Genomic DNA, 144179 nt, shown 5'->3' on the forward strand with positions numbered 1-144179 from the left:
CCATTTCTCAGGGCAGAGTAGCATATCCTTGACCACCTCTGCCGGCTAGAGCAGTGGGGTGTTTGCACTCTGAAGGGTGCTAGGAAGGGCTCTTAAGTGCAAGAACCAAGACTGTGTCTCACACTATAGGGAGGTGTTAAGAGAGGAAGTTCCTTGCCCCCTGCTCTCCTTTGCACACTACTACAACTCAGGTAAAACTGCTCCCTCTGAATCAGCTACTGGTGTCCAGGCATAGGTGGTTGCTTTCTTTTGGATCATACTTAAAGGCCTGAAGATTTGCAGAGATTACAGAGTCTATCTGCTGACATAGGGGTAGTCACTCTTATGTCTTGGCTGAAGTACATTTGGGTAACTACTTAATATAGCTTATTTTTGTCTGGTACTGTTGCTAAGTGGTGTTTAATGGCTGTTGCCTTCCACCCAAGTGGGTCTTTATTTCACTGAGGGATAAAATAATTCCTGAATAATTTAAAATGGGTTTTCACAGACTGTGGAACTTTTCAGGATCCTTGAGTTAAAGTTGCTTTACAGATGTCACATATTGCTCTGAAATAAATGCAATCCACCAGATGCTGAACCAAATCTTATACACTACACCACAGTGGAGGTCCTTAAACACTTGCCAATTTTAATCCAAGGTAAACAAATATAGTTAACTCATCATATCAGTACTCTTCAGTTGTACTTCCTTATACTCACTATAGGACAGTGGTTCCCAAACTAGGGGCACTGCTTGTTCAGGGAAAGCCCCTGTCGGGCCTGGCTGGTTTGTTTACCTGCTGCGTCTGCAGGTTCAGCCGATCGCAGCCCCCAGTGGCCGTGGTTCACCACTCCAGGCCAATGGGGGCTGTGGGAAGGGCGGCCAGGGGGAGCTGCGATTGGCCGAACCTGCAGACGCGGCAGGTAAACAAACTGCCCAGGCCCAACAGGGGCTTTCCCTGAACAAGCAGTGCCCCTAGTTTGGGAACCACTGCTACAGGAAAGAACATGATTCCTGCACACTGAAGTGAGCAAACTGATAGTCTTTTCTTCTCTACTGGTAAGGCAACTAGCAAGTCTCTAAAATCATCACTGCATCAGAGCTCTGGGAAATACATCACTGGTCTGTTTTCAGAAAAATGGACTCTGATCTTCTCCTTAAACCCAAGACTTTAGAATTTCAGTGCAAGTGGATCTGCTTGTCCTGGTACAGTATGAGAAACTATCACCAGCTGTTGCAGAGAAACAAGACTGCATTGTGACAGCCACTCACGGATCAATACGCTGAATTACAACAACAAAACACAAGAAGCAGTAAAACAAAGAATTATTTACATCTACAGCTTCTGGCAAAATCATAACTCAATTGTGTTGTATGAGGTCACAAGAAACCCTCCAAAGGAATATTCCTATGAGTGTCTCAGCAGCCTATCATGTATTATTCCACTATGAGTGACTTGGCTGTGTACAAATGCCACAACCTCATCAAGAAGAAGAGCTTGATGATAAAAGATATTACCTCACCCACCTTATCGCTCTAAGATGCTGGGGCCAACATGGCTAGAACAACACTGCACAGGTCTTCATCAAAATCTGTCTTTTGGAATTACTCACTGTTAACTTGAGTGTTTTTACCCCTTTCACTAGAAGTGAAAATAAGTTTTCAGTGGGAAAAAATAGCTTTTTGTTCTTGTAATAATAATTTGCACATTGTCCGAATGCAGACCATCTAACCTGATTTACCTGTCGTATATCCATCACAGATACTTTATCAGCATCTAGCACCACATGGTTTTGGCAAGAGAGGGGTGTTTGTGGGTCTCAGGAGAAGAAATAGAGGAAACTAGAAATTGAAAATATAGTTCAAACCACAGCATTTGTTTTTATAAATTCTTCTGCTTGTACTCCACTAGTGAGTATAGTACATTAGCTTTTGTCCGTGAGAGAGAATAGACGGCAGAGTGTAACTGGGGGGAACGTATAAAAGATAGATGGGGAAAAGGAACAAGACATAGGGAGTGAGCCAGTTGAGGAGGGAGGTAAATGCCAATCCACCAAGGTTTCCATAGAAAGGAAAAATGCAAAATACAAGGATAGGCATAGTTTCAGTGTCTGCTTTGCCTCCCATTATATAGATAGCTCATTCTTCAGGAAATGGGATGCAGCACAGGGCAGAGGCATTCACTTTAATGGGCTTTGGACTGGGCCCCTAATTTTTTCATTTCCTCTGCAAGCCTGGGACAGGCAAAAGGGGCCTGTTACCTTTGCTATGTTAGGCCCCACCAGCAAAACTGCTTAGACTCCCCAAAGAGGGATATTTAATCTCTAGGTTTCCCCCTCCCAACTCCCATATTCTTCTATAAACTGGTATTCAAACATGTTGTGTAATAAACAGCCTCCCTACCCCTCAGGCACTTTGGGTTCATCCTGATAAAGCACTGTTATATTTCCTCATTGTAAAAAAAATTCTGTTTTGAAATAATGAGTTGGTGGAAAATGCCTTCCCCCCAAAACATCATCTATATGCATCTGAAAGGAAGGGTCTTATAATGGAATTAGCAGCTCTCACTATAGCATTGTTAGAGCAACACTAATATCCAAAGCAAACATAAAAATCCAGTATCAGACAATCTTTCCAAATCATCACTGGATATGGTACTGCACTAGTTTTGTTCACTTATGCCAAATGGCCACTAGAGGGCCATGTTACATCTATCAATTCAGATGGAACTTTCTCAACCGAATAGACCCTGTTCCCGAAAACACTCGGCCATCATGTGCCTTTGCACTCAGGCTAGGCAAACCTTTGTGATAACCTTGTGGTTATTATAGATCCTATGACACTTTTGGCAAAAGTTAGGGGTCCTACAGAGCCATGTAGAATTTTCATGAGGGAACTTATGACCGGCAGGGTTGCCACCTATCCAGGTTTTCCCAGCATTATTCCTTTTTTTGAGGTAGCTGCACTGGGAAATCAGTAAGAGTGCTCAGTGCACACTACCAGTTGTCAAGTTTTATGGGCTCAAGATCATTACGGATACCCCATTTTTTTGTACCTCAGAGGCAGCAACCCTAATAATCTGGGGAAATGCTCTGACTTGGTTTCTTCCCAATTTGAAATACAGGACATATTTACCAGTGTTTGGATGCCATACAAAACTCAGTCATTCTGCATGGTTTCAGATTGCTATGAGGCAAAACACAGCAGTTTGGGCTCTTTCTCTTTGGAATTTGAAGCTTGTATTACAGCTGGTTAAAAAAAATTGAAATGTTTTGACAAAAAACATTGACAAGTGAAAAATTCCTCCCAGTTTTTGGACCAGCTCTAGCTTGTCTGTACTTTTATACTGAAAGCAAGGAACACCACAGAGCAAAAATGGGATTTGCAAGGATTTTTTACAAACAGACTGCTGCATTTCACACAGTTCCAATGTTAACACTCGTATGGTGTCCTGGCCAATTTCCTTCTTAGGTAATTATGTTCTGCCTCCCTAATTCCCTCCTAATTTCAATTGGATATTGTATTCCTCAGTTTTACCCTAATCTGCTGTGCCTTCTACTCCATAAGTGGCTTCGTTTTAGGAATAAGTAAATCCTTTCACCGTGACTGCAAGAAGCTCTGACAGACGTGCTGCCATATGTTTGGAAGTGCAGTGCGCCCCATCTTCCTTGAAATAGTGGTCACATTCCCAGCCACCCTGTTTGGGGTGCAGTTTGTACCACAATTCAGCCACAGGTGCAAATCAGAGTATTTGTGCTTTAGTTACATAGTTGTGGTGCAAATCAGGCAGTTAGAGGTGGAAGTACTTTGATTTGCACCTGCAATTCATATTTACAGGTTCAAAATCCAAGAACAAACTTGCAAACACAAACTCCACAGCAATCAGAGAGCTAGGCCAGTTCTAGAAAATGTTAGCTCTGGGGAAAATCTAGCCTAGTATCTGCAGTTTAATTATCTCTGCAGTGGGTGTTTCTAGCTACATCCACTACAGACATTTTTCTGTTAGGTACATGGTTTGATACACATTGACATATGCAGCTTGTTTCTGTCATGATTATTTTTTTGTGTCTTTTCGCCTGTTCTGTACATTGTTATTACAAGGGGTGCCATGCTCAGAATCTCACAGAAGGCTTTTATAATTGTTAATGATTGAAATGTATTAGTGCATCAGACACTGCAGCTAAATTAACATTGTCTCTTCATTCTCTCCTCTGGCTCTTTTTCATTCACCACGGCATTCTGCATCTGGAACTAGATCATCACGCACTGCCAGGAGGATCCTCTGCGGCATAGAGCTAGCACAGAGGCTCTTAACATCAGCCCACTCCCTGCTCTCAGCATAGCAGGGTAAGATCCTGTGGTCAGAGCAAAAGGAGCAATGCATGGCCTGGAGGCCATGGCTGCAGGTTTAGCCTCTGGGGGTGGTTTTACATTTGGTATAAATTTAACAGCCTTTAGGTACTAACATCTGCCAGGGGACTGGCCCTGCACACTGTAGGCCCAGGCTTAATCCTTCATGGGAGTGCAATGGTGAGCTTTTCTCCCTCCTAACTTGCACCGTGCACAGCTTGGCTGTACAACAAGATCTGACCCTCTGTCTTTATTTCTTTGAGATCCCATCCCATCCCATTCTTTGAGATCCCATCCATTGAGATCAGGTTATAGATGTGGCCCTTTTACCTCTCTCATGTCTCCTTCACTCCTTTCTCCTACTTAGCCTCATCTCCCCCCTCCATTTCACATCCTCCTTCCCATCCCTCCTCTACACTCTTTCACCCATGACAATCAGCAAGTTATCTCAAGTGCCTATACACAAATGCAAAAAGCCTGGGAAACAAGCAGGGAGAACTGGAAGTCCTGGCACAGTCAAGGACTTATGATATGATTGAAATAACAGAGACTTGGTGGGATAACTCACATGACTGGAGTACTGTCATGGATGGATATAAACTGTTCAGGAAGGACAGGCAGGGCAGAAAAGGTGGGGGATTTGCATTATATGTAAGAAAGCAGTATGACTGCTCAGAGCTCCTGTATGAAACTGCAGAAAAACCTGAGTCTCTGGATGAAGTTCAGAAGTGTGAGCAACAAGGATGATGTCGTGGTGGGAGTCTGCTATAGACCACCGGACCAGGAGGATGAGGTGGACGAGGCTTTCTTATGGCAACTAACGGAAGTTACTAGATCGCAGGCCCTGGTTCTCATGGGAGACTTCAATCACCCTGATATCTGCTGGGAGAGCAATACAGCGGTGCACAGACAATCCAGGAAGTTTTTGGGAAGTGTAGGGGATAATTTCCTGGTGCAAGTGCTGGAGGAACCAACTAGGGGCAGAGCTCTTCTTGACCTGCTGCTCACAAACCGGGAAGAATTAGTAGGGGAAGCGAAAGTGGATGGGAACCTGGGAGGCAGTGACCATGAGATGGTTGAGTTCAGGATCCTGACCCAAGGAAGAAAGGAGAGCAGCAGAATACGGACCCTGGACTTCAGAAAAGCAAACTTTGGCTCCCTCAGGGAACCGATGGGCAGGATCCCCTGAGAGAATAACATGATGGGGAAAGGAGTCCAGGAGAGCTGGCTGTATTTTAAAGAATCCTTATTGAGGTTACAGAGACAAACCATCCCAATGTGTAGAAAGAATAGTAAATATGGCAGGTGACAAGCCTGGCTTAACAGTGAAATCCTTGCTGATCTTAAACTCAAAAAAGAAGCTTACAAGAAGTGGAAGATTGGACAAATGACCAGGGAAGAGTATGAAAATATTGCTCAGGCATGGAGGAGTGAAATCAGGAAGTCCAAATCACACTTGGAGTTGCAGCTAGCAAGAGATGTGAAGAGTAACAAGAAGGGTTTCTTCAGGTATGTTAGCAATGAGAAGAAAGTCAAAGAAAGCGTGGGCTCCTTACTGAATGAGGGAGGCAACCTAGTGACAGAGGATGTGGAAAAAGATAATGTACTCAGTGCTTTTTTTGCTTCTGTCTTCAAGAACAAGGTCAGCTCCCAGACTACTGCACTGGGAAGCACAGCATGGGGAGGAGGTGACCAGCCCTCTGTGGAGAAAGAAGTGGTTCGGAATTATTTAGAAAAGCTGGACGAGCACAAGTCCATGGGGCCGGATGTGCTGCATCCGAGAGTGTTAAAGAAGTTGGCGGATGTGATTGCAGAGCCATTGGCCATTATCTTTGAAAACTCTCGGCGATCAGGGGAAGTCCTGGAAGACTGGAAAAGGCTAGTGTAGTGCCCATCTTTAAAAAAGGGAAGAAGGAGGATCTGGGGAACTCCAGGCCAGTCAGCCTCACCTCAGTCCCTGGAAAAATCATGGAGCAGGTCCTCAAGGAATCAATTCTGAAGCACTTAGAGGAGAGGAAAGTGATCAGGATGGATTCACCAAGGGCAAGTCATGTCTGACTAATCTAATTGCCTTCTATGACGAGATAACTGGCTCTGTGGATGAGGGGAAAGCAGTGGACATGTTATTCCTTGACTTTAGCAAAGCTTTTGACCTGGTCTCCCATAGTATTCTTGTCAGCAAGTTAAAGAAGTATGGGCTGGATGAATGGACTATAAGGTGGATAGAAAGCTGGCTAGATTGTCGGGCTCAGCGGGTAGTGATCAATGGCTCCATGTCTAATTGGCCGCCGGTATCAAGTGGAGTGCCCCAAGGGTCGGTCCTGGAGCTGGTTTTATTCAATATCTTCATTAATGATCTGGAGGATTGAGTTGATTGCACCCTCAGCAAGTTTGCAAATGACACTGAACTGGGAGGAGAGATAGATACGCTGGAGGGTAGGGATGGGGTCCAGAGGGACCTAGACAAATTGGAGGATTGGGCCAAAAGAAATCTGGTGAGGTTTAACAAGGACTAGTGCAGAGTCCTGCACTTAGGACAGAAGAATCCAATGCACCACTACAGACTAGGGACCAAATGGCTAGGCAGCAGTTCTGCAGAAAAAGACCTATGGGTTACAGTGGACGAGAAGCTGAATATGAGTCAACAGTGTGCCCTTGTTGCTAAGAAGGCCAATGGCATTTTGGGATGTATAAGTAGGGGCATTGCCAGCAGATTGAAGGACGTGATCGTTCCCCTCTATTTGACATCGGTGAGGCCTCATCTGGAGCACTGTGTCCAGTTTTGGGCCCCACACTACAAGAAGGATGTGGAAAAATTGGAAAATGTCCAGCAGAGGGCAACAAAAATGATTAGGGGACTGGAACACATGACTTATGAGGAGAGGATGAGGGAACTGGGATTGTTTAATTTGTGGAAGAGAAGAATGAGGGGGGATTTGATAGCTGCTTTCAACTACCCGAAAGGGGGTTCCAAAGAGGATGGATCTAGACTGTTCTCAGTGGTAGCAGATGACAGAACAAGGAGTAATGGTCTCAAGTTGAGGTGGGGGAGGTTTAGTTTGGATATTAGGAAAAACTTTTTCACTAGGAGGGTGGTGAAGCACTGGAATGCATTACCTAGGGAGGTGGTGGAATCTCCTTCCTTAGAAGTTTTTAAGGTCAGGCTTGACAAAGCCCTGGCTGGGATGATTTAGTTGGGGATTGGTCCTGCTTTGAGCAGGGGGTTGGACTAGATGACCTCCTGAGGTCCCTTCCAACCCTGATATTCTATGTTTTCCCAGATCTTGGGCTGGCAGCTGGCATTCATGGCCTCATGTTTCACACTTTCTCCCAGGCTATGTGCCAGAAACACCACACCATCTCCTCAGTTACTGAGGGCTGCTTCCCTCTGCAGTCCAAACAGCAGCACAGCCCCAAAGAGCTCACTGCAAGGGCAGGTTGAGGAAAGGCAAGCTGAGGAGGCCTTAAAACAACTTCAGCATGGTAGCTCAGAAACCAGCCTCAGATTCCACTCAGCCCTGCTCAAGAATGGGGGAGAGTTAATCTCATGATAGGGCAAAGAAAAGTTAAAGCAGTCACATGTTCCCCTAACTCACAGTACCCCAATGGCACAGGGAGTACAGACAATGCCCTCATTCAGTGCTAGCTGTGCAGTATTACAGCAGCGTGACTGTGCTACTGTAACAACCATGTAATACCCTTCTGACTCAGGTATTCTCCTATCTGCGCTCACAGCCGTCTGCTATTCATCTAGCTTGGAAACTGACTTGCTTCAGTGATGAATTCCCTTTCACAGTTATTTTAGCTGCTTAGGATGTATGAAAATCCAGACAAAGTCATGTCATGTGGCCTTCCTCAGATGGTGTGGTTGGATGCCAATCAGAAACACTCAACAGCTTTGAAAAAGCATTGATGGTATTTGCCTTAAAGTGCAATAAGGACATTGAGTGTAGGCTGCAGATTTGGGTAGAAAAGATAAAGGCTGCTGGAAGGGGACAGTTGGCTATTACTACAAGGTTTTATAGGCCCAGAACTCTTTTCAAATTGCTCAGGGAGATGACAATATCCTAGAGTAGGGAGAAGAGAGAAAGTAGCTGTGTTCTGATTCCAGGACAAGAGGATGGAATTTGGGAATACATTTAATGAAGAAAGCCGTTATTTAAAATCTCCAAGGCCTGTTACACATCACATTAATTCAAATCAATGGAAGCTGGATTGTTTAGAGCCTCTGAAGAAAAAAAATCAGACCCTAACAATCGTGGGGCCCTGTTGTTTCCTCCCAAAGATAAAGTTCACAGGAGAAAAAAATGGATGTGAATGTTTCCATGGCTTTGCAGCTACACAAAACACAGGCACCAGATGCTAAAGAGGAATGACTTGCTGGCCCTGAAGAGTGCCAAGGGTTTAAGGTGACTGCCGGTCACCATAAAGAATACAGGAGTAGTGTGGAGTGCAGTCCTGCCGCATCTCCTCTTAGGGGAACTGCAGCAGTCTATGGATTTCTGGGGTACCTACCTGTGCAGGCACATAACTGTCCTGCCAGACTATCTCTGGGCAACCAAAATCACAATGAGTAGAAAGCTCTGCGTAACTCAGTGCTTTTACACCCAGCATGAATTTCTACCTATATTATAAAAAGAACAGGAGTACTTGTGGCACCTTAGAGACTAACAAATTTATTTGAGCATAAGCTTTCGTGAGCTACAGCTCACTTCATCTGTGTTTTCCAAGGGGATAATGCTGCACAGAGAGGTCATGCTCTGACACTGCTCTCTCCTTCCCTGGGCAAGTCCCACCCATGGAATACCAACTACATGGAAGGAAGGGGAGGGACAAAGTGGGGTTTCATTAGTTTTTGAATGTAGATTAATTTATACATGACTTACAGCATGTTAAACCCAACAAACATACTGTATGTGCCACTCTCTAGTTCTAGTCTTACAGCACTGCAGGAACCCAGTGACGATGGAAATTGAGATTTACGGAAACTTGATGGAGTCCCATTATTTGACTGCCTAACAGCTGGCGGAGATCTAATATTGAACGGCGCCAGGCTGTAGTTCGTTTCTGCAATGTGTGATCTAGTAAGAAAAACTCATCTAAATCTATACTTCATATGGCTAAACTCTGTCCTTACGTATACACCAGTAGTGTAAGCAAAGCTCCGACTATTCGCAGCTAGCATATGGGCCCTAGGGGACCATAACCAGCTGGTACAGTTTAGAACAGCTCCCACACTGCTCTAAACTGCAACTGGCTGATTCGTTGGGCCCTCCTCTGCTGTGCTAAGTGCATTCAGGATACAATAGAAAATGTAGTCCATGCTCTATAAAATAAATAAAGAATTAAAACAACTTATGTCATGCACACAAAATTGCAATATCAGAGTATTTCCAGGGAGCTCCTATGCATTTTACTTGAAAAAATAAAGAGCTGTATGTTATTAATGGCATATTTTAGGTTTCTTTGCAATCCAGGAATGAGGCAAAGTCAATACAAATTGGGGGGCAGACATTTAGTGTAGGTGACAATATTCATTAGGAAACAGATCCACCTCAAAATATATCTTGAGCAAAGGTGCTTTTGTTTAAGCTATGTGGAAACAATTGAATAACAACATTGGAACTACCAGACTGGATCAGACCTGAGGCCCATCCAATCCAGGATCCTGTCTTTGACAGTGACCAGCACCAGATGCTTCAGAGACAGGTGCCAGAACTCCATAGGAGGGAGCTGTGGGATGATCTGTCTCATTATGATGGGCTTATTCAATTTGTTAATCAAAAAAACAAAAGTAGTAATTGAATTACCACGAGCCAGATTTTGTTTCACTTGTGTTATTTGAAAAGTACAAAGTACATTTTTAAAGAAAGACGCTTATCAACATATTATGGGCACTCACCTAACTGCCAGCTGCAACCTGTATTTGGCTGCTAAGAACAAACTCTCCAAACTCAGACCCTCCCAAGTGTCAATACATTTCTTTTATTTATAGTTAGCAAATGTTTGCAGCAGAAATAAAGGAACAGAGTTTGCAGAGATAAAGAAAGTGATTCATACAACAACAAATTTTCCTGCATATCTTCAAGGTGAACTGCAAAAGAAAAATCTACCATTTACTTCTCCTTTAGGAGATATTGTTTCTTTTAATCTTCTGCTATTTTTTCTATTGTTATAAATATCAGGTCTTTCTGGACTTATCTATTTTTGATGGAGAGCTCTTTGGAGGACTGAGGGAATATTGATATCACAGGCAAACACTTACTACTTTACCAGTCCTCAGTAAAGGAGTGAGGGGAAAGGTTGATGAGTCTTAGGCCTGTCTGCATTAAGGAATTGATCCCTTCATAGTGGACTATGTGATAAAACTGGTTTAAGTATTAAGGGGTACATTATGGCCCCTTTGCCATGCTGATTTGTGACCTGAACCGTGCTGTTTTGCTCTTCCTTCTAAAACATTTTAGAACAGCAGTAGATTCTGAATGGCCGCAGGTTCACCGTAGGACTGTACCAGGGGAATTATTTGAATTACCTATGCTATCACCCTACCTACCTTCATCTACGCCAAAACTGAAACAGTTGAGATTGAAACAGCTTTGAAGCCAAACGATACCAATATCTGGCATGCACATCAAGTGTTAGGGGCACTTCTGGCTGTTGATACAAAGTGCTTTACAAGCATTCTAACAGGAACAAAAACAGTAAATTTCTCTAATTCAGACAATGCTTCACACTGCTAACAGATTTTTCCTTTGCAGTTCACTTCTAATGCAGTTTTTTTTTGTAGGAGAACAGCATTGTGCCTCATCTGTTGTTACCAGATACAGGAGCAGTCTGAATCTATCTGGAAATATAGGTCTAATATTTGCAAAGTAGTCAAAGCTACAATTTAAGGGCCCACTGAGGATTCCCCGTGGGTGCTTTGGGACTTCTATAGCAATTTCACACCACATCCTTACATGGTCCCTGGGGAAAAGGGACCTGGGCAGGACATCCATAGGCCTGATAATCCCTGGCTGCTGAAGTGACCTCACAGCTCCTCTAATTTAAACATTCAAGATATACCGAATTAAACCAGGAGCTGGACCAGCCTCCAGCTGGTTTTAGGATAATGGGAATGCAAAAGTGACATTAATGGTCCCTGGTCCTACACTGAGCACAGCTTAGCCAGACCGGCACATCTGGGTGAATTCCTGTTAATGACAAGAATTAAAAAAAAAGAGGAGGAGAGGGGTTGCCATCACAATAAAGTAATCTTATTAAGTCAAAGAAGTCCATGCAATTGATGATGATGTAGATCCTGATGAAGCTAAAGCTGTTTGGATAATTCTTTGAACAGTTTGTTTCTTTAGAACAGTTGACATATTTGATAGTCAATGGACAGCTTGTGTATCTGGTATTTTATATGCCGAGATGCAACATGAGCACGCTTTGATCTTGGCTTTTAATCCCAAGGAATTCCCACCCCCCACCTCCATTTGCCCCTATAGTGTTTTAGAAAATAAGAATGGGCATACTGGATCAGATCAGTGGTCCATCTAGCCCAGTATCCTATCTTCTGAGAGTGGCTGGTGCCAGATTCTTCACTGGAAATGAACAGAATAGGGCAATTACAGAGTGATCCCCTGTCATCCAGGCCCAGCTTCTGGCAGTCAGAGGGTTAGGGACACCCAGAGCATGGGGTAGCATTCTTGACCATCCTGGCTAAGAGTCATTGACGTATCTATCCTCTATTAACTTAATTAATTCTTTTTTGATCCCTGTTATAGTTTTGGCCTTCACAACATCCCCTGACAAAGAATTCCACAGGTTGACTGTGAAGTAGTACTTCCTTATGTTTGTTTTAAATGTGCTATTAATTTCATTGCGTGACCCCTGCTTCTTGTGTTATGTGAAGGGGTAAATAACACTTCCTTATTCACTTTTTCCACACCATTCACGATTTTATAGATCTTGAAGATATTCCATCTTAGTTGTCTCTCCTCAAATGGAAGCTGTTCCATACCTATATTCATTTTTGTTCCTTTCACTGTACCTTTTCCAATTCTAAGATATCTTTTTTGAGACAAGGTGACCAGAACTCTATACAGTAATCAAGGTGTGGGCATACCATGGATTTATATAGTGGCATCATGTTCTCTTCTGTGTTATTATCTATCCCTTTCCTAACGGTTCCTAACATACTGTTAGCTTTTTTGACTGCCGCTGCACATTGTGGATAGCTCTCTGAGAACATCTGCTCAATAATAACTCAATCTCCTTCTTAAGTGTTAACAGCTAATTTAGAACCCATCATTTTAGTGGACTTCTTGATGAGTTCTTTTTTTCTTGGAAGTTTCTAATGTTTCTAACTCTTGTAACACTTTCCTGCTTTCCTTTTCTACAGGTATAGGATTGGAAATTTATAAAAATGTATCTGTAAAATGGTGAAGGAAGATTCTATAGAAAAGGGAGCAAGGCTCTTTCTATTTCTAAAAATACAGCATGATGTGATTTTTACCAACAGCTGCTGACTTTCCCAAAGTTCCTCCATTTTCTCATGAAAGATGAGATATAAGGTGCAAGGGTTCCCTACTTTGTAGCCATGGGATATTTAGGTGTCATTGACCATTGATGGGAATAGTAATCATGTGGTCAAACTCCCCCCATGCAATGCTTTCAAAAGGTCTCTCTGAAAATCTAAGATATCTTGTAATCAATTATGACCGGTATTGTCAGTATTCTGTATTGAACTGAAATTTTCCTTGTACTAAAGGAAGACTAAATGTTTGCAGCTAACAGTCCATGAGACGAGTGCAGGAAGTTTGGGTTCTATGAATCACACTCAAGGGAACATAACCACTTGCTGAGAAACAGGCCAAATCTTCTGATCCAATATTTTCCAGTTCTTCAAAACATTTTGATTTGTTCTATTAATAGAAAGGTAGTCAAGACAGCAGCACTTCAGTCTGACGATTGCTCCGATATACACCACATCCTGGAGAGTGCTCAGACGGCGTTCCTGTACTGCTGCCTGCACGGTGAAACGGGAAGATAGTCAACGTGCACGTCGGGCCCTACATGCTCTGCTCCTTGGGGTGTGTTCCAACTGTAGTGAAGTGGGTAAGATGCTACTTGCGGGTGTTCCCAGGGAAATGACAGTGTGTTCCTCCCACTGACTGCCTATTGCACAAGAGAGTGCTTCAGGACTGATTCACCACACATCAGTTCTTCATATAAAGTCTTCACAGACAGCTTACGCTTTCAGCTAATGATTCCTTCCCCCTCTTCCCGCCCCCATCCAACAGAGCAATGACGTTTTGTTTCCTGGGAACTCTCCTTAGGTGAATCTTATCTGCCAGGTGTTTGTATTTTGGACTTTGAATTCACTCAGTGCATATTAGGACTCTCTTGAGGATTTAATCTCTTAAATCTGTAGTATAGGTTCTATCTCCAGTTTGGGGGATATTCTATCCACAGAACCAAAACCCAAGACAAACCTTTGTTGCTTTTTTTTAGTGCATGTGTCGAAGCATATTTTACAGCAATAGGTTTGAAAAAAAAGATAGGTCAGACTAGTTCAGAAATGTGCAATACTTTGGATAGTGATGTAATCTGCCTGCCAGAAGACAGGGTAGATATTTTGGTACCTGTCTCTAGCTAGCCAATTGTGCAGATGTCTCACTCAGATGCATTACCATGGGTATGAATTTGACATAAAGAGAGATTCAGAGAGACTTCTCAATGGCTCAGAGAGTCCTCAGTTGTATCTCTGAGTTCACAGATCTTGTGGCAGTAGTTCTGGTTTTGTTTGAGCATGCAGAGTCAGGCAAAACTTTTCATATGGAAAAACATCCAAGAAGTGAACAACTCACAAGATATATAATTAAAGAATAACAATAAAAAAGGCTCCCAAACCTGAAGTCTTCTTTACTTCATACTTAAGGCTTGTCTACACTTGAAATGCTACAGTAACACAACGGCACTGCTGCAGACGCACGGCTGTAGGACTTCAGCATAGACACTACGTATGCCAGTGGAAGGGGTTCTCCTGTCTGCAAAGGTAGGCCACCTCCCGGAGAGGCAGGAGCTAGGAGGAATTCTTCCAATCAACCTAGCACTGACTACTGGAGAATTTAGCTCAGCTCAGGGCTGTGGATTTTCACAACCTGAGCGACAGAGCTGGGTCAATTTAATTTTCGGGTGTACCACAGCCCTTACTTGGGCAAAATTGATGGACTTCAACTGGAGTTGTGCCTCAGGAAGAACTGAATGAAGAACTGAGGTTACACGTACGGATTTAAAAGAGTTAGTGTTATGGGAGCAGACTCTCAGCTGGTGTAAATTGGCTAGCTCTACTGAAGTCAATGCGAGTCACCAGACTTGTGCAGATCACTGAAATCAATTGATCTGTGCTGATTTACACTAACTGAAGATCTCACCGATTGTGTTCTGAAAAGGTGGATAATTTTGGTCTAGGGAAAAGGTACAAAGAACTCCAGCTCACAGATGCTGTTAGCTGGCTATCTGAAAGGTGATGCTTAGAGGTCAAGAGGGATAAATAGACTTGGGGGTGGAGAAACCCTCAACTCCATCTTTTTCTGGCTGTTACTTATCCTGTTATTACAACAAACAGCACGATATAGCAGGGACTGCAAAGCACCTTCTTCACATTCTTCTCTGTGTACTGACTGGGAAGAGGTTTTTTGTTCATAGTGGAGTTACTGCAGCAACCGAAATGGCAGTGATACCCTGTCCTCCCACGACACAACAGTGTATGCAGAACACCCATTCACACCACCCAGGTGTGAGATTCAGATCCATTGTGTCTTACTTTCTCCCTGTGCAGTGCCACTGGCTGTCCAACCAAAAGGCAAGCGGAAGGGCAAGTGCTGCTGTTGCTCTGTAGAACACTGGCAACGTGAATTAACAAGAGTTTGTCCTGGCAGCAAGGGAAGGACTGGCTGATCACATTCTCCATTAATTGCACAGCCTTCAAATAAGAGGAAGGGTGGGGTGTTCTTCTCATTTGTTTACTTGCTGTTCAATTCAGCTTCCTTCAGATGCTATTTAAAAAAAAAAAGAGAGAGAGAGAGAGAGAGACAGAGAGAGAAATGAACTGATTTGTGAAGGTTACATAGCAAGTACCCAATTTCCCTGCCTGAGGTCCCATATGTTCATGTGCTTTATTTCACAGTTACAGCACAGATAAGTCAGCAAGGGGAGCTTAACTGTGTCATTCCTATTAGAGAACTGGATAACTTTGTTTTGCCATTTTAAAACTCTCTTTGAAGAAATACTTTGCGGGCAAATTAAGGCACAATTCTGCAAGATGCTGATTGTCCCTGGGGAATGAAGCAGCTCAGCACCTCTTAAGACCAGGCCTTACATTTCCCCCTTCTCTAAGACACTGAATGACATAAAAATGTAATACAATGTAACGGACTTACACTTAGACATTTATATGTGTTGTAAGGCTGCCTGTAACTGCAGCCAGTTTAAATCTCTCAGTAAAATTATAAAATAAGGTTTGAACATTTCCTTTTTCAAATCAGGACATTTGCAAACAATTGATATTTTTACTGCATAAATCTAATTCAACAATCAGATGGCTTGCTTGGCTCTGCGCTGAGAACACATTGTACTATAGGTGAGCTAGGGAACTTTAGCTCACCTTGAATTATCTTCAACAACTGCCCAGCCTAACAGTTGTTCCTGTCTTGTATTCTTCACTTTTAATCAGTAACCTCCCAGTTGTGTTTTGTATGTTGCAGCTTTTTTCTCATACCCTGAGCACAGACAGAAAGGAGAATGATGCTATGAGAACACACGTCTGGCCTTGGTTTTGAAAGTGTCCTCAACCCTGCTCACACATTCAGACCCCCAATTTTGGGCGCTCATGTTTTCTGACATATCTAACCTCAGCGCTGTATGTGAAAATAGCACGTGTGTAGGCATGCTGATCTTGCTGTTCTGAATATTTTGGCACCCAAAATGTTCATGTCCAATGTCATCAACATGAAAAATTATAAGTACAGATTTAAAGGCCTGTTTGATAATCTGCCTTGATAAAGTTCTGCTTTCTAAAGTTGCTTATTCTGTGCAAAGTTAATGACCAGCCAGACTGAATTCTTTGCTAATGCCTAAACCCAAACAGCAGGTGTGGATGGCCTCAAGGTTATATTTACCAACATTCAGACTGCAGGAAAAAGCTTTATTTGTGCAAGAGGGAGGGAGGGAGTCTTAGGGCTTTTTTACACTACAGTTGCGTCTCTAAGTTAACCTAAATTTTAGATGCAGACCAGCCCTATCTCCAGCTTTTCATGAGGCTTCCCACCTTCCAGGCATATACAAGAACAAAAATCAGTGTTCCCTGATTGCTGAGAATTGTATAACTGGATCAGCCTATTGCTAATGAACATCATTGCAATTTCTTAAGCAAATGCCTTTCAACACCAGTTTCACTTACCCACACTACCCACTTGGGAACCAGGTGGGATGGTTTTTATCTACGGTATTTTTAAGGTGCTAATCACAGTAGGATCTAAGCACAGACATGTCAAAACCATGGTTGTCAAAGCAGTAGTGTACCCTATGAGTCAGAATCAAGTTCAAGGCCAGACACCAAGGCTATGTCTCCTTGAGCCTTTTTTCCCTTAAAAATTTCCACTGTTGCAGCAGGGCTAAATGACATAGTTGGTGGTGAAAACACCTGCTTCAGGTCTATACGAGCGCTTCCATGGGTACAGGGCTGCTCACTGGTAATAAAGGGTAAAAAAATTGCTAGTGTAGGTGACTCCCATCTCAACTGTCAGCCAGTACAGAGCTTCAACAGTAAGGTAAAATACTGAGGACAAAAATTGTCCCAGTGCAGCTCATGATTGGTCCTGAGGGTACAACTTAAATGGTCTTACTCAGATACCTCAATGAAGTCTTGTGCCTGCTTACAGGTTTTGATTCCACGCATAGGGACCTGGAGCTGTTTGTTGAGGTTTTGAGAGTATACAAGGCAGGTTGGGTTACCGCAAACTGCCTGTGGTGTTTCTGTGACACCTCAGTTTGCTTGCATACTCACAGAAAAGCATGTGAATAAGTTTATTTGTGAATAGCCTCATTGTCATATGCATACGTGTTAGCAGGATTGTGCCTCTAGGTAGGGATGGGTGTAAATACCATAAGCCTCCAGGATTTAGATAAGTTACATACCTTATCTAAGTTACATCCATACCTTTTGCATCTGCTGGAGTCAGGTAAGAAAAGGCTTCCTCCTTCCCAGATGTCCAGTGGTTCCAGGCAGGATGCAAACACCATGAGAACAGTCTTTCTTGCAATAATGTGCTATTTCTGATTGAACCTAGGTAGTCAGAGACATGTGAAAATGAAAAACAAAGGCTAAAACCAGTATTCTAGCCTCTTTAGACCTCAAAACAAAATTTGGGGGGCAGCCCATTTTAACCCTTTAAAAAAATCAAAAAGCCACTCAAGGGTTAAAAGAAAACACAACAAAGCCACAGTACATAGTGTGCAGGTGTTTGTTATGGTGACATTTCAACAAGGAAATCCTTTTCACTCTGTAGTGCAGGAAACAGGCCTCCTGCAGAATAAGCAAATGAAATGAATACAGACAGAATATTTCACAACAGGGATATGTTTTTCTTTCTCTTTAAGGGCTCATCAGCCTAGTGCAGTGGGAGATGCCCATGGCTGAAATGAGACACTTACCAGCATGATTTATTCTGTGTGGAGTAAAATTATAAAGAGTTGTGCCTTAATGCATTAGCTCTGTAATGAGTTTTACTGAAGCATTATTAACTTGCAGGATAATCACAATTCTGACCACATCATTGTCTACTTCACACATTTTGGCCTGGAAGAAAAGCTCAGTCCCTCAAAGGTTCAGTTACAGATGTTGCCAATAACAATACGGATTGTTCTCTCTGTTGTTCTCTCTGGCATTTTTTCCCCCCCTGATACTGTGTGATGTGTTTGCATAACTGAAGCTATGGCACCGGTCTTTGTTACTGAAATCATTAGCTATTTTCCTTAGAAATGAGTCCTCTATGAATCATGAGGTATGGCTAATAAGCTTGGCAGCAATAATGCTCTGCACAATTGCCTTTATCATTCTGCTATATGCAGTGTAGTTGTAGCCATGACAGTCCCAGTATGTTAGAGAGACAATGTGGGTGAAGTAATATATTTTACTGGACCAGCTGCTGACTTTCCCATCTTCACCCCCACCTTGTAACATATATTTAATATTATGTTTCCCCGTGCTATAAAATGTTGCCCCAAACAGCTGATTCCAAAGGCATTTGTACTGAAAGGCCTTTTTTCCAGGCAGTTTTTGCATTCACTTCATAAATACTGACATGAAGAAGCCAATGATTTACAAGAATTTAGGGGTTGACATATGGAACAGAAAACTGGTTCATCTAGGCCCAGATTTAGATCTCACTTACAGTGGTGTAAACTAGGCGCTATTCCACTGAAGTCAATGGACTTACAGTGTTGAACCAGTGTAAACAAGATTGGAATTTGGCCCCTTGTTTGATGTCCTTTCTTCAACAATGGCCAGTGCCAGATGTCTTAAAAGAAGGAGTAAGATCCTCACACAACACGTAACAGGGCATTACTATGACATGGAAGAATTTTCTTCCTGACGACTCTGGGGAATCAGCATGTGCCCTGAACCAGGAGGGTTGGTAGCAATGATCATTATTATTTTAGCTAGTATAACTGCAGATGCCATTCTTTTCCTATAAATGTTTAATCCTTTCTTGTGAAGTACTAAGTCACGTGTAAGCCATTCAAACACAACCACAAACCTCCATTTGTATTGCTATAAGGCATAGTAACTAGTCTAAGGCATACTGACTAGTCTGTTAGTACGCCTTGGAGAGGACAGTTGAAGGAGCTAATATTAAATTCCCAGGAAATAATCATCTTCTCACACAGTTACTTTAGAAATTCTGCATTATGAATAGAGCTGATCAGACTCTACATTGCAAATAAACCACAATACAAATATATTCCTTTTTCAGTTTGTGAATCATTGCCAGATCAAGTCTGTAGTTACTATACATAAATATGAACCAAATAACGTGATGAACAATTTTCACACTATAGGTTGTTCATGAACTGTTCATTTACACTATTTGCTGTTCATTGTCAATGGTCTATGAGCAGTCACCTAAGTGCTGAGAATATGGCAATGTTTCTGGACTAGTGGATAAGACAATGGGAGTTAAGAGACTGAGTTCTATTCCTCACTCCTCCACTGATCTGCTTGGACAAACCACTTCACTTTTTGTGCCTCAGTTTCCCAATATTTACTATCTGTTGTAAAGCACTTTGAGATCTACAGGTGAAAAACGTTATATAAGAGCAAAGTATTCTTCTTTTCTGTGCTGTGCAAATGTAACATTGAACCTCCAACTAACACATGACAAATAATGAATGGAGATGGCAGGAAAATGGAATTTTCATCCTGGGGAAAATTCCATCATTTTGACATTTGTTTTTCTCTCAGATCATGATGAAAAGAAGAAATACTGAAAAGTTCCCAAAAGTTTCAATTAAGAAATGTCTAAACAAACAATTTTGACATTTTGAAACAGAATAAAATACTAAATATTGATTTGGAACAAAATGTTTCATTTCAAAATGTTGCTTCTTGGAATATAAAAATTTAGTAAGCACTATATTTTCCAGTGAAAACACTTTACAATGGAAAATTTACAACAAGTTTTAATAATGAATAAAGGACAGCAAACAGACAATCTGGTTTATTCGTAAATATCCTATCTGCATATGAAGAAAGGCCATTTCTTACACATTTTTGTAAACAAAAACACATTCAGAAGAACAGGTTTGAGAGTAGCAGCCGTGTTAGTCTGTATCCGCAAAAAGAAAAGGAGTACTTGTGGCACCTTAGAGACTAACACATTTATTTGAGCATAAGCTTTCGTGAGCGACAGCTCACTTCATCACTTCATTCAGAAAAAGTTAATTATGAAGACTTATGAAGGTTATCAAACCAATACCTATTTGGAATTCAAATGGATGTTCACAAATACTGTTTGTTCCGTATCTGATCAGCTCTTATTGTGAACTTAAGCGGAAATGATCATGAACACCTGAAACTGGTGGTTCATAATAACCCCAGGATGCTAAACATTGATGCACTTGTTGACAAGCGACTGCACTCCAGTTACCAGACTAGCAGACTTTCAAGTTCTCTGTCTCACCTTTCCAGAAAAAAGGAGGTGCTAAACGGTTTTAAGGAGCTTCAGCTGTTAAAGACTCTTCTGTCTTGCAGCTCTTGCTGAGGGACGGGGGAAAATAATGGAGTGGAGGGTGGGACTGAGAGAGATCTGAGTGTGCAATGTGTGTTGTGCAAAAGGTAGTAGGAGGAGAGGATTATATGTTCAAAATAAGAGACATATGCAGCAACAGGTCCAGATTAATGCACCTTCCCCTCGGTGATGAAGAAAGTCCCCAAAATGGAGGACCTCCTGAACCAAAACCCTTCAGTCAAACATCCCACATTTAGGATATATCCCATAGGTAGTGGGTTTAGACCTCTGAGGTAGGTGCCTTTACATTTTGGAAACCTTTACTCAACTTCATGTGTTTTGCTTGTGAATGTATCTGGGCTCCAGCAGCTGCTACTTCACACTGGAAGCATGTGGTGCTGTTTGCCCAGCATGTTTAAAATATTTGGTGCTTTGTAAATAGTAAAAAGGTTTTAACAAAACGTTTAATGGGTGGGTTATAGGTAGGGTGTCTGCTTTTGGGTTTTAACTGATAAACAAACACCCCCAATTAATCAATAAATAAAAATGAAATTGGTGTTTATCCAATAAACACTGGAGAAAGAATGAGAATGGTTACTCAATTTGTGTTGACTTCACCCCTTTCCCAGGCCAGTTTGTTTATATGAGCAATGTCTCAGCTCCCGAACTTGAATCTAGGGGCTTGTTGACATGGAGCAGTAATAAGCAGTACAGGGGTGTAATTTTTAAAGCACACTAACATATGGGCTGTCTCTTTAGCATGACCACAATCCATGGTACCTCGGGGTTACCCTTGAATGGACACTGAGCTATTGCCAACACCATGACAACACCAAAAAGAAGATAAAGACAAGGGTTATCACGCAGAAGATTGCTGACACATCCTGGGGACGTGATGCATGCATGCTTTGATCGTCTGTCCAAGCCCTGGCCTTGTCAACAGTGGAGCATTGCACACCAGTTTGGTGCAACAGCTCCCACACCAATCTCATTGACACTGGAATCAATGCTACTCTCTGGATTGTTAGCGGTTCTCTTGGGTCTATGCCAATACTGTAGATTTCAGTTTTGGTGGGCATCACACCAGCCAACATCATCAGGTGAGATACTGCTGTGGTCCAGGAGTACAACAAAATCTTGGCTGCCTGCAGATACACCAAGATCTCAACTCAGGGCCACCCTCCTGACTCAAATCCAGGAAGCCTTTCTGGATGCACCCGTCAATGCTACAGGCCAACAGAAAGGACACCAGCACTCACTGGCTTGAATTGCGGGCTGCTCATGACATCCCAAGCAAAGACCTGATTAAAGAGCCAATGAAAGAATTCCTGGGATTCTGCCTTTCCCATAGGCAGTGGATTGTACTCAACCACGTTCGGACAATGCACAGAAGGCGTGGGAATCTCCTCCACAAATGGAAATTCAAAGACTCATCGAATTGTGACTGTGGTGAGGTACAAGCCATGCAACATAACATGGACAAGTGTCCTGTTCATGCTACAGTGGTGACACAAGGGGGAATCCACCTAGCTACCCCAGAAGCATTAGAATAGCTTTTGACTCTCAAGATTCAATTATAATCCAGCCTATTGTTTTTAAAATGTCATACAAAAGACAATGACTAACACGTTGTACATTGGTTGGTTCGTGTAGACCCTGCTGGTTTGCACTAAAGGTTGCCTAGTGTACTATAACGTAGTGCAGTTTGAAACAGTATTGTGTGTACACACAAAGAGAAAGCCCTGAAACACGCTGCTGTTAACACAGAACTCAAAAATTGCTAAAAATACACACACCCCCAAAAAATACACACACAGCCCCAGCTGTAGAGTTTTTATAGAAGTAATATAGAAGCATTGACTGCCAGATGCAAACATCCTCAACAGCTGGTGATAGAATATTAGACAAGGAAGACTGAGTTACTACAGAGAATTCGTTCCCAAGTGTACGGCTGTTTGGTCTCGCCACGTGTTCAGGGTCTAACTGACTGCCATATGTGGAGTGGAGAAGGAATTTTCCTCAGGTCAGATTGGCAGAGACCCTAGGGGGTTTCGCCTTCCTCTGCAGCATGGGGCATGAGTCACTTGCAGATTTCAACTAGAGTAAATGGTGGATTCTCTGTAACTTGAAGTTTTTCAGTAACTCAGCCAGAAGTTATACGTTTTTTACGGGAGTGGGTGGGTGAGGTTCTGTGGCCTGAAATGTGCAGGTCAGATTAGATTATCATGATGGCCCCTTCTGTCTTTAAATTCTATGAGTTTATAAGGTGAATTTATAGATAAACTAGCAGCGATGCCCATCCTGGAATGCTTAATTTCACAGTGTATAGGCAGATAGGTTCGTGTCTTTAAGGGCCCTGGCTCCATGTACAGTGGTTGCACACTCACTCTCTTCTTGTAGTTTACTGTTTATTTTATTCTTTTCTGTGCATTTTTTCTCTTTTTAATGTTTTTATTCTTTTTTGCTCTCCCTATCCTAGTATTCCCTCTACTCTACCCCTCCCCATCTACGGCTGGATCTCTACCCCTCCAGGCACCCAAGTATGACAGCTTCTAATACTAACATGTATAGTAGGGCAAAGAAAGGAGAAACAGTGCAACCAGATTCAAAGAGATTGTATGAGTAACTAGGGGCCTTACCCAACTGCTCTTACACATGTGAGAGCTCCATTGAATAAGGGACTGCTCATGTGAATCAGTGATACAGAATCAGGTCCTGGATTAGCAGATGGAACCGGAAGATCAGTATCAACAAGTGTAAATAAGTTAGTCTGGGAGTTAGGTTATTGTGGAAAACTCATCTAGCCAGAGCGTGGCAGCACAAAGAGATAAGATGCTAAATTTCATTAACAGTGGGGCAGAACATTAGTGCATAGACAAGCTATTGTCTGGAAGTCAGTGCTGGACAGGAAAGCAAAAGAGAAGCCAGATTTGCAAAAGAAGTTATAACGGAAACTGGGCATATTCTTATTAATAGAAAGGAGGCTTTGAGGTTGAAGTTTTCAAAATGTGAATCTGTTATATTCATTTTGCTATTTTGGTTAAGGAGCGAAAGTGCTTTAAAACAAATAACGAAACTGTACTCTCTCCTAGAGATGTGAAGCATATAATTACTGTACCAGTGTTACAGATGCGCAGATACACAGAAGTTAAGAGACTTGCTCAAGGTCACTCAGAGCCAGAGTCTGGTGAATCCTGATCTTGATATGTTGTGTCAGCATCATCAATGACAACTCTGCTCACACTTCTGGCTTGGCAGACAAGTAGCAGGAGGGATCTTGCTGTATGGACGAGTGATTGATTTACTCCTTTGCCCCTCTTAGGCCAGCCATTCAGCTCAGGGAGCTCATGCCAGCAATGCAGGTTGAGGGAGAAAACCAGAATAAACAGATTGTCATAGATTCTGACTCGCCATCCTAGATGAGAGAGGGGAAGTGGTAATTCAGGTTTCAGCCTTGTGTCGCCCTCCAAGAATTGTGCTGATACTCTTCAACAAAGCAAGGGGGTGAAGATATAACATCCCTGCTATTTCAACTACCAAAGCAAGCAGAACAGCGATGCAGTCTTAATGCGCCCTAACCCCCAGCGAGGTGCAAACGTAAACATGTTGAGTGTTCATCACAGTTGATCTTTAACAATAGGCAAAAGGCTTTCAAACAAAACAAAAAGAAAAGGAGTACTTGTGGCACCTTAGAGACTAACCAATTTATTTGAGCATGAGCTTTCGTGAGCTACAGCTCACTTCATCGGATGCAAGCTCATGCTCAAATAAATTGGTTAGTCTCTAAGGTGCCACAAGTACTCCTTTTCTTTTTGCGAATACAGACTAACACGGCTGTTACTCTGAAACCAAACAAAACAAAAAGGCTCATCTGGGCTATAACAAAAATCAGCCCCTCACATAGCTTAGCCTGGCTGCCATCCCTGCAGCCACCTAGCTCCCTACCATGCCTTTCCCATCTGCCTACAAGTGGCCTGCTTTTAAAGAGCTTTTTCATTATGTGATTTTCTTGATGCTGAGCACCTAGAGCTCGCACTGGAGTCAATGGGAGTTACAGATGTTGCCTTTTAAATCAAGTAATTAAATTCCTTGGTGCCCTGAGGTGCTCTGCTCCACAACCCCAGGGGCATTTTCTGGATCCAGGGTAAGCTCTCTGCACCTTGTCACAGCTTGATATTTCCCAGCACTTATCAGCTTGGCTCTGAGCGGCTCAAACAGCAATGCTGAAGTTATCAGCTGAAAACAGTGCAGTCATTATCTTTATGCGTTTTTAGCATGCATTCTAGCTTTGGGCAAGCAGAGGCCTGATTCATCCCCACCCAGCTGCTTTTTAACCGGCATGGCAAGTTGTCTGAAGTTTTCTTCTAAATGAGCTCATCTGGTCTCCTGAGTAAATAATATGGCATGATTGTCTGATTTTGCATTTCTTCGTAAATTGCCTCATCCCCTACAACCAGGGAAACAAGAAAGTTAGAGCAAAAAAATCCCTGAACAAACCACCAACAAAAACTCTGGTTACACTTGCACTGAGGGTCAGAACAAATCTCAACTTATTGACTTCATCTGAACGGGGTTTTTCAGTTATACATTTGTCAGAGATAGTTTTGTAATCACATTGTTGGGTTTAAATCAGCAGTTTTGTTCTTTCTGAAGCAGAACAACAGGCTTTCCAATCACCAAGTCCCAGTTCAGCCTTTGTACAGCATTGGAGGAAGGTGGTGCGAAGTCACCCTGGCTTTGTTCCAATCTTTGGACTGCCAGATGCCAGGCCAGTCCGCAATGGGATGTAGAGCAGCCTGAAGACTGCTCCATCTTGCGCTAGCAGCTCACAACCCTGGTTGGTCATTCCAGCAGCTGGGGATCACTGGGAGATAGGAATAACCCAACCAGTGTCCCTTTTGTACTAGTCATGCCCCTGTACAGACCAGAAAAGGGGATGGTGTAAAAGCCACTATCCCAGGTCTACACCACGTGCATAAGAAGAATTCTCAAGGGGCCATTTCAAGTGTGTTATTAGATGCTTTCCGCCATCAGAGTGGAATCTGTTGCTCAGATTTTAAACGTGGTAATGTCAGCATGGTCGAGGGGTGTCTGCTGTTGCTTGGTCATTCCAAGGAAAGAACAAAAGCTTCCATCAACAGATCATTAGGCTGGGCTTCCATCCACAGATCATTAGGCTGCAAGTAGTCAGGTAAGATCTTAAAGACCAAAATGCTATACAGGAAGGAGATAACCCGAGTGCACAGATTTCCGGATATTCCTAGGCACATGGGGAGCAAAGGGGGCAGATACCATTCATTTTCAGTTTGCAAAACTGAAAGTTCTCCACAAAACTTTACTCTACAACTTGTGAATCCACAAAAGAGCACCATTTCTACCAGTAAGCACAATTTTTTTGGCATTAAATAATGGTGAACTCCCACCCCCAAAGCATGGTATTATATTTATGTGCCAGAGGTGAGAAGTCACCATTTTCACAGAAAAGATGATTTGTAGAAGTAAAAAGCATTTTTGTTGTTTTGGGTGGGTGGGGGGGAATGAAAAGATCAAGAAACGTAAGGTGCATCTGAACAACACTAAGGGCCATTTGCTTGGAAACTTTCTAAACAATAAATACTAGTTTGTACTAAAAACACTGTTTAAAAAAAAGCCATACACATTCTTCAACACTGGAAACATTTGCTCTGCACGTTTAGTTCAACTGATGGACTCAAAATGCTGCAGCAAGCTCTATATGCATATGTGCTTATCAGAAAGTCCTAGAATTAGAGCACTCCAGTAATCTACTGTGGTGGTCTCAAAGGCATGGAATATATAAATCTGTTATCCATAAATCAATGTGTGAGCATTCTGATGGTATCCATATGATAATCCTAGACTGCAAAATGAAGATTCAACTCTAAAACTACTATGTTTCTTGAACTTGAGCACAGGGCTCACATTTTCACCTTCTGCAGTTTCAGAATCACCTCTGAAGTGACTAGATTATTTCAGATATATTGATAGACCCTAGAAATACCAGGGGCAGAGAGAGATATTAGAGAATTGTCAGAGGTTTGGCTCAAGGAGCACCCCAACTTTGTGTTCTTCTTCAAATCATAGCTGAACCTTTTGGGTCTTCAGAGCTGGGCTGGAAGTTTCACAGGAACAGCTTTCCTTGTCACATTTTTGCCCACTCCCTTCCAATCTTGGCTGTCACCAGGTAATTGAGGTATGTTTGGAAATGAAAATAACTGCAGGAAAAGTTAACTAAACTATCTTAAACCTCAATAAAGTTTCTGTTTTGTGCCAAGCTTTGAGTCAGCGAGCGTTTTAGCCGAACAGTCTTGTTCTTCCCTTATTGTTTCACACAAAGGAGATTATTTCCGTCACCTGCCTTGTACACAGAAGGAGTTCAGATTACTATGTACACATAGACTTTACAAGAAAAAGAGTAGCCAAGCAGTGCAGGAAAATTGAGGAGATTCTTTCAGAGGATAACTGATACATCTTTTATCGAATAGAATACCCAGATTCCTCAGGGATGGGGTCTCCACAAATTAATAAAAAAGAATAAAACCAACAGTAAAATAATAGCAAGGCTAAAAATATCAGGATTTGAAATTGAATTCAAAGGAATCTTAAATATAAGGTAATTTTTTAAAAAACAAATAGGAAATAACTGGCCACAACCTTAAAAAAACAACAACAACTTAGATGAGCTGCTTTTTCTTGCACATGAAATCTTTATTATATCTTGCTTTCTTGAGTGCATCAAACAGCTCTGAGTCATCTAAACCCCATCAGACAAGTTAACATTATTGAGTTTCCTGAAGAAAGGTGTGGAGGATGAGATATAAATCTAGGCATCAGCTTCATATAATAATCCACAAACGTGGAAGCAAAGGATGGAAGTCTGAAAAACCACATCAATAACGAAAAGTTTGAGGCCAACACAGAGCACGCTGAACAACTTGGTAACTCAGGAACAAAACTGAAAAAGTAATTAGCATACATGATGCATTTGTATGTAAGGACATTTAAATGGAGGATACACAGCAAAGCATTTTCTGTCTCAGATCACTTAGATATTTTCCTTGTAGATCTCCAGCTTGATAAGTCTTGCCACAACACTTGAACTGTAAAATGTCCTTCAATTCAAGGTAGAATCTAGCAAAGCACTCCATTATACTGCACAATGCAGAATCTAGCAAAGTGTTCCAATAGACTGCATTCAGCTTCAGCTTATATTCTTGTCAAAAAGGGGATGCTCAAAAGGTCAATGAGTATATGGGACTTGTGTAGTACCCTATCTAAATGTTCTCTTTTGGGTACCTATTACTATGTAACTGAAAGGAGAGGATGTCTCCTTAGTCTGTAAATTCTTTAGACCAGAAAACATTTTAACATTCTCTGTGTGTACATTGGCCAGCACAATGGAGCCAAAACTATGAAAGTATGTAATATTAATGCAGGCCTCTATGACCTATCTAGAGATACAGTACTACAAAGTTATAACAAGAACCACTGACTAGAAGTTGATGCTAAATAATTCAGACTGGAAATAAGGCATACATTTTTAACAGTGAAGTAACTAATCATTGTAACAATTTACCAAAGGCTTTAGTGGTTTCTCCATCACTGCTAATTTTTCAATCAAGACTGGCTTTTCTCTGTGCACGCTCTAATTCAAACACGAATTATTTTGGGGAAGTTCCGTGGCCCGTGTTATAAGGAGGTCAGACTAGATGATAACAGTACTCCTTTCTGGCCTTAGAATATATGACTATGACAAGAATATACAGACTTTTTATGTGCAACTTAACTTACATATAAATATGTCTGAAACCTGATTTTATTATCTGTCACAAGGTAAACCTACCGTAGTCATAAAGCAATCAAATGTTTGCTCTACAGAAAACATTGTCCTATGGCGGGTGTCCTGGATGTATCAAAGTTAGCTGTTTTCTGGGTTAGGAAGCACCATCTTTGGAGCCAAATGCAATATCTCTTTGTGAATCATCAACAGGAAATGCTGCTCATTTACTGAATGGTGTCATTGACCTTTGTTTTTCTGCAATACTTCTGTGATAGGTTTCAGTGCCACCACCCAACATGGCCAAAGTATGTTCCTCAAAGGAGCCTATATTTTAGGAATATTATAGTTCAATCTAGTGTCTGCTACAAGGACTAGAATCTGAAACGGAATGGTAGAATGGGTCTAGATTACTGTGCCCTGGTTCTTCATTGTAGAGGTCTGGCATTTTTTATCTCCTGTTAGCAACAGGTACAGTATTTTATGTGCTTCATTGTGCAACTAAGAAGCCCACAATAATTGTCTATAATCATGTCAATGTCACTGGGTGCTGATCTGGGATTTGGCATATAAAGGGTTAGGAAGGAGGGTCTGGAGGATAAGAATAACATGTGTCTGAAAAGGAAAAAATGTTTCAACTGATTATTTACCAGTCGCACATCCTGTGTGCTAAGGACACTTTGTGAAACACTGGCACAGACAGCACATACTGTACAATAGTAGCTACCACATATATAAACCTTGCTGTAGCTTTACAAAGACATATAATCAGAGGGTTTCTGGTTCAATGCCAAGGGTCACGGTCATTCTGTAGTTTTAAAAATAAATTACAAAAAGACCTGATGCAAGAATTTGTGCCTAATACGTCTGCAGCAGGCAGGGCCCCAAAGAAAGAAAGCAACTGGCTGTAGCAGTTCCAAGAGACTGACAGGCACTGCTCAGAAGGGCTTTTTTATTTCCCTCTTTTACTTTTTTCCCTGCTCAGACCAGGCACAACAAGTCAGACCCAGTACCCACTAAACACATTTCTATAGAGAAGAACTGACTTAGACCCTCACATGGAAATGATTCCCAGGGATTAGGTAACCCTAAAAGTAAAGGAATCCTCTAGCTAGTCATTTATCTTATAATAGTTTTAACAAAATGTATGCCTTCCATCAGGGAGAACCCACGCCTGCTCCGGGATCCCCATTTTAGGTTGCCATTATTATACCATACAAATGACGAAAAGCAAATATTAATTATTGAATTATGCTTTAGGAGAGACATTATGGGATGCTATTACTGCTTTTCCTTTCAGGAAGAGAAATGATTGCTTCATGTAATAGCTAGTCCCTTGTGGTTCCTTTGTGCATTTCCATTTGCTGCCGTTGCTGGAAAATCACTGGCTTCACAGGAGAACCATTTGCTTTGACATTGTTGTATGGCTGCCTGCAACAGTAAATCAATACACTGGGAATTTTTATTTCAGTAGGTTGTAATGTAGTCCTGAGCTGTTGCGCATAATGCATTAATTTGGTTTCAGTGGGCCTGAAAATACCATTCTCACCCTGCTTGCCTTTGGAAACCCTGGCTTAACCAATTTTCCTAGTTAGTTAAAATCCATAAGGCCAGTATCCTCTCCTCAAGGCTGACTTAAGGAGCAGATGAACATAGTTCATGCAACAGCACTTTATCTGTTTGTAAGGGTGTAATAAAAAATAATGGTTGCTATATAGCTACATAGATGCAAAGACTTGACTGTAGCCTTCTGTGCCTCACCCTTCAGATGTCATTTGTCTTCTTAGGTTGTAAGATCCTCAGGGAAGAGACACTGTATGTATTTGCATAGCACAATTGGGTTCCAATCCTGATTAGTGCTTCTGGACACTATTGAAATATAAATATGAAAGAATTATAATTATAGAGCACTGCAGGGCATGGTAGCTTTCTGGAGAATTAATCAGAGGAAACATGGAGCAGGCAGTGGCCAAGAGATCCAGATCTGAAATGAATCAGAGCTTGCAAAAAGAGTTTGTATCTCTGACACTTAAAGAGATTGCTGCCCGCAGGAAATGGGCTTGAGAGAGGGATCCGTGAGAGAGTTAGAGACTCCAGATATTTAAAAAAGCCAAAAGGTAAATGGTGGAGGTTTAGGATTACAGGGATCCATACCAGGTCTAGACATGTTCATCTGGTGAGACGGATTATCTTAGTTAAGCTGGTGTTGGTTTGTATTGTGATAGTACCCAAAGACACTAACCAGGATCGCAACCATGTTGTGCCACACACCATACAAATGGTGTGAGAGACAGCGCCTGCCCAAAAGCTAACAATCTAAGAGATGTATTGTTTCTGGATGCATTGGGTTACACAGGATGACTGACAAAACTTGGGTTAAACACAGTACTGCCAACCCAAGTGTTCAAAAACCATGAGAGACACTGGCCCAAATAAAAAAATCATGAGATTAAAAAAACACACTGCAGTTTTTTAATGCCTTCTGGTTTTTAAGCCTTTGGGGTGCACAGGTCACTTACTTTTTTTAAATGAAAGCTTGAGATCCCTAAATAATCACATGGCTTCAGAAGCTAAGGCTTTAAGTGAACCACAAAATATTGTGAGACTTGCAATAAAACTGCAAGAGTTGGCAACCTTGTAAACACTGTATAAGCAATTGCTGCTTTTGAAATGGAGGAGAGAAGAGACTGCATAAAATAAGCAAAGGCACAGGATGTCAGAGGGTTCCTAGGGAAAATTCAGGTTGGTGTAATTGAAGGCTCAGGCTAAGGTAAAGTGAGTAAAGCCCTATAGAGATGGATGTGTATAGCATGTGTAGACTGCTAAGAAATTAATGCAGGCTGAAAAAGCAATGGTGGTGTAATAAACCGAAGAACAAACAAAACAGCAGTTGATTCAAAACTCCTGCACAGAGCAAACTGCAACACTACTGTTTTCAGAGATCTGCTCTCTGGAATCACAAGACACTACATCATTTTTAATAAGACATAGTTAGAATTAACCCTGTATTAACCCACACAAGGAAGCTCTGAATTAGAAGAGACCATGTTATTCCTGGATTCTCTAAAATAGTTCCTTTCATGCATGTTTTTGTTTCTAGTGAGAATTAAAATAAGTAGAAGTTGCCACACATGGAGCAAGACCTCCTTTGCCTTTCTGGTCATACTGTTCTGTTCTTTGCCTGGATCAGAAATAAATTGGAGTACATTCCTCCCTATCAAGGAAACAAACCCAGAGTACTTGCCTCTTCTTTTTCAGGTAGGTTTCTTCAAGGAGAGCCTGCTGGTGGAAAAATTCACAGAGGAGAATGCAGAGGACAAACACCCCTCATTCCTTTAGTAGCAAGTTGAGTTGCTTTATAAGAAGCAGTTATAATTAGCATGTTAATGTGTGGCTTCACTCATTTTTCCACTGAGCATCCTTTTTGTAAGAGTGAGGGACAGAGTGAATAAATGCCTAGAGTTGTTCACATAGATATCTATACCTATAGACATAGATATATAACAAATTCTCTGTTCCAATTTGCAGCTGGAAGACCAGGGAAGAGAGAGATGATTCATGTACTCCCTATGCCCTCCTACTTCCTCTTCTGGGGTGATTTTTTGAAGAAAACACCTTCCTCCCCCAAAGAGGGAACTTTGGCAGAGGTGTTTGGGAGGGAAATCTGGGCTGAGCCACTTTTCCCATAGATACTGGGAGTAGTCAAGGGGTGTGCATGGATAGGGGCAAATCCTCATCCCCTTCTTCAGGTATAGAGGAGAGATGGGAAGGCGCCCTTAAGACTAGAGCTGGTCAGAATTTTTTTTTTTTTTTCCCCAGAGAATATTTTTTACTTTTCAGCCAAAAATCAAACATTTTGATTTGGAAATGCTGCTGCACTGCCTCACAGGAGTTGTAGCTCGGGTGCCTCTGTGCCTCCCCGTTCTCCTTTATGAGTCAAGCTAGACTGCATCTCCCACGATGCAGCACAGTCTCCTCTCTGGCTGAATTGCTGCCATTCATCATGAAAGTCCCATGTCCATGGTGCATCTTGGGAGATGTAGTCCAGCTGTGGAACCTGGCCTATAGAGAGAAATGGGGACATGAGGCACGTGAATTATAAATCCAGTGACACACTGCAGTGGCATTGCTGAACTGAAATTTTTAGGTTTCACCCAAAAGTTTTCCAGGTGATGATTTTTTTTTTTGTGACAAAATGTCAAACATTTCCATACAAACCAAACACTTTTTGAGAAAAATGTAGTTGTGTTGAAAACCATATTTTCCGCTGAAAACCCATTTTGATGGAAAATGTTTGACCGGCCCTACTTGTGACCTTTCCTAATCTAAGGGGGTGGGAAAGATGAGGTGCTAAGAGAGCAGAAGGATGAAACACCCACTTCCCTCATCACACTTCCCTCATCGCACCAAAACAAAATGAATAATGGCAGAGTGGAAGACATCACTGCTGGGAACTTAGTGGCAGAGTTCCCAGTCTTGAATGCAGAGCTTCCTGCTCCCTGCTGCTACTGCTGCGGGGCGGGGAGGAGACCTCCCTGAGTTCCTTGCCAGCAACTCTTTGATCTGCTTCTCAGGAGGGAAGAGGAGATGGGGCGTGAGACTCTCCTCTCACAGAAGGTCCTGGGACTAGAGGGTTGTCTCCACAACTTACTTTACTTTTCAAACAAGAGCACACAGCCATATTGAACATCCTTGTCTGTAGAAACATCAGCCCTTAAACAACTCCCAGCCGTGACGTCCACATATCAATTTGCTCAATGCCAGAATATTGCTCTTTAAAGTACTTCCTGGTAGAGGCAGTGTTTCAAAGGTGGTGACAAGAAATGACAAGCCTCCCAGTGTTTTAGGCAAATATAGGCAGGCCAAATCCTAAGACATTTTACCTACCCCTAGAAAGCCCAAAAGAAGCTTAAAACCTGAGAACTGCTGCGTGGCGGTGAAGTGTGAGAGAAAGCAGTGAAAACCCTGTGCATGGGAATTCCACAGCCTTGTCTTATGCAGCAGAGGTCTCTGACAGATCTCTGCAGTTCATCATGTTGGGAGTAGGAGCGCCATTTCAGATGTTGCGGGGTGGGGGGTGGGGAAGGGGCAACTTTAACCGTGATTCCAATGGCTACTTAGGCACCTGAAAACTCTAGGGTTTTTTTTGCAGATAACTTAGAAATTAGCTGATAGGACCACTGTATCTAATTCCTATATAAAAAAAAAAGAGGATTTAATAAATATTAGATTCACTGAGCTCTAATACTAACATGTCGTTACATCTTGTGTCAAGTCACTTAAGTAACACTAGTTAGGTTTAAAGTTTTAATGTATATTCTTTGTTACTAACTCTTGAATACAACAATTAAAACAATTGTAGAAAAATCTAGATGAACTGCAAAAAAGTGTTAGAACGGCAACAAGCTTGGAATGATCATTTAACTTCGGAAACATCCTACTAGGGCAAGGCCCAAAAAGTTTATACTGCACCTGCCTGGGGCTCTAGAGGTGTTACGTCCCTACAAATAATAGACTAGAAACTAAACTTAAACAGGTTTCAGCGTAGCAGCCGTGTTAGTCTGTATCCGCAAAAAGAACAGGAGTACTTGTGGCACCTTAGAGACTAACAAATTTATTTGAGCATAAGCTTTTGTGAGCTACAGCTCACTTCATCAGATGCATGCAGTAGAAAATACAGTAGGATGATTTTATATACACAGAGAACATGAAATAATGGGTGTTACCATACACTGTAACGAGAGTGATCAGGTAAGGTGAGCTATTACCAGCAGAAGAGAAAAAAACCCAACCTTTTGTAATGATAATTAAGGTGGGCCATTTCCAGCAGTTGACAAGAACGTGTGAGTAACAGTGGGGGGGGGGGGGGAAGAGGAAGGGGGGAAATAAACATGGGGAAATAGTTTTACTTTGTGTAATGACCCATCCACTCCCAGTCTCTATTCAAGCCTAAGTTAATTGTATCCAGTTTGCAAATTAATTCCAATTCAGCAGTCTCTCGTTGGAGTTTGTTTTTGAAGTTTTTTTTGTTGTAATATTGTGATTTTTAGGTCTGTAATCGAGTGACCAGAGAGATTGAAGTGTTCTCCGACTGGTTTTTGAATGTTATAATCCTTGATGTCTGATTTGCGTCCATTTATTCTTTTATGTAGAGACTGTCCGGTTTGGCCAATGTACATGGCAGAGGGGCATTGCTGGCACATGATGGCATATATCACATTGGTAGATGTGCAGGTGAACAAGCCTCTGATAGTGTGGCTGATGTTATTAGGCCCTATGATGGTGTCCCCTGGATAGATATGTGGACACAGTTGGCAACGGGCTTTGTTGCAAGGATAGGTTCCTGAGTTAGTGGTTCTGTTGTGTGGTGTGTGGTTGCTGGTGAGTATTTGCTTCAGGTTGCGGGGCTGTCTGTAAGAAAGGACTGTCCTGTCTCCCAAGATCTGTGAGAGTGATGGGTCATCCTTCAGGATAGGTTGTAGATCCTTAATGATGCGTTGGAGAAGTTTTCGTTGGGGGCTGAAGGTAATGGCTAGTGGCGTTCTGTTATTTTCTTTGTTGGGTCTGTCCTGTAGTAGGTAACTTCTGGGTACTTTTCTGGCTCTGTCAATCTGTTTCTTCACTTCACAGCAGGTGGGTATTGTAGTTGATAGAGATCTTGCAGGTGTTTGTCTCTGTCTGAGGGGTTGGAGCAAATGTGGTTGTATTGTAGAGCTTGGCTGTAGACAATGGATCGTGTGGTGTGGTCTGGATGAAAGCTGGAGGCATATAGGTAAGTATAGCAGTCAGTAGGTTTCCAGTATAGGGTGGTGTTTATGTGACCATCGCTTATTAGCATCATGGTGTCCAGGAAGTGGATCTCTTGTGTGGACTGGTCCAGATTGAGGTTGATGGTGAGATGGAAATTGTTGAAATCATGGTGGAATTCCTCAAGGGCTTCTTTTCCATGGGTCCAGATGATGAAGATGTCATCAATGTAGCATAAGTAGAGTAGGGGCATTAGGAGACGAGAGCTGAGGAAGCGTTGTTCTAAATCAGCCATAAAAATGTTGGCATACTGTGGGGCCATGCGGGTACCCATAGCAGTGCTGCTGATCTGAAGGAATACATTGTCCCCAAATGTGAAATAGGACAAAGTCACAAAGTTCAGCCACCAGGTTTGCCGTGACGGCCTAACCACGTCAGCCACACTATCAGAGGCTCGTTCACCTGCACATCTACCAATGTGATATATGCCATCATGTGCCAGCAATGCCCCTCTGCCATGTACATTGGCCAAACTGGACAGTCTCTACGTAAAAGAATAAATGGACACAAATCAGACGTCAAGCTCACGAAAGCTTATGCTCAAATAAATTTGTTAGTCTCTAAGGTGCCACAAGGATTCCTGTTCTTTTAACCTTAAACAGGAGTGAAACTGATACTTTCAAGTCATTTTCACAGTATTGCCAATCAGAAATGTTCAAAAATCATGAGATTGGCTTTAAAATCATGAGATTATGTAAAAACAACAGATTTGGGGTTCTTTTTATTTGCCTTCTGCTTTTTGAGCCTTTGGGGTGCACTGGGGTCACATTTTGAAGCTTTCTCCACAGCCATGAGGACAAGAAACTTCATTTTTCTTTAAGAATGAAGGCTGAAATCACCACATATCACTTGAATCCAGGAGCTGGGGCTTTAAGGAAAACAAAAAACATGAGAGTTGGCAAAACTGCTTTTACTTCTGTTTAAAGGCGAGTTACTTTCCAGAAGGCTCTTAAACACAACACTGCAGCAACTGAGTTGCAGCTCTCACAGGAGACTTAAAGAAAATTCTATATTTTAAAGTTGAGAAAAAATTGAGACATCAGGGCCACTGCAGGCAGGAAATGAAAATAAACAGGCACAGGAGCTCTGGGCAGCTCATCCTTTAGAAAGAAAGTTGAAGGGTCGAATCGTCTGGTCCTTTATCAACTAAAACTTCTATTGCCATCAGTACCTCCACTCACAGATATAAACATCAGAGTGAACATGTGATAATACGTGTGGTCAATAGCTATGCACTTCAAACTTAAATATCTGAGCCATCTTATCCAAAGTTACACATCTTATGTGCATTGGCTCAGGGACTGGATTTTCTGGCATATTGTGAACAGTGCCGAGCACAGAGATGGTGCTCAGTGAATAATGCAAATCATGACAATAGTCGTCGACTTTATGGACTCTTTGGATGCAGTTTTTGTTCTTTGTTCTGGAATTGGCCTGAATACAGCTGAAACCCTGAGAATTTGAGGCATAAACACATCTGATACTTTCTCATTCCTTCCTTTTCTCAAACTCAGAACAAAAAATGACTGAACAAAATGATATTCAGTTAAAATGTAAAACTGCAAAGCAGTCATTGCTGTACAACCCAGCACGGGGCAGAACCTGCCTCCCTTTGGGAGTTAAGTGATCTCCTCTCATCTGACTCTCATTCTCCAGCCTTCCTAATCACTGTATTCCTTTTCATACTGTCAACCATGACATCCATCCTGGGACCATTTGCTGGAGTTTTAGAGAATGGCCACCTTGGTTTTGCTCCCATCTATCAGAGTCCTCTTTTTTTGCAGCATGCAGGAGTGAGAGAGAGGTTGGTGTGCTGGATAAGGAGCTAGCCCTGAAAGACCTGAGTTCTACTCTCCCCATGCACTTCCTCTCTGACCCCAGACCAGTGCCTTAAAGACAGAATTTCAAAGGTTTTTAGGGACCCAAAGATGCAGCTAGATATGTAGTGGGGTTTACAAAGCACCAAACCTTCTAAGTGCATTTGAAAATCTCACTAGGTGCCTAATACCTTTGAAAATCTGGCCTTTACTCTGTGTGTGCCTCAGTGCCCCATCTGTACAATGGGGATAACAGCATTGCTCTACCTCACTGAGGAGCTGGGAGGAGAAATAGGTTAGACATTGTGAGGCCCAGGCTTAGTGATGGGGATGGGGCCCCATTAAGTACCACAGGTAGAGTGGGAACTTCTCTGTACACTCCTAGCCCTGCTCTGGGTTTGACCCCCTTCTTTTCACCTACACCCCCAAATCTCCCCCTTTTCTGAATGTAACCTTGGATCAGTGCTTGGCTGTATTTTTTCTTAGTCCCCTGTGTCTAAAATAACCTCTCCCCCTTCCACAGAGGGACTCCTCTTTTACAGGCTAACTTCCAGATCCTTAATTTAATCACCAGCCCTATCTTATCTTAATCACCCTGCCTCTCTTTGTAAACAAAATACTGACTCCCTGCTCCAGGGGCACCTCTCCTCTGCAGAACTTACATTTCACACTAATGCTGTGCTGTAGTTAAGTGCTCCATCTGGGAGCTTGCACGCCTCCTGTATGAAACTCGGGGGAGGGGGCTTCTGCTGTCCCCTGCCCCTCCCAATTGGCACCCAGGGGGCGGGGAGGGAGGAGGACTATGGGCATGCTGGGTGAATCTCATGGGCATGGCTAATTAGTCCACAACTGGTATCGGTCTTGGTACTGCCAATACCAAATGTTCAAAAATCATTGTTATTCTATTTTATGCTTCTAGACCAGAAGTGGGCAAACTACAGCCCACGGGCCACATCCGGTCCGCAGGACTGTCCTGCCCTGCCCCTGACCCAAGAGGATCGCCCCCGGCCCCTCCCCTCTGTCCCATTCCCCCCCACCCCCGCAGCCATGCCGTCATGTGGGCAGTACTCTGGGTGGCAGGGCTGCCCACTCATGCAGGGCAGCATGTCTGGCTCTGGCTGGGCGGTGCAGCAGCCAGATATGCTGCTCTGAGTGGCATGGTAAGGGGATCAGGGGTCCCGGGGTCCCGGGGGGCAGTCGGGGGACAGGGAACAGGGGACAGTTGGATGGGGCAGAGGTTCTGGGGGGGCAGTCGGGGGTGGGGAGGGAATAAATAGGAGGTGGGGTTTCAGGGGGTGGTTAGGGCCGGGGGTCCCGGAAGGGGGCGGTCAGGGGACAAGGAGCAGGGTGGATTGAATGGGTGGGCGGTTCTGAGGGGGGCACTCAGGGGGCAGGAAGTGGGAGGGGGCAGATAAGGGGCAGGGGCACAGGTTCCCTACCCGGCCCTCCATAAAATTTTGCACCCCAATGTGGCCCTCGGGCCAAAAAGTTTGCCCACCCCTGTTCTAGACAGTTCTGTAGCATTCTATAGGTCATAATAGGTTTAAGAGCTTGCAATCTAGACACGTAGTATGGGGAAAGAGCTATAACATACAAGTAGAGTGAACAATGTGATGATTTTCACTGACAGATTGTAATTAGTCTAATTAGTATGTTCATGTCAAGATTTCAGAAAGAATTTTATATATATATATATTTAAAATGAACAGTTTAACCCCACCCCCTGCCACCCCAAAACCCCACCTCATTAATATCCACCTGGTTGCTTGTTTCCCTGCCCTGACTGTACAGTCAGCTTCTGCATCATAGCTATCAGATGGTATTTTTTGGTTGATTGCTGCATGGTTGGTTGGTTAATGTGTCTATCCATTTGTTTGGGCTTTTTTAACAGTATACTTTATTTTTTATTAAAAAATAACATTTCACAAAATGCATTTCTAGACTGAAAAATATGAATTGGATTTCTTATTTAAGACTGCTAATGAATGCCTCTACATGGTTACCCTTGTTACTAGTCCTTTAATTTTTTAATGAATATTTGAGTGGTTGCCTGGCAGCCATGAAGCTTAAACTATAAGGACTGATATTTCATTATGATTTTGTTCTAAATGAAAAAATGGGTCTTTTTTTCCCCAATGTGCTGTGTGGTAAAGTAACTAAACTAAAATGAGACTAGCTGATGATTCACAATGTGCTGCTTCTACATTTTATAGTGGATAATGCATCAAGCAAAATTCTTCTGCATCAGCGTTCGTTCCGTAGTACCCTGAAGGCACAGCAACAGTGTTAGTGGTGCTAAGAACAGTGGTTATGATAGGACGTCATTTCCTCAGTGTTCACAATTAGACAGTCTTCTTCCTTATCTCAGTAATCCTTCATTTGCTCTCTTCTGCATCAAACAAAACTTTATGCAGCCAGAAGGGCAGGGCCAGATTTCCAATTTGGCACAGTAGGCATGTGCCTTCGGGTGCCATACTGCTCTAAAACTTTTTGCAACACAAAGGTCAGCTGCAGGCGGGGGGAGCTGAAGATGCTGTGCCTAGGGGCACGTAAGGTGTAAATCCGCCCCTGCAGGAAGGTGGATATAATATGCAGAAAAGTGTAATGGTCTCTGTTTACAACCACTGGCCATAGTGGATGGACTATATCAGATCGCCACAGGTGTTCTTTCCATAGCTAGTGGAGATCTTCTTTTAGCAGAAATTACTCTCTTTTAGACACTGATTCTTTTGGAGCCATTGTGAGTTCTATTTCAGATGCTAGCAGTATGTGGTTAGTGGAAACTATGGTTTTTGTGTGAAATGATACTGATACTTAGCATGTATGTAGTGCTTTTCATCTCAAAGTACTTTGTAATTATTAACCAATTATTAATCATCAAAATCCACTGGAGAAGTAAATAAGTATTATTTCCATGGATCAACCAGAAGAAATGGCCAAGAAGAGGGGAAGTTCACACTCTTTCCCAGCCCAAAGGAGTTCGTTCCTGAGCCCTAGGGTAATACTGCTGCCATTCCAATGGGCCAGATAGGTAGTTGCTGAGAAATGTCTGAGTCTCTTAGCAGCACCTGGAGCTATTTGCACTTTTTCATCAGATACTGCTCCAGTCTTAAGAACCACAGTAGTGGCGAGAAGGCTTTCATGATTTCTATGAAACCACAAAACTAAAAGATAATTAAACTTGGCATTAAACCTCAAAAACAAGACATCAAAAAACATTCAGAGTTCAGACTGAAACTCAATCTTAAACCAAACAAAAAACTTTGGTAACTTAGGGTTATGGTTTCTGATATGAGAGTTCCACTAGCAAAAATTAGACTAGGGTGGGCAAACTACAGCCCGGGGGCCGCATCGGGCCCTTCAGATATTTTAATCTGGCCCTCGAGCTCCCACCAGGGAGCAGGGTCTGGGGCTTGTCCCACTTCGGTGCTCCAGCCAAAGAGCAGGGCTGGGGGCTTGCCCCCGCTCCACACATGCCATGGCTCCACATGGCTCCCGGAAGCAGCGGCACGTACCCTCTCTGGCTCCTACACTTAGGGGCAGCCAGGGGGCTCCATACGCTGCCCCGCCCCAAGCACCACCCCCACAGCTCCCATTGGCTGGGAACCACGGCCAATGGGAGCTGCAGGGTTGGTGCCTGCAGATGGGGCAGCACACAGAGCCACCTGGCCACATAGCCACATGTCCATGTAGGAGCCAGAGAGGGGATATGCCACTGCTTCTGGGAGCTGCTTGAGGTAAGCGCCTCCCGGACCCTGCACCCCTGCCCTCCTCCCGCACCCCAGCGCTGATCCTCCTCCTGCCTTCTGAACTCCTCGGTCCCAGCCTGGAGCACCCTCCTACATCCCCAACCCCTCATCCCCACCCCAGAGCCTGCACACCCAGCCGGAGCCCTCACACACACACACTCCCACACCCCAACCTCCTGCTCCAGGCCAGAGCCCCTTCCTGCACACTGAACTCTTCATTTCTGGCCCCACCCCAGAGCCTGCACTCCCAGCCGGAGCCCTCACCCCCTCCCACACCCCAACCTCCAGTTTCATGAGCATTCATGGCCCGCCCCCATATAATTTCCATACCCAGATATGTCCCTCGGGCCACCCCTGCATTAGACTAACAGTCCCCCCCACACTAATGTCAGCTCTCGTTCCTTTCCATCCAAACATCATGATACCAAAATAGAGTCTGAGAATCTGAAGCCACCACACAAAGCACACATCTATTTCCTCACACCCACATTCAAATGAAAAATCTTAACTCCAGCCTCAGACAGATGATGATATTTTACTGATAGATACACCTGGTATAAGTCTATAATTTGTTATTTCTCCATGAGGAAGTCTAACATCAGAATTAAGGTTTGGTATACTAAAATGGAAAGGGAATGCAGTTTGGAATGGTTTGTTTGGTTGCTTGGCAATAGTGAAGGGGGAAAGGCAGACGCATGGTGCTCAGTTTGAAAACTGAATGATTTTAAAGTTCTCTAGCAAAGGTTAGGAAGCATTTTATCTAGAAAACATCCTAGAAAATTCAGTTGCCTCTGGAAAGAAGTTGTAGTAAATGTGAAGACTAAATTCAGTGTGTGAGAGAGGGATTTTGGTTCTGTTTCAAGTAAAAAGCTTCCCACAATCTTAATTACAGAATTATTACTGAGGCTTGCAAAGTTCAGCCCCATGTGCCTAGATAAAGTAGCACATTTGGAAGATATATTCAGTGGACCAATAGATACTGAAAATCAGCAATTAACACTGGAACCATTTATCAAAATTCAAAATAATAAGAGAAATAAGTTTTAAGAGTATGGTTTGGCAACTAAAATATACTAAGGAGGAGGACTAAATTGTGGCTTTTCTACAAGTCCCATGGATAGGGCCATATGTAATTACTTTATGCCCCCTAATTCCTCTGCACATAATTAGATGGATCAAGACCTGGCTATAAAGCAGCAATAGTGCAAAGACTTGTTGAAGGCCACTGTATTGTTTTAGGGAAAAGGAAGGGAGTTAATGGTTGTTTTAACGTTAACTGTTTAAACAATATATTTTGAAAGAAGTCTGGGTGTCCTTTAAGTTTCATTCAGTTGTTACCATGTAATCTAGGGTTAGAAAGACTTTGGTAGATGTTCACTTATATAACATGACACGGAGAATCTTGGAGTTTTGAGCTAAACCTCCCAATAGTTTACCAACTATTGGTTTCTTTACCAACTTTTACTACTCCCTCATCCAAACAAATCAAACACAGCTGCAGGTAGCTGGGTGCTGCTTCTCAAGAGCTACTCAGGAACTGGGGGAAGTGCTTGCCTCTCAGAAGATGCCCTTCTCCCCCCTATTCATAGAAGACTCCCTAGCTACTCCCATGCTCCTCTCTTTGAAGGTGTTGGCTGGTGCTCTCACGAGCTTCCCCTCCCTCTCTTTTACACCAAAGCTGTGTCAGAAAGAGGCCTGAGAGAGCAGTATTTTGCCATCAGTCACATTGCCAAGGAAAGCAGCATGTATGGGGAGTTTGTTCCACTGCTGCCATGCTGCTGGATGAAGAAGCTGTGACAGCATGCCAGGGCACTGCCTGGTTCCCAGTGAATGAGGAGTTACTCAGGTCAGCTTTCCCCTGCCTTAGCTCAGGGCCATAGTAATGGTTGTATGGGAAAGAGAGGGGAGTTTGCCTTAGGCTCTCCACTCTGGGGTTACTGGACTAGATGAACCCCAGTCTAGATGGTTTTCCAGTTTTACTTTCTGCATGTGTTAAATTTTTTACTTTCTTGTTACAAACACTAACTCTCAAGGGAGAGACACTGCTGATTGCTTTTCTGGTGAGTCACTCAAGGAGAATTCCCTTTCTTGCCACACCCTGAGACCTCTGACCAGCAACCACTCCCAGACTGGGACTCAAGGTAATAGCATCCTCAGATTGCCAACAGCAATAGACGTCTACCTACCCTCTTTCCCAACTCTTAACTGAGACTCTCAGAGGACAGTGGCTGAGAGAGTAAGGGCTTGTCTACATGGTGAAGTTAGTGTGCCTCAAGCTAGGGTGTGAATTTACAGTGTACTGGCTACTCTGCGCTAACTCACTATGTGGACATGCTTACTGCGCACTAAAAATGCCTTCTGTGCCCTGGAACTCCTTTTCTGCTGTGAGGACTTTGAGAAAAATGCTAGGTCAGCAGCCAGACACCAAGTGAGGAGAGATACTTACCAGAAACCCCTCATCCCTGGCCCCACCCCGGAGCCCGCACCCCAAGCCGGAGCCCTCACCCAATCCCACACCTCAACCTCCTGCCTCAACCCAGCCCAGTGAAAGTGAGTGAGGGTGGGGGAAAGCAAGCCACCAAGGGGTGGGGAATGTAGTGAGCCGGGGGTAGGGCCTCAGGGAAGGGGCGGGAAAGAGGGTGGGGCCTCAGGGAAGGGGTGGGGCTAGTGTGTTCGGTTTTGTGCGATTAGAAAACTGACAACCCTAAAGTGAATCAGTATATCAGTATCATCCCTGCTCACACAAATCGATAAAGCAGAGGGACAGCAAGTGTGCTCATGAACAAAAAAAAAGAGCTAATAATTCTAATTTTAGACTCCGTATTCTGGATAGTTCCCTTTTACACTAATACCTTTAATTTAGCCAACTTTCTATTAAAAGGCTCATAGAAGTCTTGACTCTGACTTTGGCAATGCAGTTTATTTCTCCAGTGAAAGTCTCACCATTTACCCTCAATGCCTTTTTGAAAAACTCCTAATAGCCCCAATTTGGTCAAGGTCCATCCAGAAACTTTTCAGCTGTTTAATCTTGCAATTTAATAACATTTGCTAGTAACAGCCTGATAACAGTACCCAGAGGGAAGTTAGACAAAGCTGGACTACATTCAGCATTTCCTTCAGAGCAGAGAAGGCCAGAAACAGAAAACTTTTAAGAATGTACGGCTCTCTATTTACCTTCTTACAGGTCTGCTCAATTGTGTGTGATAATACAAAATGGCTACAATTGCCTGGGCTAAATTAGCAATGACATTGAGTTACCCTTTCATTCAAATACATGCAATAGTAAACAGTAACAACATAACTAAAGCTGTAAAACAGCTGAATTTTAGCAATAATGAAAAACAATAAATACATTCAATCCCATGAACTAACAGCCTCCAGACTACCATCAGATTGGTACACAACTATTACAGATCCTGATCCTGTCTGGCCTTCTGCAGCATATCATATTTACTTAAAATTTGGCATCTAATAGTGTCTATGCCATATAGTTTTCTATTTTAGGAGGAATTGGTGCTTAGACTTTTACTTTTTTTGTTTGTTTGTTTGTTTTGTTTAGTGTAACAGATTATTTGATACATATACTCCTTTTCTGATTATGCAGTTGTGGGTAAAGCCACGCCATCCCATCTAGAATGGAATAGTAAATCATTCAGACATTATGCAGAACTTCACTGGTTTTTTTTAAAAAGATGTAGTTATGGAAGATATTTCACAGTTTGAAATCTACAACTCAGCTGGACATGTGAAACAAATTACAGGTGACAGAAAGTTACAATTCTGCCTTATGTGTCATTCACACCAACTGGCAGCTCATTGCTACAGATACTAGACCACCAGTGCCAGCTTGAATGGATTATTTTCTACCACAATTTATAACTTGCATGGAAAAAATGTAGCAGTGTGGAATTATTCAGTTGACACACATCATCTTGGATTTAACATTCTGTTAAATTAGGCCAAGCAACATTTCTTAATTGTTTTATTACTTATTTTTTAAAAGAGTTTCATTTTCTAAAATGTCATAGACTCATAGACTTTAAGGTCAGAAGGGAACATCATGACAATCTAGTCTGACTGCATATTAAATCCATAAATAATTTTCCAAAATACTGATAACTATTAAAGTCCCTTATTTGCAGAGAGCTTGAATAAAATACACAGCCCCATCAACCATTAGATTTTTGATATCGGTGGGAGTTGAGAACTCATCACTTTACACATTTTAAGTGACATATACAGATCTCTGTGTTTTATTCTCCACTCACCTTTCTCCTATTACTGGGATTTTAAAAATATATATTACCAAATCATTCTGGAGACAGAGAAATACATGGACATTTTGATCTCTTTCAGCAATTAGTTCCAGAATCATGATCCAGCTACAAGAGATCTGTCTCCCATACTCACTAGCCTCACTCTTGTGTTTGGTAGTTTAATTATTGCAGAGGAACATGACTATCACTGCAGGTCATGACTGCAGAAGCCTACTCTTTACTAAGACTCAGTCCCAGATTTTTAAAGGTATTTAGTCATTGCGCCACTAAGCTTTGCAAGGCCTAAGTTATTTAGGGGCCTAAGTCTCATTTCTAAAGGTGACAGAGGCACTTAGGATCCTCAGTCTCATTGAAAGTCTAAATACCTTTATAAACTAGACCTTAATTCATAAATGTTTCCATCATTGCTACCATGTAAAGGCCAATTTGTTTGGAAATAGCTGGAGAATGTTTAAAGTAATGTTTTCAGGAAGAGGGATTTTCTTCTTGCTTAAAGAAAGCAGTCAACCCCTCTTAAGTTTGTGCCCTTTGTTTCCAGTGGGGATGGGTAAGCACCAAGGGAGGGAAATGGAGCTCCCACTAGAAATACAAGATCTATCTGAAAGGATCCAAGGGCAGAGGTCCTTGGTTTCAGCCGGCTTTGAACCTAGGACTGTGGGGTGCCTAGGTCATCGAAACTCCATCACCCCCACAAATGGAGACAGATGAAGCAGCAACTCACTCATCTTTGAAGGTAAAGCCTCACAGAAAGCACTGTGAGAACATCTAAGGCCTGGGGCATCTGATTTGCTCACATCCACTATTGAAGCCAGGAAGTGACCCAGATGAGTTGTTTGAGCAACCGTGCAGGCTCCCTGTTGCTGCTGGATCAGACGCCGCTCTTTGCCGGTCTCCTAGGATGTGTGTCAAACCCCATTCCTGAATCCTCCTCCACTCCTGCCCCCGCTTCTAGTTCCTCCTTTACTCCTGCTCCATGCCTGATCCTTGCCTCGTCTCTGGTTCTTGCCCCTGAGCTTTTCTCCTGACCCTTGGCTTCTACTACAGCTTTGACCCTTGCCTTGACTCTTGACTCTGATTCCATCTCTGATCAATGGTGACTGGTGGTGAGCCTACTTACAAGGGAAGCATTGGACTGGGCTTTATCCCTCTTAGAAGAGGGCAGCGCAGTTTTCACCAACTGGGTCACTTTCATACAAGCATTCTCTGCTACATTCGTCGACCCTCACTGAGCCCATACCACTGAAGTGGCACTGGGGAAGTTCTGGCAAGAGCAGGGACCCGCTACCACATAAACCACTCACTTTCAGTGACTGGTGGCAGATGTGGAAAGGAATAAGGCAGCCCAATCACACCAAATCTGGTGAGGCTTGAGTGAAGAGATGAAGGATTAACTGTCCCATGTCAAGAGCCTCTCCCAAATGAATGCTTTCATTGACATAGCTCTCTGAATTGACGCCCAATTATGAGAAAGAAAGAAAGAAAGAAAGAAAGAAAGAAGTGTGGGTCCACCCCCATCACTGTATGTTGAACCAAAGCCATGTGTACCAACCCCTGAGGCAATACCGATTGACCTAAGCTGCCACCTGACCCTGGAAGAAAAGGCACTGATGATATTAGGGGAACATGTATATCTATTGCATGAACTTGTGTATCTACAGGGGGGCATCTAGACACATGCTCACCTCTTGCTTGATCAGAAAGCTGCCAGGAAACTTAACAGGCCCAGGCAAGGTAAGGGGAGCTGGCTTGGGTAAGGGCAAGGTAAAGGGAACTGTTAGTTTTCACAGTACCATCCTGGTACTACCTCCTGACTGGGCACCCAGACGTGAACTGAGACCAGAGGGGCTTCTCCTCATATCTAAGCTCTGATACAGATGTGTCTCCTGGATCTAGCCACACCCTTCCACCTCCAATGATTGACTCCAGGGCTGCAGCAAATTTCAGCAATGCCGAGGTAACCTTGTGCAGCCCCCTCCAGCCCAAGAGTGGGCTGTATCCTGTCAAAACTATCTATGTGTCCCTTGTCTTCAGGGTTGGTGACCTACAAAACTGTGCCCTTAGATATTGATTTCTAGGGACACTGAGAGGTTATGCAACTAAATGCAATCCATTCACTGCGCCTTCCCTGATTCTTGGCATTGCTTGGTAGTGCAGCATGACCCCATTATTTCCTGATGGAAAAGATCAGTTTTTCTTTCAGTTACTGCCTGCAACCCACTGAGTCCCATTCTCTAGCCCTGTGTTTAGAGCTATTCCCAGGACTGTGACACTTGGGAAAAAAAACCCAGGCCTTGGGGCCTAGCCCACAGGACACCGTCCCCCAGCTCCCTAGCAATTATCAAGACTTCTTGGAAGTCTTTGAAGAGAAAAATGCAGACATTTTATCTTCACAATGGAATTATGATTGACACATAGATCCACAACCATGTTCCCTATGGGTGGATATACCCTATGTCAGAACCATAACTGAAAGCCCTTTGGGCCTACACATCCAAGAAAACCTAGTGAAGGGCTTTATCTGGTTAGCCACTTCCCTGGTAGGGGCCCTGGACCTTTTTGTGATAAAGAAGGATGGAATGCTATGCCTCTGTGTAAATTATCAGGCTTTGAACCAGATAACAATCCAAAACTCACAGCCCCTGCCCTTAATCTCAGAGCTACTGGACTGAATGTGATCCACCAAAATCTTTACTTAATTAGACCTCTGCTGGGTTTACAATCTGGGGAGGGTTTAAGTGGAGGACAAAAGGAAGATAGCATTCTGGACTCATTGGAGGCACTTTGAGTAGGTGATCATGCCATTTGGATTAACCTGTGCTCCCATCCCCTTCCAACACTTGGTATGACATGTTCAGGGAAATCTTAGTCGTCTACCTGGATGATATTGATATTTTATGAGTATCCCTAACATCACAATAAACACACCTAGTTCATCCTGGAAATATTACAGAAATGTGGACTATATGTGAAACTCAAAAAATGCATGAGTGACCAGCCATCCACTGAGTTCTTGGGGTATATCATCTCCCTGAAGGGTATCATAGGGACCCTCAGAAGGCTGAAGCAATCCACAACTGGGAAGCATCCGAGCCCATCTGGGAGCTGCTGATCTTTCTGGAATTCAACATTTTTTAATTGGCGATTCATTCTGAATTTCTTGGGGCAAAAGGCCTCCCCAACTTCCTTTCTCCGCAAGTCTGCCAAGTTCATTTAGTCACCTGAAGCACAGTGAGCCTCTGATTAGCTCCAGATTGCCTTCATAACAGCCCCCATTGTGACACATCTGGGTGCCACTCAGCCATGCATGGTGGAAGCAGATGCTTCAAGCGTGGCTCTTGGTGCTGTCTTGTCCCAAAGGCTTGGGCCCCAATTGGTATTGAACCTTTACACATACTAATTTCACAAGCTCACACCTGCTGAAATTAACTATGAAATACTATACAGAGAACTGCTTGCTGTGAAATCCTCTTTTGAACAGCGACAATTCTAATCTGTAGGCAGCTTGATGCCCAGTACAGGTCTTCACCAACAATAAAAACTTTGAATATCTCTGGATGGCTTAGGCACTGAACCAAAGACAGCCCAGGTGGGCACTATTCTTCTCCCAATTTAACTTCACCCTTTCATACCATCCAGGAACCAGAAATGCAAAAGCAGATGCCCGATCACATAAATGGGAATATTACCAGGGAAATGAAGAGCCCAACTGGAATCACCCCATATCTCTTGAAGACCTATAAATTCATTAACACCTGACCTCCCTGGACATGCCTGCAGACAGCCACCTCTGCTGAGAAGACTCCCAGAGAAGGGAATGGCCAAAGTGCAACAATCCATATGGAACAGGGTGACACACATCACAGTTACACATTCAATTACATTTATGCCATGACACCTTGCTCACAGGCCACTTTAGTCACCTCAAGACTTTTTTCACTCTTGCTCATTTCTTCTGGTGTCCTGATATGAGTACTGAAGTCTGAGACTGTGTAGACTCCTGTATTACATGTGTTTGTACTAAGATGCCTCATGGGAAACCCCTTGACATCCTAAAACCTCTGGAGACTCTGGATCTCAATCACTTTGGACTTTGTTTTGGAACTCCCAGGCTCCAAGGGTCACACTGTAGTCCGAATGCTCATAGACCAACTAACTAAGGTGGCCCACTTCATTCCCTGCAGCCATCTGCTTTTGGATGAAGCAGCAGCCCAGCTGCTGGTGGTGCACATCATCCACCTCCAGAGGCTTCCAGACCAAATCATCTTTGATCGAGAGCCTCAATTTGTCTCTCGCTTCTGGCAGGAGACACTCTGCCTAATGCATCCGCCTCTACCATATATCACAGCCATATCGACAGGCATTTGGTGAGGGTCAATCAAGTACTGGTGCTTTATTAACTTCCATCAAGACAACTGAGTTTCCCTGATACAATATAACAAATTCTCTTAAAAATAATACCTATCATCTACACAGGACAGAGCTCCTTCTTTTCAAATTATGGATATCATCCCCATTTCCACACTGCATTATCTGGAGGCTGTCAATTGGGTCCAGAATTCACTATATCCAAGATACTTTTCCTCCAGAGTCACCTGGAAGAGGCTAAAAAGGCCTACAAGTGATTCTCGGACAAGCAACCCCAAATGTCAGGCATTTGCTGTGAGCCAGAAGGTCTGGTTTTCCAAAGAACACCTTGGGACAAGCAAGCCTTCTCAGAAGTTAGACCATCAGTTCCTCAGTCCCTTCCAAATCTACCAACTGGTGAACCCAGTAGTGTTTTAAGTTGCAACTTCAGTAGTCCCACTTCATCTATCCAGTATTCCATACATCACACCTCAAGCCCTATATAGAGAATCCCTTTCTGGATCAGCTTCAACAAACCCCTCCACCAGTCGAGATTCAGGGGCACAAGATTATATAGTACACGGAATCCTTGAATCCCATCTGAGGCAAGGTTGCCTTCAGTATCTCACAGTCCCAAGGAAAGATCCTGCGTGCCTATATCCATGTCCCCAAGCTAGTGGAAAAGCTGATATCATCCCAGCAAGCCAGGCTCAGTGCCACCCTGGAGGAGTGCACAGGCAGTGTAAGGATCAAAGGGTGCAGGTTCCTGGTTTCTGTTGGTCTAGAAACTGGAACTGTTGGGCCCTAGGTCTCTGATACTGCCTCGCTGCCACCAAGGGAGACAGACAAAGGAGTACCTCACTAATCTTGGAAGGTCAGGCCGCAGAGGAAGTCCTATTGGAACACCTATTGGAAAGCCAGGAGTACCTGATTGGCTTGCACCCGCTTAAGCTAAGATGTGATCTGAGTGGTTTCTCTGAGCAACCACACAGACTCCCGGTTGCTGCTGCATTGGACCCTGTTCTTTGCCTGTCTCCTGTGTTCTGTAACCAAAGCTGTTCCTGCTATGCTCCTGTCCTGTTCCTGCCTCACTCCTGCCCCAACTCCCTGTTCCTGCTTTACTCCTGCTCCATGCCTGATCCTTGTCTGGTCTTTGGTTCCTGCCCCTATGCCTTGCTCCTGACCATCAGCTCCAATTACACCTCTGATCCTTGGCTAAACTCCTGATTCCGGTTTCTGCTCTGACCATTAGGAACCAGAATGTAGACAGGCTGGCCTAACACTGTCATGCTATTAAATTAGTACATTTTGAGTGCTATTGCAATCTAAATTATGATAAGCGCTGTACACATATAGGAAAATTGTGTCCCTACCACAAAGAACTCAATAATTAATAGTAAAGCATACTAATTGTTTAACAAAGTCTTTGTGTAATACTGGTACTAATATTCAGGCTTGGAGAAACAAAACAGAATGCATATTGGCAGAATGAACTTTTTCTTCGGCTGCTGACTTATGATTTATTATTTGTTGAGTGCCAACAGTATTCTTCGTGACATATAAATAGATAAATAAAAGATTGTTTCTTCTGGTTTCAATGGAACTTAGCAGAATAGCAGTTGGCATGCAGGACCAGCAGTGAAGTGGTTAAACTACTTGCAGTGCTGAAACATGAATATGCTTAGCAAATGCATTTCCATCTTCAAAAATGAAAAGCCAACATAAATACACAAATAATGTTTACATAATGGGGAATGAATGGGAATAACTATCAACTGGTAATTCTTCCAAACAAAGAAAGCTTTTCTGTGACTCAATAATCCTCTTATGCACCAGCTATACATAATTGATACTTCTCAATTATACACCTGCAAAAGCAGCATATGATTATCCCTTGTTTAGCCAGTTTTGAATCCAGCCTGCCAGCTTTCCATATTTTCCATGACTCCACACCTTATATTTTGCTAATGCCTTTGATAGGGAACTATATGTACTCTAATTATGGCATACAGTGCCTGTCTGCTCTATTCCCCCCCCTGCTTTGTCTAGCTGAGCAGCATGGTATCCGCTAAAATTCCATTACATTATTCAGGTATGACCTTCCTTTTCTGAAATCAGATTTACCCTCCCTTAATCTGTAATTTTCCATTTCCTCCCCTATGGGTCTTGTTCAGACCTCTGATCTCTCTTTCTTTGAGCTACCACATTTACATCAGATTGAGCTCTTTCAGTTTCACGAAGGCAAAGGAGATAGTTACATTATAAACAACAAAATTGGCAGCATAATTTAACCCCTTGCTTCACTCTAGTCAATCAACAATCAAAAAGTGACTTGAGCATGGTAGGTTTCAGAGTAGCAGCCGTGTTAGTCTGTATCCGCAAAAAGAAAAGGAGGACTTGTGGCACCTTAGAGACTAACCAATTTATTTGAGCATAAGCTTTCGTGAGCTACAGCTCATGATAGTGTGCTTTGCATCTGCAAGTAGCTTGGAATTTCTGAGCAGCTCTGTGGGGGGCACACGAAAATGTCTGCCACCTCCTGAGGTGTGGTGCACTGCTCAGTGGGAAACATGTATGGATACACAGTCATGGGTAATAAGTAATAACTGTAAAACAATAACAAGTATTTAGATAGCATCTTGTGCAGTAAATGGCTTCCAAGGAACTTCCAATGGCATAAAACATCTTCACCTCCTACTGATCTCTAGGTCCCTTGCCTGAATGCGGGGGGCGGGGGTCGGGGGGAGTATTTTCTTCATCTGTGAATACCCACAGACGACTGATAGCCTTTGGTTAATTAACCTAGAATAATGTTTATCTGACCCATGTGCCAGGGACTTTGCTTTGGAGCTCTACAGATGTGCAGAAAGCCCTCCATAGCCAAATCCTCCCATCAAATACACACACACACACACACACTCTCTGAAGTCAATGGGAGTTGTGATCACACATGTGAGGGCATTTTGAGGACATCTGTTTTGCACAAGGGTGTTGTCCGTGATTGTGTTGGGGTCAACACTTTTGTTATATGTTGGTGCAGAACCAGCAGAATGAGACTTGCATCCCCACTGACAGGTGGTGTTTCCACTGATGCACAGCTGTGCTGCCTCTCCATAACCAACTGCTCAACAGAACAAGTCCTACTGCATTGCCTTCACTTATTTGTGAAGTGCCAGACCACTGGAACATTGCAGGTGGTAGGCATCATTTGTAAACTAAGGCTGGTTACTAGCTGACATCAGTGGTGCAGCTTATGTTTCCACCCAGAGCAGTAAAGTACATGATTTTATGTAATTGATGTCACTGGATGATTGTACTGAAGTCCATGACAAAACTCCTATTATCTTCAAAAGGCCAAGATTTCACCCACTGTCTATATTTTTCCTTTTGGAGCACTGATACCTTTAAACCACTCACACTGTTACCTCCACACTTAAGTATGTGTTCTCTTCTGAGAGGAAGGAGAGTGGTAAAATGCACAATAGATCTTGTACTTTTTCTCCCACACACCTTTCTTTCTGTCACACTTCTATATGTCAAAGGGGAAAAACCAGAATCTAAAAGTAATGTCATGTCCTGTAGTGGTGCTAGGCATAAATACCACTGTTCTCTATGAGGCCTTTACAAACAATAACAAAAGTGTGTGGAGGGGGGAAGAGGGATGCATTCAAAGTGAGCCAACTGCTTCCCCTCCTCCGCCTACAATGCTTTAGCCATTTCATGAGTCTCTCTTCAGTTGTCAGGATCAGCACCCCCCGTGCAAATGAACTCACCAGAGATCAGGTCCCAGAACAGGGTTCCCAAGTCTGTGCTCCAAAAGGATTTGAGGTCCTTATAGGTGGGATTGCAGAGCAAAGCTTCTCACTGCTGCTGATAGAGAAAAGGAAATGAGAAACTGAAAAAAATGGATGAAAGAGTCAGGGCCTATCATTGTTTTATTTCCCCTGCTAGTTCAGACAAGGTATTCCGTGGAGCTGAGACAGTCATTGGAAAAAAGTAATGATTTGGTGACTCTGATAACTCAAGAAGCCAAGACACTACTTATCTCTTCTACACAGCCCTGAGTCAGTGAAACAGAATCAATTCCTTGGTGAAGCAGTTTCTTCTGAGTAAAGCTTCACTCCATATTTGGCAATGCATTTTAACAAATAAACAAGAAGCACTCAGCTAAGCAAGCTGCTAAAATGTGTTTCACTGTAAGGGGCTTACTCATTTCCTTTGAGCTCTCTGCCACATATTGTTTACAGAACAGATACCTCTCAAGCATTAGGGTAAGGCTAAAAAAATGTGAGCTATGATTTTTAAAATTCTTTCTTCTACACACATGGCTGGTTAATAAATAAAGCAATGGAATTCAGAACCAGACAATCCTGAAAAAATGTTAAATGTACCATGTGCTGAGAGTAACTTGGAAATAAACTTTTGAAAAATTTGGAAAAAGTCTTAGAACATCTGACACTCACTCTCTCACACAAAAATCCTTAACAGATGCCAACATCTTTTACAGTACAGTGTTTAAACTATGTTCTGCTTTCATCAGGAGATTTATAAACAGTGCTTTTATCATCAACAGAAATGAAGGGGCTTGTTCCTTTTAAAGAAACTAAGCTGTACTGTGGGCAACAGATTCATGAGACTTAAAGAGACAAGGATCTATTTTTAGATCTGTTTACAGTTCTCTCTCTTTAATCTCTCCTTGTTTGATCTCTCTATGCATTCATTTTTAACACTAGCAGTAGGAAAAAAATTAATCGGGTTTTTAAAAATAACCCTATTCTACTGACCACAGAGAGTTGGACAGAATGAAAAGATAGGAGGAGAGGGGAAAATACATCTGTAGCAGAGATAAAACAAGTTAAAGAGTTTGCTAAACGGAAGGATATGGAAAAAATTTACAATAGTACATACAGATGCAGAAATTTTACCCTTGTCACAGCATTTAAAGGCTTATTAATGAATGTTGGCTTAGTGCCAGAGCTGCAACATCAGTATGTGACAGGAATAAGTCTGAGTCTCTTTCTCCCAGTAGCTAGCGGAGCACAGTTGTGTTACAGTGGCTGAGGGCTGTGATGGTATGAGGAGCCTGGGAGATATTTGTTACAAGTCCCTCCTGCAGGAGGATTCCCTCTGGCTGCCTCAAAGGAGAGCGCTCACCTGCTTTGTGCAAGGCAAGCTACAGAGATCACAAGAATAAAATATTGTTTCCTAGATCATGGCAGGGATACTCAAAGAAAGACACAGGCCAAAGCAAACACAGACACTGAAACTAGAATTTTCAGAAGGGCTCAGCACCCTCAACTGGGCCAGTTTTTCAAAAGAACTCTTCTCCCACAGAACCTAAATAAAGCCTCATTCGTAAAACCTGTACCAATAACCAATGTGCTGAGCTCTTTTAAAAACCTGGCCCTGAGAGTGGGTACTGAGTGCCTGAAAATCCATCCCTGGAACAGTATTTACATGGCCCATGCTTCCCAGACCTCAATCATTCACTGTTGGACTTAGGATCATTATAGAGAAGAATTATGCTGATATTTAACACATTTAAAAAAAGGTCACCACGAGTTAACCTTATACCTCTGCCATATTATTGGATAAAGATTCTCAGAATGTAAAAATACAAAGGCTATGAATGTGCTGCTCATTAACTTTAAACACTAATATTAGGCTGAACTATTCCATCTGAGTTTCCTTGAGGAGGAAAAGCGCTTTATATCTGATTGAATTGAGGGATGAACTCCAAATATGTCTAACATGTGGATTTCCTTTGTGTTCAGAGGGTTTTTTTGCTAGGCAGCTTGGATTGTAATTATTTCATCTGGTTTTATTCATGCTTGGGGCCAGGTCCTGACTGTGCAAAAGAGCCATAAAGCCAACATATTCAGGAATTTGAAGATTCCCCCTGCAGGAGGGAATCCCTACTTTGTATACAGCCAGCATAGCGGATCCACATTAACCTGTGTCAGCCCTCTCCCCAGCAGCATATGAGGCATTTGGGGCATAGACGAGGAAGGTGTCATGGCAGAGTACTGTTGTGCGCTAGCAATCCAGCAGCCATTGTAAAAAGTTCCTGGGAACTGTTGCAAGCCAGCAATAGTTAGAACAGCCTCATGAATGCTTATGTCAGAGGCCTAACTGGCCTCAGAAGACTTAGGCAAATGGGAGATTGTAAAGGTGGGCTGGACTCAAGTATTAGGCCTTGGTGTCCATGTTCAGGTTTAAAACCAAGTATTGAAATTGCATATATTTCAGTCTCCAAACAAAAACTTCCTGGCTATATAGGAGCATAGGTTTTTCTATAGCTAGTTACCCCATTGATTCATAATGTCTGCCTTCCTCCCCATAGAGGACAAGAACTGATGCATCAGACAGATGTGAAGCCCTCATGTACAATTCACATAATTCTAAATTCTGGTCTCTGTTGCACCAATCTGACTTCGGCGGTGTTACTATGATTTACACCAACATAAAGCAGAACTTGGCCCTTCGTGAATTGTGCAAAAATATATGTTCCCTCCTGACCCCTACAATCAGCTTATTCCCTGATGCCTTGAGATTTAATTTCTGTTGCTGGTTATAGCTAAGAATATTTATAACTTACTATAAAATTACCTATCCCTTCAAAAAAAAAAAATCCATCCATAGTATTTAAATTCAGGTTTCAGAGTAACAGCCGTGTTAGTCTGTATTTGCAAAAAGAAAAGGAGTACTTGTGGGATAGTGAGTTTGTGTGTGTGTTTTTTGGAGGGGGGTGAGGGGGTGAGAGAACCTGGATTTGTGCAGGAAATGGCCCAACTTGATTATCATGCACATTGTGTAGAGAGAAAAGGAGTACTTGTGGCACCTTAGAGACTAACCAATTTATTTGAGCATGAGCTTTCATGAGCTATAGCTCACTTTGAGCTGTAGCTCACGAAACCTCATGCTCAAATAAATTGGTTAGTCTCTAAGGTGCCACAAGTACTCCTTTTCTTTTTGCGAATACAGACTAACACGGCTGTTACTCTGAAACCTGTCATTATGCAAGGCACTGCATTTAGCCGTATGGAGTGGAAATCTATCAACTGCATGAAAATCCGATGAAGTGAGCTGTAGCTCACGAAAGCTCATGCTCAAATAAATTGGTTAGTCTCTAAGGTGCCACAAGTACTCCTTTTCTTTTTGCGAATACAGACTAACACGGCTGTTACTCTGAAATTGTGTAGAGAGTTGTCACTTTGGATGGGCTATTACCAGCAGGAGAATGAGTTTGTGTGTGGGGGGGTGGAGGGTGAGAAAACCTGGATTTATGCTGGAAATGGCCCAACTTGATGATCACTTTAGATAAGCTATTACCAGCCCGACAGTGGGGTGGGAGGAGGTATTGTTTCATGTTCTGTGTGTGTATATAAAGTCTGCTGTAGTATTTAAATTGAGATTCTCCTGTGATTCCACAGGTTGATTATAGGCTGCAAGATTTCCTTTTATTTGTTCTAAATTTACTGAGCATTAATTTTATATGCTGATTTTTGTAGGATAATTTGGGAAGTGAAAGAAGGTGATATGGAATATGTTTCCAGAAAAAAAAATAATAAAAAAGTATTACAGTATCCATTCTTTGTCTGCACATTGCCATTTTCCTAACCAGTAGAAAATTGTGTGAATCTATGGAAGCCAAAGCATTAAACTGTAAATCCTATATAGATGACAGTGTTTCCTGTTTCTTCTTCACTGTAGATTTTCTAATCAGATTTTTTTCTTAGACATCAAAGCAGAAGAACCTACTATTCAGCAAAAAGAAAAAGGAAATTAGCTATTTAGTGAAAAAGATGTAGACATACCAAAGGAAAATATTTTTGTATGCTTTTTATAGCAATGAAAAAACAGTCAAAAAGAGCAATTTCCCTAAAACCTATTTTTTACCATAAGTAAATTTTCTGAGATCTTCCACAGTCTGCAGCCATTCTGTTGATTTGGGGCCATATTGATAAAACTGGCAAAAGGACAAAATTGATAGAAGCATCTTTTTGGCTGTTTAAAATATTTTATTTTGTTGATGGAGAGAGAAGGAGAGAAGTCAGAAGGAAACACCTACATATAAACACACATGTACTAAAAAAATACTAGTGATGGGCCCAAGCCAAACCCCTAGTCTCGTCCCCCATCCCTAGAGCTAACCTTCCATTTCTGGATGGACCTGTGAAAATAATTTTTGACTACTCCAAGCAGAAGGATAACTGAATCTAGACACCAGGATCTCACCACTATATACAAGGCTGGCCTGTGGTGGGAGACGTTTAGCAAGTTTATTTGATAGTTAATACCTCAAATTAACTGATTTTTTTTAAAAGTCTGTGTATTGAAGGATCTACATCTATTTTGAAAACTTTTGTTTACTGAAACCCCAATTTTCAGTAAGAAAAGATGGGTTTGGGTAAATTAAAAAAGTTACTATTTAAAAACTATACAAATTTGGTTAAATGTGTTAGAATATTGTGGAAAATGTTGTTGAAAATGCACACTTTTGATAGTGTCTACTTCTTTTATATAGAGTTTTTGGGGAAAGGGGCATTTTTTTTAAAGAAATAACTTTGCGCCAGAAATTTTGGCCAGCTCTAATTAGAGACCACATTCTACTTCCTCTCAATCCTGGGCTTAGCCCAGCAGCCCCTGGTGCATCTCACATTGCGGAGATGTCTTACTTGCGGTCAGGCTACCCTGTAGAGGAACAAGCACAGATGCAGGCAGCTGGCTGGGAGGGAACTTGTGGCAGCGGGCCCCTCTCTAATACAGACTACATTCAGTAACACTGTGAACAAGATAAAACAAACTTCTGATATTCTGAAGGGAAAAAAGAACAGCATATGCACATCACTTTCGCCAAGCCTTTATTAGCCATAATGATCTAGCTAGAAATATAGACCACACAGTTTCAAATTCCTTTCTTGTCTTTTAGACAATAAGAAATCCTTTTTCAACTGGCCAATCTACTCCTCCTGGCATAGGAGGCTTCAATATTCAAGCCTTCAGCTGACTTCATTTTGTTCCTGTATATTTATTTTGGCAATTACCAGTGCTCATAAACTGTGTAGCATGAGGAGCAGTTGCTCACAATTTCTGAGCCAGAGCAAGGCATGACACAGTCGAAAAGCCTCTGGGATAAATTCTTGCCTTGGATACATACACATAACACCCATTGATTTGAAATGGGATTATACATGCCTATCTGTGAAGGGGTTCACTCACTGCAAAGCATCCCTTCTGGCCAGGTAGGCATAGTAGCCATTGGTCTGGCCACCGCCTGCCAATGGTCACTCTGTTGCTGTGGTCGTCCCTCTTCCCATAACTTGGCCCTCCATCCAGGTCACGATTTAGTTCTCCCTTTTTGGGGTAACGAAAGCCCAACATAAAGCAGTCCAGTGTCCTCACAAGAGGGTCTTTGGCCCCTGCCTCTGGTCTTCATTCACTTGCCTCAAGGGTTTCTAGTGTCCTTGTTTCCTTTTCCAGATTCAGGCCACATTACCAGTGACTGGTAGGGGAACCCAATCCCTCTCACTACACCAGGTTCCAGCCCATAGACCCTACAAATAGCAGCCCAGGTCAGAAGTGGCAGAAGCTCCCTAAAAGTGGGGGACCAAGGGCACCCAAACAATGGGCCAGGCCCCCCACAGTGCCCCTTCCCTGAGTCCTGCTCCTGCACTGCCTCTTCCCACTGAGGCCCCGCTCACTCCTCTCCACTCGCTCCCCTCCTCCCCCATCACTCACCCTTATGGCTGGTAAAAAGCTATGCCCTCCCACTTTTAAAAGTGACGGTGCCATGGCCCCCAGGTTCCCCCTGTTCTGGAGCCCCTGGCCCACGCCTGTGCAAATCCACTCCTTGCTGCTGTTTCCCTGGGCACTTTCCTACCCAGCCTTGCCCTTTAAGCCTCTTAAGTTCTCCTTACTCTATTCCTCCACAGAACACCTCCCAGGACTTGCCCTCTCCCTGGCAGTCCAAATCCTGCCCTTGATTCAGGGCACACCACCAGGGCCTGCACCATCCCCAGTAGCTGCTTTATGCTTCCCAGGCCGCTTGCCATCCTTCTCTAGTCAGGCTAGGATCCCAGGCCATATTTTCCCCCTGGACTTCCTCCTCACCACCTCTCTATCCCATAATGTGACCGCAGACTCTCTTCCTGCAGCCCTCTTCTGCTACAAACTTCCTCTCCTTACACTCATCAGCTTGGTCCTGCCAGCTGTGCTTTATGGTCAGTTAAGCCTGGCTCTCTTTCCAGGTGCAGCTAGATAAAATAACTGGCTTCTCAGGCTCACACTAAACCATTCAAGATCTATGCAGGGCACACAACCGTACCACACTGTCCCAGGGCTAAAACTGGTTCTTTATCAGTGAACCTCATTGGGCTGAGGTTTCCTTAGTTTATATTCTACCTCCTTGTTCTTGATTATTAATATTTTAGATCCAGCCTTAAGGAATGTCAGGTACTTTTCTCCTCAGGCAATGTCCATGTAACTCCAACAAGCAGATGGTGATAAACAGTTTGGCTTGATTATTATCTGAGTACGAAAGCACTTGGCCATTTTTTAAACTCAGTTGCCAGTTGTTCCCCCCCCCTTTGCCTTATCACTTGTTTTTTCCCTCCACCCTTTGCTATCTTAGCTTCTAGCCCACTTCCTCACCACCAACCTCTCCCTCTTTCCTCCCTACCTCTTAAATTCTCTCAGACTTTACACTGCCTCTATTACTACTGTGTGAGTAAGTACTATTCAAGATGAGTAACAGCAGCAGAAAAACAGGCCCTTAGGCCCAGATTTTATTTTTTTTAAACAGATATTTAGGCATTGCCTTACTCATCTATGCAATACCTAACTGATTTAGGAGTCTAAATGGGATTTAGGATCCTAAGTGGATAAATGCCTTTTGTAAATAACACTTAGGTTCCTAAATCAGTTATTGCAACGTTCAGTGGAGCAACACCTAAATACCTTTCAAAATCTGTCCTTAGGGCCTCACAGGCAACTGAAGTCAATGAAAAGAATCCCATAGGCTTCAATGGGCTCTGAAGTAGAGTACACACACATTGTGAGACACTTCTGCTCAGGGCTGCATTACAGGGAAAGATATTAAGGAGAATACTTTGGGTGGTAAGTCTAATACAAGATGGTGCTCCATAAATCAAGTATTTCACTTCATCCACTCCATAGCAACTACTGATAACACCACTATTTCTGATTAGAGGTGAATAAAATTTAAATTGGCATCAGAAAATAAAAGGTTTCAGGGTAGCAGCCGTGTTAGTCTGTATTTGCAAAAAGAAAAGGAGTACTCGTGGCACCTTAGAGACTAACCAATTTATTTGCTTAAATAAATTGGTTAGTCTCTAAGGTGCCACAAGTACTCCTTTTCTCTTTTAGAAAATAAAAAGGAGCAAGAAAGGATTAGAAACATCCTGGTGGCTAGGAATAATCTATTCACCAGCTTTAATATAGGCCTGGAGAAATAATCAAGAACTACGAAACAGAATCTGCAAATAAACTGCAGTAATTAGTGAGCAGTTAACTGAAGCTCCCTTATGAGCTGCTTTTTCTCTGCATTGAAACAGGAAATAAGGGCTATTTTTTTTAAAGCCAGCCTTATAAAGGTGAATAAGCCATTTGAAATGCAGATAGTAAAGACAAGAATATGAGTATACCAAAGAAGAAATGGACCAATGTCAAGAGCAGATTTAAGTGATTTAATTGGTGGTTTTACTGATGTTAGAGCCAGCCAAGCCCAGAGAACAGGCAGTTTCATGAAATATTACAGTCCATTACACCATATTTAAAAAGGACAGACTGTTCTTGGCAACTAACAAGTTAACATGATCTCCACAAATGAGTCCAGAGAGGAGTTATGAGAGTTAAGTCAAAAACAACTTCCGTGTTTGGGAATTAAATGATTTGACATTAGGGTTGCCAAATTTATAATATTTTAAAACTGGATGCTCCAGCAGGAGTGCTGGAACCTCCCAAGCCCTGCCCCTGCCCTGCTCCTTCGCCCCAAGGCCCTGCCCCTGTGGCCCCACCTTTTCCCCCAAGGCCCCACACCCCGTTTGCTCCTCTTTCCCCCACCCCCCACTTGCTTGCTGCTTTTCCCTCTTCCCCCCACCCCCACCTGGGTCAGGAGGGACTCACCTGCAGAGCCGGGCCTGGGAGCTCCAGCTGCCCAATGTAGGTAGGAGGTGGCCCCAGCTGAGTAGGGGCTGGTACAGGTGATGACCCAACACCTCCCTGCCACCCCTGCCAGCAGTAACAGGACTTTGGGTGTCTGGTCAATGGTACTGACTGGATACAGTCAGGTTCCCTTTTTGACCAGACTGTCTGGTAAAAAACCAGACACCTGGCAACTCTATTTGATATGGGGGTAGATGTGAGCAAACAGTGGAAAGCAAGTGTAACCCACACACCTCATGGGTGTGGTGTTCTGCCCATCTAGTGGCACTGAGACCACTTAGAGAGAGAGTTAATGAGTCTGTTCTACAGCCTTAGCTAAGAGCCAGTTGGCTTTTAGCTCATGCGGTAGAGGCTCATTCACTAAGCCCCAGAGGTCCCCAGTTCAATCCTGCCTGCCAACAGATGACAACCAGGGTCTGTTGGTGTTACACAAGCACTTGTGTAACAAATCCACCACTCATTCAGGGTAAGTGCAGTACTGAGAATGAACAGAAACAGTTTCTTCTTTTTACAATGTGGACTAAGCAATGCAAGGACTCAGTGCTGGGACAGATATTTAGATGATTTCAGAACCTTTTAATGAATGGCTCAAGTCCTTTTGCAAAACTCAGACTTATTTTAATCATTATTGTTGTGTATCAGCAGGAAATTTTCAACAAATGCTAGAGGAATTACCAGCAATTTCTCTACTGTGGTCTGTTACTCTAAAAGGTAATGAGAATGCACAACCCTTATGGAAAAGTCATATAGAATTTAATAGAGAATGACAACCTTTCTAAAGAATTTTTAAAATCACTTATAGCAGAGCTATAACTCTCTATCAAATCCCATAGGATGTTTGATACATGTTATGGAAAGAATATCATTCTCTTAAATTTTATATGTTTTCAGATTGATTTCTATGTAATGTCACTTAATTTCTACAAAATCCTATTACAGGAGTGGGTGGGCGAGGTTCTGTGGACTGCAGTATGCAGGAGGTCAGACTAGATGATCATGATGGTCCCCTCTGGCCTGAAAGTCTATAAATTAAATTCTGTGTAAATAAATCTTCACAATAATAAAAAATGATGCTTGTACATAACCTTAACTATAGAAGGAAGAAACTGCATCACCATATCATGGCTTATGAAAGAAAGCTGTAATATTGAGAAGTCACTAAAGAAATATGACAGTTGTGGAAAAAAACCACAACGCAGCTTGAATGAGACAGGCACAGGATAGATCTAAGACCTAAAGGCTTGTGATAATACTCTGTTCACAAAACAAAGACAAATAGCAATGGCTCCAATTAAAGGCACACTATAGTGCACCCAGATTAGAAGAGCTTCTGTATACTGGGTGTCACAAGTCCCTACTCCCAATCGTTGGTTCTAACTCCAGGCCATGGTCTGGCAGCTGCTAAGATGACCCATTTTTTCAGGTACAGATTTATATCTAAACATATTACCCAGCAGCCAATGTTTTGGAGTTTATTCCTTTGAAGAAGAATCATCTCTGCTTATTTTAAAGCTTTATAAAAGTTATTTTCATTTGCCAAGAACATACCTGTATTAACAGGAGCATTGTACATAAGGCACATACTCTACTCAGCACTGGTGAGCCCCAGCTGGAGTACTATGTCCAGTTCTGGGCACAAAAATTTAGGAAGGATGTGGACAAATTGAAAGAGTCCACTGGAAAGCAACAAAAATGATAAAAGGTTTAGAAAACCTGACCTATGAGGAAAGGTTGTAAAAAAACTGGGCATGTTTAGTCTTGAGAAAAGAAGACTGAGGGGTGACCTGATAACCTCTTCCAGTATGTTAAAGGCTGTTATAAAGAGGATGGTGATCAATTCTTCTGCTTGTCCACTGAAGGTACGTCAAAAAGTAATGTGTTTAATCTGTAGCAATGGAGATTTAGGTTAGATATTAGGAAAAATTTAACTATAAGGGTAGTTACGATCTGGAAAAGGCTTCCAAGGGAGGTGATGGAGTCCCCATCGTTGGAAACTTTTAAAAACAAGTTGGACAAATACGTGTCAGGAATAGTCTAGGTTTACTTGGTCCTGCCACAGCTCATGGGGCTGGACCTGATGACTTCCTGAGTTCCCTTCCAGCCCTACATTTCTAGGATTATCTATCTGAAAATAGCCAATGGCAAAGAGATCTGTAAACTTTAAGTTCTAGGAGACAGAGATTCTACTGAAATAGTGTATTCAAGGATAGAATCAAGACTGGAAAACATGAGCTGACCATGATTTCAGCAAGAAGTTTGTGAAGAACTTTATGAGAAGTTGGGCCTCTTGGGGCGGGGGGAATCTTACTGCACTGCTGGTCAAGTTAGCACAAGATTTTTTTGGCAACATATGCAGAGCGGAATTGATACTTTGACATACAGCATCATTTCTCATACCTTCAAAACAGAGCACCCTGCAGGCAACCTTGACTACTCTGTACAAAAACAGAAGTACTGAAAATGTTGCATGGGATTTTAGCTGCACAAGATTTTGAGAGGGATTTGCACAGACTAGAGCAGAAAAAGAAAGCTAACCCCTAAAGGAGCTGGATCCTGGTTACCTAGAGATCATCTCTCTGCTTAATGTGTGCCGAGATCATCTGAAATTAGAGCAGTTTTATCTTAAATTAGTTTAATCCAAAGTGCTCTGCACTTCGTAGACATGAGATGAAATCCTGTCCCACTGAACTCAATCTGTGGACTTTCAGGTCAGTCTCCTCCTAGGGAGCACAGGCAAATCATACTTAGGCCTGCTGCATGACAGAGCATTATCAGGCCATCACCCAATGTAGGTTTTAATCTTCCACCCACTTTCTGCTGTTTGAGACCAGCTGAACACACAAACTGAAACAGTGCAAGTTTCCTGGGTAGAAGAACTAAGAGCGTTTCATTGTCTGAAGCCAAGAGTATTTTTAACTTAGAAAATTTCATAATATTCAGCATAATCTACAGCAATTATATTTGCTATGTAATGTGTTTTTAAAATGTCATTTAGTTCTAAGAAATCAAATATACGGTGACAGTATAATTTTAGTTGTGTTTATTTTAGTTTGGCAGTTTAGGGCAGGACTTGAGTTGGACTCTAGCCATACTGAAAGTTTACTGAATTTCCCAAGCCTACTTTTTATTTACAAAAAACTCTACGTGAAATAAGAATCAGTCCCTCCCTGGTTGCCTGTGATATAAAGCAGGAAGCACGTATAAAGTGTTATGTAGGCATTTGGAGGTTTTATATATTAAGATGGATAAGTAGATTCTACAGGAAAAATAATAATTGAGGAAGTTACACCTCAATTTTTACAGTCTGTAAAATGAGAGTTGCTTTAAAACAAAGCAAACAACTATTGTTTGTAACTATTAAAGGGGATCTGCAAATTCTGTTTAAATAAGTTGAGTCTGCTTTTTTGTTTGTTTGTTTTGGTTCTTTCTGATGTTTGCGGAAAGCCAGAAAGCTTTTTTATTAAAAAAAAAAAAAAAAAAAAAAAGTGGGATCTTGCCCTACATATTTTTACTTTAGGAATATCAAGAATGTCAAGTCGGATGAAGCTTCAGAACAATTTATTGTGAGCTTTCACACACTTTAATTGAATAGGTAGTAAAATGTTGAAACATTAACAAAGACATCCTTTCAATCTAGTGTTTATTAGACTTGGGAGTTAAAAAGGTATCATAATAAAACACACACACACACACAAAACCAACTTTGGGAGGTTTGTGTGTTTGTAACAATGACTAAGAATCTCTGGCTCTGGCCAGCTTTCAGTCTTGTCTCTCATGGTATCAATCTTAACAGTACTACAGTGGCTTGTGGCAGTTTTACACTGGCATTTTTCTTTACATCTCCCACTGTTGCACTGGCATTGGTGCATCCCCACTTGAGGTAGCAATGGTGGGACTGTTAGTGTAGACCAGCTGCTGGTGTTTTTCGCCATCATCTAGTTTAGCCCAGCTCTGCCCTTTGGCTCCAGAGGGACTGAGTGTAGAATGAACAGGAGTACTATCTCTGCCACAAGTGGATTAAGGAAGAACTTCAAAGGTAACAAAATTCACAGCCTTTCTGAATGGAAAGTGATGCTGGGAGGATGTTTGGAGGGTAGGAGAGAGGGTCAGAGGAAATAGCGTGAGTAATTGGCAAAAATGAGAAACAACTAGATGAATCCAAGAGATGTATGGAAACCATTAACTCCCATCTTGTCTTTCACCAGCAATTTTGCTGCTTTTCCCTGAGCTAGTATAACCATTTAGCTGTTAGAAATTAACTGTGAGAAGACATGCTATTTACACTTTTTGAAAAGTTTGGATGAGACAAGGCTCTGACCTGTAGTTCCTGTAGACTCTCAAAGCCAGATTCTGCAAGGCTATTAACTCACCCACACTTTGTGAGTGACAAAAACCTCCTCCCAAGCACTTTAAAATGCTTTGGAGGATGAGTGGGCATTTTTAGCTGGCCTGGAGCCACTTGTGTGAACAAGGATAGGAACTGGGGATGGCTAACCTAGATGACCCCAGATTCCCCCAAAACCCTTGACAGGCATCTCTCCTGATTTTCTGCCAGCTGGTCCCAGTACTATTGAATCCCTCACATGGCATCAGTGCTGTCCACAAGAGAGTAGGAAGCAATGTATTGAACCAACACATATCACTTCGCTTCCCACTGATAACACTGTGTACACATTCCGCATTGTTCTCCACAATTTCCCTTCCTACTGCTGTGACTGGCAAGAAGAGAAATTGATCTGAGGGGTTAGGTCAGCAGAAGAATGGAAAGAAGGGAGAAATGGAGTGGCAACCTCCCCGCCCAAACCTACACCCTTGGGAAACCATATTTCATCCTCCCCTTCCTTCTGAAGGTATGCACGTGGACTTCAGTTGGGTTGCCTGGAGACTGGGATATGAAAGGCCACATTTTGCCTTGGATCAAAGGGGTAATTAAATCAAGTATACCAGGCACATGGCAGTTTTATGACTGATATGGCATGTCATCAATTTCTGTGCCATAGAAATCTTCTCTCAACAATTGTTTTTACCATGGCCATAGTCTCACAGCACTGTATTATGAATTGAATTAGAAGAGTGGTTTGAAGTGGTTTGAAGGAATGGATTTCAGTCCTATCGCTGCATCCAAACTATCATCATTAATGTCATCCTTAGCTGGAATGTGTGTGTGTCTGAAGTGTAAATGAGCCATACGAGAATGAATTGACTCTGCAGAAAGAGGAATTTTCTATGGAAATATAAAGCAGGCTTCTTTAATAATCTCATGGCAACAGCTGCTTTACACTGTGACATGAAACCTCTATTCTAGTATGAGAAAGGACAGAGCCAAGAACTTTCTTTATCTATTTTAATTACTCCACATCAAAACAGAGGTGGATTAGCTCTGACAGTGCTTATTAAAATGTACAGGCTGCACTGCCCGTTTGCGCCTCCACATCTCAAACTTTAATTCCTACAATCCAACAAACCAAAGAAATTGTGGTTTTCCAGACTCTTCAGGGTTAACATAGCTTTCCTAGCCAGCATTCAGAAAGTAGCAGGGTAGGTCATTTCTCAGTTGAGTTCTCCTGCCTGTTTCACACTGATCCATCCTCCTCCTTGTAACCCTTTTGCTGCCTGCCTTTTTCAAATACCCTGCCCCTTCCCCCGTCCCCCCCGCCTGAGCTAGCCCTATCTGTTTCCCAGCTCATCTGTTATGCCTCAGATCTTCTAATAATTTTGTTCAGCTCCTGTCACTCATCTGCCTATACCATGATCTTCCTGCTACCTCAGCCAAAGTATCTCAGCTCCTCAGGACAGACCCATCTTTATTGTGTTCTTTATTCCCCCATGCCCGTCTCAGAAGCTGAAGCCAGAGTCTCTCAGCTCCTGTGCTATTTACCTTAGGCCTTCTGTTTGTCAGACCCAGAAGCCTCCCACCAATGTGTTTCTCAGGATCTTCATGACCCTTGGGCCTGTATTTCTCAGTTCTCCTGTTGTGTCTCAGGACTTCCTCAGCATCTTCTTTCTGACTCCTCCAACCACAATTTTCAGAGCCTTTAATCCTCCTTTCTGGAGATTTTAATATTCATCATCATCACCTAGTGCCTTAATACGCAGTCACGTGATGATTTTCTTATGAGAAACTAAAGCATGTATTACAGCTGAGGTCTTAGACACAGTTGCCAACTTTCATGCAGTAAATAAGCACCCCGATTTTCACAACAGGCCAAAAATCAAACTAATCCTATTTCAAAACAAGCCAATGCCTAAGAATCACCACACTCTATGTGACAAGATCCCCTCAGCATGCAGTCTGGGACTGTGGTGGGCCCACTGTGCACCCCTGACTCTCTCCTGCCCTTGCCCCTGCTTGCTGAGAGCCGATCAAAAAAAAGAAGCAACAAGCTACAAGCCAAAAACCAACCAACAAGCAACTCACAAGCCAATTAAGCCAAAAACAAGCCCAATTTCTGCAATTTTTCACAGGTTTGGCATGTCTGATCTTAGAAGTGTTCACTATGCTAATCAAGATTAGGGTATAAGAAAGAGGCGTCTTTATTATGTAGGCTACCCATTCTCTTTAAACACTGAAAATAAAGTCAGCAATGATAATGCAGGCATGAGGAGTTCTTCAGGTAAAGGGAAATATTTAACTAAGGCAAGCTGAATATGGTCTTGTCAGAGTTAACATGTGGGCCTTCTTCTTGCATATTCTTGCCTAGAGCGTGGCAGGGCGCATAGAGTTGTACCCAGTAGGCATGGTGGAGCACAAGGAGTACAGTACTCCGCCTGGGTGGAAGTAAGTATCTAGATTTTTGAATACCAACTTCCTTACTCTCAAGAGAGAAGGGTGAAAAAGGGTGGAGAATGGCCACCCAATGGGTGTGTTTGAAGCAACATAGGTATGAGCATGATTTTCCACATGTAAATAAGGTACACAGCTACACACTGCCTTCTTTGGCTCAAGTAGCTTGGTGGCCACACCGCAGGGTCTTTTATTGCCGGATCAGATTCCCGTTTTGACTCATCACTTTTCACTCTATGCCAATATGTCATCAGTCCACCTGCTTGTGCAGGACCAAGCCTGTACTGTAGGGACCTGATTCTCCATTGCCTCACACTTTCTGTCATTATTTGCACCCCTGGCACAGTGAATGCAAAGAAGAATGATAGCATTTTACACCCACTGTGTACATACTGTGCATGTGTGCAAACAGCCACTTCAGACAGTGGAGAATCAGGCTCTATAATAATGTGAATAAAAATAACGGCCTAATCTTTCAATCCTGCTGTAAGGGTCACAGAGTAGGGTACATTCACTATATGTATGTACATACATATAAAATACCTGGTGGTCAGAGACCACAGCAGTGTGGGCCACATAAGATTTTATGCACATAATTTTACAGGTGCATTCATTTATCTGTCTCCCTGTCGAGGTCCTTATCTGTTTAGACATGTTCACAATATAAAATGCTTTTCAGGAAGACGGTTGCAACATACTCCTATATATTATTGCTATAGCCTCCAGGACACCTCACAGGAGACTGAAATTTCTCTGGCACATGTCCCATCCTCTCCACAGTTCCCTTGGTTCTTACAGCCTACTTTGCTCTTCCCCAAGTCTGAATTGTATCTGCTGCTTGCTCGGCCTTTACAGCTCTCTTCACTATTTTTCTGTGTGCCAAACACTATTTATTATCTGAATGGAGTGTTTTGTTGCAGTCTAAACTATCCCATTCACTTCAAGGTGACGTGGGCATCACATCACTCCCCAATACTGACTTTCTTCTTCTCGTGCCCCAACGTGGCCTATTGTAGTGGCGTCAAGCCTATGCACTGGCTTTCATTGGCTTTCCTGGTATTATGAGGTCAAGAGCCATAAGAGATACTAGCCCGTCTGAGTATTCATGGACTCAGAGAAATAATCAGTTCAAGAAATACTTGGAGCAATCAACCAATGTTTGGTAAACATTAATGTCAATTGCTTAAGTGAAAAATAAATGCTTGTTTGAGAAAAAAAATGGGGAAGGACAGCTTGAGAAGTGTTACACAGAGCAATCTCCTCACCAAAGAGAATACCAAGCTAGCATTTTTATTAATATGGGGAAAGACACTTTTTGCTAAAGCAGTTTTTCAATTTGACCATTGCACCTGGCTGCCTTTCTTTTTTTCCACATATTTTTGCCATATACAAAGCCTTGGCCAATAAGGATGCTTTGTGCTGCTCTGAAAGCTAGCTTGATTAGCCACTTGAGAATTCTCTCTGAGTAGGTGGCTTAGGAGCTACCATAGCTATGGAAAAGGAGCAACCAGGGGCATCCTTTTATGTCACTGAGCTCCAGTTGTCAGGTCAGCTCATTACGGCCATTGGCAGTCAGTATAAAATAAAGAAGCCCTGAGGCTGCTCTAATTCACACCTGAGACTAGCTTGTTGACAGGATGGCCCAAAATCACAAAAGGTGGACTAGATGTAAAGGTGGCTTAAAGTAATCTCCACAGCTGCTTGTTCACAGCCGGGGATCTGGATCTCTATGTGCTAGGAGTTACTGAACTATAAAACAAAAAGGGATCTTTCCACTAGCATACAAAGGCTCCTTAAGTCAAATTTAAAGTGACGCAAATTGTGAAACTTGCACGATGAGAAAGCAAATAGGGAGAATGAAGTAGGAAGGTGTATGATAAAGCAGTCCTCCAATTACCAACATACATTCTTTAGACCAAACTGAGCCTTGGTATAAGTGAATGGAACTCCACTGGAATCAATATGACTCATTTGCACCAACTTACTGATGGATAACTTACCTCCCCGTACACAGGTAGCTTTGAATTTGGCCCCTTGAGTGTATCACCCAATACAACGCATTGCAACTCATGCGTTACATGGGACATTTTCATTAACATTGAAGACAATGAGACACTGTCACATTTACCTTCTTAAACTGTAGCTCCACTGAAGGAAAGGATTTAACAGCTTGGTTGGCAATGGTTTCTGTGGACATCACTTGCCTGCATTACCTCAAAAAACCTTTTTGAGCGTTACTCCTCTTCTGATATTGTTCTGTTGTGGTGCATTAATACAACATTAGACATACTGGCTAAGGAGATCTCTCTTTAGCCAGCATGCCTAACATAGTACTAATGCAAATATACAGCTTTTCTTTGTTACTTCCTTCTGCATATTTGATTTAAAAAAAATAAAAGGAGCAAGGACTGGGAATTCATATTTGCTTTGGTTTCTCTTCCATTTCCTTTTAAAAGAAATTGTTTCAATGTGTCATGCAGGGTTAGGCATAAAAGGTTTTAATTTGTTATGTACTATTCAAAAGCTTTTACAACCGAACAGGGAACAGACTGGGCTGTAGACAAAGAAAAAAAGACAGCAAATTTTTTCTTCTTCCTTAACAAATAAGTTACCTCATTGAAAGAGTGATATTCAAAAGTTTCTCTATGCAGAAAGTATAATTTCCAATTCAGCTACTTTCAAAGTAAAATATAATGGAAATACACAGCACAAGAGCAGAACAGAATTTGGAGGGAAAATATATTTTCCCCCAGGTGGGCGGGCATAAGACTTGCTGCAGATTGAATTGAGCATAATGACTCCTCGGCAGTAATTACCTCAGAGGTGAGCACATTAGAAATACACATTTTCTCATCTGAACACAGCACCCCAAGAAATACAAAATCCTTTGAATTTTGCCATTCAACATGGAAACCAGAGCCCAAGCATCACAGATATTCCACTTATCTACAGATCCCTAAAGGCCAAAGATTTCCTAGAGGAGCTGACTCATCCACTGGTGGGTACAAACTCCTGACTCATTATCCTGGAAGACTTCAAGATCCCCATTAACAAGGCCTTGGAGGCAAAAGTCCTGGAATTAAGTTCCTCTCTCCATGCTAGGATGCTCTGAGGTTATTTCCAGTCCAAACCAAACTGCCAGCTACACCTTAGACCTGATCCTCTGGTGAGATGGTGTAACAGCATGGTCTCACCACTGCTGGTTGCTCCGGGAACTAGCTCCATCCAGTTCCAGAGCGCCTTCTGTGGGTGGTGTCTTGCCTGTTGTCTGCGCTACACTGCTGTTTCGGACCTGCATTGCTCCCCCACTCAGCGGTGTCCTCTTCAGGACACTGCCCTCTGGCAGTGCCCACTACTTCTTTATCACCCCCCTTCCGGGGGTCACGGCAGTCCTTTGGCTTGCACCCGCTGCAGGGGCCAACCACAACCCAAAGTCTAGCCCCTCACTTCAGGGGCAAGTTGCAGTCTGTATTGGCCATGCTCCTCCATGGCCAGGTGCAGTGCAAGGGGGACAGGGTGAACCCAGGCCCGCCCGCTACTCTCGGTCTGGACCCAGGGACCCTCTAGCTGCAGCCTCTCTGCCTTCCTTCTCTCCCCTTGTCTGTCTATCATCCCTGGGCCACTTCCCCTTGGCCCTTGCACCTTCTTGGCCCTTTCTGGCAGGGGCCTGCAGCCTAGCAGGTAACAGGCCAGAGCTCACCCTCCGCTTCACTGAGCCTGCCCAGCACTGCTCTATCTCAGGTGCTATCCCTGTGCACCAGTCCTCCTCCCTTGCTTCTCAGAGAGAGACTTCCCTCTGCTCTGCTAGGCAGCTCCTTATATCCGGGCTGCCCCAGCAGCTGCCTCCTGTCTGGCTCCTAACAAGCCTCGCCCTAATTAGCTGCAGGTTTCCACAGCCTCCCTGGCTGCTTCTGCCCCACCCCCTGCTGGAGTGGACCACCTGTACCACTACAGATGGTGACAGAGAATATTACAGTCCAGCTCAGGTCTTGGACTGACCATTGCAAATGGGCTCTCCCTGCCTCTAGACATCATGAGGACCATGAAAAGCTGTTCAGCACCAAAGGATCATGGACACTATTGAAGTCAAGATTGGTAGATACCAGCAAGGACAAGGAACTGATACATCATTTTGACCATGCACAGAAGCCAACACCATCGATGCACTGGCTCCAAAATGGTCCACTCTCAATCCGACTAATCTATCCAAGTTACTTAGATGACATGCCTATCTCCAATGCATCTAGAAACCACTGGGGACCATAACTGTGGTGAGAGTTTCATCATCCAGACATACAGGCTATGACAGCCAGCATTGGTGATGGAAGTGGGTTAGCTCAGAGAAAATTGTAATAGGCATAATTATGGCGCCAATAAACCAGGATGATACTGATTCTAGTTTTCCTCTTGCTGGACTACCATTTTTATCACTAAGAGTGGCTCCCTCGGGCCCAATCTAATGCCCATCTAAGTCAATGGAAAGACTCCCACTGAGTCTTCAGTGAGTGTTGGGTCAGGCCATTGCCGAGGAGTCAATATTTGTTGGTCACTAACCAATATAGTGGTGAACAGGTTGTAGTGGCTTTAGTTCCATTCTTCCTGGAAGATACCAAACCAGCTCAAAATTGCAATGAAGTCTAGCATCAGGCTGTACTACTTGGGGTGGAGGGGAATTGCAATACAGAGGGTTATTATTAGAGCTATTCCAGAACCAGAATTTCTGTACTGTGGGAAATTTCAGCATTTTAGAAAGAAAATTCTTTCTGACTCAGAACAGAAAGCTGAAATTTACCATGAAAAATGTGTGTGTGTGGGGGGGAGAGGGTGATTGATTCAGGATCACTGAATTATATTATTTTGATAAGGTAAAACTGGTTCATTTTGACTTTATTGTTTTGATTAATTCCATTCTGACTTATAATATATGTGTAATATTTAAATAAAATATTTGCTATTTTATTATATTAAAATTAATAGAACATAGGAGTCAGAATGGAATCAAAATAGAGTCAAAAGGTACCTTGTCAAAATGAAACAAGAAAGCTGAAACAATTCATTTAGACTTATTATAGACATTTTTGTCAAAATGACATATTCCTGCAAAACTTACTCTATTTATTATCATACTTAAAAAACAACCTCAGTACCAAGACCTCAAAATCTATTAGAGCATATTAACAAGCTTTTAATTTTATTACACATAAGGGTTAAATGGAAGGTTTTATTTCATTGCCTTAAAACCAGGAGTCACTTTAATACTTGAGTTCACACGGCTGACTGAAACTGTAAAAGCTCCTGACAGAGACGGTGCTTAAGAAGAACAAGATACATCTCAAATATTACCCTGCATAAGTATTTAAACAATCCAAAACAAACATATTCAACTAACTGCTCTATTATAGTAGTTTAACTGAATGTGAGAAAAACAAGAGTTAATTAAGTCATCCATTTAATTAAGTCAGAGCTACACTTCTCTGACAGACACTTACTCATAGGTACTGGAAGGACAATCTGATTTATACTTTTTTTTCCAGGAACATATTTTGATAAACAGTTTTTAGTAGGATTATGCCAGGCTGAGACACAAGACGATTTTCCATTACCCAGCATTGAAACATCCCACCAATCTCAGAAGGGACATATAGCACTTTGAACAATTTCTTCCTCAAAAAAACAAGAGTGAAACCAGTTCATTTGGAGTCCTCCACAAGGAAAGACAGCTACTACCCTGTTCTGTAACTGTGGTTCTTCAAGGCCTACTGCACATGTTCATTCCACTTCAGGTTTGAGAGCACCCAGCATTGGAGATATTTCCCTTAGAGGCACCCGTTGGGGTGGTGCATGCATCCTCTGTTTCCTCATGCTGCTGCACAATGGTGTAAAGGGGGCCCTACTCCCTCAGTTCTGTCTTACCAGACAGACTCCAATATAGAGGCAAAGGAGAGTGGGGTATGGAATGGACATGTGCAACACCCCTCAAAGAACAACAGTTAAAGAACAGGTCAGTAACTTTTTTCTTTTTCAAGAGATTGCATATTTCCATTCCACTTCTGGTGACTCACAAGCAGTTTGATCTAGAGGTGGGGTCGGAGCCTACCTGAATAATGATTGACGGACCACACACAAATCTGGCACTATCTGTAAACTGTTGAGAGATAGCATAATGAGAAGCAAACTGAAGACCAAGTTACAGCTCTACTAATGTTCAGCATAGGCACTTGAGCTAGAAAGGCTGCATTTGAGCTCATTGAATGTGCTAGCATCCTGTTTGTGCTCCAACATGACCAAACGTATACGGAAGGAAATCCATTACAAGATTCTTTGGGATGAGACAGGAAGGCCTTCATCCCATCCACAACTGCCACAAACAGTTTAGTCGGATCCAAATAAAATATTAATGCTCCCCCAACATCCAATGCATGGAGTTTCTCCTCATCCTTATTCACTTAAGGCTTGGGGATGAGAGTTGCTAAGTATTTTGCCTGATTGATGTGGAAGTGAGAAACCATCTTGATGAGAAATTTTCGATGAGGTTATAGGTATACCTTGTCCTTGTAGAAAAATGTATACTGTAGGTCAGGTACTATGGCTCTAAATCTTCTACTCGCCTTTGAAGAGCTAATTGCCACCAAAAAAGGCTATTTTCATTGAAAAATGAAGCAAGACAGGTAGGCATTGGTTCAAAGCATGGATCCATTAGCTTTGCCAACACCAAGTCTAAGTCCCAAGGAGAAATAGGATCCTCTATTTGGGAATATAACTGGTCCAGACCCCTCAAAACCTGAGTGACATGGGATTGGAGAAAAGAGAGCAAATATCAGTTGGAGAGTGGGAAGCAGAGAGCATCTATGTGCACTCTGATGGAACTATTAGCAAGACCTTGCTGGTTTAGGTATAACAAATAGTCCAGCACATCTTGTATTGGAGTGCTGAGTGGAGAAACTCTTTTTTGCTGAGACCAGAAGGAGAATCTTCCACTTCAGGAGGTAAGTGTACCTAGTAGATTTTTCTGTTATTGAAGAGGACATTTTGCACACTCAATGATCCTGAATAAATTCAGCATATCTCCTTCTGAGGTGTTAACCATAGAGCACCTAGGCTGTAAGATGAAGGCCATCAGGGTAAGGATGCAGGAGGTGACCATCGTCTTGTGAGATCAGGTCTGGATCTGGAGACAGTGTCAATGGAGCCCTGGTTGACAGGAACAGCAGTATGGAAAATGAATGATGCCATGCCAGTGCTATGAGTATCATGTGAGCATAGTCTGGTTTGATTTTTAACATCACGCTGTGTAGAAGTGGAACTGGAGGATTTACATACATGAGATTCCTGTTGCCCTGGAAAGATGAAACATCTGTCAGAGACCCTGGATTGTATCTTGCTTGAGAACAAAATTGATTAAACTTCCTGTTGTGTCAGGTCACAAACAGGTCTATTTGGGGAGCGCCCCAAACTTGGAAAATGTATCTGATTATAGCTGGGTAGAGATACCACTCGTGGTGACTAGTGAAAGATCGGCTCAGTCAGTCAGTCTGTTCTGGACACCCAGAAGGTGGGAGGATTGGAGGTGGATTGCGTTGGTGATGCAAAACTCCCAAAGCAGTATTGCCTCTTGGCATAGAAGTGTTGATCAGGCCTCTCCTTGTCCGTTACACTGCCACTGTGTTGTCTGAGAGAACTAGCAATTTTTTCCATTGACTGAGTGGGGGGTCGGGGAGGGGAGGGGAGCTTGACAAGCTAGATGAATGGCTCTCCACTCTTACATTTATATGGAGAGCTAACTCCTGCTGAGACCAGAGATCTTCAACCCAGGGCAGAAGCATCTGTAACTAGAATCAAAGTAGATTATGGGGGAATAAAAAGAACTCCCACACATATGTTGGTTGAGTCCATCCACCAGTCCTAAGAGGTTAAGACTTCTGTGGGCACTCAAACTAATATGTCCAGTGGATGACAAATTGGGGAGTACACTGAGCTCAGCCAGCACTGCAGCCTGGCATGCCAAACCACGTAAGCACGAGGCCACATGCCACAGAAGGCTGAGGCAATTCCATGCTGTTGTGGTAGGATGGGCCTTCAGGTCTAATGAAATGGCCAGCATTGTCTGGAATCTGGTTTGCGGGAGGAATGCTTTTGCTTCCCTGGAATGCAAGGCCACTCCTAAACTCTGTTTTCCAAACTGGTAAGAGAATTGATTTCTCCACATTGATCAGCAATCCCAGTGTGCCAAAGATTAACTGAATCTTGGCCACCCTGGATAGCACCTGGCTCTTCGATTGTCCTCTCACCAGGCAGTTGTCCAGGTAGGGAAACACTCAAACTCCAGATTTCCTCAGGAATGCAGTGAGAACAAATTGGATGTTCCCTGAGAGATTTAGCTCAATGGCACTGGTACCGGCATTGGAGTCGATGATCCCACCTCAGGTGCTATCTGCACTGTGGAGTGCCTTGGCACCGAGCACACTCTACCCTCCTTCCCAGGTTGTTTGCTGGACATCAATATTGGCAACCGTGATCTCCTGGATGACAGGCCCCGCAATGCAATCTTCCGTATCGGAGAAGGAGATCAGCATTGAGACTATGCCATGTCAGGAGGAGTGTCTCCATGTCATAGAGGTGCTTGATACCCACCCAGAATAGAAAGGCTCCAAGAACGGACACAGGGTTGCCTCCATAAGAAGGTGCTTTAGTCCAGTGGTTCTCAGCCTTTCCAGACGACTGTACCCCTTTCAGGAGTCTGATTTGTCTTGTGTACCTCAAGTTTCATCTCACTTAAAAACTACTTGCTTACAAAATCAGACATAAAAATACGAAAGTGTCACAGCACACTGTTATGAGCAAGTGAACCATTTTTTAAGTTTTTACCATAGAATTATAAATCAATTGGAATATAAATATTGTACTTCTATACACTGAAATGTTATATAGTATACACAAGTCATTGTCTGTATGAAATTTTAATTTGTACTGACTTCAATATCGCTTTTTACGTAGCCTGTTGCAAAACTAGGCAAATATCTAGATGAGTTGAGGTACCCCCTGGAAAACCTCTGAGTACCCCCAGGGGTACACGTACCCTGGGTTGAGAACCATCACTTTAGTCTGACCTGCCTGTCCTTTTTAGTTCTTGGTTTAAAGTCCCTGCAGATTTGGCACCAGTTTTTGATGTTAGTTTCTCCAAGGCACCTCAGGCACCCAGAGTGTGGGTTGCTGACTGGCATCAGCTTCTTGCATCCATCAGAACGTCTGAAGCCCAGGGACTGAGGCATGCCTCAGCACAAGGCATCAGTACCCAGAACAGGCAGGAACCATAAAGTGTACACTAAGTATACTAGTAAACAAGGAAACCTATTAGTAAAACACCACACTAAGACTATTAACTAGTAATGAGTACCAAATACATACACAATAGAAAAGACTAAGGAAAAGGGGAACACTTGCAGTAGCAATTTAGTACGCTTCAACTACCATCATGGGTGGGAAGAAGGAATGGAAGGAGGTTGAAGATAGCTCTGCCCTTTGTACAATCACGCAGCAATATGAGGCAGCAGAGGGCACATGTGCTCCCCTGACAGGTACTGCTAAGGGAAAAATCTCTGTCACTAGTGCACTGGGTGCATACACATCTGAAGTGCATTGAACCTGGGCAACACATCTAGAAGAATTACTAATTCCAAAAGCTACCTATAGGAAAACCCTTGGACAGAATCGCTTTAGCCACACCCATATGTTGGAGAGTCTGAATGACTGATCTGATTATCCTTTAGTCTATTTGGTGGAATCCACACCCAAGTCTTTGCACTGTTTAGTATATGCTGTTTAGTGTTAAAAACAACAAACCAACCTTAATGCAAGTTTTCTCCTGAACCAGCTGTTCTAGGGCTTTTTCCTGCAAGACCTTCTGTCTCACCTCTTGCCTCTCAGACTGTCCACCTTCTCTGAATTAATGCTTTTGCTTTATTAATTTAATTTATTTGCTTCTCTGAATTAATGCTTTTTCTCTGAGCTAATGAGACTCACCTGCTAGGACGAGTCACCAACAGGCCACCATTACTATGCAGGTCTTAGAGCCTTGCAACCTGTCACATATGCTCAGGGGCATATTCACTGTAGGTACTTGGACTTTTCTAAATTAACTTTAAAAGAAAGAGTGAAGTTTTCAGAAGCAGCCAAGTCACTTAGGAACCTCAGTCCCATTGACTTTCAATGAGATTTAGGCTCCCAAGGCTTAGATCCTCAAAGGTACTTAGGTGACTAACTCCCACAATGGGAGTTAGGTCCCTAACTACTTTTAAGAAGCTGGATGTAAGTCACAAATAAAAATGAAATTAAATCTCCTATGTCATATAGGTGCTTTTGAAAATGTTACCCAAAACATGTACAAATGTTCCTGGAAATTCTTCACTCAAGCACGAAGTTACTAATTCCTCAAACTTTTGCACTATAGCACAATAGAGGAGTGGCCATCAAAGATCAAACCAGCGGTCTGTCATCTAACCCAGTGTGCTGCTTCTCTGATACTTCAGAGAAAGGCATAAACCGTGCCCTCTCATAATGTCTCCAGCTAATTGTGAAGTCTTGTCTATCCTGAAGTACTGTATTTGATTGCCCATATATAACTGTCTGGAGCTTGCATAACAACAGATGTTATTAATGGACATAAAATGATCCAGCCAAAGTTTTTCTTTTAATTCTAGCCAAAGTATTTGTATCAATCTTCTGCATAAGTAAATCCCAGAGAGTGACAATATGCTGTGAAAAGAACATTTCTTTTTATTGGTTCTAAATACACTGCCCTTTAATTTCTACTTTGCCTGCTGAGAAGTCCAGTGTTATTAATATTATTGGATTAGAGGAAAAACTTGAATTTTAACCATGAAAATGAACTGAGAAAAGAAAGAAAACAAAGAACATGGATAATTTTATTTAACTCTGTAAAACCCACATTTTAAAAACTGTTTGAAACACATTATGACCACAGTTGCCAACTTTCACATGGTAAATAAGCACCCCGACTTTCACTCTAAGACAAAAGTCAAGCTAATCCCGTTTCAAAACAAGCCAATCCCTAAGAACCCCAACACTTTATGTGACTAGATTCCCCGGTATGGAGTCTGGGATTGTAGTGGGCCCGCTGTGCACCCCTGACTCTCCCTCTACCTTGGCCCTGATTGCCCATTGCCTCCCCCCCCTTGCCCATGCTTGCTGGAAGCTGATAAAAAAAAAAAAAAAAAAACACCACAAGCAACAAGCCACAACAAGCAACAAGTTATAAGCCAGAAACTAGCCAACAAGCAACTCACAATCCAATTTAGCCAAAAACAAGCCCAATTTCTGCATTTTTTGCACGGGTTTGGCATGTCTGATTATGACCTTTTAGAAGTTCTGATCTTTTAATGCAATTGATTTATCTTTGGAAATCAATAAACCATAAAGGCATAATTTCAATCAATGCTAACTGGCAGAGGGATCTCCCCCCATACTGTAACTCACATCAGTCCTGTCACAGTCATTGCCTCAACACATTGTTGTCAGAATATATATCGCATAGGTGTCATGTTAGGAATCTTATATAAACTGATGACATGCTGGTTCTGAAATTCATTGTGTGATGTATGTACCGGTTGTGTGCAAAAAGATATAGATGTGTGCTGGAAATATGTTCTTAAAATGTGTTTGGGAGGCAGAGCATGAATCCAGCCTGCCCTAGACAAAGGAATGTGAATTTACCTGTCCGGATTGCTTGCTTATAGGCAGAGAATAATGGCAGTACATTTACATACACGGTAAACAAAGCCATCAAGCTAAACAAGTGGGGGAGAAGACAGTTTAACAGTCATGCCAGGAGACTGAAACTTCACCCCAGTAAGCCCTTCTGGGGCTTAAAACAAAGACAATAGACTTTAGGTAACAAAAGGAGAGAAAAAAAATGCATGTTAGTTATCCTTCATCTAGGGGACGATATAGTACAGCCCCCTTTGAGCCAGGGGCAGCTCTACCAATTTTGCCGCCGAATTGCCGCCGCAGAGGGAAGAGCAGAGGAGCTGCCGATGAATTGTCGCTGCAGGACAGGGACTACCGCCCCATTTTAAATGCCACCCCAAGCACCTGCTTGGAAAGCTCGTGCCTGGAGCTGGCCCTGCTTTGAGCCTATGAAAAGCTAGATCCTTTTGGCCTGGCCAGCAAGAGTTGCTGGAGACTTGAGAAACCTGCTTAGACAAAGATGGTAACTTGCAGCAATTAAGTGAGTTTTGTTTGTAACCATACTTGTCTCTTTTTTTCTTGGTCAATATCACTTAAAATCTCTGTTCTTTATTAATAAATTTATACTTTTATTACAGAATCACCTCAGTGCTGTGTATTAAACTGGTGGATGAGTCCTCTGCTATGCTAACAGATTGGTGTGTACTCTGTCTCTTTGAAAGCAGTGAACTTAATCATTTCTCTGAGTGTCCAGTGAGGGGGGCTAGACATTGCAGATGACATATCTCTGGGGTACTCAGGAACTGGGGTTCACTCACTGATACCTGCCAAGTGAGTGTTGGACATTCAAAGTCCTGAAGAGCTTGCTGGCAAGGCAGACAAGCTGGTGTGTGAGGGAACTGACACACAGCTTAGCAGCCGCAAAGCTCATTTGCTGAAGCGGAGAGGGGTAACTCACGGGCACTTAATTGTGGACACCCCAAGCAAGATATGACAATGGGGCATATTGGTACTGTTTCTGTGCCTAAGACAGACTAAATGAAAATAAGTATTTCTCAAGACCACTGGGCTGATGAATAATTTTGCTCATTTATATTTTACAATGAAAAAAAGAGTAGCAGATACATTCAGTGGTATGGCAAATGCTTGAGGTATGATTAATCTTCAGTGGTGACACCATATGTAAGCAAAATATAAAAGGCACCTTTAGTAAAATTGCCCTGTCTGCTGTCACAATAATGGTTTGCTGACTTCACTGCAACAAAACTGCATCCCTAGCCTATAGTACATTTATAACACTGTAATAAAACCTGTCCATGAGATGTATTATCAACAGATATTTGATGGCACATGTGCTTTAGGCATCACAAAAAATACACGCTGAATACTCAGACTATATGTTAGAATTCTGATGCCAGTGGCTGGAAGGCTAGAGTAGATACTGTATCGAAGTTGTAAGTTTGATCATCTTAAAATTTCAGGTGGACCAAGGCTCCTTTGAAGTGATGCCAAGACAGAAAGAAACAAGAGGCAGGAGAGAAACTACTGAGCTGGCTACTTTGCTGGAATTAGATATATGACTGACTGCTGCTGAGAAGAACTTAGAGATCAGTGTCGTAGCTCAGCTGGCAATAAAGATACCGCTGCTATAGACAAGATGACAAGCAAAAGAAGAGTAGATTGGAAAAAAATGGCTATTTAGAAATGTGTAATAAAAGATCCCTTTTAAATGGTTAGAGTACATACATATCGATGTACACTACTGTGCAAGATTACAGAGTAACATTTATGGTCTGTTAAACACCACAAGGACATTTGCATGGTGAATGGTAAGCAGATGCCATTGTTTTCCTAGAAAACAATAGCAGCTGGAAAGACTTACTACTCCCCTGCTTTGGAAACGAATGGCATTCATTAGCTCCTGAAAATGCAAAAATGAGTGCCTGTCGCCCCCTGTATTTCCAGTTCAATAGTAATCGCCTGATGCCATGTGTAGTATTAATGAAGGATAAATGGTTTGCCAGCTGTGGCACACATGCCAGTAATGTTGTACCTGTAACAATGACTGAACTCTCACTAACTTGGAAGAGGATTAAATATTTTGTTGCACAGACCAATGATCTGCTCTGATAGGCCAAGTTCTGTGTGTAGTAAATACACTTACTGAATTCCTTAGCCAAGCTGGAGTGCCATGTACAAGAGAACAGGTGCAGGACACAAAGGTTCTAGTTTTCCGTTATTTATATAAAATAATTCAAAAACTAGTTCTGCTCCCCTCCCCCCCGGGATAATAGGAAAAGGAATAGCATAGGCTGTGATCTTATAAACACACTGTGATGGTCTTTACTAACGGGGAGTGTTGTCTAGTGGTCAGGGATCAGGCACTTCAACATGGAGAGCGGGGTTTTGGTAGGGGAGCCCGGGCTCTCCTATCTCACCAGGCTCTGGGCCAGGGCCCCATGTGGGTGACAACAGTCTGACACCCAGGAGCTCCTTAAGGCTGCCCTCCCTGGGCCACTTCCTACCTCCTTCCTGTTGTCCAAAGTTTGTAGTCTATCACAGGAGGCTGTGAAGGGTGGCTGTTCACCACCTGGCACCTCTTTGCAGGTGAGGATGGTGATAGTTCTCTCCCTCTTGAAGCAGTGGCTGCCTCCTCTTGTGCCTCGGCCCTCCTGCCAGGTCAGTTCCCAGTCTCTCTCCTTCAAGGGGTAGCCCATAAACAAAACACAGGGAATCAAAACAACTAGGTTAGTATGAGAGAGTGGGAGATTCCTCTTTCTCCACGTATAAACAGAAGCAGGGTCCTCCCTTCCCTCAGCCCTTCGAGGGAAGACATCCTGCCTTCTCCAGGAGCTATAAGGTAGAGGTCCTTTCTCTTCCCTGGTCTGCCCCCAATTGAGCTGGTCTGCTCCTTTTTAACTCCTCCAGTTTGTGCACCTCTCACAGGTGTGGTGGGGCTGGCTGAGCCCAGAGAGCTCCTTAACCCTTTATTGCCCAGTGTGTGGTTTGTATACCCTCGCGCGCACACACACACAGCTTTGAGTTCAGTGGCACTACTTATGTAAAAATAAGCATGTGAGTGTTTGCATTTTGTTTTACTTACATATGGTATTACCAGTGAGGGTTAATCATAACAGAAGCAAACTTGCCATAGCTGAAGCAAATGTATCTTCTACTTTTTTTACCTTTAGAGTGATGTCCTTGAAAGTAGACTATCTAGTTAACTCTAAAGGTCAGTTCAGGTTGCTACAGCTAGGAAATCTGAGCTTTAGTTTCAGTCTTCCAGAGATTCTTCAGATGCAATGCCATGCACATATTGGCACATTAGCAAGACACAGCTGAAAAATGTCTTACAGAATTCGAGATCTGCAGGTTTTGCTCATATTGATCTTTTTATAAATCTTTACAAATATGCATATTTTAGGAATATCTGCTGCTGACCTGTGATGAAAACAGAGTGAACTGGGTGCTTCCCCACCACAAATACAGAACTGAATGTAATGTGTAACTGAAACCAGCAACAAAGGAGACTGGTTGCAGCATAGGATAAAACTAATAGCTTTGTCTAAGTGCACATTTTACAAAAAAACCCACACACACCAAACCACTTTCTCTTCTCCAATTCCCATGTTTCATCTGGCAATTTTAAAGCCAAGTAACATTTTTCTGAGTGACTGCAGTGTTCTAAGAGAAAAATATGTCCATGTTGCATATTTAGAAGAGATATGGGTAGATAATGTCAAACCCGCCAGCCTTCTCTTTCATATACAACTGCAGTCCCAGTTTTTAGTACTACCCTCTCACCCCAGTTTTTTCCTTTACATTTTCTGTTCAGGCAAAGCAACATGCTGAAACTGTTTAGTGGATGTTTGTTAATATTGTGATTTTCAGCATGTTTATCAACATTTAAGGGACAGGATGTTGCAACTGACTCAAAACACTCATTAAACTTTTTGCAGAGGGACTGGATGGGCTCCATTCCTGTGCAAATTAAATCAAGTGGAGATGAAATATAGGAGAACTGTCTCAGACTCCTGTTACATCACATGGCACCATACTGTCTGACATTGCAGTATGTAGGGAGTCCTGGACAAATGGAAGACTGGTAGCTCCTGACCCATGCACATGAGGGAGGCATAAGAAGCCATTCCCCCATAGCCCATTGCTCATCCACGTGCTCAACAGGGATGCAGGTACTGCTTCCTTGATGTGCCCTCAGGAGCAGAGCACTATCACACTAAAGAGGGGCAGAAAGGGGAAAGGAGGAGAAAGGCCATGTATAGTACAGTGTGCATATTGCCCTCACTTAGACACAATTCCTTCCAGTACTGCCACTAGAGTGGCATGATTCTGAACCACTCCCTACCTTGTGCTTTTCCTAAAATGACTAATATATCCATGCTTCCATATCACACTGATGATCTTTGATGCCTTCCCTTACGTAATAATTGTCATGTTCATGGCATACAAACAGAGAAAGCATGTTTTTTTATAATCTTTTTAGAAGGTGGCAACATAACACTATTTTCATTCTTAGAATTCAGAATAACACAGTCACCAGAAATAGAGAGAGATAAAGCAGGCTGCTCCCAAATAGAGAGAGGCCCAATCCACCCCACCTTGTTCTAGGCTGGCTTTTTCCAGACTGATTGCTGCTCTCCAGATTGCACACTTCAATAGAGTACCCCAGCCTGAAAGTAGGACCAGGAAACTGCCCCCACACTCACATACTCTTCAAGTGATAGCTGAAATTCCAATACATTCCTCAATATACAATAATGATACTCCAGTGGAAGGCGCAATAGAAATACAAAGTATCTCAAAGAACTTTACACATATGAGATTGCCAGTGCTTTAGGACAGGTACCACAACCTTGTTCTATGTCTGAACACTGCCTTAGTATAATGGTGTCTTGGTCCATGATGGTCTCCTACTGCAACCACAACAATGAAATGAATCAAGCTCCACAACAACTCTACAAAGTATTTTTATTTTGCTGGTGGAGAAATGGAGGCAGGGAGGGCTTAAGTGATTTGCCTATGCTCACACAGAAACTGTATTGCAGAGCCAAGAATAGAATCCACTTCCCTCACTCTGAACCCACAGCCATCACCGCTTATTCTGCACATAGATTAAGGACAATAGTGCCATTTAGTTTTCTAAAATGTTAACTTTTACTGTCTTCTGGACTACTCTGTCACAATAGTTCAAGATAGGTGGGGTAGGAAGAAAAGCCAATGGACAAGCATCTTGCAAACTTAGATGTTATTAAACACAGGTTATATTTATTTAAGTTCAAACCAGGGGGGCAGGGAAGAAAAAGTTTCCCCACTTCCCTGTTGCCAACATCTAGATCCTCTTTGCTTATTAGGAGAGTCACTAGGGCTCCCTTTGCAGGTAGGAATGGAGTCTCTAGGAAGGCTCCTAAAGGACACTAAGCCCCATACATTTCAGAATGCTGTACTGGGGGAATTATTAGGGCTCTATGACAGGGGTACATGGCTTGTTCTCTCCAGTCAGAGTGCCTGGATTGTTCCTCACCCAACAAACAGAACATCTTCCTGGGTTTAGCAGTTAAAAGCACTTTACACCTTCATCACAGCACTCTCACTAGCAGCCAGATATTTGACTGATAAAGCCAACCGGTGTTAGATAATATGATTTCAAGACCTTGGATGTAACAGCATCCTATTCAGCATTAGGGAGACAGAGGGATATTTCCACTGAAGTTAGTGGGAGCTTTACCATTGGCTTCAACAGCATCAGGATAGCAGGATCTGGACCTTAAACATGAGCTCTAGACTGAGTAAATAACTAAAGTGAATGTTGAAAAGCAAGACATTTAACAAAATAAATGCTGTTAAATTCTGGATCCAGATGGGAGAGATTGTTCTGCCTTCATAATGAAAGCCCCTCCCCCATCCCCCAGTCTATGCACCAGTAAAATGATTGTCCTGTATTACTGTGGAAACTCACAATTCATGTTTCAGTAATAAATGGACTATTCCTCCCACTGCAAACTGTACACTTGGATGGTTTTGATGCTGGAGCTATTCCCAGTTTTGGAAATGTTTGCCAGATTTGACCTTTATATTTGTGGTTATGCTTATACAGACATTACTCCTGGTTTGGAGAGATAATTTTACTGGTGACCTATGGAACAGTCATAAATGGTTTCAGAATAAATACTTTTAACTGCCTTTTCCTCCCACACTCACTGTGTGAACCAGTAACATTGAATATAGTCTTAATTTTAGGTCCTGCTTATCTTTACAATAGCTTCATTTGCATGCACACCCAACTTCCTGCTGCAGTGAGAAAACCCTCAGAGGTTCAGCTGTTGCTGTAAATCTCACTTGTCAGTGACACATTTTCTGTTATGCTGGAGCCTATTTTAAGATCACCTGTTTTGGCTGCTATCCATAGCAGGTCCACAGTTAACATTTTTTTAGTATCTTCTCTAAAGTAAAAATGGCAACAAGCTCCCAGAGTAGTGTCTGCTTACACTGCACAGCTCCTAATACTATATAGCACTTGTAATACTGAAACTTTTGCCATGTTTCCTTTGCCATGTGTGACGCCTGAAAGGCATCAGGGAATTGTCGAAAAGAGAGACACTCTGGGCCTGAGCGTGACAACCTTACACACTTTAATGAGCTGAGCTGACTCACACAAGGAGTCCCTTGAGAAATGGCTCATCAACACAAGTCAGATTCCACACACAGGCCCTTCTGATCAACATTTGTTGGCTGAAATATGGAATTATCACCACCTGCAAGGAGACGCTGAGGGTAGCTCAGTCCATGGAGGTTGCTATTTGGCCTCGCTTGGTTCCTTTCAACTAAGCTATCCCCTAGTAGCATCCCATTTTATTTCCTACTGCAGCTCAGTGTGATGCCCCAGGTCTTGAACCAAGGCCTATGAGTTTTCCAGACAGCCACCACATCCTCACCTCTGCCCAGGTCAGTGTCTGCTGAAACCTAGTGGGCCAAGCAACTAGTAGGACTAGAGCCTCAGCCAAAGCACCCTCCACAGGAGCCCTGATTGGAAGATTGCCTAGGCTCCATTGATTGGTCCAGCCATACTGTTTAAGCCAGAAGGAGGCACTGAAAGTTGTCTGAGCAACACCCTGATTTCCTGTCGTGGCTCCATTGGACCCTGCTTGTGCTGCTTCCTGCACCCAAGCCTGTTCTTGATTTCTGCTCTGCTCCTGGCTCCCACCTCACCCCTGCCTTTGCTCCTGTTCCATGCTTGATCCTTGCTTCTCCTCCAGTTCCTGCCCTTACCTCGCTTCCACCATTAGTTACCAGTCGTGGTTCCAAATTCTGACTCTGACTCTGGCTTGACCTTTGGCTCTGGCATTTGATATCTGGCTCAGCTCTGACCCTCAGTCTGATCCTTGGCTCCAATAATTGGCACTTGACTCTAGTGCTGACCCTTAGCTTCATTCCCCAACCTGGATGGCTGCTCTGCCCACTAGACATGACTCCTGCTCTGACTACTAGGCCAGACTGCCTACATCCTAGTCCATAACACTCAGACACAGAAGGCAGACATGGTAACTAGGGAGTCTCATAAACATATTGTTTGCTCCTTGCCCTATTCATTGTGCAGTGTAGCTGTATGCTGTTCAACAGCTACTGGGTCCCACCCTCAAGATGGCACCATTTCAGTGACAGAAGTGTCTTTAACCCAATCCCACCAGCTGGTCTGTGTAGGTACAAGGGTCTGCCTATGCAGAACAGTTTGCAGGATCTGAATCAAAGTTTATTCATCAGTTTTTTCTAGGTCTGGTAACATTTTGCTAAAATGTACGTTCTCAGAGTAAGGCTCAATCAATCATTATTATTATAGTAGTTTTATACCAAAGCACTTTACAAAGATTACTTAAGACTCACAAAATACCAGTGAGGTAAGTAAGTGATATTATTCCCATTTTGCAGATAGGGAAGTTGAGGCACAACGAAATTAAATGATTGTGTAAGGCGATATAGGCAGTTAGTGTCACAACTAGCAACTAGAACCTGATATCTCTTTGTGACATTTAGAGGGTTTCCCATCACTGGAGTATTGAGGCACCAGCTCCCTGTCCTCATCTCTAACCACTGGCAAACAATCCCTCCATTACGGTTATTGTTCACTGTGAGGATTTCAAATTGCACGTTGGGAATTTTGCCCGCTTGATGTAGTATCTACCTTTCATAAATTCATTTAAAAAGCCCCGGAAAAAACACAGCTTCCAACTGACAAGTGTTTGGCTCAGGCAGTTTATATCCATTTAAATATCACAACTAAAGTTCCTGTGCAACTTTAAGTTAAGCTTTGATGTTTTTCCCAGTTTTCTCAGCAGCCATCACTTTTAACCGATTCCTGCAAAATAATCTCAAAATGAATTTAAAGGAATTATAAAGGAACCAAGGTGGCTCTGGTCTCCTGGACCCACCCTCTTCAGAGCCAGCTCCCCACTTCTCTCTAACACAGCTGGGTCAGCGCCTCAGCTGGTCTAAAAACTGTATAGCTCTATTGACCGCACTGACTTATATGAGCTGATGGTCTGGCCCTTTGTTTGGCAGGTCTCACTCCAATCCAGAATCCTGATTTAAATCAGTTCAATTTCCTTTCTCCCACTCCATTTTGTTTTGTCAGAGTTTGTATTTGGCTGAGGGGTTGGGGTTTTCTTTTGGGGGGGGGGGACTACTTGGGGGTAAGGGGTAAAGCGGAGAACAATAAGTGAACAGAAATAACCTCACTGTGTAGGTATTCTCAGCTGTTTTATTCCTCAAACAAACAAAACAAACCTACAGACGCCTTCAAAGCCCAGATTCTTTCAAACCCTTTTGCCTCCCCTTCTTCTCCCACCTTGAACAAGAATTAATTGTTCATGTAAAAATCACAGCCCTGATTTACCACATGGGGCCCTTCCTCTGGATTCACACTCCATGTTATACTTCTCCAGGAACAACATCATCTAAAATGCACATGGAACCGTAGGTACAAAACCTGGCAAGGAAGAACAGAATAATGGAGAAGATCACCAGCCTAAGGAAAACACAGATAAAACTTCACAGCCACATATTCACAGGGAAACCAATATCCTCTCAATATGGCAGGTAATTATTAACAAAGAAGGAGGCTATTTGCAGTGGTGCCATTTACCATTACCAATTCAATCATGTAAGCAAACTGAAAGGCACAATCCTGACTCATACCCTTACATAGCAGTACAACTTTCCATAATCAAAATATTGTTTCTTCCTTTCTCAGACATAGTTTACTCACCCACACAGCTTCATAGAGATATGCAATCAGGGTCCTCCCTGTGGTCTGAGCACAGATATGGCAGCCAGGAACTTCTTAGTTATGATTCCTGGTACCATCTCCATCCACAGACTTGGGTAAGTCATTTAACTGCTTTGTCCCCATTTTCACACCTGTCAAACGAGGACAGTGATAGTTACTGCACCTACTCTACAGGATGTAGCAAGGCTTAATGAGCATAAAGCACTGCAGATGAAAAGCACTCTAAGTGGTAAGTATTATTATATAACGAGCTAAGGCAACTGGTTTTTAATAGGAAAATGTAGAGCACTTCCCTGAAATCACGCTTTACTTCTCCAAGACACTTCTTTTGAGAGGCAAAACCACAATTTCCCCTACCCAGTAGGGACTCAATCGCATCCTGCAACAGAGAAGAGACAGTAAAACACATTGGTGGGAAAGCATCACCAAAAAGGTCAGACAATGTATTTAGTGAGACACAGCACCCAGGAAAACTGCAATCTGGTTGCCCTGCCTTGGGGCTTATTATCACATGATGATTTGAGAGACAGAAGTGGAGGAAAGGTCTGTGTACAGACAAACAGATAAATTGCCAATGAAGTTATGGCATGCAGAGGAAATTAAAATAAAATAACCCTGTCCCGCAGCAGCTATCATCAGTTTTGGGGAATACAAATTGTTCTTGGATACTCTCTCTCTCCAAGCGGAAAGGGCATAAAATAGATAAAAATAAAAACGAGAGGGGAAGAGTCAGAAATATTTGTGTAAATCCAGCAGCACTTGGGAGTCCACGCATCCTGGGGGCCTTGCAGGAGCTACTGTTGATGTAGGAGTGACTCAGGCTCCAAAAGCCAACTCTTTTTGGCCCTGATTCGGCAAAGCACTTAGGTAGGTGCTTAAGTTTCATCAACTTCAATGGGACTTTAACGCATGTGCTTAAAATTAAACGAAGGCCTTGCCCATCTGCCTGCTAGCTGATGTTGGAAGCACTGCATACAGAAGGCAGCCACCCTCCCAAGGCAATAAATGGTTGGCAAGAGGATACTGCTACCAGTTAAAGTGAGCAGTGCCACCAGAGATGATAGTAAGGATGTCACCATGCCTCCACAGGTCACAACTGAGAATACCAAATTCAGGACAAGCTGCTGGGAAAAAGGGCAGACAAACCCCAAAAACTGGTGGTTATTCTTCTATGAGATATACTAAACCAGCAACAAAATTAAACTTCTGTCCCACCACACTGGCTAACAAGAAGTCAGAAATGCTGCCTCCTTAGGTATTCCAGTCCTTGATTCAACACCCAGACACTAGACTTAATGACGAGTGATTATTTAAAACCAATTTAATCAAACAAAAGGTTCTTCTGATCCCAAAGGACCAGCCACATACCCAGGTCAATATATAACTCAGATCTTACCCAATAATCACAATGTTGCCAATCCTTTAGTATGGAAAATCTAAAGGTTTATTTATAAAAAGAAAAAAAAAAAAAACAGTGAGAGTTAAAATTGGTTAAGGAATCAAATACATACAACAATTGCAAAGTTCTTGGGTCAGGCTTGTAACAGTGACAGAATAAAGTCAAGTCTCTGGTTACTTCAAAATCATTGGAAGCCCTCAGTCCTTTGGTTAGAATGCTCCCATTAGTATAAATCTATAGTCCAGAGGTTTGAGCAGGAAAGAGGCAAAATGGAGCTGTTCCCAGGGCCTTTTATAGCCTCTGCCAAGAGAAGGGAAACCCATTGTTCTCACTGTGGAAAGTTAAAGGGAACAAGATGGTTTTTGGAGTCACATGGGCAAGTCACATGTCCATGCATGCTTCACTTAGTCATGGTAGAAGCCATCACCCATATTCTAGTTAGGAGGTTCACAGGCAAGTCCACCAGGTGTGGATGGGTGTGTTCCATGATCCATTGTGAGTTAAGTGTTCTGTGAACAGCCATTTACTTTGAACAATCCCTCAAGATGTGCAGGCTAAATACCTTGTGGGTGTTACCACATGAGCAAACATTTGAAATACAGGTACACAGTATTCATAAATTCAGATACAAAAATGATACATGTATACAAAATAGCATAATCATATTCAGCAAACCATAACTTTTCTATTGACACCTTGCTTGACATACTTTGTATGAGATTTGTTGCAATTATGGAATAGTGGCAGCAACAATGATCTACATGGTCATATTTTAATCAGATTACATCACAAAGAAGAGGGGAAGAGAGGGTCATCAAGGATTCAGGGGTTGGAGGAGGTGGAGAGGGAAGTGAGACATTGGGGACAGGCATAGAGGATAAGGTGAGGATGGTGTGGGTTGAGAAGAACATTTTCAGCATGTGACAAAAGAGGCAGGAGGACATGGGGAAGGGGAGACCCCAATGAATTTGTTCTTTGAAGCACATCTGAACACAGTTACACCCCTTGTATGAAAGCTGAGCAAGGAGTAATATTGCATGAGAAAGAGAGTTGTAATGGCGCCATCTCGCTTACTCACATTAGTTTCTTTTCTTGTTAGAGGAGCCCTTTAAACTGAGGGTTGTGAGGAGAGCTCATTAATACAACATAACTGACATATATGGTGCAGAAATGGCTTGGAAATGAAGAGGGATTACATCGAAAAGGGCATTCAGTGCAACTGCTAATGCATTACCATTGCTGAAGTTCTGAACCAAGGCATACTATAGCTATCCAAATATATTTGTATCATCTGCCTATCATCAGATAACTCTTTCAGCTCTGTCAGAAAGGGACAATGGGGAGGCCTTTAATCTCTAAATGCACGTGGTCCTTGTTTTCAAAAGTAATGCAGATCTCTAGCATAATTTTGCAGATCATTCTACACCATATTTCCCTCCATTTAATCATTTGCACAATGATATTCAACTTTCTTTGGGTATGTTAGAGGGTGGAGATGTGCCATTGTATTTAACTTAATGGTTGGAGTAAACATAATAATTACTAGAACTGGTAGGAAAGTGGGCTTTTCCCTCTAAATTAAAAAAAAAAGTATAAGTTTTCTACAGAAAATTTTGATTATTTGGCAAAAATTTAAATGCTGAAATATTTTAGTCAAAACCCAAAATATTCTGATTCAGAAGTGTTACCCTGTGCCTCATGGAAGCTGTAGTTTGGGTGCCTTGCACTTCCATTCTCTTGTATAGGCTGGGCTCCCTGGTTGGACTACATCTCCCAAATGGCACTTGGTCTCACCTCTTGGAGAAGGGAGGCAGTTCATTATAAAATAAAAATATTTTGATTTTGGGGCATTCTTTTTTTTGAAAAATTATATTTCTTTGAAACCCCAATTTTCCAGTGAAAAAACAATTTTAAAAACAGAAATTTTTCAGCCAGCCCTAATAATTAGTTATATAGGCCTCGACCCTGCAAAGACCCATGCACTCACTTTACTTTATACATGTGAAGAGACCCAATTCAGTGGGATTACTCGTAGTCATAGTAAAGGCTATATTTTAGTCACAGGTATTTTTAGTAAAAGTCATGGACAGGTCACAGGCAGTAAACAAAAATTTACACATCTATGACCTGTCCCTGATTTGTACTATATAGCCCTGACTCAAACTGGGGCTGGGGGCCCACGGGTGCTCTGGGAATGGTGGTCTGGGGGCGTCGCAGGTGCTGTGGGGGTGGCCCGGGACCCCCGCTGGTGCCGGGGGCAGGGTTGGCAGGCTCCCTACCCGGCTCCGACTGGCATGTCCCTGCAGTTCCTAGGGGGAGGGAAAGCCAGGGGAGCTCTGCGTGCTGCTCCTGCTGCAAGCACTGGCTCTGCAGCTCCCATTAGCTAGAAACTGCAGCCAATGGGAGCTGCAGGGGCAGTGCCTGCAAGAAGGACAGCACACAGAGCCCCCTGGTCCCTCCGCAGGGACATGCCAGCTGCTTACATCCCAGGTAAGCGCTGCCTCATACCCCAACCCCCTGACCCAGCCCTGAGCACCCTCCCACACCCTAACTGCTGCTGGCCCAGGGGCTGCCTGCCTGTTCAGACAGCCCCTGTGCCAGCCTCACCGGCTGCTGCAAAAGTCATGGAAAGTGAAGGAATCCGTGACATCTGTGACAGACACTCAGCCTTACTCTCACTTCATAAAATTAAACGTGTGCACAAGCCCTGGAGAACCTCGGAACACTTTAGAAAGGAAGTTAGGCATCATTTTTCTCATTTCACAGATAAAGAAAATAAGCCCCGGGTGCTCAAGCAATATGCTCAAGTTAGTGGGGAAAAAACAGGAAGAGAACCCAGCTCTTCTGACATTCAGCCCAGTGCCTTATTCACAGGACCACGCTGCCTCTAGAGTGGGTATTACATGCATTTTTACATGTCACACTGGTTTCATTCAGTAGAAAGGGGTAGCTGTTTTTGGAAGAATGGTTATTTCTAACAAATAGGGTGACCAGATGTCCCAATTTTATAGGGACAGTCCAAATATTTAGGGCTTTGTCTTATATAGGCACCTATTACCCCCCACCCCCATCCCGATTTTTCACACTTGCTGTCTGGTCACCCTTCTAACAAATAAATGGCCTTCCTTGTCCTAGTTTCTCTTTTCTAATTATACAGAACTGTTCTAGAGATAAATACAACATCTTCTTTATAAAAAGAAAGAAAAATAAATTCACATCATCCATAATGAAAACTGCTATTGTCTACACAGATCTTCTATAAATGCAATCATTATCATCAGAACAATACATTAACACTGAAAAGTGAGTGTCTCCAAATCCCCTTTCGGGTCCCTTGTGCATCGCTCATTTTCTTTCAGCTTTTCTGTGCCACTCTGATCATTTGACAGCTACCTCCTATCCTCTGCTTCTCAGCTCTGAGATTTGCCCTATTTTTACTGATGATGGGAAAACCTCTAAAGGTTTTCTACAGATAAGCACCCCCCAGGTAGGAGGGAAGACCGAGATGGAAATCTCATAAGACCCAGCTGTTTCATTAGATTTCTGGTATCTTTGACTTCCAGTCAAAATGGAAATACAACAAGAACCACCTTCTGGTGATAAGCTGGAAACAGGAAGTGAGGAAGTGTGCAAAATAATCCGCCCAACATCGCCAAACCCTAGTGACGGATTCATTCAAGTTCAGTTCAGATTTAGGATTAAGGTTTTGCTACCAGAAGAATTTAGCTAAACTATTCTCCACCCTGTAACTTTCACCAAGCATACTCCTGGGCCCTGTCTTTACTAGGGATGTGTCTGAAAAGTTACCCACTATTGTTAACACACCAGTTGTTCAGCTGAACCAGTGCTATAACATTGGAGCATAGCGTAGCTGGCCCTTATCAACACCGTGTCAGTTAGTTTGCTGAAAGTAGGTCTAATCAACACAATACTGAAAATGTTGTTTGCAGCTTGTGAGCTGTCTATCGTAGAGTTCCAACTTTGCTAACACAGGTTCAGCTAAACTGGTGTTAACAATGGTGGGAAAGATTTCAAAAACTCCCCTTGTGTAGATAAGACCTTAAGCTTGATCCTGAGAGTTGTTGAGAACCCACATCTCCCACTGAAGTTGAGGTAAAGTACACGTGTTCAGCAGGATTGCGTCCTTAGTTGTATCAAGGAGGGCTGCAAGCCAATAATGTCTGATCTTGACTTCCTTGTGCACCTAGACTCCCACTGTAAGAAATGGAACCTGTGAGTGTATGGACTGTAAGATCAGGCCCAGCCAGCAGAGTATAAAAATTACCTGCCCCTGTAAAAGCAATCCAGAGACTCTGGCGGGGAGGGGGAACCCTGCATTTTTCTTCATTTTCATCAGGATTTGACACTGAGGATAAAATTATTTTTGGATTGGCCACCTCACTGTTCTGGACACTGTACAGGGTGCACAGAAATGTGGTCCCTGACTCATGCATAATATTACTGTACATCATACTCTTATTTTAGATTGTGTTGACCCAGACATATAGACTGATGCCTTATACTGACCGATTGTTGAGGCTGAACTAAAAGGCGCTGTAGAATACTGCTTGAAAACATTTTTTCATTAAACTAATACCACCAAGCTATGTGCCAAGAAAGTGTATCTGCAGAGCCCTGTGTGTCTGCTGCACAATCAATACAGCACAATGAGCAGAGTCAGCATTTGCTCTGGTTATGGACAGTTTTTCCATCCAGGAAAGGCATATAGAGTCTATAATAGATAGTAAGCACTTCCAGGCAGGAACTGTCTTTATTGGTGCTTACTAAATAATAATACTGTGCTAGGTGATATTATCAGGATAATTTCAGCTGCAAATGGAAGGGTCAACTCAAAGCAAAGTGAATCTGTGAAAATGGTGGCATGAGGTCCCACGCTTGTCTCCCAAGGAGCTCCTGCTCACTCGGCCTACAAGTAAATCTTCTTCCAATTGCCAGTCCTGCAAACTCAGCCTGTGAACTGAAAGTCAAACTGGGTTGTTTTCTTCTCACACATTGTGCAGGCCATGTTTGGCCTCTGCTAAACCTGGCTTAGGGTGAATAGACTTCCCAGTACCACAGTAAGTTAGAGTGAAACCAGGTGTTTTCATGAATATGCTTGGATGTGTGGTCATCTCCTCCCTCTCAGGCCAAGTGGAAGCAGGGAGCAGTGCGCCCAGGAGCCGCTGCTTCTGTAGCATAGGAGGGGAAATGGAATGCCCAGGAGTAGAGGGGGAAGGGATTTTTAACAAATTGGATTTGTGCCCTCTGGCGATACATAAAGACAATGAAAGAATTATTACTAAAAAGCTTTTTTCTGCTTGATTTTTAATTACAGAAACATCATGGATTTTCTCTGGTCACACCTGGTTTACCTAAAGAGCCTCAGGAAGTCTCAGCTATAGACTGGGAGCTATTTTACCCCTTAGCTGCAGGGGTAGGACTATTGCATTTTTAACAAAGGTTTCCTTTCTCCCAAATGTTGTAAAGCATTGGAGCTTAATAGGTGCTAACCAAAACCAAAATGTTTTAAACAGTCCAACTAAAAATCCCATCTGTTCTCAATTGCTCAGATTTCATCTCTTGTCATGTCATAATTTCTACAAAGAATTACTGGGCAGACAAAACCCTATCACCTAATCGGAAAAAAGCAGAATTTTTTTTTATAAGGAGAAAACAACAGCCTTTGAGCTCTCTTCATACATCATAATGAAGCAAAAGTGAGCATACAACCATTTTAACTCCTCTGCAGGTCGCCTTTAGCAGTCGGTTTAGTTCTAAAAGCCAAAGCAGTAATCTTCTCCCTTCAAGTTAGAGGATGGATTTCCATATTCCTACTTGTCAGCATATCCCATCCTCCTTTTCAGTGCAACACTGGAGTCCCTCAGCAAATCTTTGGGTTGTCAGTTCACTGACATTTCCTGAGTTTATTCTTAAGAATGACCATACTGGGTCAGAGTAGCAGCCATGTTAGTCTATATCCGTAAAAAGAAAAGGAGTACTTGTGGCACCTTAGAGACTAACAAATAAATTTGTCTCTAAGGTGCCACAAGCACTCCTTTTCTTCATACTGGGTCAGACCAATGGTCCATCTAGCCCAGTATCCTGTCTTCTGACAGTAGCCAATGACAGTGCTTCAGAGGGAATGAACAGAACAAGTAATCATCAAGTGATCCATCCAGTCACCCATTCCCAGCTTCCGGCAAACAGAGGCAAGGACACCATCCCTTAGACTTGTGAAATGTGCTCATCACCTGCTCTGTGTGCAGGTATGGCGAATAAGGTAGACATAATTAGATTACACATAAATTAGCCTTACTTTCTGGCAGACAGCTCCTTAGAAATCCTCCATCATCTTCACCTCAGGCAGAGACTAGTCCTTATGATGGATTCTGAAGGTCAACAAATTCAGGTTCCGTTGAACCAATGGGGAAGTGAGTGCCAACATGGAAGGCCCTGCATTGGGAAGATACAGGCCCAGATGTACTAGACTCCATACCCATGTCTAAACTAGCAAAACAGTTCAAGTTAGCTAACACATTTTAAAGCAGGACTTTGCACCCCATATAGATGCATCATCGATGGAGTTTACACAGGGCAAAGGTGGTGTCTGAAACAGTGTGGTAGCTGATTGGTGGTGGAGAGCCGAGAGTTAACCATGACCAGTTAACATTTTTTTTTTAAGCATAACTTGCCCTGTCTAGGTGCAAAGTCCTATTTAGCATTTTGTTTGTTAAATTGTGTTAGCTAACTTGTTTTAATACACAACCTATTTGTTAGTCCGGACATGGCCTACATTGGGGAGTTCCCTAGGCAGTCTCAGATTTTGGTAATCACCGTTCACAGTGTTCATTATTATTGCTTGGTTTGCAGAAACTGGGGCGTATTACAAATTGTATTTGGCTTGTTTGCAAGCATCAGGCTCCCACATTTACACAAGAATCACATATTCATCAAGTGTCAACCCAGGATGCCTCACTGTGATATTATGTTATAAACCTTCGAGCTATTACTGTTATCTGGACATAAGCATTTAGGCTGGGATTTTCAAAGGCCCCTAAGGCCCCCTTCCTATGAACAGTTACGCCTATTCTTAACTTTACTATCATGAGTGATCCCATTGATTTCAGTGTGGACTGCTCACAGTAGCAAAGGTAAGCACTTGCATAACTGTTTGCAGGATCAGGGCATGGGAGAGTCAGGTGCCCAGTTCCTAGGGAATTTCAATGAGATATGAGCACCAATTTCTTTCGGCGCCTTTGAAAATCCCAGGCTTAATATATTACGGACATAAATAAAATAACTGTCCATTACAAGAAAGCTGTGGAAAGGTTCTGGTGGCTCTAGCAGCAGCCACTGACACAGCATAGAACAAACTAATGGTATCAAAGTAGTTTCTTAGGCATTGGCACAATAGTTTGCTGTTAAAGTACATTAACCACCAGAGAAAAGCCCAGGCTCTCCATTGAAATTAAATTGACGTATTGGTTCAGAGATGAATTAGCACTCAGATTTAGAATTAAAAAATAGTCCCATATATTAATGTGGAAGATATTTCCCCTCATCTCAAATAGCTTTATATAATAAGCTCTTATGAGCTTAATAAGACACCCTTGGTTGATAGTTCTGAATCTCCTGTATATAACCTTGAGGAAAATGGGTTGCTTTAATCCTAGATATAACAACTCAACAGGTAAACTTGGAGTTGCCATAGCTCCAGGAGAAGACTGTCTTTTTCTTTGGCAACCATTTTAATACAGGTCCCCTGCTTGTCTTAATTTTTGCTGTACTGTGGAAATGTACTGCTTTAAAATACTTTCCAGTCCCTTCCTGTTCTTAGAAGAATTTAATATCCTCTAAATACATGGGTTTAGCTCCAGTTAGCAGAAAACCAGTGTGTGCAATTGAAGAGCAAATGCACCTCTTAAGAGAAGGGAGGTATTTACAGTATATCTCAGGCTGGAAGCAGACTTGTTGGGGAAATTACAGTCCTGCTGGCAGGCTCCAACTAGGTATTATGCATTGATATAGGGCAGAAATGAGCAGCCCAAAGCCATGCATCATGCCAAAGCTAGTGCAGTGAGCAGCTTTGGTCACATAGTTTTTAGGGGCAGCAACAGCACAGCGGGATAATACCACAGGGATTAAAACCAGCCTTGGGTCTCAAGAAATAGGGTTTTAAAGTCATTTCCCATCATGACTACTGCACCCTCCTTCTCTTTGGACTTCCTTACACAGATCTTCAGTCCATACAGTTGTTGCTGGCAAGATCATCATCTTTGCCTGTCAATCTGGCAACATCACTCCACTCTTTGAAACCTTCTCCACAACATCAAATTCCAGCACCTTTTCCTCCAGGCTCTGCTTATCTGACTTACTCTTATTGCACTATTGACTCTCACACCTCTATTCCACTAGTGATGGCAGCCTTGCCAGCACTTTGGCTGCTTCTCTCACAAATGTCTCTGTGCCTTTTCCATCATCCTCCACAAACTGATTCACCTAGTCACTACCCACATCCAAGTTCCTACTTAAGACCCACTTCTAGCGGGATGCTCACAAAATGTGAATCAACCAAGGCAATTCCAGGAGCTCTCTTTTATTTGTCATTTTCAATATCCAACTGTGGTGCACTGAATAATTGCATCATCTCACTGCTGTGCCACATCCTTCATTACATTGTTTAGATTGTAAGCACTCTGGGGCAGGCACTGTACTTGTTTTTATGTCTATATGGTGCCTGAAATGCTTTAGGGCCTCAGGGTGAATTCCGTTCTTATGTGGACTTAAGTGCTGTCCAAAGCATTGCGCAGTAAGTCCCACTGGCTGACATGGTGCAGAAGCCAGGCGAAGTCTCTCTGCACAGGGCTGAATTTTACCTTCAATTCATAAGAAACATTTAGAGACAAGTAGATGAGTGTTGTTTTATTTTGAGAACCAGCTTTGCCATACACAGATTAAATTTGACTCCACGGATATTTCAGTGAGGTATTTTAAACCATTTGCTTTATATCCTGTTTACTCAAAACAATACGTTTTGAAAAATATCCCTTGGCCAAGCCAAAATATCACACCCGCCCTCCCAACACTGTGTTCCATCTACTTCCGAGCAGAGTTAATTTTTTACATATACTTATCTCACAGGATAGATCATGCATATGTAAAATCGAATTGCAAAGGTGAATGCTTATAAAATATTGACCCACAACCTCACCCAACACAAGCCAAGAAGGGTGTCTGGCTGAGAGTGTTGCATTTTGAGCTTCACTTGTAGTGATATGCCTTATATTTTCCCACAAGAATATGAGATAAGGCTCGAGCAGCATTTCCCAGACTGTGTTCTGCACGATGTGAATAGGTGTTCCGTGAAAGAATCATAATTTTAAAAAAGGGTCTTTACATTTTTTTAAAATTTGGCTTATTTGAAGCATAGTTTACAACTCTTTTTGAATGACTATAATTTAACATAAAACTCTTCTTCCGGTTATTGATAGATCTCGTATTGAATATCATGGCGTAAAGAGAACGCGGCACGCAAGCATGTTGACGTCTACCCCTTTTGGGCACGTTGCAGTTAATGATGTCGTACCCCTTCCACTCGAGACTGCGCAAACTGCAGCAGTATGCACACATACCGTTCTCTTTACGCCGTGTTGAATATAACATATTCACTCAATACGTTAAAACCTGTGGGTCTTTAGTTGTGCTTATCGCACACACGGTAAACTAGCTTCACTCGAAACAATATAAATATTTGTGACAAGCAAAATTAGACAAAAATCAGTATTTCTAAATATTGCTACTAAACCTAATCACCATGGATTTGTGGCTAAAAGAAGGAACTTTGAAACGAAAAGCAAGTTCTTCTGGTACTCCAACTGTGGCCGAAATAAACGAGCAAAATATTGTGACACTTCAAAGTGAGGATGAACAATCGCAGTCTTTTGTTGCCGAAAAATCTGTTAGTACCAGTGAGTTATCCACAGTGAAAGAATTTCCACCAAAGTATATCAAAAAACAAGAAGCAGGTGTTAAAAGATCGAAACGAAAGTATGATGGAAGTTATTTGTCTTTTGGTTTTACATGTTCGGAAATAAAGATGTTCCTGATGCGCAGTGCGTCGTGTGCAACAAAATACTAGCAAACAGTTCATTGGCTCCTGCTAAACTTCGTAGGCATTTGGAAACCAAACATGCTGAATACAAATACATAGATATAAGTTTTTTCAAGAGGCAGCGTGACTCACTTGGAAATTGTAAACTTTCGATGATTAAAATTGCTAAAACGGACAACGAAAGTGCAACAGAGGCATCTTATCGAGTAAGTTACTGTATAGCGCTTGCCGGAGAAGCTCACTCTATTGGAGAAACGCTAATCAAGCCTTGCGCGAAAGATATTGTAACGTGCATGTTGAGCGAGCAGTCTGGTAAAAAAATTGATGCTGAACAGTTGTCAAATAATACTGTTGCATGCCGTATTAAAGATCTTGCTAATGACATAGAAAAAGAGCTACTTTGCTGACTGAAAATTTGCCATGAGTATTCATTGCAGCTAGATGAATCCACTGACGTTTCAGGACTTGCTGTGCTACTAGTATTTGTCCAATATAGATTTAATAATATTATTGAACAGGACCTGCTCTTATGTGAATCTCTGCAAAGCAACATGACTGGAAGAAATATTCAACTGCATCAACAATTTTATCAGAAAGCATGAAATTAGTTGGGGAAAATGTATTGATGTATGTACTGACGGTGCTCGGGCAGTGATCAGGAAGATGAAGGGAGCTGTAATGTGAATCATAAGTGTGGCACCAGAAAGCACTAAGAGCCATTGTGTTCTACACAGACAAGCACTTGCTGTTAAAAAAATACCAGCATATCTGAAAATTGTGCTCGATGAAGCAGTACAAATTATCAATTTTGTCAAATCTCGACCACTTGAATCCAGGTTATTTAAGATTTTGTGTGAGGAAATGGGTAGTCAGCACAAAATACTTGTTTTACATACGGAAGTGAGGTGGCTATGTGGAGGAAAAGTGCTTGTGAGGCTTTTTGAGCTTCATAGTGAACAACTGGTATTCTTCACTTCAGATAATTCAGGACAAAAATTTAATGACTGTCTGACTAATTCCTCGTGTCTGATGAGACTTGCATATCCTGCAGATATTTTTGCAAAATTAAATTAAATTAATCTGTCGCTGCAAGGAAAGAATGTGACCATTTTTACTACAATGGATAAAATTTTGTCGTTAAAAAAGAAACTGGAATTCTGGGTTGCTTCCCTACACTACATGAATTTCTGACTGAAATAAATTCTACAGTCCATGAAGAAGTTTCCAGCACCATTTTACAGCACTTATGTGACTTGCAGGCCTCTTTATTAGAATATTTTCCTACAACTACTGATGATAATGCTTGGGTTCAAAATCCGTTTGTAATTACAGCCAAACCAGTTGGCTTTACTGCGCATGATTATGAAAACCTAACTGATTCTGACTTGAAACGAAAGTTTAAGGATCTTCTGCTGGATAATTTTTGGAGCAGCCTAATAGAAGAGTACCCTAATGTGGCTAAACGTGCAGTTCGAGTGCTCCTTCCTTTTGCTACAACTTATTTGCGTGAGATGGGATTTTCATATTATACTGCAACAAAAAACAAATATAGGAATAGACTTGATGCTGCACCTGACATGAGGGATTCAACTTTCCAGCATTATTCCTAATATTAAGCGAATTTGTGATAGAAAAATGCAGAAACACCAATCCCATTAAATCCAAATTTGTATTTCTGTTTATAAAAATAGATTTTCCTAGTAAAAATTTAATTTGTTTGGTGTTTGTGTATATATAAAAACAGGTTAAGTAGAACACTTTTTTTAATTTTGACGCTTGCACTTGATTTTTGTACTACTTTATACGTGCTTTCCAGTTAGAAATTGTTAGTTCAAGTTATTTTAAATTTGTATTTTTGCTTTGTTTTATAAAATAAAATATATTTGAGCATAAATAACACAATTCTTATTTGAAAACCAAACAAAATAATATTATGAGTGTTCCGTAATAGGCTAAAGAGTGTTCCGTGGCCAAAAAAGTTTGGGAAATGCTGAGCTAGAGTGTTAGCCTCATCGTTCACTCTGTTGGCTTTGCTTGGTTTGAAATCAAACATTTCATCATATATTAAACCACCAGGTGTGGTACAACATCCCATACCTCTACCGTCTTACAACTGATAAGCTGAGCTCAGGACTGAACATGGATTACCTACATGGCATTGCATTGTCACCGGCTACCTAGAAGACAGCATTTTGTGCCCATATTTTAGCCAGATGTCTGTGCAATTTGGGAGTTTAACCGGAATATCTACACCTTCAACCTGCAAAACTTGGGAAGAGAAAAATCTTACTATGAACTCACCTGATTCATTAAGTGCAAACAATTGTTGTGGATCCTTGTCCCTCCTCTGTGTTGATTCTTGAGATGTCCTAGGGTTGGCCTGGCTATCATTAAAACAAACCCTACAAAACATAAAACCCATTCTGGGCCTCTCTATCTCAAGTATAGGGCTGCTACTGGTTATAATCTTTAGCAGCTGCAATCACCATAAAAAACATACTTCAGGAGAGTTCTCTTCCTAAATTTCTATACTAGAAGCCTTTCTTGGGAGCTACCTGGCTGGTTTCTGAGTTTCCTCTCCAACCTCAGCCACAAAAACCCTAACTGACAAATTAACAAGGCTCACCTGGATGGTCCATTGTAGTGAAGGCCAAGGTACTGAATTCTCTTCCCTGGGATTAGCTCAGAGGAGGGTTCCCCTAAGATCAAAGGGCCAGTGCAGATCTATTACAGTTTCTCTCACATTTGTAGCCCTGAGGTGCTTAATGCATTTGCTGACATCTCCACAGCTTTGTAATCACTGGATTTCTCTATGTAATCAGAGCAACCCGTTGACAGCAGATTGCCAGGAATTTTCATCAGGCAGGTATACCCACATTAAGAGTTAAATATACCTTATAGAACTTATTTAGGGTGTTGGGCCTTTGGTCAATACAGCAGCTGGTATGTTTCAATCTTAGCCAATGTCCAGCCAAAAGGCTGCTTTAAACTGTGCCCTGTATTGTGATTAGAAGGAAGCTAGCAGATATTTGCTGTGCATCAAACTACTGAGACTTTTTAAAAGTAATTTAAAATACAAATGTTTTACCTATTTGTACTAATTCTTATTGGTACAACTCAGCAAATTCTTAGATTAAGGTATGTGCTAAATTCCCAATTCCTAACCACATGCTTTGCTTCATTTGCAATGAGTGAAACTGAATGCAGGTTAAACTGAACCAGTGAAACTTTATTAAACTTGTGGTCTGTTCTCTCTACATAGACTGGAAGTAACTCAGCCAAACTGTCCCAAGTTCTCTGTTCCACGGGTGTCCTGTCAATAACAGTTTGTCCAGGGATCACTGGCCCTCTGACTGGAGTCCAACAGATCATGATCCACTTCTTATTTCACATTAGGTGAGAGGATTTCTATTTCAAAACTTAATTTTGTCCTAACCAGATTAAGTTGGCAAGATCTTAGTGGGTCTTTCCCCAGTGGAATTGTATAGCTGGCTTAGAATGTAAAGTGCTTAAAATCTGCAAGATAAGACTTCCTGTGTGTCCAAGGTGTATTTGATTTGCTCTGGGGGTAGTTTGGATATGATAGTTGATCCCAGCTGTCAGCCATTACTCAAAACGGTACGTTAGCCACACCTTCCTGGGACTCAGCACCAGCTTTATTCACCTACACTTCGTGAAACATTTCACTGCAGCTTAAGAGGAGAACGTTTGCTAAGTTATCACATGTAACAAAGTTAAAATTCTTTGGTATTCACTTGTTCCATATATATATACACACACACACTTCATACAACGATGGGCCCAACTAACAATTGCTTCAGGGTTTTATAAAGGCTTTTGTGACTCACTGAAAGTAAGAACCCTGCAAATGGGTCCAAAGTGCAGAAGAACAGGTCTGTCATGCAAACAATGAATGGTCAACACTTAAACTGATTGAAAAAATAATTTCCTTAACATTTAGGCTTCAAACCAAAGCAAGTATCAAGAAGTTAATTGTCAAGGTGCTCAGTGTGAACTATTCCACATACGTTCTTTCAAACACTGCCTCCTTGGCCTTCTATCTATCCAGCTAGCCAAGTCAGTAGTTACATGGCCTTATTCCCCATAATGCCTCTGAGTCCTTCCTTTGGTTGGCCCTGTGCCATGCTATCTGAAAAAGAGTGTCTTCGCAGCTCTTACCTTATGCAATAGAGTTACACTAAAATGGGGGGAGGGGGGAATCAACACCTTTCTCCAAACTCTGCATGGAAATTGGAATTTGCATCTTCTCTAGTAATGAAAAATGTCCCCTATTTCAGCCTAGGTGCATTCTCCCAGTCCTGGGAGATGTTGTAAGACACTGTTGTAGTGGCTGCCATCTTGGCCAACGCTGTAACTGGAGCCTTCCACAGGTGAAAATATGAGTCTTCACAGCTTGAGCCAAAGAGGCAGGTTCCCAGGCTGAGAGCTGTAACAGATTTACATCCTCTGTGGATAGAACAAAAAGGGGGACACACAAAACACACTGACCAGTGGATTACACTGTCACACTATAAAAGCCCCTTTAGGATCACATTTTAAGTTATTTCCACATCTCACAGTCTTGTGGGACCTCATTTGATATCTCCTTCACTTTGACGCACAAAAAGGAGAAAGGAACTGAGAGAGATGAAAGAAGCAATCTCTTCATCGTTTCCCTCTTACTTGTCTAACTGACCATTTGTGCACATAATGACCTGAACTATGAGCAGTTTTAAAATAGTAGGCCTCAGAGACAGAGCTAAAATGTCAGTTTCAAGTGGAATGCACTTATGTGAATACTGGGTGACCCAGGGACCTCTTGATGCCAATAGATTGGATGCATGCAGTTTTACAGGCATCCCCTGGGGCAGAAAGATGCATAATAATTCACCAAATGGTGGCATGTAAGGTCTCTCCCAAAAGCTAGTGGTTTACTGGTCATCATAGTCATTGTGAAATGTACGCACGAGTAATATTTAAGAAATTATCTATACTTGAAATTATGTTCTTAAAGCCTTAGAGTTAAAGCACATCACCAGGGGGTGAGAGGCCTTGGACAGCTTCTCTTCCAGCAGGGGGACTGAGACTCTTATCTCTCTTTGTCTGGTCAAGGATCTATTGTGCATTGTATGTATCATAATGGAGTCCTATTTGCATTACTGAGACTGATGCTAATCAAAAAAGAGTGAAAAATCACAGAATAGGGAAAGCTGCCAGAAAAAACAAAACACCTGGGAGGGGCGGGGGGGGGGGGCACCTGTTTATAAGTAAAGACAATAGATTTCTGGGTATAACTGGGAGCACTGAGGCACACCCTGTATCCTTCATGGAGAAGATGAACGGCCAGTGTGTTCTCTCTTATGAAAGGATCACAGCCAACTTGGCTGGAAAACACTGCAAAACGTTTGGGTGAGCTAAACTTCATTAGACAGGAAAGTATCTTGTTAATTAAGTCAAGGCTCTAGAATGTGTTATAATTTTGTTTTTCATGTTACCATTTGTTTTTCAGTACTTGTACTTGCTACTTCTCAAATCTCTATACTTTGTTTTACATGTTTTTCACTATAAACATCTCTAAGTGCTGTGTGTTAAGCGGAGATCTAAGGTGGTAAGCGAGGTGGATACTGTTCCTTTGGGAGCAGTGGATCTGTGAATTCTGTGAGTGCCCAGTGTGACGGGGGCTGGACACTGCAGGGGGACACATGGAGGGTTCGAGGTTGGAGTGCGCCTATCACTAACCTGCAGAGGGACATCAGACCTGGGGAATCAGGGAGCTGACACCCAGTGGGCACAGACAAAGTTTCTATATGCTAAGGGCAAGTGGAAGCGAGGTGCCCTGCAGCCCTGGACACCCTGGGGAAGCATCACACACTGTACCACAACAAAGGGATGGTTGATGTGAAAGGTGACAAGACCAATCTGATGCTCTGTAATACGTTGAACCAATGGTTTATGTAATTAGGAGAACCCCAAGGATACAGTGTTAGGAGGGATAGGGAGATTGCCACCTTAGCTGTCTTGATTTTCAAGGGGTTGGTATATAATAAATAGCATAAAGTAATGTTCAGTCAAGGTTGTACAAAAGCTCTCTCTAAGGGTGACAATGCTACTTTACATGTGTAACAAACACTTCGTAACAAAGAAGGGGCTAGCATGACTGCCTCCTGAATACAGTCACCTGTGTATGGGCACTGGTTCAGTGCCGACTCTGGGGGAAGTTCCCGTGCCAGAATTAACAACACCGTTTCCTCCAGTCCCTAGGTATGCTTTGTTCTATTAGTTTCCATTTTATGCACCTATCATAGGCCGTGAGTAAGAACTAAAACCTACACAATCCTTAAAATGCTCAAAGAACAAAACCAAAAAAATTGTCCAATAACACATAAGAACATAAGAATGGCCATACTGGGTCAGACCAAAGGTCCATCCAGCCCAGTATCCTGTCTGCTGACAGTGGCCAATGCCAGGTGCCCCAGAGGGAGTGAACCTAACGGGTAATGATCTAGTGATCTCTCTCCTGCCATCCATCTCCACCCTCTGACAGACAGAGGTTAGGGACACCATTCCTTACCCATCCTGTCTAGTAGCCATTAGTGGACTTAACCTCCATGAATTTATCTAGTTCTCTTTTAAACCCTGTTATAGTCCTGAGATGTTATATAACACCTCACTGAGATGATCATATTCACCATGCATAAACCCCCCACAGCAATCAAACTACCCCTTCCCAAAAGTCTGGGTTTTGCAGGGCACCCTAAAGGCTAACAAATCCACGTTATACCAGAGCAAGGAAGGTAGCATATTCTAATCCAGGGGCCTTCATGAAAGATTGCCTTCCAGCAGCCCCCTTAGGCCTCACCTGAGAGAGCTCCTGGCTGGATGCCTCACGTAACTGAAACTATGGTAGTATAACATGGGAAGAGAGGTAGTCTCTCTGGTAACCATCCCATACTGACCTTTCTTAGGGATTACAGAGCAAGATGGGGTGATGGCAGAGGACATTTGATAATTTGTCCATATGTTTTTGCATTAGCCCTAAAATCCTATGATTCCTGGTTCCATCAGCTATAGTGGCTATTTTCCAAGCATCCCAGATCCAAGGTTTATCATATAAAAAACCACATTCTCCCATTTCTGGTATTGGTGGCAAAAAATACTGTACCCTTTAGGACTGCAGGGTACAGTATTTTCACTCTGCGACATTTCAGATTTTGATAACATTTATTTCAGTTTATAAAAAAATACATCTAGCTGAAGCATACACAGACTATTTACAAAATCAAATATGATTGATTTAGATCGACCAGCCTAATACAATTCCTTGAATAATCTTCTATATGTTAAACACATAACTGATTTGACAGATATACCATCCTGGGACTGTCCCACAAGGCAAGTTCTCAAATTCTTGTTCAGCAAGATATAGAGAATAGCAGAGCTCTCTCTCGCTCTCTCCCCCTCATGTACACACACTGAATTAGAAGATCAGCTTCCACTTTTTTTAATTCTACCCTAGGCAGTGTTTTGGGAAGTTCTAGCCTTTAAAATTTCCTGGGCAGACAGGCAAGAAGAGTGAGAAGTGACAGAGCTTGACGGCAGTGGGGGGGCGGGGAGGGGGAGGAGAGTGAGGGTAAGTAGGAAAGGTGGAAAAACATTTAGACTGATGGAGTCACATGATTTTCAGTCACCTGGCCCTCCAAAATGAGGGTGCTAGCTACCATAATTTGCCTTTTGATAGCCTACAGGACTCCTATACTCTAGAGCAGTGTTTCCCAAACTCGTTCCGCCACTTGTTCAGGGAAAGCCCCTGGTGGGCCAGGCCAGTTTGTTTACCTGCTGCATCTGCAGGTTCGGCCGATCGCAGCTCCCACTGGCCACTTCCCGGCGGTCGGTATGGGAGCCGTGATCAGCCGAACCTGCGGACGCAGCAGGTAAACAAACTGGCCAGGCCTGCCAGGGGCTTTCCCTGAACAAGCGGCGGAACAAGTTGGGAAACACTGCTCTAGAGCTTGAATTGTTCATTCCTGAAACTATATGTTCATATTCTTGCTGCCTATTTTCTGTGTTGCTGGAAACTTGCTTGAAACCACAAATCACCCTGCCATGCCTCCCCAGTCAGAAACTCTGTTCTCCACAGAGGCACCAATGAATCAATGTAGATAACCATGTCTAAATCCGACATTTGGGTCTGCTTGGCAGTTACCCTGCGATTTAAAAATGAAAACTGCTAACTCATTTCTTCCCTTGATTGATTAAACACGATTACTCAACTACTCTTTTCAGCAACTGTGAGATACAAACTGCAATTTATCTAAACGTCATGGGTGCTTTCTGCTCTAGTTAGACACACAGAGGAGTTCAAATGGCATTCTTGTGCTCCAGTGCGTGGCTGACATCACTCATTCCCATGCTGGAGCACACATCCTCCTTAGAGCAAGAAGGGCCAATTTATTCCTGAGGTACTCTGACTTCAGTGGAGTTACACCAGGCATGAATTTGGTGCACGGAGTGCACATGGAGACATTGAATATGCCGTTACATACAGTATTACCCAAGCAACCCCATCTAAATTTAGTTCTCCATTTAATAAGCTGTTCAGGGGACATGTCAGTTTTCCACATAGCCATAAACTGTTAGGGAGTTTTACTGCACAACAGCAGCTCGCTCAGTGACTAATCATAATTCCAATAGCCCCATTCTTCATCCCTTGCTGCTCTGAAGCCCTTTCTGACCAAGGAAACTGCAAGAAGATTGTCCTTTGGAACCTGGCTTCTAGCAAGTTTATCATTCTGGTCATTTCCAATGGTAAATATCACAGTGGCACAGAATTATAGAGTAAAAAAGATGGCCTACCTCAAATCCTGGAGAAGCAGCATACCCTAAGAGCAAACAGCACTTTTTCTTCAGCAAATGCCAGTAAGAGTTTCTGTAATGCAGCTGAGTGTATTTACATACTGCACATAGGGTGTTAATGGGCCAGGCTTCCCTGCTGTCCTGCCTATCTCCATGAAGTACCATGACAGCATGATCAAGACTAAAAAAATAGCAGTGTTGCCAGTTTATTAAATATTGTGAGATTTGTGATATTCTTCTTAAAGCTCCAGCACTTGGAGTCAAATGATTAGGTGAAAAATCTCAGCTTATATAAAAATAAAGTAAGTTTCTAGACCTCATGGCTGCAGAGAAAAGGTTGAAAACATTACCTGTGTGCACCCAAAAACCAAAAGGCAAATAAAAGCCAAACAATTATTTTCTAAGATATTTGGGGCCTGACTCATTATTTTTGAACAGTTGAGGTTGGCAATACTGAAACAATGTCTCAGCTACAAAGAATGTTTCACATCTCTGCAAATCCAATGCAAAGACGTCAAGCTTGTGACACAGACATCTTGCGACACAGACATCTTGCTGTGCTTCAAGAATCTATTTAATTATAGGTGGGACTCAGCAGCCATAGCCTTCTGTTAGAAACACAGAACTAGCCTCATGGCTAATGGCACAGATTGGCCATTACAGTCTCAGCTGGCTGTGTTAACTTTTCAATCAATTTGAACTTCCAGCGTTAATGGGATCGGTGATTGCATAAATAACTAACTAAAACTCAAATATCTCCAGACACCTCTTTCCTCTAGGAAAATATTTGGACCACAGCCAGTTTGTTAATCATTTCATTGTCACCACTCTAAAGGTGGGGTGTGAAGCTCTGAAGTTTTAGGCTCCAGTATGAATCACTGAACAAACTCTTTGGGAAGCTAAATCTAGGAGTCTGCACACCCAGGGGAGAAAATGTCCCTTTCTCCAACTGCATAAGAATACACATGCACTTAGAGCCAGGTTCTGAATAACGACAGGAAGATATTCTGTGATGCTGTAATTGTGATCATTTCCATGGGAGGATTATTTACTGCCCTATTTTCATATTTGTTTCAAATTGTATTTTGTCACATGGACTAGACTGTGCCTTCCCACACATTTTCCCATGGGGCAGAAACTCTCTGAATTCTCCTACAATGATGGTGTTTTTCCTCCTCATAGAAGCAAAATCTCATTCTCCAAACCTCTTGGATCCTTTAAGAGCAACACAGCTTCAAGCAGATCCCCTGAAAGCATGATGAGGCTAAGCTGCCAGTGACTCACCTCCCTGTAGCTACCCCAAGGAGGGGACACTGGGCCAAGGGAGCACCAGTCGTGTCCATTACATGAACACCTTTCCTGGGAGTTTGTGCAGCCATGGGTTGTCCTAACTCCTGAGCAAATTCCTCACTGCGTTTGTGGAGATTGGGGGACAATGGGTGCTCCCCAGAGCACCCTCTTCAAATGAAGATCCTGAATGCCACAGGGAACCCTCAGTGTCCCAGGAAAATAGTGTGATACCCTCCCCAAACACTATATATGCAAACTGTTATATAAGCAGATGACCTTGGGGCAACCTGGCCCCAAGACATTACAGAGCTTATAATAATCAATAATAAACTCTGGCACATATGGTACTTCCCCATCCCTGCTTCCTTGTGCAAATGTGATCTGCACATGGTGGAAGCAATGCATGTGGGTCAGCAGGTGCAATCTGGGCACGTTTCTTTCCTTCCACCACCACCGCTTCAGAGACAGAAAACAGAAAGAAATGTAAATGTCTTACGTAACATACATTGCCTTGCCAACTCTCAGGATGTTCTTGCAAATATTTGGTGTTTTTCTTAAAGCCTCCTGGAGTCAGATGATTAGATGAGAATCTCAACTTTCAGGGTTTTAAAAATAAAAGTTTCTAGCCATCACAACTGTAGAGAAGAAGCTTGACAACATAAACCTTAAACTCTTCATACCTACAAGACAAACAGAAAGAACCCAAAACTTATTATTTGAAAAAAGTCATCATTTTGGAGGTCTGATTTGACATTTTAAATGCTTAGCATTGACAATACTGTTCTCACTATTTAATCTGAATTGATCTCATTTTTTGGGGGAAGGGGTGGCATTTTACACATCTTGGATCATTAAAATTAAGAAAAGGAGTACTTGTGGCACCTTAGAGACTAACCAGTTTATTTGAGCATGAGCTTTCGTGAGCTACAGCTCACTTCAGCTGTAGCTCACGAAAGCTCATGCTCAAATAAACTGGTTAGTCTCTAAGGTGCCACAAGTACTCCTTTTCTTTTTGCGAATACAGACTAACACGGCTGTTACTCTGAAACCTGTCATTAAAATTAATTTACTGCTTTTCGCTTTCAGACTTTCACTGGCACAGGGAATTGTTTATTTGCTAAAGAACAACTGTTTCTCTTGAAATTTAAAAGATTCATAAAACTGTTTAGTTTGGTCTTAGGTTTTAATCAGCTTGTTTGGTTTTTTTAAACCATATCTAAATTTTGGGCCATATTCGAGTTGAGTGTCCTATGAACAGTGCACAACTTACGATAGTTTGTGTTCATGCAGGCCTGCAAACTCCTGAGCAGTAACGAGAGTGATCAGGTAAGGTGAGCTATTACCAGCAGGAGAGTGGGGGGTAGGGGGAACCTTTTGTCGTGATAATCAAGGTGGGCCATTTCCAGCAGTTGACAAGAACATCTGAGAAACGGGGGAGGGAGGGGAATAAATAGTTTTGTGTCATACTTTGTGTACTGACCCATCCACTCCCAGTCTTTATTCAAGCCTAAGTTAATTGTATCCAGTTTGTTAGACAATCCAACCTTTCTGTGAGACCTGTTACTCGAATATAAAGCTTCTGTATTGCCTCTGCCTCACAGTTACAGCTTTTCGGCCTGGTTTATGCACTGTTTTTGTTAGAATCTGTCAGTTGCAGTACAGGTATTTCTGATCAAATGGTCAGCATATTGCAGTAATCCTGTACTTTGCCCCTTATGTGCCCACTAAGTGCTGCACTGTAATCTCACGGTAACACACAGTCTTATTGCAGTTAGAAAATTAATTAAAATAAGACCGAATATTGTGCCAGGCTACTAGACAAGAATCCAGCTAGTGTAGTATAATATTAAAATCAAGTAAAATACGATAACACTCCCCAAAGGGAAGTAAGAGCATGAGTAGCAACCTCAGGGCAGAGCATTAAAAATCAGAGCACAATCCCTTAACCGGTTGCAAATTCTAAACTTAGATTTCACCAACCCACTGCAACAAGCGCAAACTTCTCCGGAACTTTAACAGCCCTAACACGGAGTCACAGACAGTCCCCTTGAGTACTTCGTTCAGTCTTGCCACCCAGGTGAGTATCTCTCTGTGATAGATGGCCCCTTACACCAAGAACAGCAGCAACATTCAGGTTACTCCTCATCCCAAAGGACCAGTCACTTGCCCCAGGACAATTGCGCTTTAGGTCTCCTACCAAAGATAATGTTTGTAGTCATTCCTATAGTAAACTGAATGAAGATTTATTAAATAGGAAAAGGAAATTCGAGAGTTATTTACAAAGTTAAAGCAAGCAAACACATGAGAAGTTATGATCTTAGGTTTCAAAGTTTATATGGGCTTCTATAATCACCAAGCTATATAGGGCTAATCCAAGCTAAGCAGCTAGGGATCTCTTGCTTGTGCCTAGAAACACTTCTCAAGGTCCAAGCAGCATAGAGATACCTAGTTCCTTTCATTTGGGGTTTTTATCGCCCTCCTATCATGTGCTCTGAGCTTCAAATTCAGCTGATGGGAGGAGTTCACTTACATGACTCATCTTCACCAGGAGGAGAGCAGAACAATAAGTCTTTAGTCCTGTTGTTGATGGTTTCTCAATCCAGATGTGGGGAGTTTCCAGTTGTATGATCCATCCATATCCTGTCTGGCATTGATGGGTCTCCTTTTTTGGGAGGGAGTGTAACAATTTCTGTAGAAGAGCAGATCTTCACACTAATTGATGTCCCTTTCCTGTACGGCGAGTCATACAGTCACAGAGGCTTACAAAACAACCAATCAGATATTACAATACAGTAAAGAACACTGATATTACAGATAAGATTAATGCAGGCAGCAACTCACAAGCATTTAATAGAATCAAAATACTAAACGCTTTCTTACCATTCTAATACCTATTTTATCACTATTTAACCCTCAAGTGAGCCAGACACATTCCAGCTATTTATGTATTAGTGTCCAGTTGAGACATGGGGACCATGGCATGAGCTGGCACCTGGCCTACCAGCGTCACATATACAAATAAAATATAGTGGGGCAACTGTTGAAATGGCCAGTGTATAACCCCGACTCATTCTGTGAGAAATCATGTGGTGTGCGAAGCTGCAAGGATTTAAGTACATTATGAACATCTATATCTTATGAGAGATTGATGCGATCCTGGCATTTATTGAATGCCATCTTTGTAATAATCATAATATTTTGTCCTTGCATGATGATTTTCATTCATAGATCTCAAAGCACTATACAACAGAGAGTAAACTTTATTATCCTCATTTTTCAGGTAAAGAAACTGAGGTATAGAAGGTTAAAGTGAAGTTTCCAATATCACCTATGAGACTAGGGTTCTATTCCAAAGTCCCAATGGAGTGACCTATTCACTGGGGTAAGTATCCATGTCTTACCTAATTCAAGAGCTGTTACCTAAAACACTTTGCACTTCAAAGCCTATTTAAAAAGTGAGATGGGCCAATGTGACTCAGTAGAGGTTCTTTGCTTTTCCCATAATGCTCAGCCCACTATCTACACTGCCTCACGTAGACGTGGCACTTACCAAGCAGGGTGGCTGAACTTGCATCTCCCATTAGAAGAAGCACCATGCTACCACCAGAAGCATAATTCAAAACAGGTCAACAGTGACCACTAGTTGCTACAAGCTGATGGCTCTTTGATGGTGTTGGTGCTTAGAGTTGGGTGTTCTTGGTCCAGATTCCAAGCATGCAGGAATTCATATCACAAGGCCTGAGTAGGCATGAAGTCTCAGCTAGCTCTCTCACTAAGATGTCCCTCCAGGTCAGGGCTGAGGCAGTGCTAGGGCAGTGGGGAGAAGAATGCTTGTTCTGTAGATAAATAGGAATCAGTCTCCAAGGCTGAGAGTCTGGTACTTTTCCCAATTGCTAATGTCACATTAAAATAGTAGCAGAGGTTCTTATGCCCTTCTGCACTTCCTGCAGTATTTCTGATTCTGATCTCAACCCAAACCAGGAAGCAACAACTCTCCTCACTGGCAAAGAAATGTAGTACTGGAGCACTCATTACATTTCTAGCCCAAAGGAACTGGGAAGTCTAAGCCAAACTTTTTAAGTATGACCCTGTGCTAACATTATTTATGTCCTGTGTGGCAGAGCTCCAACCTTGTCCCCAGGGGTCCCACGCTTCCAGGCTGTTTATGCTAGCTTCAGAGGCTCACTGCAACCCTCCATGTAGCCCTTCTCTCTCTAGGGCCAGGGATACAGTCTACTGAGCCCTTTTCATCATAAGCCAGCAATGGAGGCTGGGGAGAGAATTCCCCACAGTCTTTGTTGCTCCTACAGCCTCATGCCAAAACAGTTTAGCCTCCTGTCCTGACAGGGGCCTGTTTTCCCCTCCCAGGAGATGTTTCTGTAGTGGTGGGTTGGGGGGGAACCCAGGCCCACCCCCTACTCTGGGCTCTAGCCCAGGGACCCTACTGGTAGCAGCCAACCTTTCACTGCTAGAGGTGCTACATTTCCCTGGGCCACTTCCCCACAGCTCTCCTACTTCTCCCTTACCAAGGGCTTGAGGGTGTCTTTATTAACCAGCCCTTCAGTCACACTTCCTCTCCCCGGGCTCCTCTCTGCCTGACTGGAGTGAGCCCTTTTATATTATCAGAGGGGCCTTAATTAGAGTCAGGTGGTCACATTAGCTTAATGGCCTCACCTGACTCTTTGCAGATTAACTGGAGTCAGGTGTTCTCATTAGCCTGGAGCAGCCCCTGCTCTGGTCAGTCAGGGAACAGAAAACTGTTAATCCAGTGGCCAGGACCCAACTGGCCTGGGTCTATCACCCTGGTAAACTGATATAAAAAACCAGAATGGGAATCAAGAGACTTGGGTTGGGTTCCCAGAATTCACACCACAGGCTTACTGTGTGTCCTTGGGGAAATGACTTAAATCCTCCTGGTGAATTTTGGCCCTCTTGAAATCAGTGGCAAAAGTCCCCTTGACTTCAGAAGAAATAGAATTTAACTGTCATGTTGAAATTTCCCCATCTTTGAAACAGGGATATGTTACCTCCCTTACAGGAGTATTGTGAAGTTCCAGACATTATAAAATACTGAAATCTTTGGCTGAAAAGTGTTAGGGGGCAGATTTTCAAAGGAACAAATAGGAGTGAGGTACCTAACTCCCACTGAAAGTCATTGTAAGATAGGCATCTGATTTTGTGCCTTTGAAAATCTCCACTCTAGTTATTATTTTTCATGTCTGTAAGGCCGAAATACAAACGGCATTGTAGTGTTAGTAAAATATGCTGAGTAAAAGTCCCTGTACCAAGACAGCATAGTCCATAGGCACAAACTGATATAAATTAGAGCAGAACAGAAGGGGACAAAGAGTGGAGAGTGGCTTTATAGATATGCTCAGTATATTAGTAGATAACCATCACTCTCTCCACTAAAATATTTTGACTTTAAACTACGTGCAAGGTTGTGCTAACATTTTTAATTAGCAGTTTGTTGATGAGGGATTTATGACCCCTATTAATAATTAGGAAATGCTGCCTGATTTCTTTTCCTTTTTTTCTAAAAAAAAAATATCCTGCTGAGCAATCATAGACAGCAATTCTTGCCAAGTCACTGTCTGATGGACTAAGAAGTGAGTGATTTCCTTTGCAGAGTTAATTTAAGCTTATTGTTAAAAAATCACGTGAAAAAGCAAGTCCTAAGCCAGCACACTGTAAACCTGAGCTCTCACAATACAAGCTAAGCCTGTGTCTTGTTAGTTCTATGATTTTTGTTTGACTACATCTCTTAGGGGCTGATCAACGCCCATTGATACCAATGGCAATCTTTCCATAGACATCAATGTGTTTTGGATCAGCCCTTTAAATAAACTAAAGGCTTAGGGATTGGTGAGCTATGGCTTATAATGTGTTTTCATGAGTTTTGATGGAGGACAAGACGGTGTGATGCTTTCTTGAGGCACTCAGGACTCAGAGTCACCTTGTTGACCATCTGCCTCCAGCGAGAGAGAGAGAGAGAGAGACTTGCTGGTCCTTAACTGGGTGTCAGCTCCCTGACAGCACCAGCCTGTTAGCCTCGCAAACGCTCTCCTCAGGGCAATGCTAGCGCTCACTTTGTAAATTCACAATAGGTGCACCCCATTCCCTGAGCCTCTTTCAAGTGTTCCCCTGTGATATCCAGCCCATCACAGGCTATTCACAGAAATACCAGGTTTGTTATGTGGACAGCTTGACTGGTTCAACCCAGGATCAGTTCTTGTATAACACCACAGTAATGAGTTATATTTATAGTGAAATCAGCCATAATTTTATTAACAAAGATTAAGATTTGAAGATAGTGAGGATAATAGAAACAGAAAGTTACATATAAAACAAACAAACAGTCTCTAGCTTGCTAGTGTGTTGACTTCACATGCAAAGGGGGCCTCCATTGTGCTGGCCTACAATGCTTAAATTACATGTAAACTGAGGCAAATAGGTGAATATACATCCTTTGTATGGCAGAAAACTGTTTGTCAATGCTGCCTTGATTCAGACTTTTAGGAACATATTTTCAGTGTGCGTTATATATATATATATATACACACATATACATACACAAAAACTTTCTTAGGTAATATTTGTATGTACATTTCACAACAATATGAACGACCACTGTGACCCCAGATTTTATTGAAGACCACATATGACACTCTTTATGGATAAATACTATGAAAGCAGTGTGGTAGCTTTAGTGAGTTTGTCAGGTCTGTTAGGAGTAGCTGTTACAGAACACTGAGGGGTTCTTACAGATGGAAGCACTTATGACTGGGACAAAGAAGGGGTTCCACTCATAACGGGCAGATTTCAGGAATAATGGAATGGTCTGAGACTTGTTGAATGCACAGGATACCATGTGAGCGGATAACAAGGATCTTTTTGTTTGTTTAGGCTGGGATTGACGAAGGAGTCTAAAGCAATTACATGTCCAAATCCCATTAAAATTCAATGGAATTTGAGAAACAAATTCCCCATGGCTTTTTTGGAAACCCCAGCCTGTTAGCAATGTTCTGAATGTGTTTTTAGGTGCACTCTAGGTGCAGAACCTATATATATATATATATATAAACAAATTCTGGCAATCTAAAATGACACAGCATCCTCACAACCATCCCAAAGACTCAACTCTCATCAGGAAAGACTTGTCTTATATACGGCTCTTGCAACATTCCAGGAACTTAGGTCAGCAAAGTCAAGCTTTTTCAGACCTTCTTAGGGAAGCAAATTCCAGAGCTAAGGGTCCCACTCCCAAGATCTCCCTTCCACTGCATGTGTAAATCTGTCAAGTGTCTCACCAGCCCTCAGCCTGGAGAGAGCACAGCAGTAGAGTCCATCTCAATGAGAGGTAGGGCCCAAGTTACAGAGGGCTTCATAAATAAAAACACCATCTTGAATCACCCAGGGATCTCTACAAAAACCAGGTGCAATAGGTATCATGCTATGAAAACAATCCAGCCCCTCTAAGTAAATGGGCAGCCACATCCTGTACTTGTTATCTTAGTGCAGTGCAACTAGAATACGGATTCACATTGCATGTGAAGGAATCTTACAACAAGTGGAGCCTCATTTTAGCAAATATGTAGATACGCTGTACAACGATGTCTGTCTGTTCTAGTCAATATACTGCCCCTAGAAACCTAATGCAGCTCCGAGAAATTACTATAGTAGCATAAAGAATAGAAAGGGGCACAGAATAAAGAACAAAGTGATTGAAAATGATGCAAGGATCTAAAGCTGCATTATTAGAATAATGTTGTTTTTATACAGTGCCTTTTATCTGAGGAGCTAATCTACTTTATAAAAGTCAATTTATTCAGCCTCCTGGTAACTGTGAGGTAGGTCGTTAATATTATACTTATTTTGTTGAGGAGAAGTGATGGCTTAAAGAGGGACCCGACTTTCCCAATGTTATATATCAAGTCAGTAGTCCTGACTCCTCATCTGCTGTTCTAACCACTAGCCACTGCTACCTCCATCCTTTTAAAGACAAGCTACTCAGAGCAGATAGAAAACCCGATAGGATGCACGGGACTGCAGATGTCATCCCAGTATTACACATGCCACAATAGCGTTAGTGCAAGAATTGCTGATGGAAAACTGTCTTTTCCTACAGGAAATTAAGCTAAAAACATTAACTGGGCACAGGCACAAAAAGTGCTATTTCTGGAAACAACCAATGTCATTGTTGTCTGAGCTGAAGTGGCGAAGAACACAATAACATACCAACAGCAGTAGTAAAACACAGGAACAGGCTGGCTTCTAAGTGCCTGGATTAACATTGTGTTGTTTTGTTTATCATGATATGTCGATAATGGAAATGTTGTGTGATGGAGATTTTTTGAGCGCAGAGCCCAGATTCATAGATCCAGCCATAATCTGCTACTAATACAGCCTAAATGGGAGGCTTTGTTCATGTTTGAAGTCAGACAGTATCTTCCTTACTTGGGTCAGAAGCCTCATTCTCTATAAATGGATTGCTTGTTATTGAGATAGATATTGATCCAGTATTACTCTAACCAGTTGGGTAAATCTGTTGCTGGACAGAGCAATAAACCAAAAAGATTATATAAAAAAATTGCAAAGACTTTTCTGGGGGACAAAAAGCAAAAAGGGAACATTACACACTACCTTAGGGGCCTAATGTGCACAGTGTCTGTAAGAACCTGGGTTGTGAAAGAGAGTGACACTGAAAAAGTGAGACAAGGCAGAAGCCAATGTTGCACTCATTTATCTTTGCACAGTGTGGAGTACAATGCAGCACATTATTATTTACAGCATTTCCACAGCTTTTAATTTCTCTGGACGTTCCACTACCATCATTACCTGTCAAAAAATAGTTTAAGGTACTAAACCCCCTTTCATTCAAAACTCTCTCTTCTTAAAAATCTCTTATTTTTGTTGGAGTGAATCATTAACTCAGTAACTTCCTCAATTTCAATCACAATTATAGACTGATTTGTTCAGGAAGCAAGCTGAGCAAAAAAGTATCCCAATAGCTAAACTGCATACAATAATCAACTCTAAGATTTAGATCACAGATCTTCTATCTCAGATAAAGAAATAGAGAATACAGACTGGTCGTCAGCTCCACTTTTCAAAATGCAAAAAAGATAGGAGCAGCATTGCTCTTCCAGCTGAGACGAGTTATGAAGTCAAAATTTCAAAAGCACCGAAGTTACGTAAAAGGCTCAGACTTATTTTCAAAAGTGATTTAGACATCTGGTACTTTTGAAAATATTATTCAGCCCTAAAGGGCTTAGTATTCTCTAAAATATTTAAACATAAACATTATATATGTACATACATACACACACACACACACACACACACACATTCACACAATTCTGTGTGCAATGAGGATATTCAAGCTTAGTTAATAATACAGACATGCAGACTGTCTGTGTGTGTTGAAGGGTTAATTGTCTGGGTTGTTGTCCTTGTCCTTCAGTTTCCCTTTGCCAGAAATAGTTAGGATGTGGCTGCCCATTTCTTCCTTCCTCTTACAACTAGGGTGACCATATTTCCCCATGTGGAATACAGGACATCTAGTAAAATTACTCATATTCAAGCGAGTTCAAAGGCAATCAATCAGAACTATGCAGTACAAACATTCAAATTAACATCAAGTTGACTGACCCCTGTTAAAAAGAAATCCTGCATAGTTGGATTCTTTTTATTTACCTTCTTATCTTTAAGACTTTATGGTTCACATGGGGAAGGGTCACACACACACACTCACTCCCATGCATCTCTTTCACACAGGAGGGGTGACTGACCGACCCTCCCGCCTGGCACTTTCTGCCCTCCATGCCTGGCTGGGCCCTCAGGACAGACCCGCCTCTCCTGGTACCTCGCGCTGTGTCTTCCCAAGGCAACACATGCCGGGGGGGGGGGGGGGAGACACGCTGGGTTTCATGCCACAGCTCTCCAGATTTCTGCAAGGGTTCACACCAGTATGTGGCCAGCAGCAGCCTTTTGGCACTGTGCAGGAGGGAAGGGATGTGAGCTGCTTCTAGCCACAGGGGCAGTGGAGGGGGGGAAGGGATGACCTGGCCCATGTCTTTGCAGAGCTCATCTCTTATTTCCCCACCCGTGTGGCTTGAAGCAGCTTGTCCCTGCCTACCCGCACAGCGTCAAAAGGCAGCTAACACCTCCAGGCTGCTGCTAGCCACCGACATAACCCAGCCACCTCCTGTCCCCCAGCTACAGCATAGGCAGGAAGTAGTTAAGCTCTGAAGATTCATTGTGCACCAATGCCCAGGGAACCTGACTGCAGGGGCTTCAGTAAACCAGAGAGGTGGCTCAGTAGGGGAGGGTGCCTAGGGGAAGGAGCAGCCCCGCATTCCCTGAGACAGGACCAGGGGTAGGGGAGGTGAAGAGAGTGCTAAGCCCCTGCCCTGGGGGCTGCTGTGGAGCCTGAAGATTCGGGGCATGAACAGGCTGGAAATCGCTTCCCTCCCCAACCCCCCACTCTAGAGCTTAGCTGAAGGGCAGGGAGGCTTCCCTGTGCCAGTATTGTGCAGGGCTTCGGCACCCGCAGGGCTCGGCTCCTCCTGGCCAGCGCCCCGGGCTAGACGGTCTTGGGCTTTCCCGGGGCCCTGGCCCAGCCAGAGACAGTGGGAGATGGAAGAAGCCTGCCAGCCAGGCTGCTGGTGAGCTGAGCACTCTGGCCAGGGGCTGGTTCTCCACACAGCGCTGGGAGTGGGACGCACCCCACGGGTCGGGATATGGAGGAGCAGCGGGGGGTGAAGTGGCAAAGCAGGGAGAGGACAGCAAGATGGGGAGCACGTAAAGGGCCGATGGGTGGGGAGCAGAGGCGACATGTAACCGGCCAATGCCTGGCGCCTGCCCGCACTCACCAGCCACCGCAGCTCACAATGCGCAGCCAGTACCGGCTGGAAATGGGACAGGGGTTGGAGCCCTGCTGGCCGAGAGCTGGCACGCAGCAGGGGCTACGTTGACAGACCAGCAGGGAGAGTGGCTGGCCCCATGTGCTGCAGCTTCACCCCACCACCAGCCTTGCACACCCATCAGCAGTCACTGGACCCCTCCTCCTCCTGCCGCTGGTGGGCAAGCAGCTGGCAAGCAGGGATCCAGCCAGCAGCAGGACCCACCAGTACTGATGAGGAGACAGAAAATACAGGACAATTTGCCCATTTTTAAGAAAAAGTCAGGACACCTGCAGGAAGGCCTAAATACAGGACTGTCTCTTTAAAAATGGGACACCTGGTCACCCTACTTATAACTTTCTCTCTCATACGATTTTAAAAAGAATGATATGCATAAATACGTATAACATGTGCAGAGTGTCTAATATGCTGTGATATGGGAGTAACACTGGTGCATTAACTATAATCCTTTCACGTTGGGAAAGCCACTGAAATAGTATCTTTCATAACATGGCTTCACATTTCATATAAAATACACTGTATCTTTATGAAATTAATGCCAATAAACAGAACTGTCTGGCTCTAATAGGAGAGATGACAATTAACAGATCTGAAAGATCCAAAGTCAAATTAAAACAGGACCTGTAATATGTGCGTTAGCATCCATATTCTATTTTTCATGCTTGCTGCATTCCTCCTCCTCACTCAGAACCTTTGCCAGCAGTGACAAAGGAAATGCAGAAATCAAAGCAACGCTGCTCTCCATTATTAATCTCTCAGCATCTTCCCTGACACAAGAGAGAGGTGACTTTGGGAACACCAATTTCACTATGAAAAATGGTAAAAGCAAATGCAAGCAAACAGTCCAATAGGAAGACAATACTGGAAAGGGCAAACACATGGAAAGTTGAGACCTAAGGGGTTTCTCAGGATGAAATGGAGACATGAGCGAAATCTTCCTTGATTGTCATTTTGACGAGCCCAGCTCAGTAAGACAAATTACATGATAATACATAGCCGAGGGTTCTTACTGTCTTTACAGCCATTGTACTTGAGTCTGAAATGGGCACAAATGTTTATTTTATGTAAAGCAAAATCTTTGGATGCTCAGATTTTGGGCTGTGTATAGAGTCAAAACTAAACAATATTTTACATGGTAAAACAGATACACTAATGAAATAAAAATGCTAGATTTACAATGTATCTTGTTAGTATCACAATGCATTTCCCTTTCAAGTTTTAGTTTCATATAACACGCACTACCTTTAACAAGCATGACTGAAAAGCTACGAAGAGTTTTTGGGGAGAACTGGTCTGCAAAACACCTGGAAATTATAGCCCAACAAAGCATATACAAATGCAATGTTCTTTCACTTAACGAAAAAGAAAGAATTATCAGATGAGATACGTCATGGAGGGTAATGACTAGTATTACTCCAATGGTTTCTAAAATGCTGTAAGAACCAATCAATACAGATCGATGAGTAGCATTTGACCATATCTTCTGCATTATCAAGGGGATGCAAACTAAGGCATATGTTTGTGCCTGATTAGACACTTTATTGTTCCAAACAGCAGATATGAAAGGGACAAAGCAGATCAAGTTTATTGCTCCCCCTTGAAGGAAATAGACAAGACTTCCAATTGCCCATTTGGGGAAGAAGAGATTTGTTTCACTTTCTATTACTTCCTTTGGCCTCTACACTCCCTACACTGTACAGTGTGTGCACTGCAAATCCACTGGGTACAGCCTCATGGACCTTTGCTGAGAGACTTGAATTATTCGGTGAGATGCTCACTCCCCCACCCCTTTGAATACATGCATTTCCCTTGTGCAGAAATAATGGGTTGGGCCGGGCCAGGCCAGGCAGGGGTGAGTTGCTGAGACAAATAGGAGGTTACCCCCCTCCTCCTGCTCCCTAAGACAATGGCATAATGGACAGAAAAATGTGTAAAGCTCATGCAACCTGAAGCAGCATTAACTCCTGCTGTGTGTTCTGTGAATCCGCATCCTGCTCCTCCAAGGGATCACAGCGTCTGGCAGTGACCGCAGCACAAGAGCTTTGCAATAAGTACAGCTATAAGAATAGAGAATGACCTTTTCTGATCTGTACAGGCAAATCAACTTTTCAGTCTATTCCTGATGCACCAGTGAACCTGTAAACTGGCTTCTGCATCCCATGTACCTTCTCAGTTTCCATTAACAAGAAAGGGAATTACACACACAGGGAGAACAGACTTGCACCGTTAAAACCAAATACAGGGCATATGTGAACAAGGAGTGAACTTGTTCAGTTAAAGCAGACCTCACAAGGCAATCCTGACAGTGTATTGAGTTTGGACACGGAAGCAGTTCTGCAGATCTGCTAAAGGAAGGAACATATTAAATGATTTAATCTACTGTACACCTGTGATTGTGGCTTCCATGTGCACTCTCCCCATCTCCTTAAATGATAAAGGAATGCATGTAAGGAAGGCCTTTCCACCATAGGAATGACACTTTCAGCACTGATACCCCTTCTACCCTAAAACCCCAACCAACCCCAAAAAAACAAAAACAAAAATGCCACACCCTAAAATAAATGGAATTTCCATCATAGGAGATTTTTAAGAGCAGGTTAGAGAAACACCTGTCAGGGATGGTCTAGATAATAGTTAGCCCTGCTATAAGTGTAGGGGACTGGACTAGATGACCTCTGGAGGTCCCTTCCAGTCCTACGATTCTATTAAATCAACCTTTAAAAATAGTAAATTAATAAAATCTAAAATATCAAAACAACCCCCCTACTCTGACCAGAGTTTTGATGCCAAAAACAGACAAATGCTAGATGCTCCATGAAGTCCATGAGGGACATTGCTATTGATTTTATGTGGAAGATATTTACATACTATGGTGATTGACAGATAGAATTACCTGAGCAACATGGTTACACTGGAACTAGTATCTTCTATTCAGATCCATGCAGGCAGAGTACTGGGCCCACATGGAGCACCTTGTCTTCAAGGGTCTCCCCAGGCTGATCCAATTGCAGGACTGAGGCCTTCGTATCAGTTCAGGATACTTCTTCACTCCTGAAAATACCATCAGGATTTGGCCCTTTTATTCCCCAACCTACAAACTTTGGCCTCAGATTCACAGGATGCTCTTACTAAGGCTCTGATCCTGTGTGCACTTATTCATGTGTTCAACTTTGAACACATGAGTAGTCCCACAATGGGATAGCTCACATGCTGAAAGTTAACCTTGTCTGTTTGTGGAAGCTGGGACTAAACAACTATAATTCAAAGACTTTAATCCATGCTATTAGCTAGGAATTATTACCAATCAGTTCTTTTTGAGTTAGTGGAAAAGATTCAGATTCTTTTATACACAAAATCTCTATATTTGCTCTCCAGTAGTTTAAAATGACTAATCACTTTCTATCTATTAAAACAAAAAACAACTACAACAGCTTGTTTAGTGACACAAGGCAGCTTTTCATGTACTAACTGTAAGAGCAGACTAAAGTGTGTTTCCCACTCCCAGATACAATGACATTGCACTTGTTTTAATTGCAGTATATTTTATAGCTCTGATTACACAACTGACTGGCATAATTAGTACATGACAAACTATGACAAAAACCTAGTTTCCTAATCTCCGTGAGAGCAGGATCAGGCCTCTAACAATAAATACAAGGTATTATTTTTAACTAGTCAAAGGAGTAATGGAAAACTGGACCTAATTTTAAAAAAATTGATGTCTTCTATCTCCATATGATTAAATTAAACTTTCATAGAGAAATTCTATACAATCCTATCCTCTTTCATAGAAGAATCCTATAGAATTTAACAGAGAATGTTTTTCTATAGGTTTTTTCTTTTTAACCATCCCATAGAAACATACACCAGGAAGAGAATTTTATATTTAACAACTTTCAAAAAGCCTAGAAAGTTTATTTCTATTAAATTCTAAAGGACTTTTCCATAAGAGTTGCTTCTAAGAATGCTATTTTTTTCTGAAGTCCTGCAACACAGTGCATTGATGTATTGTTCTGCCTTGAAGTCTGCTATTTTTATAAGCTAAGGTGCATAGAATATCAGTGGAGAGCTCCCTAATAAATATATTCATAATGCTCATCAGCTAATGAAAAACTGTAGTAGCTTGGAGAGTGATCTGCATCTGCAAGTTACATGCAATGCAAAGCAAAAGGCACTTTTACTCAGAACCACATACTTTCAGGATCCTCTCCTGCCCCCAAACCCAATACCAATCTGAATTAGTGAGGAGGATGTGGTCAGCAAAACTCAGTCTTCTAGGCTCCTATACTTTAGCTAGAGCAGGAAATGCCCTCGGCTGGCTGCACAGAGGTGATCTTATTTGCTTCCCTGTCCCTCTGCTGTGGAAGATAATCCCAGGATAGCAGCTCCTGCATTCCCGGAACCTTAGGGAATGCAGGGACTGCCAGCTCCTACTCTTCCTTCACCTTTGGTGAGCTAGCTGGCAAAAAAGCATGTCAGGCCCCTTATTTAGAGTACATCAAGGTTTCCCTGGAAGCTTTTCTATAACTGTTATCTCTCTCCCCCCCTCTCTCTGTCTCTCTCCCCCTTTTACAGTCTCTAGACTGCTTCTGTTTTCAGAGACGCACCTTAGCTCCAGGATGTTCACTACTTTGTACAGTTCTGAGGGAAAACAAGACTTGATTTGACACACGTTATGGCTTCAGCTTTGCCATCTCACTCACTCTCTCTGCTCGCATTTCCTCAGAACAGGAAGCTTGCGCTGCCTCTGAATTACTTAGCAGTGACTCAGGTGACATTTTTGCTGTTAAATCTCAGCTTATTGAACTGTTAAGACCACTTTGTTTCATGTACTGTATCCCTATTTCTGTTAAGTGTATTTTATTAATCTTTTTATTATTCCTGTTATTATTTTAGTTTTGCCTCTGTTTTCCCCTACTCAGATCCATGGCTAGAGGACATAAAAGAACTCTCTCTCTTCTATATCCCTTGAAATCTCACTGCCACATGGCTCTCAATGCTGGTACCTCAGAAGCAAAAGAGCAAACAGTGAAAGGTGCATCTGTCTGATCGAGGCAAGGGAGCTGTTTTGATATTCTCTCCTCAAAGTTGAATGAAAGTAGGACCCATCGAGAAGGGCGGCGCTGAGGGAAGACAATGTTAATTCAGCCTAGATTATTATATTATATATTTCAAACATACACATGAAAAGCATCAAGGCATATAAATCCATGTGGCAAAGAGGTAATTCCCCAGTCCCTCCCCAGAAGTATGGCTTCCATAGGTTGATTGGCTGAATGGCATTAGTAACAAAGTTCTGCCATCTTGGAGGCGGCCTACCTTGATTGTATTTTTAGTGTCTGATACGTTGATACTTTTGATAATATGTGGTTCTTTTGTTTTTGTTTTGTTGGTGGTGGTGCAAAATTCACTAACCAGCTGACAGAGACATTGGTTTTGTCGCATTTCAAAATGAGGGGGAGAGACAGTAAACTGGCTGGATAAAGTACAGCTCTTGGCAGTTTTCCTTCTACCCTTGCAACAAAATGTTGGGAGGAGTTGCTAGAGGATAATTTGGTTACATTATGTCTGCATTATCTCTGCAGCAGGAGCCTGGCATGCTGACATTGGAGACATATTGAGCCAATTCTTACCCAAACTATTGTTTTTAAAACAATTGCAAGTAATGATATTGGAATTAGCAAGATCCAATAGTGCAATTTTAAAGAGGCAACAAAAACTCTCATAGAAAAACAATTCCACTCCATTAGAAAGGATTTGAATGGTTTGAAGCACAGGTTTCCCCATTCCCTCTGGCTTTTTGCTTTGCTGCAAAAACTGTCTATTGACGTAAATGGCATTTTCTTCTCCTGTCAGGATTTCTGCAGCAGTGATTTTATTATGCAATGCTCTATTTTAAGTCAATTGAGATGACTAGTAAGGTACAGCATTACATAGCAGTATCACTTCTGCATCACTGCAGAAGTACCTATAAACCTCATAGGGATAAGTTGTTTGTTAGTGTATGTGTATTCCTTATGGAAAAGTTCTAAAGAACTTCATAGAGATGAAACCAAGAGGGTTTTGCAAAATTATGTGTAAGATTCAGACAACTTAATAGGGACCAATAGCCTCTCTATAGGTTTTTTGAACTATTCCATATGATCGTATTGTTAAAAAAATTAGAAGCATATTGTTTTCTATTAAGTTCTATAGGGCTTTTCTATAAGGGATGTTATGACCAAAGATCCTTCAAGAGAGTCTTAATAAAAGGATTAATTTAAAAAAACCTTTAGATAGAAGCATCATAAACCAAATTCTGCAGAAGATACATAAAAGAAAAAGTAATTACTAATAACAACAGGTATACTTGGTCCTACCTCAGCATGGGGGAGGTGGGAAGGATTATATGACCTCCTGAGGTCCCTTCTATCCCTACATTTCTATGACTCCACGAACAACAATTTGCACTTTGCTAATGTGCTTTATCCACACATCTCAAAGCACTTCCCCCGGTGGGTTTCATTATCCCCATTTCACAGCTGAGGACAGTGAGGCAAAGAGCCCAAGGTCACACAGCAAATCAGTGGGAATCATGAATAAAGCCATGTCAGCTGTCTTTCATCCTCCTGTTCAATCCACTAGACCAAAACTGCTCCCTGATAATAACATGTACATAGGGCCTAATTTACAAGTTACACAAGCATACAACAGGAGTTACACCCATGCAAATAGGGGCAGATTGTGCTCAGACTGCAATATAATGTTGCACTAATTGTATGGAGCATTTTTAGAGTAAGGGAAGATAAATTGTCCTGTGTAGGACTTTTTTCCACTCAGCTTCTCATTTATGCCTCAAAATGCTTCAGTGAGAAAGAAGGGGTGGAAAGATAAAATTCTAATTTGAGAGCAAAAAAACATAAGATATAAATAAGATTCTTAAACTGTAAAAACCTAGGACAGATTGTCAGGATGGTTTCAAAATGTTGTTCCTTATTTCAAGAGTAATAAATGCTGCCGTCACAATGAAAGGAAATATGCTGCCCAATCTGGCTTTCACAAACATAGAATGCATCACGCAACAGTGCATAGGAAACTCAATATTATCCATGCCCATTACACTAGGAAAGTCTCTCTCATTTTCTTCTGACTGAGCTGTTCTGGAAATCCTGACACTGTGGTACATCTTAATCTGATCAATTTGAATGTTTTGCGCCTTACAATGTATCTGTTGTCAGAAGAGTGCTGTGCTGATATACATTAACACTGTGCCCTTGGTTTGATTTTAACCAATGTTTTCAAACTTCTTCAGGACAAAAATTACAGTAGGCCAGATTAAGCCAGTCTTTACTAATATCAATTCTCACTAGCTATGTCTGACACTGCTTGGTAACTCAGATCCCACTAGTGTGAAACTGAAAACACAGTCCCATTCCTGGTCAGTAAAGGCATGGGAGTAAGATGACAAATCTTTCACAGAAATAGGTTTATTGTTCAGCGTTGTATCTCCCCTTTGACATACCATCCTGCAAATAACTAAAGGCACCAACAGTTACTAGGAGCTAGGAGAGCAGCATGCCGCTTGGTCATGCATCATCTTCCGTCACCTCCATTCAGGCTGCCCACCGTGTTTATAGCAATCCTTGCTGAGTATTGCTTCAGAAAATTCTAGTAATAAAATCATAAACCCCCCTAACAACAGTCCAGCCAGCCTTCTGGCTGCCAATTCTTCCACAGTGACCTCAGCCGGCTCTGGTATCCACAGCCCTTCACAGAAGGATGACAATCTTGAGCTAGATTAAGGGCCTTTCTTAAAATTCCTACTTTGCTGTGGAGCATGAAGTATTATTTGAGTAAAAAGAAATCAGCTTGGAGAGAAAAGAGGGGATTAGTAGGCCAGCTCCATTAGACAGAGGCTTAGATGCTAGAGGCCAAATAAGCAGAACATGGATCATGGAAGATTGCCCATAGGAAAAGGAACCATAGAAATGAGAAGGAAGAGGAGTCGTCCCAACAATCTACTGTCTTCATGTCATTAAAGAGACTCAGTACCTTTTAAATTTAATGTTATTTACTGTTAAATCTGTCTTGGATCTGAAAGTAACAGCAGCACATAGTTTCCTTCAAAATGCTTTCTATTTGAAAAATTACAGTCTGGCTTTCTGGGCACTCCCATCCGTTTGTTTGTTTGTTTTTGTTTTCTCCCAGTTAAATAAATTCCTAGGGTTTGTTTCAGAAAGTTAAAAATGTCCGATGCCAGCAAAAATATTTCTCTCATAAGAGCCGGTGAGCAACAGTAACCCCATAGTGATTGCTTTAATGAAGAAAATTAACTGGATGCATGCAATACTCCCAAGCATTGAATCCAACCAGAATTTTAGTGTTGTAAACACCCCTCCCCAAACATGCACCACACACATGTCCAAAACACCTCCAACACAAATGATGTTCATTTGTGTAGGCTTTCTTGAAGTCTTCCTAGGGTTGCCTCTTGTTACATGGGAGCGTCTTGAATTTATATATGCTATTTTGCTTCTTGCAGTATCCAGCTCAAGCCAGAACCTTGCTTTGAATTCTTCATTGCTCCTCCCCCAGTCTTGTTTCACATGGGTAGATGTCTCTGCAGGCTCTTAAATCAAGTCAAGCCCCCTCACACATTCTAAAAGCCAATTTCTTCTAACTCCCCCTCCTTTGACAGTTAAAATTTCCAAATGCGATGTAAACGCCCCACTCCCATCCTCTCCCACCCCCCCACCCCCAGTCATATACACCCTCTTCCTATTTTTGTGCATGTACTTACATATCTAGGATGAAATTGTGACTCTGAGGAAATAAATAACAAAACTCCTCTTGACCTCAGTGGAACCAGAATTTCACCCGGGGTTCTTCAGAGTGCAGAAAATTTGGAAGGCAATAATTTGTAAGTCAAAGATTTATTTTGCTGAAAAACCAAACTCACAAGAAGAGAATTATACAGCATGTTCCAGCAACAGCATTTTTCAAAGTAGCAGAATAATCACTATCCCCATTTTATCAAAGGGGAACTATGGCACTTAAAGGTGACATAATTTACATGAATATTTGATTAATATTCCTCCCACCTCCAACCAGAGAGGGGAGTGTTTGGGCTACTTCAGTTTTCTATTAGTGTAATGCACTCTCTGTAATATTCTCCTATAGCTTCCTTAGGGTTTTTCTTTCTTTCTCTTTCTTTCTTTCTTTCTTTCTTTTTTGGGTTAAGATTATCCTAGAATTAATCTAGAATACATAAAAGGAATTATTGCAGTACTGGTAAATAAGGACTGATAGGAGATGAACTAGTATTCAGATGCTTTCTACCATGCTATAAGTGATTCTTTACCTACTTTTCTTTTGAAGGTCACAAAAAAGTTCATGCATTTTTTTTTTGGATGGGTATAAAATTTCTGTACTTCTGGAGGCACCATCACTGAAGTAACTTGTTCAAGTGACTTCATTTGAAACAAAAGCAAAGCCGGCTGCCATCCTGAAGTGACGGTTTATAAAATGTACACCCCTATTTGTCTTAATTTTAACAAAATATATTGTGCTTTGTCCTAGTGTCTCCTGAGCAGGCGTAGTTCATTGTACCTGCTGAAGCACAGGGTGAATTTATCCATTATTTCTTCTAGATTTTCACCCAGATTTTCCAGCAGGAGAGGACTTACCATGAAACAAACCTTGTGGTGGCACGGGGCCCCCAACAACAGGGGTCCTCCCCAAAATGCAGGACAAATATCTGACAACCTGCCCATGAGTCCTGGCCGGCGGTGCAGCAGGGCTCAGGTAGGCAGGCTGCTTGTATGCCGTGGCTGATGGCCCCACGCCACTCCCGGAAGTGGCCGGCTGCTGGCACATCTCTGCGTACCCCTGGTGGGGGGTGTGGGGGGGAAGGCGACTCTATGTGCTGCCCCCTGGCCTGGGCAGCGCACAGAGGTCTGCTGTCCCCTTCCCCATAAGGGGTGTACAGAGACATGCCAGCAGCAGGGCTAAGGTGGCTCCCTGCCTGCTCTGCGTCCCTCCCTCCATGCCGCTTCGCTCCTGGAAGCGGCTGGCATGTCCCTGAGGCCCCGGGGGGAGGACGGGGGGGGGCGGGGAAGTGTCTCCAAGTGCTGCTCCTGCCCTGAGCGCCGACTCCACAGCTTCCATTGGCTGGGAACTGCGGCCAATGGGAGCTGTGGGAGAGGCACTTGTGGGCAGCGGTTCACAGAGACTCCCTGGCTTCCCCTGCCTAGGAGCTGCTGCTGGAGGGGTGTGTGTGCTGGAGCCATGCCACCAGAGGTAAGCACTGCCTCCTAACCCCCAGCCCAGAGCCCGCACCCCACACCCAAACTTCCTCCCAGAGCCTGCACTCCTCCCCCTCCTCCCACACCCCAACCCCCTGCCCCAGCCCAGAGCCCACACCCAAAGTTCCTCCCAGAGCCCAACCCCCTGCCACAATCAAGGTACCCCACTTTATTTTCATTTACTTCCCATTACTTATAATATAGGAGGAGCAGGAAGAAAAAAAAATGAAAAACATGGGGGAGATAAGAGAGAATGTTCTTTTTCCTGGGTCCCGGGGGGCAGGGCCGAGGGTGTGGGTAGGGGTGCTGAAAATGAAGCTGCACACAGGGCCCCACTAACTCTAAATCTGCCTTTGTTTTCTAGGTTTCCTCCATGCCAAGATACCAGATGGGCATGGAAATCCTGGCCTCACTGAAGTCGATGGCAAAACTCCCTTTGACTTAAATAAGCCAGGCTCCATGAGTCCCATCAGAAAGCAGTGAGCTCTGCAAGGCTTCACATGGTACCGGCCAGCAGATACAGTGGCAGATCACCTTGTAACGTCCACTGATGTCATGCAAAATAGGGAAGACATGGAGCACAAAGAGTTAAAGGATGCTGTAAAAAGGTCAGACTCACACTGAGCTGCTTGGGGGATTGCTACCATAGACAGGCCTGTGCCTGTGGTTTATCTTTTGAGTCACTTGAACTTAATTGTAAGAAGAGTGAAATGGAGAAACAGGAAACAAAAGCAAGATGATAAGACAGCCTTGCCACAGGATTAACAAAAAATAATTTTGTTTGCAAGTCTGTTGTCAGCCATTTTCCCCTCAGAAAAGTTAACAGCACCTACCCTCTTGAGCAAAAATAAATCAGTGTTCTCAATAGAACTCTAATGCCGTAGATTGCATAATTTTGTCTCTAACCACTCACTGTAGGAAAGGATTTTAGAACAATATTTTCTACACACAATTTCCCCTCCCTTCCTCCCACCGCATCTAATTATTAGTGACTTGGGAGAGATGCCTGCTCTTGCACGCAAACAGGATGTTGCTGTTACATACACCTCCTTTCTCTGTGATGCACACCCTGAGGCATATGTAAAGGATGTGTGTACCTAGCCAGTCTGGAACTGGAGATAAGTCACTTTCATGTAGTTCTCTTGTTCCTGGGGCTTCTCTCAGCCTTGGTATCCAATACTCACTCCTGCTTCGTAAGTCAAATACCTTCCAGAAGCCATGAAATAACTCTTTGCACTTATGGAACACTTTATATCTAGAGAATATTGTCTAAGTGGACTAATCTCTCATCTTTTCTGTGAGGTGAGTAAATACTGTCCAGAGTATGCAGATAAGGAAACATACAAACAGGAGATTAGTGCAATTCAGTGACAGGTGGGATGGAAACTGATCCACAAGTTCCTGGCTCTCTACTCTGAGATCACTGGACTATTGTCTGTTACGTAATCACATACTATCTCTCAAGTAATACTATACAATATTTTTCTAGGTACACCTGTCTAGCAGCTTGTAGTGTTGTGTTCCATGTATGCCAAGGGAAGTCCAGGAGAGTTATTTATTACAGAAGGAACTGGCAGTGCTGCCTATAGTTAAGGCTGCCCAAAACTATCCATTATAAGACACTGTGTTCAGTTGCTTATAATTTTGCCAAACTTCAACCATTTGGGCTGAACATTCCCATGCCAGGTGTTTGCCTAAAGCTGAATTGTTCTGGAAAGTTTCAGTTAAAATGGTTCAACCATTTCTGAGAATGCAATTAGGGAAAAACACATTTTTTGCCCATGTTAAAAAATTTCTTGCAGTTGTGTAATTGAGAAGCCTAGGATCAGGGACTTGAATTTAGCAGAAGGGGGACTTTGTGACAGGGATGTGCCATTTGCTGTCCCTGTGAAAAACTATTCAAATTTGACCAAGTTATAAGCCTTTGAAAAAAATCTCAGTTCTCACATGCTCAGTAGAGACTTGTTAGAGTTTGACAGCTAAATTATCAATAATTATAGGATCATAGAACTAAAGGGTTGGAACAGGCCTTAAAAGGTCATCTAATCCAGCCTCCTGCACTGAGGCAGGACCAAGACCATCCTTAATAGGTGTTTATCTAACCGGTTCTTAAAAAGCTTCGCTGACAGGGATTGCACAACCTCCCTTGGAAGCCTGTCCCAGTGCTTAACTATCCAACTTAATTCCATCTGTACTGGGCATTCTCTAGCCTAGATCTGCAGGCTTTGAGCAGGACTTTCCTACACTGCTTCTGGGGCCCACTGTGGTGCCAGGCACTGGAACTGAAAGCAGATTGAGAATCTTATTCACTGGCGGAAAAGGTGGGATGGAGAATCTTCATAACCATTTTTAGCAGGGAGGGCAAGAGCAAAGCAGGGCAAATCTTAGGCTGCAAATAACCCAAGGAATTTTTTTTCCTGATTGAGCACTAGATCTACTTTTTTTTTCTTTAGAAGTAGGAAGGAAAAGTAAATTGGTGAGTCAGCTTGAATCTGGTCAGTTTCAGAGTTAGTGAGCTTCTGCTCTCTGATATCCTGAATTAATCTCCTCATGGTCCACATCAGAACAGATGGGCAGTTTCCATTACAGAGGTTTGCTACACAGAAGCCTGGAAGCATTGCATATGGCAAGTGGCTTAACAGATAAAAGAACCCTTGCAACATATTTTTTGGGGGAAGGGCCTTTGAATGTCTGTTTCTTCCTCATTCCCCATTAGCTATGTCACTGTTGTTACCCTTTTGCTGGAGGCCTCAGTACTTCACTGTGGATTGTTTAATAAATATGTTCAGGACACTAAGTTTAGCAATTTTTTGTAATAATTTTGCACCACAAAACACATTAGCTTTCATTGGAGGCAGTCACTTCTGCCAGTAAAACATGAATGTTACAGCACATTCTCTGGACAGGAAATAGCCAATTGGCCAAGAATGTCTGTTTCATATTTTGTTACCATTGGCCTATATGATCTCATTTCTCCTGATTTATAATTTCTCTGAACTATGACGTTTCTTCAGTTACTGTAGGTCAACTGGCCTTCCCCTTTCCAGTAAAACCAATTGCTTCAGCACTTACATTATTAATGTTTAGCGTCACTTTCCCTGTTCTCAGAGCTGAATCCTGTTCATTAGTAGGCAATGATACAGCAGATGACAGTCTTAATAAGATCTAGTACCCACCTTCTTTAATTTACGCTGACTTCTTCTAAACATCCTGTTTGTTTTCTTCACCACAGCTGACATAAGACTCTCCTGGAAACATCTCTTCCTGGATTTGAACAGATTCCATGCATGCCATTAAGCCATTTCTGTCTGTTTACAAGTGCCTTAATGATATGAACATTACCATCTGTCCTGCAATGTATTAAAGACCCACAGACATTTGGGGAATGAATGCACTTGAAAAATTCACCTGCATAATTATCCATGGTGGAAGCACTCTTGTAGACAGGACTCAGGTATTTTTACCACCTTGCTATTTAACCCTGACATGGTGATAACAATACCTGAGCCCTTTCTCCACTAGCACTTCCACTGTTGTTACCACATGTGATGAATTACAGGTCTGAATTTTGCAGCCATAGACAAGGCCTGACTGGAAAACTTTGAAATACAAACATCATGTTTAGAGATGGTTGTGCATCTCAGATATTTTTTAAGCAAAATAGTTTCTAAACGGAATGATTTTCAAAATTTCCCCCAGAGTTGTCAGCAGCTCATGATAAAGAAAATGCTAATGATATAGCCTGGAGAAGAACATGCGATAAAAATAAATTGAAATGCAGTTCATCTCCATTGTGCAAGCAGCTGGTCATAACTGGCTGATCATAACTAATCCCCAGTATCCGTAATGGGAGGAGGAAAAAATAATTAATTACAGCTGATAATGTATGTGATGGAAAGAATGGTATAACCTTGAGAGAAGGGTGAACTGGATTTAGGTCCAAAGCTTCCCATAGTTAGAAGCAGCACTGGAGAAACCACAAATCCTTATCTTTATCACAAATCCTTTCAAGATGGTAGGGTATTGGAGACCAGACATCACAGAACAGAAAGGATAAAAAATAAGAAAATATTTAATTAAACCAGGAAAGCGGCAGTTTTCTCCCTACAGCTTAAAGAGTCCTCACAAACACTGAAATATTGATTAGCACATTGGCCCAGCTGCCGATTTTATTTGTTCTATTCAGTGAAAAATCAGAAGCAGTTTAAACAACGTAACCATATGCTGGCAATTCTATAGTAATAAACACTGCATTACATGCTAGTACATGGAAACATTCTGAAGATGTATCATGGTGGTTTGAACATTAACTCCATTTAAATGGCAGGAGTTGGTGCTTTGGGAACATTGAGTTTCAGATTATCATCGTGGGCCTAATTTTGATCTCACATGCACTATCTTAAGCATAAGTTTAACTCTAATGGAGTTATTCTGAATTTATTCTGGTGGACTGATCCATATCCCACTGAATGTCAATAGAAAGACTCCCATTTGATTCAGATCAGGCCCTGTACAGCTACGTACATATATATATAATTTCATTTATTTGTACAACTGTATCTGCCCTTCCCACCTCCCCATTATATAATGCTGAACCTGATAAGGGATTTGTTCTCTAACCCATTCTGTCTGTATACATTTCCTGCACTTATTTTTTCCTGACCAATCCTTCTTCGGAAAGGGCCCGGGACACACTATGGTTATGGATTTGTTACCTGGGCCTGGTCTACACTACAAAGTTAGGTTGATGTAAGCCATCTACCTAGTTGTGCATGTGTCTACACTTAAATTTGTCTCCCACTCATGCAAGTGCCCTGTTACAGGAACAGAGTAACGCCACCTCCAAGAGTGGCATTGAGCTATGGTCAATGTACTAAGATTGACGCAGCATGAGTGTAGATGCTGCATGATTAATGTCAACTCTAACAGTTCTCCAGCAGCTGTGCCACAATGCCCAACACTGACTGTTCTGGTCACAGTTGTGAACTCCACTGCCCATAGGTAATAGGGACCAGAAGGTCCCCCTCTCCTCTAAAGCCCCATGAATCTTTGAAATGTCTTTTCCTGATTCTCCAGCTTGGCAAGCGCACCTAGCAACTCTCCATCGTTATGTGCAACTGCCAAGCCAACCATGCCTGCTACATATTCCAGACACACTCCAATTTGGAGTAGACAGAAAATATTGGATCTCCTGGGAAAGGGAGGAGAGTGGGGGTGATGAAAAGGCTGTGCAAACATAGCTATGGACCAGACATAGATGCCCTTGGACATTTATGAGCAGATTGCACTGGTGATACAGGAAATGGGGTATGACAGGGATCAGCAGCAGTACCATGTGAAAGTGAAGGAACTGTGTCAGGCATACCAGAAGCCCAGGAAGGCCAAAAATTGACCTAAATGCCAAGCCAGAGACCTGCTGCTTTTACAAAAAGCTGCATGCTATACTTGGCAGAGACCCCACTAATATTCTGCACACCACCGTGGATACCTCTGAGAATGTAGCCTTTGGCCTGAACAACAAGAACAAGGAGGGTGTGGAGGACATATGACTGGGGATCCAGCTATGCTGCGAGCCAGGACACGTTGGAGACTCTGATTCAGTTTAGTCAGTCCTGGCAGTGGAGCATAGGCGAACCCAGTGCAGGTGAAAGAACTTTGGGTGTCTAATAGTATTTCCCGTTACAATGAAGAACTGATGACACTTCCCCCACCCCACTTTTCATTCATTTACTCCTACCAGAAGAGGTAGCTGTACAACAAAGAGAAGTAGAGTTATCTGCTTTTCATTCCCCTGTAGGATTGGGCAAGGGAGGCCATGCAGATCACAAAGGGATGCCCCTTGAATCCTCCTGAGAGATCTCGGTGCAACTTCCAAGGAGATTCTCTGCAATCCTCTCCCAAAGGTTTCTAGGGATGGCAGCCTTATTTCTTTCTCCACAGTAGAATACTTTCCTACGCTGGTCAGTGATAACTGACAGGCACCACTGGAGTAAGCAAGTTAGCAGCGTACAGGCTCCAGGAGGCTTTGGGACACCAGCAGCAGCTGTGCTCTCTGTGCCTTTGTTACCCACAGGAGTGAAATGTCAGCTAAACTCACCACTGCCTGTGGAAAAGGTGCCAGTATTCAGTGCCACTGCCCATACTCATAGTTTCAAACAACTGAGCAATTCTCTCCTCATTTCTCTTGCCGCGGACGACCACATTTACCATGGCTGGTACTGTGAGTGGCACCATGCAGAAGCACAACCCAGAAGATGTGTTGGGGAACAAGGGATGAAAGTTCTGAATCTCAGCTTTCACTTTTCATTTTTACTATAATGACAATGATACCTCTGTATGTTTTTTCTGTAGCTGCTGCCTTTGCAGCCTGGAAGAGTTCCCTCTCCACACCCATGGAACGCCTGAGCCAGGTGAGGAAGAGAAAGGAGAGGACTTGGGATGACATATTCAATGAAATCCTGCAAGCCAGTGCTGCATCAGATCATGAGTAGAGGGCCTGGAGCATGAACACTGTAGACAGCCCCAAGAAGGAAACAGCAGACAGGAGAAAGGTCCAGGAGTCCCAGCAGCAAGAGGAGAGGGAGATGCATCAGGACATAATGGGGCTTCTCCTGCTGCAGACTCTTGTGAACCTACAGGTGCAACAATCATGGACTCGCCTCCCTTTGCAGTCCATGGAGAAATCCATTACAGCACCTTCATACACCCTCCCACCCCACATTCCACATGGTATCATGGGCTTCATGCCTTGGAGAACATTAAGGACAACCACAGCTTTCCATGCACTGACCTGTGAAAGCCATGGTTGCTGTACATGTTGCCAAAATGGACATGAATCTTCTTTCCCCTTGTTAAGTTCTGTTCCATTAATGTATTACATTTTTAATGTATTTGCTTTTAAATTGCACAGATGTTTGCGCACTGGTTTTGTTACTGAATAAAATTCTAATCTTTGGGAAATAATTCATCTTTATTAGTTCACAACATCTGTTGCAGAATGCCTAATGGCACCGAAAGCACTCACTTACTTGTTACTGACCAGTGTGACACAACTCATAGGATCAGTGACAAACACAGTGTAATAATTGTAAATGAACAACAAGACCACAAAATTAATAGGTGCACTGGCAGCGTTCTATTCAGAGATGTACACAAGTACTACACAATTGCTAACAGGCCCCAAAACAGCAGGACCAAGTATAGAACAATTCACCACAACACATCACTGTAGCTTACTGTAAAGTGTTCTTCCAAAGCCTCCCTAAGCTGTATAACTCCACATTGAGCTCTTCTACCAGCCCTCATGTCTGGCTGTTCAAACTCAGCAGACAGCTGCTCCACCTCTGCCCTCTACCCTGGTGGCAGCTTTCCGTCCTTTGCCTCACTGATATCATGCCGGATGCAGAAGGCAGTTATAATGTTCTTTTCACTGATATACAGTCTTGTGAGTAAACAATGCCAGTGTCCCTTCAATTCACCAAAAGCACATTCAACTGTTATTCCGCACCTGCTGATCCGGGATATAGATGACATTATGGGATGGAGAAAGTTGCTCACTGGGAAGTTGACCCTTTTGCTCCCAGTCATCAATGTGCCTCATTTCTGCCCCATCATACATTGCCAAAATTTCCGAGAAGACTGAACAGTGCTGGATTGCACACTGGACTACCTACCCATAGTGCTCTGCACTGTGCATCAACCCAAGCACAGTGCCAACACAAGGAGCCAAGTATGCACACACACTACAAGCAATATGCTAACTGCGGTGGCTTTATGGCAACATAACTCGCATCAGCCAAAGTTTGTAGTGAAAACATGGCCCTCCGCTATGACATGAACAGAAAAATCAGGTCAACACTACATTTTAGAATTGCAGTAAGGCCTCCAGACCTTGTGTAGGCTGGTGATGACATCGTCAATCTTCTTAATCCAGCAGGTTTCTGAATAAACCCTGTGTAGCACTGTTTATTCAGCAATGCCATCACATCATCCTTCCCTCCCATTCCCACTTACATAACAGCAGGGCTAAGATTAAATTCTCCATTAGATTGTGCCTTATTAGCCCACATTTCACAATCTGCCACAAGCCACATCCATCATGGCCCTATCTTTCAAGCTCTCCACCTGCAAAATGTAGGTGTCCCAAGTGGATTAGTACATCCCCAGCTGTTTTACTATACAGCGCTAAGGTGATCTAACAATTCCACCTTTACCATAAGCAAGTTATCCATGATGTAAGGGACTATTCATACAGGGCGTCAGGGATGCAAGGCACTCTGACAAATTAAGTGGTAATATCCCTGCGCTGGAGAATTTGTAGTCTAAACACATTGTTAATGCTGATTTACCGTCAAAAGCTGACAGAGACAACTAAAGTTGTTTGCAAACCCCTTGCTTGGTTTTGTAGATCATTGTAATTCCAAGGGAAAATATGAACACACCTACCCATGAGCTGTATGATTAAGATGCCCAAGCTCAGCTCTCTGCTTTGCCAAGCAAGAGATTGGAGTTCAGTCTCGGGCCTCATTCTTCCCTTCCTTGCACCTGTGCAAAGGGGCAGCGGGTGGGTGTAAGACATTAACCAACCTGAAAGGCAGCAGTTTACACTCACTTTACACAGGTGCAATGACTGCATAATATTCAAGGCAGTGGAGAACCAGCCTCACAGCTTGGGCCAGCAGGGACTAGGAGCACTGTAGAGGCAATAAACTCAGCCGTGGAAGCAACACTGATGGGATCTGGAGGGAAATCACATCCAGTCTTCCATACATGCAGTGGTGGCCTCAGAACAGAAGTTAAAAAACAAAAAATCGTGACTTGGGGCTCAGACAGGGATGCAGAGGACCTTAAAGATTGGACAGAAGTAAGAAATATAAATATTTAATACAGATTATGAACTAAATAGTATTGATAGGGTAAATTAAGCAACAGACTGCTGGTGCGGTACTGCTAATTAACATACACATGAGGTGTGCAGTGAAGCAGGAAGCAAAACCAATTGCTTCCATTGTACCTGAGAAGTGGCGTAATTAGCAATTGCTGCACAAGCTGAGTGGTTTATTGTGATTATAAAATGGATTTTTTAAAAAAGAGAACTCTGCAGGATTACAAATAGGGCATTAAAATTTTTTTTGGCATATTTCAAGGCTCAGCATTTTCTAGGTTTATTAGTTGCTCCATTCACCTCAGTAGCACCTGCCCCTGGCTAGGCTGCTTGCAACCTCCTCTTGGACAAAGACCCAACATTACCACAGCTTCTATGCAAATGAATAGAATGAGCATGGATAATAAAAAGGTACTTAACATAGTGCTTGGAGGGTGAGATTTCCTGTGAGGGAAGAAACAGACTCAGCTCCAACCTTCTCAGACTCTTCTGGTCACATCCCCATCTTCTCAGCCCGCAACACTCCACTAGTTCCCTTCCCCAATCCATGCTTTACTGACCTTTTCTACACTGGCAAAAATGGGACCGTCATTCACAGCCAGTGTAGCTTCACCAGTGATAGCAATAGTGGAAGCTGTAGCAACAGTACCCAAGTGCTATCTACAGTATGGTCCAGTCTACACTAATATCCTCCACCATTGCTCTGCCTGGTACTAGAGGAAGATGGGAGAATTTGAGAAAATCCTTAGTGTGAACAAATGTGTCTTTGATTTTGGGAAAGCACATGGAGCAGTGGCTAGGCTATTCTTTTTAGGTATGTTATAAATCTAAACAATTAACTAAGGGTGGCCCTGGCTTCCAGCACATTTGTGGGGGACCACTTGTTCTCAGAGGCATACCCTCCTGCTCACTTACCAGTACTGGACAAACATCTCCCTCTTCCCAGCTGCAGTGTGGTATAGTGTGATCCAGAAGAGCTGGGTTCTATTGCTGACTGCCACTGACCTGCTTTGTGACACTGAGCATGTAACTTCACCTTTCTGTGCCCCTGTTTTTCCTCCCACCCTTTGTCTGTCTGTCTTCCCTAATAGGAATGTCATTTATTTGGGGGCAGAGACTGTATCTATGTGTTTGTACGGTGTCTAAGACAACAGGGCCCTAAGCTTCACTGGGGCCTCGAGGAGAAAGTTGGTGAAAACAGAAATGCCCCTCATTGCTATTGCCTACAATGCTACCGGTATCTGTTCAGTTTGCAGAAGGGCTGCTGGTGTTTTAACCACTGTTCTCTCTTCCTGCTCAGAGCGTCAGCACTTCACACATCACTGCAGCTGATGGCCTGTTTACCCTCAGGTTCCTGACAGGGCTCTAGTAATGGTGTAGCTGGACAAATGGTAGTCATAGTGGGAAGTGTTTGAGCAATTTCATTGTAGTTTTCTGCATTTCTTTACAATTGATCAATCATCAAGAAATGCAGAAAGCTATATTAGTGTTCCAAACCTAAACCTAATGGGAGATAAGGTCACTGGGTTTTCTTCCCACTGAGTTTCAATTTGTAACAGCACTGTAGGTTTCTGCACTGGTTTGTAAATCATTCTAGTAATTGTATTATACAGGGCTTTGGAGCTGTGCTCCGGCTCCACTCCAGCTCCAGGCAAAAACCTGCAGCTCCACTGCTCCGGAGCTGCTCCAGCTCCGGGCTCCACTCCAAAACCCTGGTATTATACATAGTAGGATCACAATTCAAAGGATGTTTATTAAGAGATCAGAGCTAGAAAGGTGAACAGACATTTATAAAGGTAATTCCTGTCCAGACCACTACTCCCTATTCCTTGGAACTAATGTAGTTTTCATACCAGGAAGAGCTACATCTGTGAGGGTCAAGCTGCAGGAAATGAGCCAGACAGCAGCTATTAGAGTCTGGTGACATCTAGCATGAGAGTGAGAAAATTATGTATGTATTAAAATAAAGAAAACTTCTTCACTAGTTCAAGCTGCAATGGAAACTTTTGCCTGTCAGACAAATCATTACAGTTGCTGAGGCACACCTGGTGGGGTAAATTCCATGAACTAATTTAAAGAAAAAAAAAGAAAGAAAAGAAAGAAAGAAAGAAAGAAGGGAAGAAATATGAAAAGTGCTGTCTTTTCTTTTAAAGGTCCCCCTTGTCCTAAAATTACTTTGACTTGTCAGACACAGCAGAACAGGAAAGCACTATGAAGTGAACAAGGAGCCACAAATCGGGTATTTTGATAGCATGAACAGCCGCTCACACCTGTTAACTACTCTGATTAGGCTTCCAGGGAACACTGTGCTCCATCTGAACAGACTACACTTGTCGCTTTCCCATTGCTTAGACTCAGTGAAATGCATTGCAGAATCTGTTCCCATGCAACTGGCCCAACAGAGCAGGATGCCAATGAAGTGAATAGTAAGCCTGCATGCCTCAACTGGAGAAGATACACTCACCAACATATTTAAAATAGCTAAATATCCCAACTACCTCTGAAACAAGGTATCTGTCATCAGACTGACAGGTGACCATGTCAAATAGTGGTGATTGACCTTATCTGGGCAAAGAACAGCCTCCAAAGTGTAGTCATTTTGTAAGTCAGTCCTTTTGGTAGTTCATAATCAATTCAGATAAACTCTCATAGGTACTTGCACCCACTTTGTGTATTGCTGGACCCAGAATGTTGCTCCGGAGCTTGTTTTGTGTTGACCCAGAATGAACTGCCACTTCATGTGGCAATCCCAGATTAGTGCTCAATTAAAGATGGCTTCAGCAGTGTCTAGAAGAGTAGGGACTAAGCAAGGGCGAGGAAGTCAGGGGGTACAGATGTCATATCTATGTTACAAACAAGTTTAACAATGGTTATTAAACTAAACTCAATTGTTGCTCTACCACAGCACATTTCACACTGACCTGATAAAGACCTGATAATTGACCTGATAACTGAGAGGCAAGATAGCCCTGTGATTAGCCTGTAAACTAGACTAGCATGTGGGAGAGCTGGGTTCAACTCCTGCTCCACCACAGACTACCTCTGTGAACTTTGGCAAGTCAGT

General features: G+C 42.6%; 1 long non-coding RNA gene across 1 annotated transcript; it reads right to left on the reverse strand.

The window, feature by feature from the left end:
- Nucleotides 1-13971: 13971 nt before the first annotated feature.
- Nucleotides 13972-113705, reverse strand: LOC144267754 (uncharacterized). The gene is made up of 8 exons (XR_013346659.1): nt 113554-113705; nt 111529-111703; nt 97086-97222; nt 82595-82768; nt 53170-53266; nt 17538-17663; nt 15984-16098; nt 13972-15375 (listed from the first exon to the last, which is right to left on the reverse strand). It is a non-coding gene; the product is annotated as an uncharacterized LOC144267754 (long non-coding RNA).
- Nucleotides 113706-144179: the final 30474 nt, after the last annotated feature.

The sequence above is a fragment of the Eretmochelys imbricata genome, chromosome 7 (genome assembly GCF_965152235.1).
Source record: "Eretmochelys imbricata isolate rEreImb1 chromosome 7, rEreImb1.hap1, whole genome shotgun sequence".
Classification (NCBI taxonomy): Eukaryota; Metazoa; Chordata; order Testudines; family Cheloniidae; genus Eretmochelys; species Eretmochelys imbricata.